A 144,179-nucleotide genomic window follows, 5' to 3' on the forward strand; every position below is an offset into this window, starting at 1 on the left:
TGTTTCTTTTCAACCAAAATTAATGAATTAGAATGCTTATGGATCCTGATTTCTTCCGCTGTGTGATGGTGTCCCTTGATGACATGTAGAAATGCATGCCATCTTAGTCCTTTTACTTAGAATTATGAAGGTTGTTAGGCAGAATATGAGACAATCATGTTAGGAATTCACGAGAAAAAGAGTTTGCGTCGATTAGCACGATGAATCTCAGCTAACCCGTTATTTTGCATTAATTATGCGTTCAACATTCTATTCTTGTAACTAATGCAAGAAATGAACGCAAACGTGAAAATCGGACCACCGCATAGACGACCACATGCGGAGAAACACTCCATCGCAAAGGCAAACGCATTGATCAATGCATGGATGTTGCGATAATCAGCCATATGCGTCCATCGCATGGGAGTTGCGCTCGTCAAGCGATTGCAGTCATCATGTAGAGTTGCGGTATTAAGTGAATCCGACCATTGAATGATTGCGGCTACGTGACAATGCATTCTAATGGGATCAACGCAAGGTTGGTGGAATGAACACATCAATGCATCTACCTCGAGAAAATAAAAAAATATGATGTTGACATTTCATCTACCACGCCGTTGGTAGCAGAGGTTCAAAAAAGGACTAACGCGCCAAACGTCAGACTCAGAGTAGTCCAATTAATACTGCCGGTGACCCAAGCTCTATAAATAGAAGTCGATGAGCTGAAATTCAAGTTATCCAGAGATTATCCCTCAAATCGGGGATTTAACCCGCGATCCAGACAAACACGCGAGAAGATGGCTGAGAGTTCTTCACCTCCTTCATCCATTCCGAGTGACGACTAAAGCCTTTGACCAGAGCTAGATCTCGAGAGAGTCAGCTCCTCTGCCCATCCATGGCACCACCGACAGCCTTGACGCACATCCACTGGAAGCAAAGTTTTGCATCCAGCCGGTCATTTCTTTTTCCTTTCTTTTCCTATATTGTATTGTATGAAATTTTGAATTAAGGAATTAATACAATCTATTTTCAATGCATTTCTCTGTTCCTTCGACTCCATCTTTTTGCTTAGCATCTTTACTTTCATTGCAACACTTAGTGAGATTGCTTGAGTATTGCATACTTAGTCATGTGGATTAGGGATATGAAGCATGTAGCAACCTACAGAGAGGTGTGCATTGCATGAGTGTGTGAGTAACCTTATTTGCTTAGTGTAACGTTGTGGCAATGCCTGTCTATAGGCTACGCATTGCTTGTCTATAAATAAAGTCAGCAATAACCAACTGCCCGAGAGGGTAAGTGGTTGGTCGCATTAAGCAATGTATGCTTTGTTCACTAGAGATAGGAATAAGCTTAGGTCAGCCAAGTTCGTGCGATTACCTTACTCTATGAGCGCATCATTCATTATTTAGGCATACTTGAGAGAGTAGTCTAAAACCCAAATCTAAGACTCGAGAGAGTGGATTGGAACGTATAGGCAAGAATGGGGATCTTAGAGATAAGCTTTGTTTGTGTCACACAGCGTATGCACCCTACAGATTGGATTTGCATGCGTCTAGGAAGTAAGATAAGGAGTTATGCGGCAGCCACGCTCATGTGGCAAGAGCTAGTGAGCTGGTTATGGACGTCTAGGCAGGCATAGGCTTCTCGACAATATTGCAGATACACCACATACGTCCTAAAGTTAGGTTCACGTGTGTGTAGCATGATTGCATGGATTGTGTTGACTAAGGTTGTCCTTGCGGTCACTCTTAAGGGTTGCAATGAATTCATCTCCGCATTTTATCTATTTTCCCATACATTTATTTCATGTCAAGTGTAGTCGTATCTCTACCTCTCATGCATATTCTCATTGCGTTGTCTGTTAGATAGAAGTAGGAGTAGGATTAACTTAGCAACATCTCCTCCATTCTTTTATTTATACCGCCGCATGCACATCACCGCAAACATATAGTTACAAGTCCCTGTGTTCGACCTCGGATTACCCGAGAAACTTGTGTTGGAATTATACTTGGTACTAGTGCAAGAAAACTTGTGGCAGGACGCATGGTCATCGCATACATTCATTAACGCAATATCATTCCAACGCATGATCATCGACGCATGACTATCAACGCATATCTTAGGAACATGCATCGTATACCGTGTCCACGGGATTTTGGTTGTCGAGTAAAATTGACTTCCAATTTCCCGTCATCATCCCTCCAACATAAACATCATGAAAAAGGGGAAAGTGAGGTGCAGGTCTTACAACCTACCACCCTTAAAAGAATTTCGTCCTCGATATTCCCTCGAACCTACTTCGGTTAAGGGTTACTCCTTTGTAAGCCTTATATTCTTCCCAAATACCACGATTCCGTTGTGCCACTTTGATACTAACTGTCTTAGCACTCACTTAGTGCCACGATTTCTCCTTAGCACTTTACTAAAAGCATCATTTTGCTTTCTAGTACTTTCTCCCTTCCAACAAGAATCTCATCTTCTATTTTCTTCCTTGTTTACTCTCACAACTCCTTTGGTCAACCCTAGTAACCTTCAGGTTTTCTTGATAAGGTTAACGTTATCTGATGTTTGCTGAACATAATCTAGGTCCGAAAGTTTCTTTCCTCTACTAGCTTCATCCTGGCTTCGGGAGTAGCTAGCTACATGGACTTTTGTAAAGGCCTAATGAAAAGTCTTTTGCAACGTGTTCTTACATCCATTCTGGCTTTGAGAGTAAGTTTTACTCCAATGTCAGCTTCTGTCGTTTAGGCTTCTCATGGTTTCTCTATTAACTTACAAGTCAAACTCTAGATTTCCTCTTGTAGGAAAAGGTGTTTCTAACTGCTTGAACTTCTAGTTCAATCCTAACCCTTACCTTTCCAGCTGACTTCTGGAATTCAAAATCTCTTAGGACATATCAAAGAGTTTTGACCTTTGTCAAATGCGTTGAATCCTTAGTTGGGAGCAAACATCTTCCGCTTTAGTTCCCAACATCAAGCCATAGTCAAGAGAGATCCTTACTTTGACCTCTCGTTGTTGTACTACCTACGTGCATTAGGTAACAACAAGTACCATCATACCTTAGGTACTATAACCTAGATACCTTCTCAAAGTCTTTTAGTATAGGGTTAGTCAAGTTATCATGCCCCAAATAACTTCTCGAAATCCTTCAGTATTGGGCTGCTTAGATACCTTCTCTATGTCCTTCAATATCGAGCTATTTACATCATTATAACTCGGATGCCTTCTCTATGTCCTTCAGCATCGAGCTGCTCAAAATGCCTTCTCTATGTCCTTCAGTATCGAGTTAACCATACATTTAAGCAACACATTCATTAATATGTTGTACTAGAAACATGACACTAAGCTTAGCTCATGTATAACTTTCGTACATAACATTGAAATGCCCTTAGGATACCTTCTCTACCTTCAATCTCCTTCTCATATACCCTTCAGAATACCAACGCTATCCTCTAATATAATAAGTTAACGTTACTAAGGCCTTAACAACACCACTAACGCATGCTTTATAACTTAAGAACAAGTTATCTTAAATCATTTTTAAAATTGTCTTTTGACAATGTTAATGTGTGTTAAACATGGGAACCATACATAAGAATTCCCATTCATTAAACATCATGTGTTGGTCCTACTTCCAACATGACGTTAAGTTGCTTGTAATCACATATCAACCCTATCATAAGATTAATTTTGGTAAAACATAAACACTTTACCAACTTAACATAACCAGAAGTCATGCTCGATGAACTTAGCACACAGTCTCCCCTCGACTATTCAGGAGATCACTTAAGTCGGAATGATCCACACCAACTCTCGATTGTCCCCTTAACCCACCTATAAACTTTATGTAACCGGAGAATACCATTTTCCTCCTTCCATACACGGGATTGGTACTTCCAAAGGTGACATATCGAGTCTAAAATGCTCCCTATTTAATATTCCCAGTAAAAGTACCCTTTGCTCTCCCAATTCTGTTGATAGAATCCTGAACGGTGCCTATGGGACCGTGATACCTAGGATCAAACTCACAGCAAATTCGGTGCTCTTTTTAGGTAGCAAGCTCAATAATCCTTGCTTCTTGCATAACACCAGGATTCAACAATTATAAACATGTTGGTTCTGAATAAGTACTTTACTAGTTACAAAATTCGGAAACTCCTCCGTTCCCTATTGGACCCTTGCACCTCCTTTCATCTGAAAAAAAAAAGGTCATTCCACTGCTCAATACTATTTAACTCTACTAAAACCTCACCCTTGGCTTTAGTGGCATCTAGTTATTTTTCCTGTCTAACAATCATCCTTCGTTCTAATTGAGCTACACAACTAACCATGAACATTCCTTTCTCAGCGGGACTTACCTACCTATACTGAGAGTAGTCACCTCCTTCATGGTAACACATACCTGGACGTTGCGTAATTTAGTTAGCATCGAAAATTTTTCTGGCTATACTAGCCAGTAGCTAGCCAGCATGTTCTTTTGCTATTCTAATAACTGAACTAGCTGTAGGTCTCAATCTCTTCCCGCACAAACTTTACTGGTTTGCAACTCCTTGCCCTTCCATATCTGACCATCCAACAAATGGAAGTCTTACATCCTCATCATTTGATTTGACTGTAAATGCCCGGTGGTTTCCTTTACCTACCCACTGCTACTCTTCCCCAGCCAAACTCATCTTACGTGGATGTTTTCCTCCACTAATTGGGTGAGATCTTTCAAATTAGTTGTACACTAACTAGTGTGTATGTTTCTCTTTGCATATGTTTAAGATGGTTAATTCTAACCATGCTTTAACATCTTCTGAAGTCGTGGTACCTGTAGATGTCATTAATTTAAGGCTTTTACCTCTACATGCCTTATTTCAACTTTGGATCCATCTAACTAGACCAAATACTTGTCACCAATCTCTAGGCGGTTCTATAAGATACTCTGTCCTTTAACTGAGAGTCTGATTTCCCCTTGTGGTGCTCGACTCCCCTTCTAGAGTCGTTCCTAAAGGAACTCTTATCAAAGAGCACCTCTGAGCGGAAGCAAGATCGTTCTAAACTCATTGTGACAAAAATACCGCATTCACAATCAATCATACTAGTTATGCATTTCACAATAAATTACGACATGCTTTCAACTATAAACAACAAAGGAACGAGATACATACTAATTGAAGAACTTTTCTTCACCTTTATATCTCGCTCTCGTCAATCCAGCCAATCTCGCTATTGCTGAGATCGTCAAGCCTATCATCAACCAAATCTCGCTGTCGTCTACCACCAAACAGACTTCTCACAAACAAAGCAACAATGGAGGACACAACCACTCGAAAACCTCATTATTCTCAGAGTGAGAATCCAGGAGGTGTGAGCTTTGTTGGATTTAGTAGAGGGAAGGAGGAAGGAATGATCGTTTACCACGACCAAGCAAGTAGGAGATATCGGAAGTCTATCGTATAGACGACTGCTTGATCGTTTAGTAAAAGGTGCACGATTGTGTAGTAAAAGGGGCTTAATCGTTTAGACGATCGTTTAGTAAACTGCTCGGGCGCGCAATCGCATAGAAAAAGCTAGACGATTGTTTACGTAAGACTATGCGATCATTTAGGAAAAGCGCACGTGTACACGATCATTTAGTAAACTTTAAGCTGTCATGTATGCTCTCGTTTGCTAGGCGATGGGCAGTGTACTAATCGGGGAGCGAATATATGATCACTTTGTAAAATGAAAATCATTTTCATTTTATTCTTCAGTTACAAAAACTAATTGCAACCTCCCACTATCTCATTCGGTTACGGAGAAAAAATTGCCAACAATTATCTCATAAAATTGTTTAATTAAAAAATAAATATAATCATATTATATTTATAACCTATGGTTTAATATCACATCATATGCAACATATGAACGATAGTCCTTTTCTCCTCCACTAGATATAAATCATTTTTATATCATTTTCCTCCAATTAATGTATCTCATACATCATGTCAACTATATCATATATAATTGACCGGTTCAATCATATCGTATATAATCGAACTCCCCCTTGTCAATTTGAACACTTCAAACTGACCCAAAAACTGATTCTCAACTTGAATCTATTGAGCTACCAATGGGACCTTATGGATCTATGGCTCGAAGCTCCAACGGTATGTGAATAGCTGACTAAACTCTTTAGCCACGAGATCCACCATCCGTTAACTACCAAGCATTCCACTAAAGATCAACAACTGCACTCTTCTCACCATAGATATATTTCTGTGTCCATCGGATATAACCAATCAACAGTACGATAACCCTTCACAGATGCTCGTAAGTATAGTCGGGCCAATTTACCATTTTGCCCCTGTAGTTACATATAACTCCTTAAGTACCACTAATCCCTCTAATGAACAATACAACATAGTTCTACTATGTGTGGACACCTCTCGGGCCATGAAAAGGTATGTGGCGCCATATTATTCAAGCCCTGAAATCAGCCCTTAAGGGAGCAATCTATCTACTTACCCCTGCTTCGAGGAAGGAGTGAATTCCATCTTGTGTAGCTGAGTTCCCAGCTCCCAAATCAGACGAATCCCCAAAGTGGTAGGTTTGAGTCGCTATCTGGCCATTCGCACCCATGAAAATCAAAGGACCGCCCTCAAAGGAAAAAGTTTCCAACTCACTCAGAATTGAGGTCATGTTACCTATGGTCATCCTAGTGAAGTGAAGTCTCTGTCATGAACGACGTTATATAACGAGACTATAACACTTCGTGGTTCAGTATTATACAAACTCCTTTGTATAGGATGCCTTCGCTCGCATGTCTCCATATGAATGATCAAGATCAAACCATTTGTAGCAAGTCACAACACTTGTAACTATGCTACAAAGCGGGCCTCATCTGTAGCATTACTAGGATAAGGTTTCCCTCTTATATCCATATACTACAGACCATTTTAGTTATCACTTAAGACATGATCTACCTATATGTCTCCACATACATGCTTAAGTTACAACGACAACTAGGGATCTTAGTTTATTGGTTTGTGGTAAATCAAATAAAACATCCAATGTTCCATAGACAATAGTGAAGAAAATATCATATATTATTACATCACAAGCGTTTTTTTAATGCAGTGTTTACAAACTATAGGACCCAACAAGAGTTTAGGGCATCATCCTAAAAAATCTCTCACTTGCCCTAAAGCGAGTGGGGTGTACAAACAACTAGTACAAAACAATAAACTAAGGCACTAAGGGCCAGTAAAAAAATCTCCCACTAACCCTAGTCCAACTGTGGCCGGTCCCGTAGACCCATGCTCTGAAGGTGACCCAAAAAAAATGTAGCCTTGAGAGCCTTCATAAACAAGTCAGCAATGTTATGCTCCGAAGCGATCTTCGTGACTATCACATCTTCCCAATGCACTATCTTACGTCTGAGATGATACTTCCGCTCTATATGTTTGCCGCACTTGTGACTCCTGGGCTCCCTTCGCCACAACACCACTATTGTCACAATAGAAGGTGATGGGCCTAGACATGTCTGGAACAACTTCCAGATCTGCTGGAACTTCCTGAGCCAAACGGCCTCCTTAGCAGCTTCACAAGCCGCTACTACTCGGCCTACATCGTGGAGTCAGCGATGCACCCATGCTTAGTGCTTCACCACACTACTACTCCTCCGTTAAGAGTAAAAACTGACCTTGAAGTGGATTTTTTAGAATACTTATCAGTCGTAAAGTCAGAATCCGTGTATCCAATAAGGATCAAATCTCTAGTTCCATACACGAGCATGTAGTCGCTCATTCTCTGAAGATACTTGAGAATGATCTTGACTACAGTCCAGTGACCCTGTCCTGGGTTAGACTGATACCTACTGACTATTTCGACATCATAGCAGATGTCTGGTCTAGTACAGAGCATCACATACATCAAACTACCAACGGCAGATGCATATGGGACCTGTCTCATCTACTTAACCTCTTGTGGCGTCTTAGGACACATTTCCTTAGACAATGTAACTCCATGTCTGAAAGGCAGTAGGCCCTTTTTGGAGTTCTGCATCGAGTACTTAAGCCACATCTTGTCAATGTACGATGCCTGAGACAACGCTAACACTTTGTTCTTCCGATCTTGAAAGATCCGTATACCAAGAACAAACTGAATCTCTCCCAAATCTTTCATTTGGAATTGGGTCACTAGCTAGTTCTTAACTGCAATCAGTAGTCCTACATCATTCCCCATGAGTAGGATATCGTCTACATACAACACTAGGAAAACTACTAAACTGTTGATGATTTTCTTGTAGACACAAGGCTCATCAACGTTTTGGTCAAAGTCGTACAATTTGATCGCAGTATCAAACCAAATATTCCAAGATCAAGATGCCTGTTTCAGTCCATAAATGGACCGATTCAATTTGCAAACTTTTTCCTCTTGACCTTGGGCTATGAATCCCTCGGGCTACACCATAAATGGTCTCCTCAAGTTTGTCATTCAGAAAGGTAGTTTTGACGTCCATTTTCCAAATCTCATAATCATAATAAGCGGCAATGGATAGGAGGATGCGGATCGACTTTAACATGGAAACAGGCAAGAAAGTCTCTTCATAGTCGACTCCCTCCACCTGGATATAACCTTTTGCCACAAGTCAAGCCTTGAAGGTTTGTACCTTCCCATCGGCACCTCGTTTTCTCTTGTAGATCCATTTGCAACCTATAGGTCTGACCCCATCAGGATGATCTACAAGATCCCACACTGAGTTGAAGTACATCGACTCCATCTTGAGATCCATGGCTTTGAACCATTCATCTCGGTCAATATCCTCCATTGCCTTCTGATAAGACAACGATTCCTCAACATCGCCATCAGTTAGCATAGAAAGGATTTCAGTGAAACCCAGATAGCAAACAGGTGGGTTCACAACCCTCCCACTGCATCAAGGTTCCCTCAACTCTTGAGATGGAACCGACCTACCAAATGAACTATCATCAACAACTCTTGCTGATGAAGTAGACCCTTCAACAACTCTTGTTGAAGTTTCAGTAGTTTCGTTGAAAAGCTCACGTAACACGATCTTGCAATGTGGACTATGCTCCCTAATATGATCCTCCTCTAAGAAGGTAGCGTTTGTAGATACAAACACTCTATTTTCCGTTGGATCATAAAAGTAACCCCCTCGTGTACCTTTGGGGTAGCCTAAAAAGAGGCACAACCTCGATCGTGGTTCCAATATCTTCAGATTAGCCTCAAGCATATGTGTTGGAAAACCCCATATGCGGAAGTGACGTAAACTAGCTTTACACCCATTCCAAAACTCCAGAGGTGTTCTTGCAACACTCTTGAAAGAAACACAGTTGAGTATATATACTGCAGTCTCCACTACAAAACCCCAAAAAAGGTCTGGTAAGGAAGTATAACTCAGCATCGACCGAACCATGTCCAACAAGGTTCTATTTCTCCTCTCTGCTACACCATTCTACTGAGGTGTATCCGGCGTTGAGAGTTGAGAAATGATTTCATGTTCTATCAAATAGTCTTAGAATCCCGAATCCAAGAACTTTCCACCTCGATTCGATCAAAGTGTCTTAATCCATCTATCCAATGTGTTTTCAACTTCGGCCTTGAACTCTCTGAACTTTTCAAAGGATTCAAATTTTCGTTGCATCAAATAAGCATACCCATACATAGAGTAATCATCAGTAAAGGTGATGAAATACTCATAGCCTCCCCTGGCTCGCACATTCATTGAACCATAGAGGTCAGAATGTACTAACTCTAGAGGCTCTTTGGCTCAAAAACCTTTTCCAGAAAAAGGTCTTTTAGTCATCTTGCCCTCAAGGCAAGATTCGCACACCGATAAAGAATTTTCCTCTAACTCACTTAGAAGTCCGTTCTTCACCAATCTCTCAATTCTATTGAGATTGATGTGACCTAATCGAAGGTGCCAAAGTTGGGAATTTTCTTTTGGAGAAACCTTTTGACTTTTATTTTGAGTCACGACCGTTTTAAACATTTCTATGTTATGGAGGGAACTCGTTGCTAATAGCCTTAGCACATACAAGTTATTTTCTAGATATGTTGAACAGATTTCAACTCCATCTTTATGAATAAACACTTTATTCAATTGAAAATTCAGAGTATATTTACATTGTATCAAACACTTTACAGAAATTAAGTTCCTTTTCAACTCAGGAACTACATAAACATTATCTAAAATTAGAAATTTCTTCTGTAAAGTCAACTGGACTCCTCCCACTGCCACAATTGAGACGAAGTGCCCGGTGCCTACTTACATCGTCATCTCACTAGCCTGCAGCTGTCGCCAGGATCTAATCCCCTAAAAAGAAGAACAAACATGATTAGTGGCCTTAGAGTCAATAATCCAAGCAAATCATCATTCTTCACTAAACAAATTTCCAAAACTAATAAATCATAATTACCTTGTTTTGCCTTAGCCTTGGCCGCCTTCTTCTCCTTTAACCAGCGAGGACAACTCCTCTTCCAGTGCCCATCCTGGTTGCAGTGGAAACACTTTCCCTTGTCAACCAGCGTTGGATGCCTACCCCGCTGGGCAACAGGCGGTAGGTTAGTGATAACTTGTAGAAATATAAGTTATTTATGTTGTTTTATTATATATTATGGCAAAAAGAAAGAAAAGTTGTGTCGATAGTATAAGAATTGGCTAAGAAATATGAAAATTATAAAGTATCATCAACACACCTACTAACCCCATTGTGATGGCGAAATAGAATGTCCAAGTCTTTGTTTTGTAAGAAATAGGTTATCGCATCCGTTAATTACTCGAGGACAAAATGTACAACGCATTTACATCGCATGCGCCAATCGATCAAGAACGAAGAAAGATCAACGCAATGACGGCGCATGCGACGATCGATCATGGATTTTGTAAACTCTGAATTCGAATGATTCTATTTTAGGCATACGCACTACGATATATAATGCATGATACAAGTCATACACTTGATGCGATACTACTTCTAAATGTATGCGTTATTAATGGGATGCTTGTAGTATGCTATGCGTTGTCACAAGTTTCCTTGCGCTGAAACCAAGTATATTCCAACGCAAGTTTCTCAGAGTAATCCGAGGTCAAACACAGGGATTGTTGTCATTACTGTGTTACATTCATGGTACATGCGACCGATTTTTACAATTAATGAAAGATTGGTTTATACATGAATTTAAATTGCGATAAAGTAAAATTGTGCAATAAAATAAAGTTGCGATAATAAGATAAAAGTGCATAAAAGTAAACTGAAGCTATTATGATACAAGATATAGGATACTAATACATGATACTAAGTTTGCGACTGACTGTGAAGATTATACAAAGGATCGTGGTATGCGGTGGCAAGTTTTTATGTATGAAACAGAAATAGAAGGGATAATTAGTACAAACATCGCAAGTTAATAATTGCATTAAAGATATAACTAAGGTTCCGCTTTATCTTGGTGTACACCTCTCAGTGATCGGTCGTATTCCCACATCTCTATGGTGAAAATAGGGATGAACATAATGAATGCAAGGTTGCTTCCATCTCTGGACGTACTTCTCGCTTTAGTTAACGCATTCTTCCAACCTTCTTTCGATAGGAGGAATGGCATCTTCACTTCTGCTCTCACAGGTGAAGATGTCGTCTAGCATGCTTTAACTAAATGTATTTATTTCCTTAGCACAGATTAATTTCCTTGCTTAATTCTTACTAATTACCAGGGGATTAAGAAAACATCATGGAGAAAGCGATTTACGGATGAACGGAAATAGACAGAAAGAGGGAGATAGAAATGATCATGACATTCAATACTAAGATTTAGCATATGATACATGGTGTGAATGATAGAGATTAAGAAGATGGATACAATTGATGATAAAGAGATAGAAACAAATACAGAAGAGTGCCAATGTCTTGAAACAGATCTGGACAGTGGATTTGCTTGCCAGCATATGAAATGGATGAAGAGAAGAGCTTCCCTCTCAGGCTTTCTCGTCTGGTAAAAGTGACCTTGGTACAGAGCTTCAACGACGGGGATTGAAAGAATTTTCCCTGAGACTCACCTCCTAGTCTTGTCTCTTAATTCTTCCCGGATCTACTCTGATCAGACTCTTCAAACCAGTCTCTCTTTCAATATACAAATATCAAAATATGCCCGTATCAAGTATATTTTCTCAGTGGAATGGCCGGAGCTATTTATAGGCTCAGCTTTGACTCTCTATAGTATGAACCCCACTTTATTGTTATGGCAGCTCCTGAAATGGTGGAATGAATATTCCTTCTGTTACGAAATCAATCCCACCAGAAATGCACAACGGTCAGCTGTACATGTGTCAGAATCCTCCGCAATTGTGTTGCTCTTTTGCATTTTCGATCGTTTGCCCGCATGTGGTATTGTTTTTTTTATTACCGCATGCGGTTAAGAATGCGTCGTTCGCTTAGCTCTTGATCGATTGTCGCATGCGCCGTCATTGCATTGATTGTCTATTCACTCCTGAATGATGGACGCAATGCGACGTCGATGCGTTGTTTTTATCTTGAGCCTTGAACGCATGCGGTGACTTGATTTCCTGCAAAACAGATTTGAAATATTCTTTTCTACCATCGAAATGGTGTCAGTGGGTGTATTGACAATAATTTATAATTATCGCATTTCTTAGCCAATTTTCATACAATTGACGTAACTTTCCTTTCTTTTGGCCACAATATCTAAATAAAACAGTAAAAATAACTTGTATTTCTACAAGTTATCAGATTCTAGCAATCAACACATTTTCACCGCATGCGGTAATCAAAACAACTACACCGCATGCGGCGATCGATCGAAGATGTGAAGAGCAACGCATTCGCGGGCGATTATGACAAGTGTACAGCTTTCTATTGTACGATTCTGATAGATTGATCGTGGAGCAGAGCGGACGTTTCCACTACGCCATAGCAGGAATTATCATAATTACATAGTGGGACCAGCAATACAAAGAGCCAAGGTCTTGTCTATAAATAGCTTCCTTGAATTCATTGCAAAGGAGGTTGGTCTGAAGAGACTTTACTTAAGAGAACGATGAGACAAGGCTGAAAAGTGAGTCTCTGAGCAAGGAATTCTTCCAATTCCCGAAGTTGAAGGTCTGTGCAAGAGGTCACTTCTACCAGGAAAGCAAGCCTGAGAGGGAAGCTTTCCTCTCCACTTCATCCATATGCCGGCAAGCAAAATGTCTCCGATCGGGATCTGTGTCAAGACATTGACACTCTTTCCGTATTTGTTTCTATTCTTTCAATTCATCTTCTGTATTTATCTTCTTTAATCTCTCATTCACAAATCATGTATCAAACGCTTATCTTTAGATTTAAATGCTATTATCGTCATCATTATCATCTCTCTGATCCTTTCCATACATTTATCATCCATTTTCTCCATCATGTATTCTTAATCCCCTGGGTAAAGAGGAAGAATTAAGTTAATCTTTGTTAAGGTAATCGGCTAAGTTTAGCTAAAGCATGCTCGACGGCATCTTCACCTGTGAGAGCAGAAGTGAAGATGTTATTCCACCTATCGAGAGAAGGTTGGAAGAATACGTTAACTAAAGCGAGAAGTATTTACAAAGATGGAAACAACCTTGCATTCATTACGTTCATCTCTGTTTCACCATAGACATATGGGAACATGGCCAATCACTAAAAGGTGTACGCCAAAGGAAAGCGGAACCTTAGTTGCATCCTTAACGAGATTGACGAACTTGCGATGTTCTTTCTCTCTACTCATTCTCTTTATGCTTCATTTATAAGACTCACCATCGCACTCATTAGATTCTTTTGTACAACTTCACAGCCAGTCCTCACCCTGTATCATAGTAGTTTAGACATTTATTTTATCAACGCATTTTATTTACAACGCAATTTTACTTTCAACGCAATTTACATTTCCACATAAACCAAATTCTTTATTCTTTATGACAATCGATCGCATTTACCACATTAGTATTGCATCTAAACGACAACAATTCCCGTGTTCGACCTTAGGTCATTCTGAGAAACTTGCATTGGAATTATACTTGGTTCCAGCATAAGGAAACTTGTGACATGCACTACATCATCGCATACTATGAGCATATTATCATCAATGCATACACTTAGAACGTAGTATCGCAAAATATCTTTATCGCAAAGCACTTGAGCGCATAGAGTCTATAAGCACTTGAGCGCATACACTTATTCAAGCACTTCAGCGCATAGAGTCTATAGGCTCGGGCCTTCTCATTCACCCATGTCCAATGCTCATAGGCCTCCCAAACATTTCGAGCGGTGTTAGGAGATGGAATAGGAGGACACACCTCTATAAGGACGAACATGAGATCATCAATGATTAATATGGTTGTGATCATGTGTTTCCAACTAGCATAGTTTTCACCAGTCAGTTTATCAATGCTAAGTAGAGCTAATGTGGCGGTTGCCATAATTACGTTGCTGAAAAATGAACAAACTTAATAAGTATATGCAATACGACATTTTAACACCAATTTTAGTTTTAGCAAAATAGTTTCCAAGTACCCTAAGTGAAGAAGACTTCTATTTCGCAATGATGCCCCAGTGAGGCAGGACAAAAGTTACCGGTGGGGTGATCCGATGCCTCTTCACTAGGATAAGACACTCTCAACCATTAGGCAGAAACAACTCTTGTAACTGCACCTAACAGTCACCATTCGTTCCATCCAAAACTATTAACCCTTAACAATTTCGCGTAAGTGTAACCCCTCGATTTCAGCCCTAAAGTTCCGCCCTAATGCACCCACCGTAGGGAAGAAGCAGATTGGGACAAGAGATTAAAACGACCTTATCCTATACAGAAGATCAGATAAAGAAACGTGCAAAACTGTCATCCTATAGGGGACACTCCCAGGGTAGGACCTGTCTCTTATACACATCTAGATGTGTATAAGAGACAGCTATAGGGGACACTCCCAGGGTGCCTCGAGGCGATGCATAGAAACCTTATCCAACCTAACGAGAGAGACCGTGGGATATGCTGTCGGACGTCCTGCTCCACTTACTATGAATATTCTCTCCATCTACCTTGATATTTACCTACCCAAACACCATCCTTTCGGGGGACACTCCTAGGGTGTCACGAGGTCAAGGATAGATCTCAGGTGTGAACATAAAGGGAGAAACGCGAAGAGATTTAAATGAAGTATTAGATATCTCAAGTACCTCCCACTGAATGTTCTACCTAGGAATTCATTAACTTAGACCATCTGGTTACTGATTTTAATCTAAGTCAGTTTAATTTGCTCAAAAACAACTTTTGTCTTTGAAATTAAACAAGTTCAAGTAGTCACATTAAAATCTTTAATGGAATGTCCTCAAATTTGCATGCATGCATCAAATCTATCTAATTCTCCTTTCCAGGTAGGTTCCCAGGTAGGGGTATTCCGTTTCCGTCACCTTAAATACCCCAGCCTAGACAGAACCCGCCTTAGACAATAGGTCCCTTATAGATAGATTTGCTACACTTTTAACCTTTTATTAGTCAATTTAATCCTATTAAACTGATTAAAAGATTAAAGTTGAGGTTACTAATCTTATTAGAACCGTGATCTTAGGTCTATCTCCCCTAAGTTTTAAAACGCTTTTAAAACCATGATTCAAGCCTAAATTCGCATGCATGTCTTTCTTATAGATTTTAGTTCTAATTTCCTTATAACTCTTATAAAAGAAACAACTAAAACCATACACATTGCCATGCACAACTAGATATTTATAACACTTATAAATTTAACCTATGTGCAATGCTTCATGCAATGTCCATTCATTACTATATATAACTTTTATATACTTGTAACGGACCAAACAAACATGCTTTTATACACCCTTATACTATAACACTTATAATATAAAGATGATGCGTGTCTATGTTTTATGCATGAATAAATATAACTCTTATATTATATGATGCATGAGCATGCACTTATGTAATTTAAATCACGCTTCTCTAAATCATAACATTTACAATAAAGAGATGATGCATGACCAATGCATAACCTAAGGTGGGATGTCAACTATATGGCATACCATATGACACATAATTAAACATACATCCTATGTACATTCACAAAGATTAATGGACCAGGATGAACCGCCTCAAAATCGGAAATAAAATTCTTTCTATTACATTTTCCATCGAGCAAACCGGTTCACAGGTGAATTGGGTCTTGACCGCCCTGGCGAAGCTCCCCATCGTTTAGTAAACTGGCCAGGTATCCACGATCGTTTAGTTACAATCGAGTACCATTTACAATGTGATGAAGCATGAAGCACTCGATCGTTTAGTGCACCAGACATTACACATGCAAGTCTAAAGGATCGTTTAGACAACTACATTGTTATGAAGCACGATCATCTAGACGATCACATAACAAGCACTAAGTAACAAATTTACTCCGTGATCGTGTAGTCTACTAAGCGATGAAGCTCGCTGAGTTACACGATCGTCTAGTGCACGCGCGCCAACATTTTCCCGAGTATTTGATACTCAACGATTGCTTACCCCATCATTTACACGACCCAACCGCTTATTCGCTTACCCCATCGTTTACATGACCCGCGCGCGTCAACGATCGCTTACCCCATTCTCTACATACATGCTTAAGTTACAACAAAAACCAGGGATCTTAGTTTATTGGTTTGTGGTAAAGCAAATAAAACATCCAATGTTCCATAGACAATAGTGAAAAAATATCATATATTATTACATCACAAGCGTTTATTCAATATAATGTTTACAAACTACAGAACCCAACGAGAGTTTAAGGCATCATCCCTAACAGTTCCCTGAACCACTGGATTGCTACCCTTTTCTTTTCTAAAATCTGGATTCCTTTCTAACTCGGAACCTCTAGCGGTAGGGTCAAGATCCCCATCTGCTATCTGCGTGCTCTGCCTGCCACTTCCTATTTACATTCTTTACTTACTTAAGTAGTACACATATTAGGGATTCACACTAAGACTCGGACTTATGCATGAACTCTTTTTGTTCCCAAAATCTTATGCTCTGATACCAACTTGTCAAACCCCCTTCCAGACTACCCTTTAAACCTATAAGGAGGTGTGACCGCAACAGTTACCAATCCTCAATGGTACTTACTGCCTACTAACCTGCTTAACCTGACTTAGAACCTTGAAATGCATATATATAAATATACTCAATCATCAAATTAAGAACAAATGACAATCATTAAGCGAGTTATACATTACTCTTCAACAATACAACTTATACACTTTACATAAGCAGAAAACCCAACAAACTCAACTAGTCCCTACAAGATATAATACATGTGTACTACTTATTACAAAATCCTTACATGGACTTCTAACATTTTGGTCTTGAGTGGCAGAGCAACAACAGAGCCTTCTTCCAGGGAGTGACCGCTACCTGGGAGAAAACATTTAAATAGGGTGAGCTAGAAGCCCAGTGAGTGACTAACCTTTGAACATAAACGACATATACATCAATCATGTTTAACAAGGAGATCATGAAATGAAAAGCGTTGCTGAAATTGAGAAATTAGCCAAGCAAATAATTACATAAAACTCTTCTTACTAGAATTTAACAATAACATAGGTGTCATAAGCCTCAACTCTGGGAGACCCATAGGCCTCAGTTTCCACATTAAATATCTTTACAAGAGAGCGACTCCTCTGGTCTGCATTTGTACATAACCTTACTGAACCTCAACCTAGTTGGGGGAGGGACCCTCTGGCCCAACTACCACTATTACCTTAGTTGAAGTGTGTCACTTATGACCATTACAAACCATTAACTATAACTCATTGAACAACTTCATAACACTTGAAGCATAAAACATGATAACGTTTTGTGGATACATTCTGAACCTTAGTTGAGAACGAGCATTCATCGCTCAATCCCCCATTGTCTGTATCTATGCTTATAGAGACCCATACTTCGGCCTCGGTTACTAAAATATGGCCTAGGAAACCCACACATCGGCCTCTCACTTATGGCCCAAGAGACCCATACTTCGGCCTCTTCTTCCGAACCTTCTATGTGCACGTGGAGTTATTAAGTATCGTCAACACCTTAGGTACTTTCTAGACACCTTCCATGCTTTCAGTGTCTGACTTACTAAAGACATATCATGCTTAACCTCATATCTTTTATAAACCTTCCAGAATGTATCTTTACACTTAGCATTTGTGGAAACTTAGCTATAGTCCTTAGAATGCATGCTTTAACATAGGATACCTTTTATGCAATAAGGCTACCATGTTACCTCGACATGCAATCAACCAAGCACATACTTGAGGAAGTTGCTAAGCAACCTCATGTAGCTTATTTGCTTGAGACCTATGAACTTATCAACAATTATAATGAATGACATAGTTCATCCCTCTTTATAGTCCTTGCTAATACAGAGCCAACTCAACGCATAGCATTCTTCATTAACAAATTTTACTGAAACTTGAATTCATCTATTGGGATGTGGATCCTTTATCCATCACCTTCCTAGTCATACTGACCCTACGTATATGTAGCAAGGATCCCATCATCAACCGTCTCTAAAATCGGCTACCACTTCGAGGTATTAAGCTAAACATGCATTACTAGGAGTCCTTCACCTAGACCTCCCACTTAGCTTGTCTTATAGACCCAACTTTCCCTAGTAGTATACGTTAACCATTCAAAATCTGTCTAGGACAACATACTTCATAAGCATTAGACATTAATTACTTAAGAACATCATGCCCAAACCATAATTATCCATACTCTATAAGTTATTAATCTACCAAGCATTCGTAAACATCAGTAAGGTAAATAGCTAGGTAAATGTTTAAGGTCGGCTATCAATAAGTGACTTTTCATAAAAGCATGACTTGTTAAATCATTCATAAACGTTTGTAAGCATTAGAGTCACTAACAATCTTTGGGAAATCCCTTTAAGATTGATGAGTTTCTCCTACTAAAGTCAACCTTGTGAACACATCAAATTACTTTATTTACTAGTCACGGTTTCCCTTTTTAGACTCGCTTTCAGAATTAAGCTCACATTTATACAATTCGCTTTCAAATCTTCTTAACTTACCTTTGGGCGTTGGGTACCTAGTCGAATTTAAAAGGGCTTAAACTTCAGCGGGTCGCCTCCTTTCTGACGCCCACACCCAACACTTAGTAGGGTCTTTTGGGTGCCAAGCCCATGTTTAGCAAGTAGTTGCCTGTTCGCCTAACAAATTCCAGATTCAGATTCTAATGTCAATAGCTCAAAATCCATAACTCATTTTAAGAAACTTCCTTCTTCAAATATACTTGGAATCGTGTCAACAATGTTACCTCAAAGTTTCAGCATAAAACTCTTCGTGGTTTGATCTGGAGCTTTAAACCTTCCCCAGTGTCCCTAGACCGTGAAGCTCCCTACTTGTTCAACACTTTCTAAGTTTAGCTTCTAAAATATGTAACTCAAACTCCAGACTTTAACTTGCAAAAGTTCCTTCTACAAACTTATTCATAAGGGTGATAACAATATTACCTTAAATTTTCAGCTTGAAATTTCATGTGGTTTGGTCTAGATCTACGTCTTTTCATCGAGTGCCCAGAATGCCCAAAAAAATGAATCTTCGACTCTTCTTTCCTTCTCTGGCCCTCTTTCCGGTGAGATCTCCCTTCCAAAGGCTCGATTTCAGAAACTAAACTCATAAACTTTCCAATGGTACCAAGTTCGTTCGATTTTCTCGAGCAAATCATCCCAAAACAAGCCCTAGAAATTCTCCTCCCTTTTATACTACCGTTCAGTTCTTTACTTGAAATCTCCTTAAGCCACCTCACCCATTAGTGGAGATTAAGGGTCGAGATTAAGCCATCTGTTCAAGTAACTAAAAGAGAAGTCCAAAACTGAGCGTTTAAATCTGAGCATTTCGAGCAACTCGATTATCACTAGGAAGACTCGATGGAAGAAGGTCCTTACTCGATGAAAGTTTCCCCGGCTCTCTGTCAAATACTTGATGGAAGGACTCAATACTCGATGGGAAACTCGGTGTTGGGAGCTCGCTCCTCACTCAACGCTTAATGCTTGGCAGCCTTTACTCTATGGAAGGACTTGATGCTTGATAGTCTTTACTCGATGCTCGACCTTCTCAATTACTTATACTCGACATTCGGCAGCATTTACTCGATGCTCAAACACCCTTCAGCACAACCAACACTTAACCAGAATTTCTCTTTGTGAGGCTAAATCAGTAAGTAACCGAGAGTTAAGTTCCTATACATAAACATTTTTCCCCTTTCAACTTATCCTTCACCTCAAACACACAAATCTAATCTAACTTAAACATTTAACCCAACATTTTTCTTACTTAAACCATAGACATCATGAAAAAGGGGAAAGTGAGGTGCAGGTCTTACAGTCTCCTTCACTTCAATCCATAAATCCCACTTGAGATAGCAACTTGGAGCTGACATGAAAATGCTTGTTGAGTGCTTGCATGGGAGAAGTGAATAAAACTCCTGAATTTCGAGTTTTAATTATAATGGAGCTAAAGAAAAGTTCTTCTGCACTCATCTTTTTCTTCCTCTCAAACCCAGAAAAATAACTTCACAAATTCACTCAAATTCGAGTTCCACTACTCAAATTCAAGGCTGAGTATAGTAGAAAAGATCTCTTGGTAGTTCACTAACAATTTGGAGTTGAATTAATGAGAAGAGCAGCTTGGATTTGGGAGAATTCATCAAAGGTATAGAAACTTGACACCCACTTTTGATTTTCTGAAATAGCATGTTTTATAACTCAAATTAAATGTAATTAGTGTGCTTATTGATTATGTTTGCTTTCGTTGTATACTTATATATTCTATCATGTAATAATACAATAATAATATTTGTAATGGTAACAATAACAAGTAATAGAACCCACGTAAATTGCAAATACAATTAGATTGAACATTCAATTTTTCCATCAGATTATGTTATTTTATTATAAAATTCGAGATAGATCTTACATTTCATTACGATTATATAATACAAATAAACAATAAATAAATGTAAATAAATAAAACTCTCCTAATTACTATTCATTTATTACATTTACAGTTGGTAAACGCTGGTGTTTAATCTGAATTCAAACCGTCAACTAAACAAGCCTATTGATTTGGTTCACTGTTCACTGTCACTCAACTCTCAACTTATCCATTTCGTACAAAATCAAAACAAAACTGCTTCGTCTTGCCGAGCTCAACGCTGATACTCTCTATGTTCTTCTTCCAAGACCCAGAAATCCTGCTTCTGTAATTTCAATTACCTCATATTTTCCTCACAGCTAGAGCTTTGATCGAGCGCAGAGAACAACAAAGACTTCTTGCTTATCCATCTAATTTGAAGGAGGTGAACCCGATATTTTCTTGTGTTTATAATCGCCATTCTGCACTATATTTCTCTTTTTAATTTGAAGGGTTTCTGAATTTAGAGTTTAATTCCAATTTCCTCTCATAATTTTGCATTACTTATTTGTTCTTGTACGGTCTTTTCTGCAAACACTTGGTGGGTTTACGAAAATTCTGTTTGTATGCTGAATCTTTCAGGGTTTATGGAAGTCAGCGCCAGTCGAAATGGTAATTGTATGCTGTGGTTCTTCAGGGATAAAGGTTTTGATGATAGAAGTATTGATAAGATGTTTAAAAGGTGTAGGCGTTTAAAGGATATGCAGAAGGAAAGAGCTTCTGAAAATTGGGAATATTTGGAAAGAATTGGGATTCAAAGGAGGAAACTCCCTTCTATTGTTTCCAAATGCCCTAAGATTTTAGCTCTTGGTCTTCAAGAGAAACTTGTTCCCATGGTTGAGTGCCTTGCAACACTCAGCACTAAGCCTAATGAAATCGCTTCTGCTATTGCTAAATTTCCTGGCATTCTTTCCTATAGTGTTGAAGAGAAGCTATGCCCACTTTTGGCTTTCTTTCAAGCATTGGGTGTCCCTGAAAAGCACCTTGGAAAGATGATTCTACTCAACCCGAGGCTTATTAGTTACAGCATTGAATCGAAGCTCGTTGAAACTGTAGATTTTTTTGCTGGGTTTGGGCTAATGAAGGAGGGGGTGATTGGAAAAGTTCTTGCAAAAAATCCATTTCTCATGGGTTATAGTGTCGATAAAAGGCTCCGCCCGACTTCAGAGTTTCTGAGATCAATCGGTCTAAATGAGATGGATCTTCAAGCAGTTGCATTGAAATTTCCAGACATTTTGTGTAGGGACGTGGACAAAGTTTTGAGACCCAATTTGGATTATCTAAGGAGATGTGGGTTTAAAGATGGAGAAATAGTGTCTTTGGTGACTGGTTATCCTCCTGTTTTAATCAAGAGCATTCAACATTCTTTAGAACCTCGGATCAGATTCTTAGTCGAAATAATGGGAAGAAAACTTGACGAAGTTGCCGAATATCCCGACTTTTTTAAGCATGGTTTGAAGAAAAGACTCGAGTTGCGGCATAGATTGTTGAAAGAGAAGCAAATGGACTTTACCTTGAGTGAATTGTTGGAATGCAATCAAAAGAAGTTTATGATGAAAATGGGTTTGTTATGAGGCTATATCTGGAGTTTTAAGTCCTCACATCCTGAAAGAATGTTGTCTTCTTTCCATCTTCACAAGTTTTGTTGCCTAATTATTAATTTTCCAGATTTCTAGTTCAAGTGAAGAGAATTTGTCCTGCCGAGCAATTCTCTTTAGGCCTGAAGTATTCTCGTCCACCATTCATACTTCATGTTTTAAGCTCTTAATGGTGTCCCTTGTGTTTTAACAATTCGAATGGAGTGGAGTACAGACAAAGTACCCTCTTATTACTCTTCTTTATTTTGTAGGTAGAGATTTGATCCCCTGTTCCTCTCTTGTATTTTTCTTCTTTGATGTTGAGAATATTTGGTGCCAGAATTTGTACTCTTCTTCGAACCATTATTCTTAGTTACAAAGGAAATTTTGCGGTTTTGCTTCTGGGGGAGCATGTTTTGAAATCAAAACATGTTTATTACTTGGAAACTTGGATTTCCAAGTATGAGTTGTGCTTTTATATGCAGTTTATATCGATATTTACATTTTTTTATAATTCACACCTCTCAGACAAGAAATTTCTTGGATCTATGCTCAGACTGTACTCCACAACCATAGAATAAGGATATGACATTATTCATTAGGATGCTTCATTGTTTTCAAGGCGTGCTGATCTCATCCTGACAAATATTAAGTATTTTTTCTTACCATATCATGTATTGTCATTCCCATTTTCTAACTCTTGCATCATTATTTTGAGGTCTTTTGTCGTTGCTAGATTAAACATTCTGTTTCTAATATAAGAGGAAAAAAACGATTGAACATTATTAAAATAACTGTGTAATTTTCAGGATCATATAGAAGATAGTAGTAACTTAAAACTTGGACTTGAATTTTCTATAATATGTAATCTAGGCAGTTCTTAAATGCTCTTTGATTTATAAATAAAACAAAGACATGTCAATTGTATCTGTGAAGCAAAAATAATGGTACATTGGGTAGGGTTGTCTGGCAGCACGGTGAATAGGATGATTTGATGATGATACTCTGTAGGCAAAGAAGAAAAAGAAAAAAAAAAAATTGAAGTTTCATACATACAAGTGCGTTGTGCATTGGGCATTGGGCATTGTGCAGAAGCAACCTGAAGGGCCTCTCAGGATGATTGGGAGATTGAGCCCAGGTGTACATATTCTATCCCCACATATGTCAAAGTGAGAATCATAACAATAATAAACAAATGATATCTTCTACACCAATTTGATGTTGTGCTACATGGTTTTCAGGTAAGTTGCGGAGACCGAAGCAAAGGACTACCTATGGCGAAAACTTCATGGAAGAGAGTTATTCGTGTTTGACAATGAAGTGAGAATAGAACTGGTAGAAGAACTGCTCGTGGGAGGCCACATGAAGACTGGCTTGAATGGAGGTACTTGAGGCGCAAGCAAAGCTCCATTTAAAATCTGGATTATAGCCTGAGTTTGTGGCCTTTCACTTGCTATCGGATGTGAACATGCCAACCCAAGTAGTAGAAGCCTTCTAGCTTCATCAACCACAATATCATTACCCAGCTGGTTATCGACAGCTCTTTCAATGCGTCCTTCGCGGTGTACCTTCCACACCCAATCAATTAGGCTATACTGATTTTGCTCGTCTTCAACAATAGTTCCTGGTCTCCTGCCACAAACGATCTCAAGCACCACTGCCCCGAAACCATATACATCAGATTCAGGAGTAGCCCTTCCTTCATGGAAGCATTCGGGAGCAACATAACCCATTGTGCCTGCAACTCCACCACACTGCAGGTCTGCATAAGAGTTCCTTTCAGGATCCAAGGCTCTAGCAAGGCCGAAATCCCCTAGACGAGCATTGAAGTCAGAATCAAGCAAGATATTGCTTGATTTGATATCTCGGTGCAATACTTTCTGGTCATACTCATTATGCAGGTAATGCAACGCAGATGCAACTCCTACAAGAATTTTATAGCGATGTCTCCAGTTGAGAACATTCTCGTCATCAACGTCATATAGGTGATTCTCAAGGCTTCCATTAGGCATGAAGTCATATACTAATAAAAGCTTCCCTTTCTCATAGCACCATCCTGGACAAATATGCAATACTTATTTTTAGTACATTGGTCTGGAATCATGCAAATGGAAAACTACACAAATATGTTCTCTGTCAATCTCTCTGAGTTGAGTTTTAAGTGAAACTTCTTAATTACCACAACATGTTTATGATATTTACCAGGCATGGTAGAGTTATGTCTTCATTTATAAATTATATATTCAACTTATTCTCTTTCCCCTTGTTTGTTTGGAAGAACAGTGGAGTGGAAGTTTTACCTTCTAAGCGGACAAGGTTTCTGTGGCGAAGACGGTGAATAATGGTGAGCTCATCCAGAAAATCACTTTTGCTCTTAATGCTGTCCCTGGAGAATTTCTTGACGGCAATTTCAAGCCTGGAAACAGAATTTGAAGATGCGGTAATGTCCCTATCCTTGTCCTGAAGAACCCCTTTGTACACAACCCCAAATCCTCCATTTCCTAGAACCATGCTTTCATGGAAGTTATGCGTCGCTCTTTTTAGTTCCTTGTACTTGAACTCTCTGGGCATTCCAGGCAACCTCTTCAGTGTGCCCTGAACATTTGACTCCACATCCCTGTTCTCTCTCCTCTTCTTCCTATAACCAACAAACATCCAAACCCCAACCAGAATTGTGATTGTTAGTATAGGAATTCCAACCCCTGCAAGGATCTTCAACCATGTTAGATCTTTCTTCTCTGGCAGACGTTCCAAATTGAGTGTCCATTCCAAGACACAGTTCAACTGAATTTCTGGGCTTCCTGTAGAAGCAGAAAATCCAATGTATGATTCTTGTTTCACAAAATCTTTCAGGTTTATCGTTTCATTGAGAAGAGGCTTATCAGGTTTTGGATCTTTGTTTATGGACATGTAAACCTGCAAAAGTTTGGCTTTTCCATCGTAATCAACCCATATACTGTGGTTAGTTCCGGTCTTTGGGGATAAAACTATGCCAGCTTTATCCAGAGAAACAGTCTTCGTCGATTTAATGGAGTTGATGTTCAGACCGATATGGTTGTTGTCGGGGTCAAAATCCTGCTTCTCAGTATCGAATTCGATGGCTACAATTTGGTTTCTGTGGTCGCCGTCGGTGGTTATGTTGGTGAGGCCCATCCACTGCCCCCAGCTCTGTTCAGGTACATCAGTGGTTGGAGCTATAAGAAAAGTAAGTCCCTCGCCAGCATTCCATTCTTCCCTTCTGAAAATATTGATGTAAAAGTATGAGCTGAATGAAGCAACAATGTAATTTTTCTCCTTTTTATCAATATCAGCTAGCCATAATTTGAACGGCTCACGGTACATAATGCGGCCAGATGTATTTTGAAGCCTAACAACCTCGTTCTGCGAGTCAGGAGTTAACTGCAGTGCCCCACCATCGATGGAAGAACTTGGTGTGAAGGTGAATTGTTGGTTGTGCTCCCTTTCATTGAATCCAACATAGGTAAAACGATGGTCACGGATCGGTTGGCTGCTCACAGCTCCAAAGTACACCAAAGAAGCCACAATAACAACCAAGGTACTCAAATCTCTCTTACACACAAACATTTTCCTCATCAAATTCATCTGCAACTAACCGAGAATCCTTAACAGGAAAACCGAAAGATACAGATGAATTCCAGGCTTTGTAGATCGGTAATGGGAATACTGAATCCAGATTCGGCTTGTTCCTTTTTCAACTAATCAAAGAAAAAAGCTAAAGGTAAACCCCGTTTGGTTTAAAGTTTAGAGCTTTTTTTCCATGATTATCGCCTTGATATCACCTGAAAAACACACGCCTTTGGTCTTCTGTAATTCTTGGACGCATTAGTTAAATCTGCAAGAAACCGAGTTTTGGGAAAGTTTGGAAATGGTCGAAGGTCAAAACTCAAAAGGGGTTAGTAGAGAGGAAGAGGAGGAGGAGGAGAAGAAGAATAAGGGTCAAAATGTTCATGCTGAAAATGGAGAAAAAGCCATTGATGAGATATCTATGTTGACAAACACAAGCAGCTTCCTAGAGATAGCAGTGTAAATATTGTCTACGTTTAGAATATAAAACTCTTTAGACTTCCGTTGATGAGTTTAGAGATCTGAAGAGAATTGGGCTATGGAATCTTTTCAACTTGAAATGATTATTGTATATATCCACTAGCTTAAGATTGTTTTTTTTCTTTTCCCTCTTCTTTGACAGGTTGGTTGGTCCCACAGGGGAATGGAATTTGAATAATTGTTTGTTTTTCTGAGCTTTCAGATTATGTGGTCATCATAACTTGTTCAAAATATTGAGATTTCATCAATTTCATTGGTTATTATTAATATTATTTTTTTAAAAAAAATAAATACTATTTTGATTCTAAGTTTTGAGTAAGTTCCTCTTTCAGGAAAGGTTATATTTTTACCTTGAATCTTGGATTTAATTGTCATTTAGTCGTTAAGTTTCAATATTTTACCTTTATCTCTAAAGTTTTCATTAATGCTCACTTCTGATCTTTCATGTCATCTTTCGGTCAATTAGTTTTAAACAGTTATGATAATTTTTTTATTAAAAAAATCAATTTCAACAGCAAGGAAAAATGAGTAAAACCCAAATTAATTTAGTTCTTTTAGATTAATTTTTTAATAAATTATTTCAGATTAATCAATAAACACAAAAGACTAAAAGTGAGTATTTTGTCAAAATAAACTTAGCTTAACTAATAAAGTTTGTATTATCAATTTCAAAGTCAGAGGTTTTATTTCTCACATGCAAAGAAAAAATTTGAGTGCTTAGTGAAAAATTAAGGAAGATCAACGTGAAATTTTTGAACCTAAAAAATCAAATGGAAACTATGAGAAAGGATATTTTTTTTCTTTTTTTTTTTTTTGGGCCATATTCTTAATTTCTATGAATAAAAATGTGATTAGATTGATATAAATCATGGAGGTTTAATTATATAGCATTGGTAATGATAGATATTAGATATAATAGTCTAAAGTCTATCTTCTGCCCTTATCCTTTTCAAACTCTCTTGAATATTTGTTCTTTAATTTTTGTAATATTAATTTTAGGCTACCCTTTTAAAATTCAATGTATCAAATTTGAATTCCATATGTAGCCATTCAAAATTTTTGTTAAATGCAATACAAAGAATTAGTGATGAGAGCAAACATAAATTTTTGTGTTAAGTCTAACTAAGATTTGAAACGTTCATGTTGAGAAAAATATTGAGGTATCAATTTTACGAAAATGTTTATGAAAATATTGATAAAATATCGACGTCAAGGAATATTATGAAAAAACAATTATAAAAACAAAATTTTCAAATAAATTACTTAAATTATCGAATAAACCTTCTATGCTTTTTAAACAAGTTAAAATGTTTATCATTTATATTATGTTCACATTAAAAATCATTCTTTTGTTTTGTTTTTGTTTTTTTTTTTTAATGTTTTTCATAGATTTGTTACGATGTAATGAAAATATCGTTTCACTTTCTTTTTATTTAATATTTATCGATTCACTTCTTAAGTCGATATTGACCTTATGAAAATATGAAAATGTTGACCTAAGTCTAATATTATGAATCTAGCCATCAAAGCAATATGTTAAATGTACGATATCAAAATTGAAATTAAAAAAAAACGTTAGAATAGAATTAGTCTTACAAATTTTTGGAGGAGACTAGGAAAAAATCAACATTAGGTTTGGTCATAAAAAATTAAAAAAGAAAATGAACACAAACACGTATTTTGTTTAGAGAAATATTGTATCAAATCAAAGTATTTTTCATGGGTGATGAAAAAGAGTTTTAAATTTCATTCTATCTAGAAAACCCATATTTTCTCCCTTTCTTACTCAAAATGGCAAATTTGATAGATTTCAAAGGTATATTTACATGAAATTTCTAAGAAATAACTTGCTAAGCAATCATAATTTAAAAATAAAAAAAAATAAATAAATAAATAAAAACTAAGAAATCAGAGTTTCTCTTTCTTCCTTAAAATGACCATTTTTTTAGGAAACACAAAATTGCAAATTTGATATATTTCAAAGAAATAATTACATGCAACTCTTATTCATTCAGACATTTTCACAGATATAAAAAATGTTAAACTAGTTTTAGTTAATTATATTTTTTTAAAAAAAATTAAATGGGTTTATTACGATATAAAATTATTATAACTTTTAATATAATAATTATGAGAATGGAGGTTCGAACCATCAATTTTAAAAGAAAAAATGCATGTCAATTATTAACTTATTTATTTGGTGTTATAAAAATTATTGATAAGCACTAGGAAAAAAATTTAATTAGTTTTTAGATAATTCTACAAAGAATATTATTTTTTAAAAAAGAAACTCATTAACAACCAATAAATTGCTTTTTTATTTTTTTTTCTTTTGGTTCACATTGCTTTAAGTTAAAGTCTGGATGATTAAGAAAGTTTCTTTATGATTTTAATTTTTAATTTTTGTGGTACAATTTTACCAACTCAAAAGTGTAGTCTATAATTAGCAATACACAACTAATATGTAAAAGAAATAAAAGAGAACAAAAGAAACTTTTGATTACCTTTTTTCTTTTTTTTTTAGAAGAAATTTTTGATTACTTTGAACATTATTCTCTTCATGTTACTTTATATTTTAATTTGTAATTTAATTACCCTTAATTGTATAATATTTCCTTTTTGCGTCTAATTTTGGAGAATATCATTTTGTTTAATCTTATTTTTATAAAAACTAAAAAAAGTGTTATCTTTCACTTTTGGCTAATGATTTATATTTATTTATGAAAAATAATTAACAAAAAATAATCAAATATACATTAAAAAAAGGACACTTTGATATATATACCTTGATTAAAAAAGAGACACTTGAAAATATACATTGATTAAAAGAGACACTTGTAAATCTATATTGATTAGAAAAAAATAGAGACTTGAAAAGTAGACATTGAAATAGTTAGGAAAGAGAGGTGGAAGGATATGGCTTGACTCACGCTACGAACGATAGCACTTATGATAGCTCAATCAAGTAGACGATAGGTAGCAAACGACAGTGGCAAACCACAAACAAAGTTTTCCTTTATGATTTCTTGTATTTGAAATGTACATAGGTAAGGTATTTATACAATATAGAATCTCTAATTTGGGAAGACTAGAGCACCGGCACTGAGGTTGTCACACCACAGGACTGGAGCCGACGACTTATGTTTGACACCAATCTCAGACAGTAGTTGTTGCACCCAAGGCATGAGCGATCGCTCTATATTCAGACTCTATGCTGGACTGGGCGACAACGGATTGTTTCTTGGAGGACCCGAAGACAAAATTACCTCCAAGGAAGATGCAATATGCAGCAACTGATTTTCGATTGTCTATGTTGGCTGCCCAATCGGCATCGGAGAAGACCGAAACAGAGAGGTCAGACCTATGTTGAATATAGAGGCCAAAGTGTCGACTGACATATCTTCAACCTCTCTTTCCTAACTTGAAATGTTAAGGATATTAAGGATGCCAACACATAAAGTCTTGCCTATCTACTAAAAGAATAGGACTTACCAAAGGAATAGGTTGGTTACAAACAAATCTCTGTTATACCTGTTGAAGCAGTAGAACGCTATGTGTCTCACCTTCCCACAGACTTGACACACATGTTTGTTGTTGTTTCTTCCCTTGCCTCAACCTCTGCCATGGCCACCACCACCTCGTTGTCCTCCCCAGTAGATTGATTGCTGCTATTGGACTTGTTGTTTGCCTCAACCTCTGCCATGGCCACCACCACCTCGTTGTCCTCCCCCAATAGACTGATTGCTGCTATTGGACTTGTTGTTTCGGTTGACATGTCTAGTGTTTGTCATATTCACTGATGCATTACTGACTTAGTTGAAGCTTTTAGTTTGACTGATGTTCTAATCTTAGGAGAAGTTCTGACTTAGTTGAAGCTTTTAGTTTGACTGATGTTCTAAATCTTAGGAAGAAGTTCTGACTGCGTGGCCACGATGGCATTGTATTCTTCATCAAGTCCTAGGAGTACCTGTGAAACAAGAGCTCTTAGTGGCACAGGACTACCAGCTTGCTCGAGATTGTCAACCTTCATTTTCATAGTTCGAAGGTACTCCTCCATTTGAAATGTACATAGGTGAGGTATTTATACAATATGGAATCCCTAATTTGGGAATGCAAAAATAACTCAACAATACAATGGTTAAAGATTTGCTTATAACCAACCTATTCCTTTCCTTTGTTAAGTCCTATTCTTTTGGGAGATAGACAAGACTTTATGTGTTGGCATCCTTAATATCCTTAACAATAATATACTAGATTTCAAACAATTAGAAAATTAATTGGTATTCATTCCTATGGTGCTTAAGGACCTATTTGAAATGACTAAAAAAAAGACTAATTTAAAAAAATAATAATTATTTAATTTTTTTTTTTTTTAAAAATGATTTAAAATACACTTTGAAAGTATTTCAAAACTATTTTGAATAGTGGTTAAATACTTCAAATTTTTTTCAAATTGACTTATTTTTAAAATTAAGCACTTGAAAAAGTTAAATCAGATACAACTTAAGTCTTGGTTTTCAATTATAGAATGAATCAATGTCAAAGTAATAATTGATGTCAAAGAAAGACCATCCAATAGGTTCTTTGACATCATAAATTGCACTTATCAATCAATTCGAGTATAAAACAAAATAAAACATCAAAGTTCGAAAGAATCTCGCAAGATTTGAAGCAAAAAAAATTATATATCGTAACGATTCGGAGATGCTATCGTAGGAGATATAAGATCTTAACCAAAATAAATCTCAAATTAAAGCAAAAAAAAAAAAAAAAAAGTAACCTCAAATCGGAGCTATGGATGTAAGATCTTGGCGAGAAGTTCTTGGCCGGCAAAATGAGAGAGACTAGGAGAAGGGGTAGTATGAGGGGTATTTTAGTAATTTTATTCTAAGATGAAAATGTACATGGATTCCTATCCATCACTAAAAAATCTCTTCTAAAAATCTAGTTTTGATTGATTTCTCCAATATGATTTATTTTTAAAATCATTTTAAAAAATGTATTTTGTGAAGTTGTCGAACATGATCACAAATTTTTCTAAAATGACCGTTTTTCAAATTTAAACACTTCAAAATGCAATCCTAACACACCCTAAATCAGATACATCTTAAGGGGCTGTTTTTCTTAAGGGGCTGTTTGGGACACTGAGATGATATAGAATGTGAAAAGTTTTGATATCTAAGAATCTGATGTTTCGGGAGTTCTGATCGAGTATAATTGAATATGTGTTCAAGCATTGAGATGATATACAATACACGGAAGGAAAATGATGGTGAGATACAAAACATGTTCCGAAAATGGACCTACAAATAATTAAAATCGGTGAGATAGGATAATGGGTCTCCAAACACTAAAATGATATAGGATGTAGGGATATACCATCTCATGTTGGACCCCCAAATAGTCCCTTAGATTATTGAATGAATTTAGTAGATATTTGTTTGGTGGATTTATTTTGAAATTTGTTTTCGATTTTATAATTTGAATAATACAAATTTCGTAAATAGTATTTTATATATTTATAGTGTATTCAAATTTTATTTTGAAATTATTCTTAAAAAGATAAACCTTTATATAATAATGCAAAATAATTATTAAAAGATTATTTTAAAGAACATCAGGCTATGACATTAGAAATTCAAAACTCTACTTGTGTTGAATTTAAAAGAAAATTATACAAAATTTATAACATAAATTTGGTTAATAAATTAAATCATAACATTTAAGTTTTAACTTTTCTCCATTCTCTTAATTAGTTTCAAAGAAATATTTTATTAGTTTTTTTTTTTTATTAACATGTCAAACTATTTTTTTTTTTTTTTAAATAGAGGTGGAAATAAAAGACAAAATTAAATCAATTACATTCATTAGGATATTTTAGTTAATAAGACCATAGGCTTTGTGCATGTGATTATGATGTGGAGTGTATACTTCTTTTCACTTTTTTTTTAAAAAAATGTTAAACTTTATACATGTTGGGGGACATTAGAGATTTTTTTTTTTAAAAAAAAAAAAAAAAATTTCCTTATAAATTATTCAAATCTATATTTTAAAGGGGAATTGATTTTTTTTTTTATTTTTTGAAAAAATAAATAAATGAAGTTAAAGTCATAATATACCTCAAAAAAGGCAAATTGATTTAGTAAGAAAATCAACAACAATGAGACAAACCAACCAACTAGCTAACAGCTCAAAAGATAGAACAAAAATTGCTCATTACCCATGATTGAAAAAACTACAAATTCTTTCATGATATAACATTGAAATAATTAACTATCTGTTTTTTTTTTTTTTTTTAATATTTTCTTCAATTTAAAAAAATTGAAAATTTGAAAAAGAAAAAATATAACTCTTGAGCTATTTTGGTCCTAAAAGGAAAAATCTTTGGTTTAGTTTTAAAGAATGTTATAACTCTCGAGTTAAATGGTCAAAATGAGTCTAAGATGTTGGATTCTCCAAATAAATATATTAAATTAAAAAAAAATGTCAAGCTAAATGTAAATTTTTCTCCATTACTTTGATTGGTCATGCCTCGTGTGACTTTGAAAGGAACATGACTTACTTAAGAATTCATGCATAAAATTCTTATTCAAGTCAGGTTGAAGTAGTTTACAAAAAAATTTCAAGTCAATACTTTCTTTTTTTAGAAATTGATTAAATAATAATAATAATTTTCATACAAAGAAATAAAATATGTGAATATATTTTCAAAATTTATAGAAAAATTTTATTAAATAATAATTTCAACAATAAATTGGTATTGAGGACTAACTTTAAGATTTCTTGAAAATACATGGATTGAAATTGGATAATTGAAAGTACGGAGACTAAAATTAAACAATTTTTAAAATATAGGGACCAAAATTATATTTTAACTTTTTTTTTTTTAGTTCAACCGTATGTTAAAAGGGTGAAGATTTGAACCTCTCACATTTTAGTGGAGAATATAATGTTTCAACTCTTAACTAGTTAAGTTATACTTAAGTTGGCAATGACCCTGACGAACGTAAGAATCTAACCTCTAATCCCGAGCAACTTCCAATAGCATAAGCCCAAATTCTTCCTCTCAATCTCCCTTTACGAAAAGAAAATATGGTTGAAGTTTATGAATAATCAAAGAGAAAGCTAGGAGAATAGGTTCTACATGCTTTAATTTTTCTATAGTACTTGGTCAAGAGTATAATGAAAGGTAGAAAATTTTTCATGGACATATCGATATTTGCATATTTTCATAGTTTTAATGTTGAGATAAGTGTACGAGTCGACATTTTTATATATAAAATGGTTTCAACAATGACATGTGATGGGTAAATCAACATCCATTATATCTAAAAAAATCGACGGAGTATAACTAAAATATAAACAAAATATCATTCATGACAACCTAGTCTTAATAAAAAGAAAATTAAACTTAGAAAAAATGCCTATTTGTTAATTTATTATTTCTAATGTTTTTTTATATTCAATATTTTTTAAAAAATATCCATTGCATCGACATTTTACCGATATTTCTAGCGATTTTTTTCCTTCATAAAATCAAGCTCCCAACATTTCTTTTCACATCAACATTGAGTATGATCTTATCTTGTCAATTCATATGTGTTTTCATTGCCTATGACTTCATGTGGCTTTCAATATATCATTCCAAATTTGAATACAATAATCTTAAGTTCATCAAAGTACACCAGAGTACAAACAACATCAATTCTCTTCATTGAACAAATAAAAGTTGGGAGAGAGAATTTTTAAGTGAAACACATTTATCAAACAATGCAATCAAAACAAAGAAACAATTCTTTTCACCGACAATATATTATAAACATTACACACAGACCAAGCAAGAACCAAGACAAGAACATAAAATTACACATGATTCTGGTTCTGTTTAATTTTTGCCTCCTTTCTACTTTGATATGAGGCTACCAACAACCGCAGCAATCATGGCTGTCGGGTCCCCAAGCATAGCGGAGACAATGCACCGAACGGCATGACCGGCCATCTGAAAGCCTTGCTCAACCTTTCCTCTTTCCCTTTGATTACTTTGTAGTGTCCCCTTAAGGCTTGGAATACTTGTTTGAACCTCAATGACTTTGTTCTTGTCTACTTTTAGGTACATGGCTTGCCAACTCTCTACTAGCAATTCCTTCACACATGACAAATGAAGGTTATAACTCCTGCATTTAGACTTGTAAGACCATCCCTGTCCCCTGCCTCCGCAGCGGTGGCACGGCCCTGAGAGCTTCATACTAAGGTAAAGGTTGCGTTCGCCATCGTCGAGCACTTGAGGGAGGTTTGCACAACAAGGGTGGAGATCAAAACCGCAACGTTTACAATGGTAAACGAACCCTGAAACGTCATTTCGACAAGCGTCACAGTACCTGATGGATGCACCAGAATATATTTAGGTATCATTGTTGAAATTTCAAATTTAATCACTAAAAAAAAAATTGAAACACTCTATTTTCCGACACAAGAGTCAAAAGATAGTATATTTCCCAACGTTGTGGCACATGGGTCGGGAGTGAGAACCATTCAGAAGGTACCTCAACTCATATAAAACTTCCGACGACATCAATAAGCCATTGGGAGAAGAGACAACTCCTGACGTGTATACAGACACGTCAGGAGTACTAGCACTGTCGAGTACATAGACTAAGCATCGTGGGAGACATTGACTCCTAATGTGTATTCAAGCACATCGGGAGTACTAATACTTCCAACACTGTAATACGTTGGGAGTAACTTTAACTCCCGACGAGGTGTATTTCGACGTCGGGAGATAGTCTCTTGACGGGTCAGTCCCGACGAAATATACGACATTGGAAGTTCAATTCCCGAAGTGTTTTTGGGTCTCTACCGACATTTGTCAACATCGAGAGATAGTCATTTTCTTGTAGTAACAGTACCTAGCGGATGCACCGGGCGGGGAAAAGAAGAATTCGAAAGCACATTTCGGGTAGAAAGGGTGAGTGATTTTGGGAGGTGCCATGGCACAAAGCTTGTGCAAGGTGAAGTCACATTGGAAGCATTGGTAATTGAAGCCAATACCAGCTTCATGGCAACCACCACAGTTGAAAGGGATATCAGTATGATTCAGCTTAAGCTTGTGCCATGGATGAATAGGGTGAAACATCTCTTTTTCAATCTTCATTGTTGTTTGCTACCTCTTGATTTGATTGAAAATGGGGAATGCAAGAGGAAGAAGAAGAAGAGAGAGTTATATAAATGGATGAGGATTAGAAGGGTCAGTTTGATTTGTATTTGAATACCAAAAAGAGGGGTTTTTTTTAAAAAAAAAAAAAATCATTTTATTTGGAACTAATCCTGTAAGTACATACTTTGCTTACAACTTACAAGTACAAGAATAACTTGGTTATGTTAGTGCAATTATGAAGGTGAAGAAAGTAGAGTTCAGAGAAGAAGATAAAATTGGTTAGAATCTGATTCCATGGAAGAAGTGTTGGTTTAGTTAATTACTTTTAAAATGTGATATTGATTTATTCCCTTGACCAAACTCAGAGCATTTTATTTTATTTTTATTATTATTTATGTTAATTGTTGGTAGAAATTTGAAGTGGTTTCTTTGGGCAGAGCAAAACATTAGGGATTTTTTCTTCAAGTTTCTTTGGATTTTATTCTTATCTTAGGAAAACCATGAGTTTGAGTTATCTCTTGTAACTGAAATAAAAAGGGAAAAAGAGAAGCTTCATTTAGAAGAACTTTGGCTCAAACTCTTCACTTCATCAATCCTATCCTATTCCACTACTCTCTCTCTCTCTTTATTCTTTTTTTTAAAAATAAATAAATCTAACCACTAATTGGTTTCCTAGGAATAAAAAGAAAAGAAAAGGAATATTCTCATTTTTCTTGAGAAGAAATGAAGAAACCATCTTCTTTAAGAAAAATTAGAATGGATAATAAACAATGAGGAGAAAAATAACTTGATCTACGAAAGTGTTAACTTCATAAGTCGGTATTTCAACTCCACCAACTTCGAGAAACTCCATCTTCCTCTTTCTCTTTCCCTCCCTCTAACATTTCCTAACTTCTATACTACAAAACTACTTCTTAACTCCAATGTATTAACTTTGTACTTTATAACTCAACTCATCGCTCCAAATGATCCATTTTAAACCTTTAACTTCAAAAAATAAAAATAAAAAAGAAAGAAAGAAAAAAACCTACCAATTTTCGAGTTATACATAGAATTTGTTGCAACATAGAATATCATATTACTATGATAATTTGAACTATATCATTACTAAGGAGGCGTTTGACGCGGATAAAAACATAAAATTAAATTGAGTTGGTAATTATTATTAGGAGAGTTACATTGTTTGTGTTTAGTGTACAAAGTTGAGTTGAATTGGTAATTATTATTTGTGTTTAGACGCAAAGTTAAGTTGAGTTGGGATATCTGGTGTTATTTTTGTCAATGAAATTGATTGTCTTTTTTTTTTTTTTTTTGCTATGGTTGATTTTAATTTTCAACTATACACATATTTTTGTAACTTTTCTAAGATAAAAACAGAAAAACTTCCAATTCTTTTTCATTCTCAAAACATAAGAAATTCTCTACAAAGTATTCATATACATAACACAAAATTTAGAATTCAATCTTTTAAATACTCAAATAGAAGTGATTATTCTATTCAAAAACCCAACTTCATCTTAATTACCGTACAATTAGATCTAAACGAACAACCATAAAAAGAAAATAAAAAAAGAGAAAGGAAGAGCTAAGAAAGAAAAGGGAAAATAAAACTCATACGAGTCAGACAAAGAAAGAAGAGAAAATAAAAAAGATGAACCAGACGGCGAAAGAATAAAGAAGATGAGAGAAGAGGAATAAATGTGAAGAGAACATGAGGGAGAGAGAAACGGCAAAGTAATTGAGGGAGTTGGGAGAATAATGAAAACGCATAAGAAAACGAGTGAGAGTGATAAAATGGTGGATAATTAAATCCACTGTTTTATTTTTATCAGTGGTCATCGAAGTTGGGCAGACGAATGTGGTAGAGGGAGTATGTCGCCGAAATTGGTTGTGCAAAGATAATCGTTGGAGTTAGTAGCTAGAATTGTCGTCGAAGGTGGTTGGTGGAGCCCAAAGTTCTTTGTCAAAGTTAGACATGCAAATGTGGAAGTCGAGTTTTTTTGTACCATGGTTGTCAGAATTGATTGCCATAGTGTCGTCAGAAGTGGTTGTCAAAACTCAGAGTTGGTCGTCAATGTTGACCACTCGAAGTTGGTCGTCAATGTTGACCACTCGAAGTTGGTCATGGGAGTATATCGCTAAAATGTGGTAGCAATAATCACCAATGGAGATTGATGGGTGAAACTATTGAAAACATGGGAGGAAGAGAGTTGGAGTGAGTTGGTAAAATTACTAACTCAACCCCACCAACATTTAAAATTGATTGTCAAACATTGAGTTGATAAAAAATACAAACTCAATCCAACCCTCCATGATCGTCAAACACCCTCTAATTGATTTGGTAAATCTCATGGTCAAGCTATATTAATAATACTAATTTCCCCGATTCAACAACTCTTTTGCCAATTTTGGGGTTTACGAGGATGTACCAATTCGAAGATTTATTGAAACATCAGATCTTGTCTGATGATTAATGGACATCTGGTCCAATGAAACAAGTGGATACACTGTCCCAAATCAGATCGAAGTCCAACAATAAATAAGACTGCCAAATCCATGAATTTATTAATTTAACCATTTTTTTTAAAAAAAAATAATAAATTATTGATTAAATTACAAATTTGGCCAATATAATTTAAAAAAAATTAAAATTTAATCGATGTAGTTTAATAAAACCTCATAAATAATCCCTATAATTTTGATAAATCCTAAAAAATAATTCCCACTGTAGGAACCATTTATGAGGGTTTTACTAAATCAGAAGGACTAAATTCTCAATCTATTCAAACTACGGGGATCAAATTTATATTTAATCTAAATTATTCGATCATGATAATTATAGCTCAATTAGATAAAACTTATATTATCAACTTCGTGGACAGAAGTTCGATCCCCCAACCCCACATACTAAGAAAAAACGGGAAAAAAAAAAATCTGGCCTCCACCAAGACCTAATTCTTTCTGTTTCTTTTTACTTGGTACTTTGGTTACCTGTGCCAATTTCAGAAATCAGACCCAAGAAAAACAAAAAAGTGAAATGTAAAAGATCAATGAAAATGGTATAAAACTACTAGCTTTGCTACCACTGAGCAGCTGGCCAATTACATCTTTCTAAATAGACTACTACTAATTCATCAACATAGCAAAATTAGCACCAAATCTACAAAGAATTTCCTATACATTCAGTTGAAGGGCATCTGGCATTCCTTATTTCCTAGCCAAATCATGCCTGTAAAGGAGAGGGGGAAGAGGGGGGAGTGAAAAAAATATATATATATATATCAGCATTTTTCACCTCAGAAATTGATGTAGAAAAAGATGCTGATCTGAACATGGATCCTGATCTGAAAAGGTTAGCCATCAATAAAATGAACATTGCCACTATCTTCAAACCCAGTTATTTTCTCTCCCTACAAGATCAAAATAAAGAAAATCCAGAATCAACATCTACTATGAAATGAAGAAAAACTCAAATAAAGTAGGATAAAATCATAACAAGCTAAAGTAAGCAAATCGATGCGGAAAGCAACTATTACGTGTGGTTTTCTTTGAGACTTTGGGGACTCAAATCGGTGAACAAGAAGAATAACAAGGCAACTGTATGTTTCTGGCACCACTGCGAGAGTATCATCCTGCAAAAAGGACCCCATTGGATGGCCAGAAAAATCTTGCAGTGAAAATAGAAACGTGGTCATCCAGCTCCTCTTAATTGTTGATACAGATGTAGGAGCATTGAATACTTGACGAAAAACAAATTTACATCCCCATTCCATTACTAATATACTTCTCAATGACACCTAGGTTAAAAATACACAGTATTTGGTATTGAGGTGAGACAAGATTCACTATATACTTCTACTACACCTTCAAATGCTGTCTTTCATACTAATTTTTATGTTCTGCACTTTAATAGATAATTGCAACTTGTGGTCCTCAATGTCTTTCAGCACTGAAAAAAGGTTAGACCGATAAACTTCACACTTCCGATTCGCACACGCCAATTCATTGGTAAGTTCACTGATTTTTTTGTCCAAGTCATCCTGCCAAAAATTTCAAGAGTAAAACAATGTTAGAACAAAATCATGCATGTGGCCACGTGCAAGTGGATGAAAGATGGTCGAGCCAGCACTCAGAATTCAACAATGGAACTCCGATAAATATTCATTATAAAGAAGCATCAAGAATTACAAATACAAAGTGATTATCAGCTTGGTGTTATTACCAGGACAAAGGAAAGGGAAAAAAAAGATGCAAAAAAGAAAACCACATTTGCATGCATTCAGTTCAGTAAGCATAAATTCCGCCAACCTTAACACATTAATGAAATAAAATTGAAGTTATGTGCATGCTATGAAGCACAGATACTCCATGTAAGACAAAGAATCCGTATCAAATACTGAAACTCCCAAACGTGAATCTGACATGCGATTTGACGTATCTGTTTTTACAACGACCTTTTCTTAAAGAAAAAAAATAAGCAACTCATCTAATCTTTCCCAACCCATAACTAAGCAACGTATTTAAAAAGCTCACTACCTCAATCCAAAACTAAATAATAATAATAATAAAAGACCAAACCAATAGAATCATCTAAACTTCATCTTCACGTTTGCATCCCCATAGAGCCCCGCAAAATATAACCCACTTAAGTATCTTCAACAATTCAACGGAGAAGTTCTTCATTTATTTTCATATTTCTCCCTCTAACTTGACATTAACTTGACATTTTATGATTTTTCGTGGATTTAGTGGGTTACATTTAGTATCTTATGTTAAATTTACCTATATCATCAATTTTTTGAAAATAAAAAGATATATCTACAACGTATCAATATCTTAGTTTTTTAGAAGCTAAAGTATTGTTGAATCTTATCGTATCCGTATCACGTACCTATATTCGTGTATGTGGTTCATAGTGTGCATATTTATTACTAACATATAAATCTATCTAAAACAAGGATAAAACACATTATCAAATACCGTAACACAGTCCCAAGAAAAAATAAATTTCACGAGAAAGGATTGCAAAGCACTCAGAAACTCAAAATCTAGCAAGTGCCCACGATATGCAGTGAGAGCTAGAACTTCAAGGTGCAGGTTCTAGTTCAATCATATATCAAACTCTTATGCATATTGCAAGATCCAACCATGAACCAACCATTTAGTTAAAAAGTTGATAAGTTGGAATAAATGTTAAAGCGAGATTGAAAGAAAATCTGATTACGAACTTCATCACTAAACTAAATCTATAACGAATTCCAATCAAATAAAAGACATCCAAGAGATACAAAAGAAAGTGAGCACCTACCTCAGACATGTTTTTACTCAAGCTCACGTCATGATCCTGGCTACTACTGTGATTTGTATAGCTTCTGACATTTACAGGGTCCACTTTAATTCGGCCATTGATTGTTGAAATTTTGCCATCATTCCTTGTCGAATGAGCAACCCTTTTAGCAGCCTCCTGAAGGGCATCTTTGGCCACATTATACATATCCACAGTCTTTGCTCCTTCCTCTATAAATTTAAAAGCCTCATGGCGCAGGGTATTGTATCTCACAGTATGAGATTCAAGATAGTTGTTATAGATATCATTCACATGGTCCTCCAATATCACATTGCTTTTTGCGTTTCTTGTCCATCTTTTCAATATGTAATAAGATGGAAGTGTAAGAACATTGGTCACTCTGAAGACGGCCAAGATATGTCTGCACAGAAGACCTGAGAACTCAAACATCTGGCAACTACAACTTGCTCTCATCTCCAAAACATTAAATTTCACATAGTGAGCTTTATGATCCTCTCCAAATTTGGCCACTTGATAGGTTATAATTTCCCCATCATCATCCACTTTTGATGCCATAAAAGTTAACGTGCCAACTAGCTCCTCTTGGAACCTTGAGAACAGCTTTCTGGTGTAAAGCTCAGAACCCTGCTTTTCCATTGGAGATGGAGTCTTTAGAACAGGGGAAGTGTTCATTGTATCATAATCTGCTTTCACTTCTTTCTCATTCCGACTCTCTAAAGCTTTTTCATACAATTTAAAGAACTGACTCAAATTGGTCGAAGCATTCACATACCCATCAAAATATGAATTCATGCTATCACTTCGCTGTGTAATAGACATTTCAGCAAAAAATGTGTCCCGCAAATACACCGGAACCCACTGCCTCCGAGCAGAGTATATTGTCTGAAGCCACTCATGATCCCTGAGATCATATCTATCAACAAGTGACAGCCAGCAGGACTCAAATTCCTCGATAGAGTCGGTCAAGTTTACACATTTGTGGAAGTCAGCTTCAAAGCCTGGGTGTTTAAGAAACACATGAGACAGCATCTCCTGACATTTCTTGAAAATATGCCATTTGCAGAAACGGTGACGGGTCTCAGGGAAAACTTGTGTAATGGCTGACTGTATTACTGCATCATGATCAGTAGTAATTGACACAGGTGGGCGACCAGACATTGCCAAAAGCCACGTTCTAAATAGCCAATTAAATGAAGCTTCAGATTCATTTATTAGAAAAGCACAACCAAACAACACAGGTTGGCCATGGTGATTCACCCCGGTGAAGGGAGCAAAGGGCAGACGATATCTGTTTGACCTATAGGTAGTGTCAAATGTAACAGTATCACCAAAGTAAGTATAGTTCATCCGAGCTTTTGAATCAGCCCAAAAGACATTTCCCACACACTGATCCTCCTCACCCTGCACAGCATAGAAGAAGTTAGGATTTTCAGAATGCATTTGCCTCAGGTAATCTAAAAGCAGTTGAATATCTCCTTCTAAGCTCCTTTGGCGATTATTTCTCATATAATTTCGACAATCCACCTCTGTAAATCCAACTTTACTGATTCCTCCATACTCCTTTATCAGTGCTGACATAATTCTACGAGGACCCATCCCAGCAGCCTGTAAAGTATCAATTAAGGTCTTTGCTGGACCTGATATTTGCCTATGAGACCGCAAGCAGTGCACCTGGTCAGGAGGAACTAACTCATGATTATGCTCTCTAACAAATCCAGAGACAACCCATTTCCCAGAGTCATGCATCTTTACAGACAAGGATGCTTTGCAACCCACTCTGGTAATGGTTCGAGGACGCTTAATTTCTCTGTCTTTAGTTCGCTTCTCATTCATATTCCTAAAACCCTCTTTGGCACAAACAAATTGCCTTTGTATAATCGCTCCATCGCGCCTAGACCGCCGGGAGGAGCTGACACGAGTACTAAACCCAACACGTCGAGCATATGAATTATAGAAAGCCTTGGCAGCTTCTTCAGACTCAAATTCCATTCCTTCATAAGGTTCAAGATCCAAAAGATCACCCTCAGGAAGATATATCTCACCACTACCAGCGCCACCACCAAGACTGCTGAGAGGAGGGCTATCAACCATTTCCTCATCCTCAATGGAATGATGCACAATACCCATAGAATAGTCATCTCCCTCCCTCCCATTCCCTCCTCCCAATCCAATATCAAATTCAATCACCTCATTATCCATGTGAAACAGTGAATGTTCAATCAGAACTTATTTTGCAAACTCTATACCCTCTTTCCAACCAAGCGAATGAAAGTTCTAACTAGAAGAGATCAGTCACTCAGCAGCAACAAAACAAATACCCCTCAAACCCATTAATCTACCGTAGAACAGGAACATGCGAAGACAGAAAAAGAACATAAACAGCCATCTCATCTCATACTCGAGTGCAATCCGCAGTACTCATTAAATAAAACACAAAAACAACCAAAACCCATGACTCAAAAATCAATTCAGACTTAAAATCTTCAACTATTCCCAGAAACGACTCAATCAACAACCAGATAATCAAAAGCGAAGCATAACCCACTAAAGGGTTCCAGTTCGTGGGTTGAAAACCCTAGAAAATGAATTGAATTTTTCCGGGAACTCGAAAGAAGCGGGGAAATTGGGGGTTTAATCAGGAGCGAAAAGGGAAGAGGGTTGCAGAGAGAAAGAGATGGATAAGCAGAGGTGAAAGATGAAAAATACCGTAAATGAAGTTGAAAATTGGATGATGATCGCAAAGAGAAGGTGAGAAAGCGTGGAGTGTTGGAGGTTGGCGATGGATTCTTCGTATGGAATCGCAGCCTCGAAGGCTTCAAAATTTTGAGAGGTTTTGTTCCAATGGTTCACCGATTACTCTCTCAAATGTTCGCATGCCGTCACCAACGCGAGATTGAATACGGAAATAATTGAACCCATATTTGGATTATGACATTCCACCCAATTGAATGTGTATTTTTTTTTTCTCAAGGTAGAAGATAATATAACTCAACTAGTACAAACTATGCGGTTTTAATTAAGAAAATTATAAAAAAACAAAAGGATCTGGAGTTGGTGGATAGTTTAATTTAAGGTTTTATAGATATCTAAAAATAAAATATGCTTGAAATAAGATGATGACCGTGTTTGATTGTGCATGAGAATGTTATAAAAATTGTGTTTACATTTAATTTATGAAATTAAACATGAAAATTTTATTATAATTGTAATGGATTAATAATTTAAATAATAAAAAATATTCAATATATCAATAAAAAGTTAATTATTCAATAATAATTTCAATTATAAATATTTGAAGATTGAGATAAAAATATGATATATTAATAAAGAATACTAAAAAATATTTTCTAAATATGATATGTTAATAATGAATGAAGTAATAAAAATTAATCACAATAAATAATTAACTTCTTATAAAATAATTAGTGATGATTATATGTTTATAATGAATGATCAAATTAAAATTAGTCTCGATAAATAATTTCTTAATTATTAAAAAAACAATAAAGTAGTAAATTATTATTATTGAAAAAGTAAAGTTTAATACTAATTAAATTTAACTAATCCTAATTTACTGATTAAATATATTTAAAATATTGTTGGCTAATAAATTAATAATTTATGTAAAAAACAATTCTTTTCATTTAATAAATTTTTGTCATAAAAACAAGTTAAGTAACTATTTTAATAGATCATCGTTGATTTATTAAAATAAATATTTATATTATTTTTGTTAAATTAATATTTAATCAATATTAATTAATTATGCATAAAGTGAAATTATAGGTAAAATGAACAACCGATGGAGAGAGGAAAAAAGAAAACTCACATTGTTGGAAGGGAATAAAAAACCCTTGTTTATGGGAAATAAGAATGTCTAGCTTATTCCCAAGCAAATAATTGAAAATTGTGAAACAAATATGGGAATTAGATACCTATACCAATTTTCATGTAGAAAACCTTCAACCAAACAACTCCTAAGGGGTGTTTGTTTTAAGGGTTAGGATTGGATGAGTTAAGGCATCTAAGCCCAACCTTTGTTTGGGGCATAGATTTAAGAAGTCATTATTTTCCCATGGATTTGAATAGTAAACACTATTCAAACCCACGGGTTACATTTTTTTTTCTCTAATTTAATCTACGAAGTACGTCAATCAACCTCCATATACCACCTTCGGCAACCACCACTGGCCAACTCTGGCCGCCACCATCTGGCGACCACCGTCGGTAAACTCCGATCGCCACCTCGGCTATTGCCATCGGCCAACTTCGATGGCGGGCCAACCTTCGGCCGCCACCTCAATGACCGTATTCAACTAACCTCCAACTACTACTAGCCAACTCCGACCACCATCGACCAACCTCTAGCAACCCCCTTCCCCCACACTAGCGAAATTCCAACCATCGACTGCCACCAACCATGAAAAACATTAATAAAAACATTCATAGTATATAACAAACTAGAAAAATTTATATATAAAAACACTAAGAAAAAATTGCATACATGTGTATTTTTTATTTTAATGAGTTTTTATCAAAAGTGTTTAAAAAAATGAATTTTTGAAAGATATTTTTTTCTAAGTCATTCCAAACACACTATTAGCTTGCACTCTAAATACAGACTTCTTAAATCCAGACTTCTAAAACCACTTCAAACACAGTTTTCTTAAATACAGACTAACCTTCCAACCTAATCCTCAGACTTAATATTTTTAGGCAAGATTCCAAACCTATGCGCCAAACGTCACCTATGATTAAACATTAGAGATTGATCGACTATAGTTTGCACTAAATTAGTCCATAATACGTGCGATGTACATGAAATTTATAGTTCAAATATTTTTTTTTACATTGTTTGATTAGGATAGTTGTAGGTATTTGAAAAGAAAAAAAAATCCAAATAGTTGTAATTATTTGAAAAGAAAAGGTAAAATAAGACTTTTAAAATTTTAAAGGCTGAAGAAGTGATTGTCCATTCATACATATCTCTATATTTATATCGTGATTTTTTATATGTATGGTCTACAATACACCCATACACGAAAATATATATTACTTCGACTCAGATAGTTGTAATTAGAAAAGATGTGGATGTCCCTTCAAACATGTTAACACTCTTAGATCGTGATGTTTTATATTTATTGTCTAGATCATACTCATACATAAAAGAAAAAAATACATCACTTCACTGGTAACTACCTCAATCAGAATAATTGTGACGAAAGTTAAACTAAAAATAATGAAAAGTTGTTAGATGTTTATAGATGCTAACTTCGTTATTGTCGTGTAGCCATAGGCTTCAACAACGCATCAATGGAATTTTGTTATAGCGTCACATTATAGGCATGTTGGTTTTGTTTCTTTGTTTTTTTCTTTATTTATCCTAGATATACATGGTCATTACTTTTCTTTTTTTGTTAAAAATACCATTTTAGACATTGTACTCTGAATTTCTTTCCATTTTGATTACAATACTTTTTAATGTCCAACTTTAGTTTGGGTATTTTTAATAATTCATAAAATTATTCCATGCAATTGGTTGATTTTTAATTTTTTTTCTAAGGAAAAAGTGGTCTCTATAGATATTTACTTTACAAACTTTAAAATATATTTACCTGGGATTTTTTTCGTGCATGAAAATTATTATTATTGTTATTTAACTAATTTTGATAGGTTTATTAAAAATTCAACTTATTATTCACAAGAGTGCCTTTTGGTCTATGGAAAATTAGTACTCTTCTTTTGTGTGTGGTTAAGATTATATATATATATATAACAAATATAGCTAAAGTGTGCTGAATAAAACATCCACATCTCAAAACACAAAATAAAATAATTAATGAAATAAAAACACTAAATAAAATAATTAATGAAAAAAAAAACACTTAATAAAATAATTAACATATATCAAACGCTATAACCTTTTCATTTCTCTTGTATCATATGATTGAAACAAATAAAGGGGAAAAAAATCAATAACAGTAAAATTTTACATAAAAAATGTGAATCTTTTGAGTACAAAGGCTAAGGTTTCCTCACAATCTTTAATTATCAAAATGTAACTTAATTGTATATTCACCAAACTCTAAAAAAAAATCCGAAATCTCTCTCTTTTTTATTTTAATTTCCAATATTTTAAGGAAATTGACAATATGTTCTTGTGGATTATTGCTATGATAATTAACTAGGGGAAAAAATAAGCATAAATATAGTAGGAAAATATATTTTTATTCTCTCGATTTTGGTTCTAATTTCAATTTAGTCTCTAAATTTTGAAGCGTTATAATTCTTTTTTACCTTGAGATTTGAATTATGTTTCAATTTGGTCCATATATTTTAAGATTCTTATCTTTAATATCGTTTTTTTTTACTAAATATCCATTTTAGTACTTAGCATTAATATCTATTAATTAATTTAAAGTAATTAATTATTTTACATTATAGCTTTGCTAAAACCGACGAACACCAACGACAACAATCAAAATGCCGGTGGTTAGCATCGATTGAGCCCAGAAATAGAAATAGATGTCGACGATGATCACCCCTAATTTTTTTTATTTGTTCTCCTATACCATATGGTTGAAACAAATAACAAAACAAAGGTTAAGGTTAATCCTTTGATGGAAGTTGGCAATTATTATTACACATGAATAATATATATATTGTAACACATTCTTAAGTTTACACACAATATTTAATTTCCAAAATGTATCTAAATTGTATGTTCTCTTCAACTTCTTCCCTTCTTGTTTGATTCTCAAACATAACCCAATTTGAAGATTTGAAGATTAAAAAAAAACAAAAAAACAAAAAAAACAACACACATATTCACCCAACCCTATTTTTTTTTATAAAAAAAAAAAAAAAACTCTTTTTGTTTGTTATTTAATTTCCAATATATATCAAGGGAATTCAAATCCTCCTCCTCCAACAGCAGCATCAGCAGCACTTGGTTTTGGTGGATTAATTGCTATCCACAACAAAGAAAGTGTAATGGCAATTAAACCTGACCAAACAATCACAATTGTTGGTGTTTTTCCTCTTCTTCCCATTAACCCTTTTGCAAAAGGATACAAATGTGCCAAAACCCAAAAACTAAAGAATGCTCCTCCTATGAACTTGCTCCATTGTGGCACTGTGCTATAGATTGTTCTTGAGAATGCCACAACTATGGCTATTATGTTCATCATAGCAATCACAATTGGAGGAACCATCAAGGATGTCCATTTCACTAGGTATAAATCCGCGTATATATCTTCGATGTCGTCCCCGGCTGATTTCGACGTTAACGTGAAAGAGATCTCAATACCTGCTATCACCTTCAACAAACCCTGGACCACGGCCGCCAAGTGAGCAGATGTGCCTAACATCAAATGTTTATAATATCAATATTGATGACAATCAGTAATAAATTGATGAATGTTCAGTTTTGTCTCTAATAGGTCATCAAGCTATTCTACATTTTCTTCAAAATTCACGAATCTATTAGATACAAAATTGAAAGTTTATAGATATTTTAAAAGTTTAGAGACATACCAGACACAAAATTCACAGTTGAGGTAACTATTAAAAAAAATTTTAAGTCGTCTGAAGAGACGTATTTAAACGGAGATATTAAAGTTGTAATTAGTATAATTATTGATTGGTTACCTGAAATGAGCCAAAACTGTTCATTTCTCCACCATTCTTCCAAGCCAATGCCAGACCACTTGACTTCCAAAATGGCTAAGGAGATTAAGCAAACAGTGATGATGAGAAGGTAGATCAAGAAGGTGACATTGAGTGTCTGGACTATGAACTGGCCGGAGAAAAGTGAGAGCGCGGGGAGGAAACAGTAGACAATGAGGAAGATGGAAGTGAAAGGATAGATACCGACGTTGAGGTAGGCGAGACGCTGCAGAAATTTCAAGCGTCTCGATGCTAGCAACGCATTGTTTCTCGAGAAGAAAATCTCGACGGAACCTGTTGCCCATCGGAGCACTTGGTGGAGACGATCCGTGAGATTGATTGGAGCTGAGCCACGGAAGGCATCGCGCTTGGTGATACAGTAAACAGAGTGCCATCCACGATTGTGCATACGATACCCTGTCACCACGTCCTCTGTCACTGAGCCGTAAATCCATCCTACTCGCTCCCCCCATTCCGTTTTGTCCTCATACCTGCTCGATAGTCAAATTACGAGTTTAGTTTCTAATGTTTGGATTTTCAATAAGTTTGGTCTCAATTCTTAAAACTATCTACTAGGTTCTTAACCTTCCTTTCTAGTTTGTGTCTCATAGGTTCCTCAACTTATAATTTCTAAAAGTTTCAAAGACATGAGTGAATCATACCAACAAGAAATGACCGAGACAGATTCAGCAACGGTTGCAGAATCAAGGGGTGGACGAGGAAGCCGAAGTGCACCAGGAGGACGTCCATACTTGACTGCAGAATGATCAGCAAGAGGACGACCTTGAAACTCGGCGATCGGTATAGAGTCAGCCAACATGGTAGAATTTCCAAAACGCTTAGGAAGTAAATTGACATCAAGGTCAGGATCAAAGTCTGTGGATTGCAAAGGTTGTGTTTCAGACGAGTCGCTTTTATGCTTAATCTTATCAGGTTGTGGCGGGTCGAAGCCGTAGAGGGCAAAACGACGAAACATACAACCCGTTCCGACGTACACCGGACCTTGTACACCATCAAGTGCTCTCATATTGCCATCAAAGAAGACAGTATTGTGATTGGCATAACGATCAGAAGGATCAATACCTTCAAATCTTTGAGGGAATTGAATGTAACAAATATCCTCTCCACCACGGTCCATCATGAAGCACATTCCTTCTTTGATGGCTTTGCAATTATAAATGTAATGATCACAATCAAGGTTGAGAATGAATGGACCATTTGATAACACAGCTGATGCTCTTACAAGGGCATTCATGGCACCTGCCTTTTTGTTGTGATCGTATCCGGGTCGTTTCTCACGAGATACGTATACGAACATCGGAAGACGAATGTCGACATCTGTGAAGTCTATGATCTTCTCATCTGCGCTCCCCATTAATGGGTCGTGGCTCGGAGGCTTCAACATCACCTGTTAAACATCAAGAAAAATAAACATCAATACAAATAACTCTCGAACATCACTCTAAATCATTAAAATTTCACGTCCTATTTGGTAATTTTTTTCTGTTTTTGAAATTTATATTCTTGTTTCATTCCTCACGAATTATTAGTATGGTTTTCACCTTTTTTAAAGAATATCATAATTCTTCATCAAATTGTTCTAGAAACAATAACAAGTTGTAAAAAATACTTTTTGTTAGTATGTAAAATGTAGCTAGATAACAAAATATACAATTTACAAGCTTAATATTAGAAAAAGATTCATTTTCGACCATAAACTTCACATACTGTATCAAATTTAATCTTAAATTTTAAATTACATCAATTTAAATATCAAATTTGACAGATTGTATCGATTTTAGTGACTTAATCAAAGGTGTAAGTTGATATATTTATTAAAGTTTGAAGTTTAAAGTGACGAGTTAAAATGGATACAACGGATCAAATTTAAGTTAAAAGAAATTAGAAATCAAAGAGTTACAAAACATAGTCTAATTTTTTTTTTTTGTACCTGAAGAATTCCTGCATGATCACCTTTAGAATGGTCACTAGAAGGAACAACCCAAGTACCAGGCCAATGAGTTCCATCAGCCATCCATGTTGCTTTTTGAACCTTAATTGGCTCCATAGCATCTGCCCCTGTTTCTTTCATGTGCTTCCACATTTTCATTTCCTCTCTTGCATTGAAAGCATCCGATCGCCTCCTAATCGAGTCCGGAAGCCCGTTTGTTCGAACCTTAAACTCGTCGTACTCTCGCTTGATTTTCCTTCTATCCTTCACAAAATCTGACCTACTTTTGTTCTTTGTTGGATCCACTTTTAAACTAAAATAGCTTTCGGGATTTCTCGGCTCGATATCGTGTTTACGACAAAAAGGTACCCATAAATCTGCAAAACTCGCAGCCTCTGCCATCGCCTCGAACGTCAATAGGGCACCTCCGTCATCAGAGATGTAGCAAGCAAGTTTTTCAACTGGATAATCAGCTGCAAGGATGGATAATATGGTATTGGCAGTTACAAGAACTGGTTCCTTTTCGGGATCTGCTGTGGATACAAACATGTCGACTCCCGGGAGGTCGGAACGGCCGGTGGGATTCGATGGAGATGGTGCATCAAACTTGTCGTAAAGGACTTGAAGGTCGGTACCGCGATTGACGGGACATAGCTTCGGAATTTGATCAAGAATCCAAGAGAAAGCAAACCATATTTCACAAATGATAGACATTAGCCATAGCCATACTGCATCCTCATTTGGATGTTGCACTCTCCAGTGTAAAAAGAAACCCAACACCACAAGTCTTACCAATATCAACAGCCTGCCAAAAGAAAAAAACACTCAAGGTTACTCCTATGATGTTTTCAAGGATTAAAATATGTATGCAAATGTCGATTTTGATATCAAAATTTCAACGTCATAGATATCTTGATAAAGCATCAATATCGCAATGAATATTCTTGGTAAAACAAAAAATTGTAAAAATTATTTCAATTAATAGTTAAGACCCCGTTTGGTAACTATTTGGTTTTTTATTTTTTAAAATTAAGTTTATTTTCTCTCAATTTCTTATAGTAGTTCGCATCTGTCTTAAGTAAAAAACTTGAATTCTTAACCAAATTCGATAAACAAAAATAAGTTTTTAAAACTACTATTTCTAGTTTTTAAAATTTGACTTAATTTTTTAAAAATATTGGTAAAAAGCAGACAACAAAGCAAGAAATTTAGAGGAGGAAGAGATGTTTATAGGATTAATTTTCAAAAGCTAAAAACAAAACACCAAATAGTTGCTGAACAGAGTCTAAGGTAATTATTACTATTTTTTCGTAAATAATTATATGGATATATATACTGACATAACGACATATATATTAATTTACGAACATTTCCAAAAACGTAAGTGAAAGAAACCTGTATGGACTAATGATGCTAGCAGGGATTGGAAACGTTCGACTGAGGGGTTTCCATGGCTTGTCCATCGACTCCATCATCCCTTCACGGAATTTGTCATCGTCACCGTTGTCGTAGTCATCGTAATATGCATTGCCAACTCCATAAGTTCCTTTTGACTCAAACAACCATTTGTTGTGATCAAATTCTCCACCTTGGTTTAGCTTCATCATTGACATGTTTTGTGAACCACCTTTAGACCCATCTGGCCCTTGTAACTGTAATGTTCCATTGGAATAGTCATTATAATCATCCTCATAGTCTCCCATCTTGTATGGTTCTTTGCAGCCAGGACAAAGCCCTGTTTCCTTTATTGCATCAAAATGGCACTCCCTACAAATTCTAAACCTAAACAAATCCAACAACATTCAAGATACCACTGTTAAAAGCATGGTTAAAACTCGAAAGCCTAAATTGATAGATAGATTACCGTTATGAAAAATTTAAGGTTAATTACAAATTCGATCCCTGTAATTTGAAAAAGTTAAAATTTAGTCCCTATGGTTTTAAAAGTTATAATTGAGTCTTAATGACTCGATAAAATTTCATAAATAATTCTTACGGTTTGATAAAATCTTCATAAATAGTCTTTAGAGACTAAATTATAATTATAAATTATAGGGACTAAATTATGACTTTCTGTAAACAATAGGAACCAAGTTTTCCATTTAACCTAAATTTAATGTTATATCAATACTTTTAAAAACATGAGCTATTCGAGAATGAAGAATTGAAACCTGCATTCGCAAGGAGTGAAATCTTTGCCTCGCTCATCCTTCATGACCTTACCGTCACAAGCAGGCATGGCACAAGAAGAGCCCTTGGCTCCGGCCATTTGTGGATGAGTCACCTCCGAATCTATCACCCTGTCCATCAAATGTGCTCGTGTCACACTATTGAATCCACCGGTAAACAACGAGTTCGAGACATATTGCTCCTCCGCTTTCGTAGCTACCGACGAATCCATCGGTTGATTATCTGGCGTCGGAGGAATATGCACCGTGTAGTTAATATAATCCCCCGATATCTCTCCTGACATGTCGAGATCTTCTCTCGATAGGCTGACATATCGGCCGCTCGATGTTCTTCGTGCAAATTTTACCGTTTGTCCACTCGAACCCCGATTACTTGTAGAATTTGCAGACCCGCCTGGGCTGCGAATGGCTTTCTTGGATGGTTGGTTAGTTAAACTTGCCATTCTTAATGTTCCCCTTTTAGCTCCAAAATTCCTCTTGAGTTATCAATCAATCAAACTTTCCTTTTGGTCCCTGTCTGTAAAAACTCATCTCTTACCATTTTCACCAACAAAAAAAGAAAAGAAGTTTTTTTTTCAGCTTAGAGAAGAAGAGAACTGGGAAATGTGTTTGAAATTACAAGTTTGTGAAATCAAAGGAAGGGAAGTTGGGATCAACGGTGGAGAATTGTTCCAGGAAGTTAGGAGAGGAATGGTGGACAATTGGGACATACTATTGATCCAACGGTTGATGTATTCTTGGAGAAAGACCAAGTTGATCGAAACCTAAATTTAGGAAGGATCTGTTATGGATTTTAAGGATTCTATTTGTGGAGGATATTATTGAGAATTTTTTAGGTTTTTCAGTGGACGGATAATTCGGTTATTTGGATGAGTTTTTTTTTTTTTTCCTCATAAAAACAACACTTTCTTTTCTAAATTAAGCCTTGTTTCGTAAACCTATTTCCTTCTTATTTTTTAGAATGATTTATATTTCGTTGAATTTTAATCAAATTTTAAAAACAAAAACAAGATTTTAAAAAACTACATTTTTAGTTTTCAAAATTTGACTTAGTTTTTTAAATTTTTGGTAAAAAATAGATAATCAAAAAAGAAAATTGGGGTGAAAATAGTGTCTATAAGCTTATTTTTCAAAAACCAAAAACAAAAAATAAAATGATTACCAAATGAAGTCTAAGATTTTTAATTTTAGTTTTATATTGGTGAGATTATTGTTTATTTTTTTTTATTATTGTATTTGTTAGGTCAAATAAATTAGGAAAGGGAGAGATCTACGATATACTTGGGGATACTTATCAATGTTTATTTGAAATCTTTTAAAGACACGAGAATTATATTCAAAGTGGATAATATATATAAATTTGGGTATAAAACCATCTTAGTTTTTGTATATGTATATATATATAAGTGGTAATCTTGTTCACCTAGTTTACTATGTTTATATCTATATAATACAAACACAAAATATCATTACAAAATAACCTTATGGACATATACATAAATTCATGTCAATTTTGAGCTTCAATTGGCTGAGTTATTGACAAAGAGCCTGTTTGATTGATTTGAGCAATTTTTTTTAAAAAAAAAAAAAAAAAAAAAAAAAAAAATTATTTAAACATTTTTTACAAAAAATGATTAAAATACAGTTAAAAAACTATTTTGAGTGGTTACCAAATACTTCAATTTCTTCCAGAAAAAACTGTTTTTCTTCACATATGTTTTAGTAGCTAAATTATTTTTTTCAATTTCATTAATATATTGTCTAAATAGTTTCCATTTAATCACGCTTATGTTTCAATAAATTTTAATTTATTTCATCATTCTTGGTGAATGTTAAAAGGAGCAACAACGAGTAACGAGAAGCGAGTCCGAGATTCTAATCTGTGTACAATGTTCTATTTTGGTAATTTCATGCTTATATAACGTAAGCAACAGGATCATAAACTTAAGTTCTTAGAAAGTGAAAAAAAAAAATCATTTTAAGCCCAAATAGGTTATTGATATGAAGAATTTAACAAAAAGTGGCTTGAGATAAACAATGTCACGACTAAACATAGACATACTCAACATTTCATACACAAGCTCAAACGTAACTCAAATGAACCAAGACAGCACTATTTATCATTTGAAAGGTCAATATTTCGATGGAAAAAAAAGTGTACGTAATTCAGAATTATTTGTATAATAACTAATTTGTAACTTGAGAATAAAAAAAGAAATCATATATTAAACTAGATTGATAGGCTTCAGTTTCAGAAGAACATTAAACTTAATTTGTAAGCACCATTCAAATTTCAAATCTCACAATAATCCTATAAAAAACTTAACATTTACATAACGATATAAATCTAAAGAGAGAAAGAACTCATAAAATGAAAATTAAAAAAAAATAGTGAAAAATATTTGGATAAATCTCCACTAATGAAATGAAGATTAAAGAAAATTCTTCCATTAATTAATCTATTTGAAGATTAAAAAAAAAAGTGAATGAAGAATTTTGGAGAGAATACTCAAAAGACCTTTGAATTTTCTTAGGAAAATATGTTTGATTTTCTTCCTTCTCAAACATGTTGTAATGAAATTTCTTCAAAAGCTTTTTCAATTTGTGATCACAATGTCGTCGGAGGCCTTGACGTGTTGCCATTCCAACGGTAACCATCGTCGGGAAGGTTGAAGCTTCCGATGCCCCCGAGCTACACCCCTCCACCTACCATTAGAGTATTAAATTTTTATCGACATTAAATCAAAATTTCATCGTACACTAAAATTATTTCCCCCATCCCCCCTCCCCCATTTTGGTTCATGTATTATAGGGTAAACTTAAAATCAGTCTCTTTCTTTTCAATAAATCTTGAATTTAGTTCCTACGATTAGTTTATGATTGATTTAACTAAATTTTATGTATCTATAAGCCTTTTCACAAAAAACATTTAAAAAAAATGTATTTTCTTGCATAAAAATTATTATTATTTAATCAATTTCCGTAAAAATCAGCTTTAGATTTTGTAATTTAGTATGAAAACTAAAATTGAATTACTCAAAGTTAAAAGATGTTTTCTTGATACAAAAATTATGTTTAGGGGATATCAAACCTATGCCTAAGGTCATGCCAAGCATTAAACTAAATTCATTTTGATCCAAAATTAAGAGGTTAAAACGGTATTTTAACCTCTATATATAACTATAACTAGGTTAAAAAACGTTTTTGGTCCCTAAACTTTAATGAAAGTAACAATCTAGTCCCTATACTTCTAATTTGATTGGTAAGGATTTAGTCCTTATACTTTCAATTTGGTAACAATTGTCCATACACTTCAATAAAAAAAAAAAAAAACTCTATCAAAATTAGATGTCAAGTTTAATTATTTTATGAGATAGACTTTGTATTTTACAAAATATTGAGTTTAATTAGTTTAATGATGTTTTTAAGCAAGATAACTCATTAAACCTTAATACTAATTCTAGTATAAGAATTAATCGGTACAAATCTTAAAGTAACTAAATTGTTATATAGCAAAATTTAAAATTTAAATTGTTATAAAATTGAAAATCTAGATTAAATTATTATAAACAAAACTTAAGTTTACGGGGGAAAGGTGATTTTTAACCCAAATTAACTCCAAGCAGAACTCATTGATGTGAACAAATTTTATAATCTTTTTACATCTCTGTTATTTTTTTGAAAAAAATGTATATTTTTAAATATTTTATCAATATTTATTTTGATATTTTTGTTAAATTGAAATCTCATAGATTTAAAACTTTTACCTGTAATATCTGAAGCTGGCGACGCCGATGGCTGAGCTTGCAGCGGCAACTCCGCCTCGTCTAGCGGCAGCCGATCATACACCTGTCTCTTATACACATCTAGATGTGTATAAGAGACAGGCCCTGCCCTTGCCCGCCGGACAAATAAATCGTCAGCCCGCCGGCACCCGGCGGCGCAGGCGGCGGCAACGCTGTACCGGTTAGAGACACAATCTCAAACGTTCCATGAAGCGTCATAACAGTCCCCGACGGCGCCCCCGGCTGGCGCAAGTTGACGTTTGTGACGGCGCCGGTGCCGGCGAGAATGCAAACACCGTGACGACGGCGCGTGGCGTAATTCGAGACTGATTCTACCACATCGAAGCCGGCGGAGACCTCCAGCACGTGCGATCTCAGAGCATTGGGGCTGTCACGTGTTACGATCACCGGCGGTTTTGGCTTGTTCTTGGAGCCGGCAGGGCGACCTCGAGAGCGGCGCGTGGATGAACCGCCACTGGTGGGGGTGGTTGAATCGGCCGGATTGAGATTTTTCTGATGATTTTCCGGCGAGTTGTTGGGATCGGCGAGATGGGTTTGTGAGAAATTTTGAAGTTGGAGTTCTGAACCGAGAAATTGATTGGAGTAGCGAGAGGCGCCGCCGTGGACGGCGGAGTTTAAATCGGACATTATTGTCTTCTTCGTTGGTGCTTGAATGAAATCCTTTGCTTGTTTATAACGTTAATAAAATCGAAAAGGATTTTAAGATATTAAAATAAGAAGAATTTGTTCTATCTGTCCAGATGGAACTCGACATGTCTTTTCTTTTTTCAATAAGAAATTTTAGATTCTCAACTAATTTTTAAAATATTTGTAAATATAAATTTGTTAAATTATCAATTTAGTATAAATCTATACTATCTAAAATCTACAAGCGCGTATAGAAACTTTTGATTTTCCTCTTTTTAGATTATGGATATAGGGTCTTAAGGGAAATTTTTTTTTTTTTTTTTTTTTTTTTTTTTAAAAAATGGGTCTTTTAAAATATAAAAAATATATATTTAAAAATATTAACACTCTATCGCAAAATTTGGATCCAATCCAAGACAATCGAAGAAAAACCCAATCCATAGTAATGAAATACCAAAAGTATCCCCAGCCCACACAGATAATCAGTCGATTAATTACAATTAATCGAATTACCCATCAACTGGCTTGATCAACACTCATGGCCGAAACTTCTTCTTCATTAAACAGTGCACGATAACTATTTATCGTTTCTATATAGTAAACAATAATACCTGTTTCTATAGTTTCAATATGGTTTGCACTCTATATCTGTTTCTATATAGTAAACACAAATATCTATTTCCGTTTTAATAATATTTATTTAAAAATGTACTTGTATGTCACTATCTACCTTAAGAACTTTATAAAAAATTTTAACATCAATACATCTATTATTGATACATTTGAATTAAGATAGACAGAAATAGCTATATCTTTGTCTATTTCAGATAGATAATGAAGTAAATACTAATATCTATTTCTATAGTTCCTATATTGTTTGCACTTTATATTTCTATATTTGTTTAGTTGAGTGGATCTATTATTGATAACTTTGAATTGAGATAAAAAGAGATAGAATACTATCTCAAATAGACAACGATAGACTTCAATGGTAAACACTAATATATGACTTTGAATTGAGGACAAAATGGTTGCAATTAGGTCCTTTTATTAAATTTAATAAAAGGACATAATTGCAATCATTTTGAAACTACAAGAGTGTGATTGATCAAATTGAAAATTCAGGGGTGGTGTTTGCAATTTTTCTTTCATTTTTTTCTTTTTTCTCGTCTCGTGAAGTTACTTCACGAGACAAACTTACAACATTATGAAAAGAAATAAATACGTCTCATTAAGATGAATGGATTATCTCATAAAGTTACTTCATGAGATATCTCGTCTCGTGAAGTAACTTCACGAGACAAATTTACAACATTATAAAAAAATAAATACGTCTCATGAAGATGAATAGATTGTCCCATGAAGTTACTTCATGAGACAAATGATAGACTATCTCGTTTGTTTTGTAATATTGTAAGTTTGTCTTGTGAAGTTACTTCACGAGGCAAAAGACTTATGAACTCAATTTTATGAGACAAACGACTACTTTTCAACATAAAAAAAATAAAAGACTACTTTTCAACATACTTACCTCTTTTGGAACTTCTAATTGAAGATCAATCAAAGATAGAATTCTATATTTGTCTATCTCTGATAGACAAAGATAGATGTTTATCTCTGTCTATATTTATCTATTTGAAATAGACAACAAAGACAGACGTCTGTCTATCTCAGATAGAGCATTATCTCTGACTATCTGAGATAGACAATTAATTATATTGTACATCATCAATCATTGATGCACTTTCGATTGATTAAGATGTTGATCTTGTTCAAAATTTCAAGAATCCGATGTTCCAACCATATAAGCTACTGTATACAACAACTGGCTTTCAAAATAACTTCGCAGTGTTGTATACAACAACTTGTTGGAATTGTGGAGGAAAAGTTCAATAACTTGATTTATGAATTGGGGCATACAATAATAGTTGTTGTCCTCTGAGTTTTCTTTAATGCTTTTTGTTGGTAGGAAAATTAGGGACAGATGGGATTATGCACGCAATCATATGTTAGACATGGCTTAAGCTATGCGTTTACGCCCATGCGTCTGAGGTCATGTGTCGGAATGATAATGCGTTAATCTGGTGTGCAATGACCACGTGTTCCTATCACAAGTTTTCTTACGTTCACGCCAAATATAACGCGAACGCAAGTTTCTCGGGTAATCCGAGGTCGAACACAGAGACTGGTCACTCAATAATGCTTGTGAAGCAATGCGTTTGAGGCGATGAATAAAAATAAAAAGAAGAAGTTTCATGGATATACACACTACTCCTACTCCTAACTAAACAGATAGAGCAATAGGAGACTTGCGATGAGAATTGGTAGATACACAACAACCGTTAACGCATAGTAATGTTTATTATCTTAAATCGCCCGAGTAATCCCAGCTTATCGCACTAACGCATAGCACACCTCTCGGTGGTCAGCCGCATGACTATATCTCTATTAGTGCATGGTTGCGTCGAGCATAAGATTGTGCCTATCTCTAGGAACAATGCATACTTTGCTTTAGTGGGTTCCATCTTTTACCTTCTCAGGCAGTTAGACGCGGTTATTTAACTTATAGACAAGCAATGCAACAACCTATAGACAAGCGTTGCTACAGCCTTTCACCAAGAAAAGAGGATTAACTCACTATACTTGCACAACGCACACCTCTCGGGGGGTGGTTCTACATACGTCCTATCTCTAGGCTATACGATTAGAAATGCGATCACCTTTGATAAATAAACGTTGAAGAAAAACAATGATAGAGATATTTGATGATGAAGAAGATGGCATTGAAGGAATCAAGAGATGCATTGATTACAAAATGTCTTAATATCTTAAGCTAAAATATAATACAATACAGAGGTTAGAAGAGAAATGAAGGACTCTGCGTCAAGGCTACCGGTGGTGCTATGGATGAATGGTGGAGATGTCTCTCTCAAGCTCTATCTCCGGCGAAAGCTCCGGTCGTCACTCGGTCTGGTTTGTGGAGGTGAAGAATTCTCACTGAAAAATCTTGCTCACGCTCTCATCTGTGATCACAAACCTTTGCCTTGAGGTAGAAGTTCAAATGTCTTGAAATGAAGGTCCAAGGGGCTATTTATAGAGTTTAAACGCTGACAGGCATCATGATTGTGTTATGGCTCACTGCTGCTTTTGTCGCGGTATGGGCATTGTCACATCGTCTTATCTTGTTGATACTCCCAAGGTATGCGTCCGAGCTTGATTCAGCTGAAGTTATCAACGCTTTCTACCCATCTTGCGATATTCTGTTATGGCTATCACTCTGTGGCTACAATCTCCAAGTGATTACCGCATTCGCTTGATCACCGCAACTTCCATTCGATGGACGCATGCGATAGCCGCATGCATTCGTCTATGCAATAGCTCGGTTTTCAGTGCATGCGTTTGTCTTTGCGTTCGCCTGGCTTCAGCACATGCATTTGATTGCAAGTGCTTATTTCCAACGCATGCGTTTGATTCCTGAGATAGCTACAAAAATAGATACTTTGGCACAGAGTAACGCATAATATTGGATCAGTGAGGATTTAGGTGCTAATCGACGCAAAACTCAATTTTTCACAAATTCTAAGTATTATCACAGTGTTTTCTACTTGTTAGTCCTCATAATTCTAAATAAAAGGCTCATGATAACCGACATTTATACCAGTTATCACTTTTTTTCTTTTTTTTTTCTCTTTAATAAAGCATTAAAGTGAAGAGAATACTGTGAAATTCGAAGAAGAAGGATTGTTCTTTACTTGGCAATGTAATGTGCGACATTACAAGGTAACAAAAGAAGGAGAAGAAGAATTGTACTTGTGTGCTTGATGGAATTGACAAAGAAAAATGAAAACCTCTAAATATGTGGCGAAGAACAATGAAATCGATCAATGAAGAAGAAGAAAATGAATTGAAATCGGAGAATGAATGAAATTGAACGAAATTGTTTTGGAATTGAATGAAAATGAAGAAGATCGAAAATCATCTTAGGAAATCGAGGGTAGTTTTGGATTTTTTAAAAAATATCCATTGATATGATTTTTTGCTATAGTATGTAAATAGTTTGTATTTTTTTTTTCTATTTTTGACAATTTCTAAAAAAGTTTGATATTTTATTTCTACATAATATCTACTTCAGTTAAATAAAGAAAAAATATATATATTTGTTTAAAAATCACATTTTACACTAATAAGACTTTTTTTTTAAAAAAAATGACTAATATCTATTTTGTGAAGGAAAAAGATTAATATATATATTGGTAAAATCATATTATGATTTAAAATCTAAATTTTCGTTATAAATAGCGGAGTTAAATGTTTCTATCAAATATCTTTTCTTTTCTTTTCTTTTTTCTCTCTCTTTTTTTTTTTTTTTTTTTTTTTAGTATTTCTTCAATCATTATTGCCACATTTTTCCATTTTTTTTATTCTTTAACATTGTAAGTTTTTTTTTCATCTCCTAGACATCACCTACCATTTTTCTACTTGTATCTCTTTTTTTTTTCCCAACATTTTTTGTTTTTTGTATTTTTAGAACTAGAAGTAGCTAGGTATAGAGAAATTGTCGATTTTGACCCAAAAAGTTTTTTGCAATTTAAAAGTAACCTCATTTTTAAAATCTATTTTTTTTAACCTCTTTTCCATCTTTTCAATCTTTAAGTGGAGGGACACACCACGTGAAAATACCATTTTTCCCCTCAATAAATGATCATTCAATTGCCTTGAATATAAAATCACCAAACTTACCTAACTCACATATCTTAACTTAGAAACTTCAATTTTCAGTTTCACATTTTGTTTTCAAGATTGAAATACTTTACATGAGGGTTCTAACTTCAGAGAAATAATCCTTTTTAGAGGGTCTCAAGTTCATAGGAACAATTTCTTTCCTTTTTTAGAGTTCCAAAAGAGACAAGTATATGTTGAAAAATAGTCTTTTATTTGTTTATGTTGAAAAGTAATTGTTTGTCTTGTAAAATTGAGTTTGTAAGTAAGTCTTTTGTCATGTGAAGTAACTTCACAAGACAAACTTATAACATTATAAGACAAACGAGATAGTATGTCGTTTGTCTCGTAAAGTTATAAGTTTTTTTTGTGAAGTTATTTCATGAGACAAAATACAAAAATGAACTCAATTTTACGAGACAAATGACTGACTTTTGTCACTCGTAAAATTGAGTTTATTTCTATCTTTTGTCTTGTGAAGTTACTTCACGAGACAATATATTCATCTTCACGAGCCGTATTTATTTTTTCATAACGTTGTAACTTCATGAGATGTCCCGTGAAGTAAGTTCACAAGACAAAAGACAGAAATGAACTTAACTTTATGAGAGAAAAGAGTCAGTCTTTTGTCTCGTAAAGTCGAGTTCATTTTTGTCTTTTGTCTTGTAAAGTAACTTCACAATAAAAATTTATAACTTTACGAGACAAACGACAAATTATCTCGTTTGTCTCGTAATGTTGTAAGTTTGTCTTGTGAAGTTACTTCACGAGTCAAACAACTTACTTACGTCCTCAACTTTACGAGACAAATGACTACTTTTCAACATAAAAAAATTAAAAAAAAAAAAAAAACTATTTTTCAATATACCTGCCTCTTTTGGAACTCTAAAAAAGGAAAGAAATTGTTCCTCTAAACTTGGAAACCTTTGGAAATAATTATTCCTTTGAAGTTGGGACACTCACATAAAGTATATCAATCTTGAAAACAAAATGTGAAACTGAATATTGAAGTTTCTAATTTAAGATATATGAGTTAGGTAAGTTGGATGATTTCATATTCAAGACAATTGAATGATCATTTATTGAGAGGCAAAATGATATTTTCATATGGTAGATCCCTCACTTAAAGACTAAAAGATGGAAAGGAGGTGAAATAAAGTAGATTTTAAAAATGGGGTTACTTTTGAATTGGAAAAAGAACTTTTTGGGTCGAAAGGAGGTGAAATAAAGTAGATTTTAAAAATGGGGTTACTTTTGAATTGGAAAAAGAACTTTTTGGGTCAAAATCAGCAATTTCCCCTAGTTATATCACACCTCCATTTATTTTATTTGTTTGAGTTAGATTTTTTTTTGAAATAATATTTTTTTAATAAATAATGACAAAAATAGGGTTGGAGGGAAACAATTTCTAAGAATAGGTGTTTTGGGAAAGTATTGACAAAATTAGTGTAGTGTAATCGTGTATCCGATACACGATTACCATGTGGCATACTCGTGTACCCGGTACACGAGTACCATTTAATCCAGTTAGCTGACCACGTCAGCTGGCTGGTTGACCGGTCAAGCGAACTCGTGTACCCGGTACACGACTCGCTTATATTTTTTCTTTTTTAAAAGAAGTTAATTGTTAAACTTAATTATATAACTTAATTCCTTCTTATGACTTATAATTTTTTTTTAATTGTTAAACTTAATTATTAAACTTAATTCTTTCACTATTAAACTTAATTATATATTTAATCTACAATGAAAACATCTTGCACTCATATTAAAAAAAAATACCATGATATTAAAGAATATTTACAATTAGTTCTTTAATTGGTAACATTCTAGCACCTTTGAAAACGCCGTTCACTGCATTGCTAGTCATCCACCCATAGCGGTACCCACCGTCATGTGACTGTGTCTATTTTTCCAAGTCAATGTCTGAAAAAAATTCAAGACATTCAGGATGCAATTGTTTCAATTCTTTCATGCACCGAATGAACTTACGCCTTTAATGTTGATTTTCGGCCTTGAATACCAAATTTTTTAGTTGCTTCGATTTGTATTTTGTATTGAAATTACTGGCAATATGGAGAAGATAATATCGGTGGTACGCTCTGGGTTCACTCCCAGCAAGAATGCCCTCATGTCTGTCAGAAATCAAGCAAATACCCTCTCTTTGGGTAACATATTCCGCGTTGCCCACAAAAACCATGACCAACTGGATGAATTCTCACCTTCTACAATAGCAAAAGCAAGGGAAAATATATGTCTGTTTGCATCAATAGATAAGGCTGTCAATAATTTCCCTTTATACTTTCTGTAGAGATGAGTTCCATCAATCTGAATCAATGACCTACAATGGATCAATGACTAATCTGTTCGTGTTCCTGGATTATAATGAACAACAACACTCGGCCAATACGGAAGCTCCGAATATGATTTCTCCCAATCGCCAAACACAGCGATTAACGCTTTTCTCTTGGCTTGCCACACCCGTCTATAATTGACATTATCGCCATATTGTTTTTTAATGGCTTCTTGAAGTAAGGCCACAGGTACTCCAGGATCAGCTCTAACCAAATTTTGAATTTCGATACTCATGAAATTTGAATCCAACTGTGAATGATCCTGTGTCAATTCTGAAAACAAACATGAGTGTTCTCCTTGAAGTTTTGTGATTTCGAACATCCCATGAGTTTTTCACCGACATACTCGTAGCCTCCAAGCACAACCGTCACTCCATGATTTACATTTAACATACCAAAGATCATGATTTGATTCCACTACAATAATTTCGTCGTGTTTTGTCACACAATATTTTTTTTACAGCAAGCTGTAAATCTTCTTTGGTATTAAACAACATTCCTTTTTGTATTAAACTACAGTTATCTACTCATATATTCCTTTCTTCCAAAGTAGATCCTAGTTCACACGTTGAATTTGTCATCTCCCAATCTATTTGGGTGAACATTTTCGACGGTACCAACTCAAGATCATGTTCACCACTACTGTCGTTTCCAAATAATTCATCAACTTCAACGTCAGTGTCACTATCTCCATCATTTTTCAGGTTCAAGAATTACTAAATTTTTAGGACGCATCGACATATTTATTATGTTTTTTTCAACGGTTATAGTTGACAAAAAAAATATGTAAATATGTCAACCCAAAAAACTCCAATTTCTAAATTTAACCTATAAGAACTAAATATTATATATTTAAATCAAACCAAATCTAAGATTTATAAATTATATATTTAAATCAGCCCAAACGAATAAACAAATATAAGATCTAAGATTTAAGATCTACAAACATATACATAGATCAGCCCAATAAATACATATAAGATTTCTAAGTTTAAATCAATCCAAACAAATAAAAAAATATAAGATCAGTCCAAAAACATACCTAAATTAAATCAGCCCAAAAACATACATAAACTATACATAAACTAAATCATATTTAAACTATACATATACTAAATCATACATAAACTATACATACATAAACTATATATAAACTAAGTTTAAAATAAACTTAGCCCAAAAACATGCAAAAACATACATATAAATATAGATCAGCCTAATTAGAGAAAGAAATATACCACAGAAACGAGCAAAAATCGGCAACCAAAAAAGTATGAAAATCGGGCAATACGACCGCTACAATGGAGGATTCGGTGAGGATCAAATGAAGGACTAAAAATTGAGCAAAATCAAAATTTTGGAAGATTTCGGTGAAATGGAGACCTCGGTGAGGAAAATCAACTAGATTTTGGAAAGTCAAAAGCAAAATAGAAGAAGAAATCGAAAGCGAAAATTGGTGAGAGGAAGAAATCATTGGTTTCAATAAGGAAGAAGAAGTGGCAGTCTCGGTGAGGAAGAAGAAAGGGTCGTTTCGGTGAGGAAGAAGAAGGGGCGGGTGGAGTTTTTAATGCGAGGAAGTTGTGTACCCGATACACGACTTAGGGTAATCGTGTACCCGGTACACGATTTCCTCAGTCAAACCTGCAATGACTGCCACGCTAGACTGGGCGTGCCAGTGGCTAGGTACTCGTGTACCCAGTATACGATTAAGGTGTAATCATGTACCCGGTACACGATTTAAACACCTATTTTTGGGAATACTTTCCCTCCAACCCTATTTTGTCATTATTTATTAAAACAACGTTATTTAAAAAAAAAAAAAAAAAATCTTTGAGTTATGTTATCTTTTTCAATTTTTTTTCTTTTTCCTTTTAAATTGTGTTTGAGATTGAGATCTAGATTGAATAGTTTTTTTTTTTCTTTTTTAATAAAAGGCATTTTGTTAAAAGAAGTGAACTTCTTTTATTAGAAATAAAAACAATCACTTCTATTAGAAATAAAAACTATTTATAAATATTTAAAAATAGATTTTATTTCTAATAAAAGTGATTATTTATATTTTAAAGTTTTCTTACTATAAATGTTAATATTATTAGTTTATTTGTTTTCTTACTATCCAATATTTAAATTAAGAGATAAAAAATTTTATTTGAAAACTTAAAAAAAAATAAGAAATATATTTAATTCGAATTTTATGTGGAGGAAGATATGCATTTTTTTCAAAATATATATTATATATATAAAGAAAAAATTATTATTAAATATAATACTATTATTTCAACTTGTACATGTACATTTCATTTTCAAGATTATGAAATACGTGCAACACACGTAGTTCCAATTTGTTTAAGAAAAATACTCGATACATTCATCTTTGTAGCTTACCATTTAACAAGATGTCCAACAAAAGTAAAAAATCCATAGTACTTTTATCATATTCTATTTATTTATACTATAAATTTGTCTTTATAAATGTGGATCTCACACTAAATATCATTGACTCCCACTACTTTTAAAAATATACTGACGTGACATATATACGTAGATAATACTCTTCTAGTATAAGAAATTTTCCCAACAAAACTACCATTACATGGTAAAAAATTTTTATTCATGTTTCCATCAATATTTCTGTATTTTTATCGGATTGATATAGAAAAAAAGGTGAATCAATATTTTCATTATATTGTAAAAAAGATTCATGAAATATAAAAATGTAAGCTAAACAATGTCTATGATATAAATAGTAAACATGTTAAATTGTTTAAATATCTTAACTTTCATCTACATATATTTTTATCTTTTAGTTTTTATAGTTTTTTAGAACTATTTATCAATATCGACATTTCTATAAAATTAAGACTTCAAAATTCCTATCAACATCGACATTTTAAATCTCTGACGTATTCAATTATTGTTCTAAATTTTAATTTGAATTTTTCCTAATTCAAAATTTATCATTTTTTTTCAAAACCCGACAAAGAAAAACAATCTGTATTTTATTTACAGACACTCAAACGTCATTTGGACCATAGTAAAAGCTTTAAGAACATTGAGATTAAATTGAAACTGTTATAAAATCATAAAGTGAACCATATTGAAAATTTTTCGATTATTTTCTGAAAGTAGCATTATTATATCTCTTTTAGCTGTATGTATACATATTTTGTTAACTCAAAAGATACGGTGACAACCTTCCACCACTCTAGGCTTTATGACCTAAACGAGCTAGCTCATGGCATATATGTGTGCCATGGCATAGGTGAGTGCTATAAATAAAGTGTCTTGGACGTTTATTTTATTTAAAAATGAGATCTCGTAGACATTATTGGGTGACACAGATATGCTGACATTGAACCTCTTTTTATAGGTAGGAGGTAAAAAAAAAAAAAAAAATTGAAACTTAACATTTACACTATAGATATTAATGGTGTGAAGATCAAATAACATCCATTAATTTTATTCTTCCAAAGTTCATTTGATTATAACAAACTTCCAAGTCCAAAGTACAATGAGAGTACAATCAAATGTGACAAAGGGGTTTGTTGGAGAATGCAATAATCTTAAATCTTATGGTCTTTGAATTGAAAAGAAGTAAACATTTTTGTATCAACAAAGATTTTTTATTATTTTTAAATAAACTTTTAAGTTAAATTGAGAGAGGAGAAAGAATAACATACACATGCATGCATGTGTGGTTGATTTTTTCTTGGAGAAGCTTTTATCACATCACATGTGGTCTATAGAGATTGGGAAAATTTTTCTTGGGCTCTTCATACTTTATTTTATTTTATTATTTTAAAATTTTTACGATACATAATAAGAAAATTGAATTTCTGACTTAAAAATTAATAGTATAAATTTTATGTCAGTTTAGTCATACTCATTTTAATAACGTTTATTTTTTTCAATATTTAGAAGAGATTCATACGTTTGATCTTAAGGTCGATAGTAAACTTTTGACAAGGCTCTCATGTAATACCAATTTTCTTAGATTCCTCAAAGTGTGTGTGTTTTTTTTAATTCAATAACTACAAAAATGAAAGATCAAATCGTTATTGACTTTGTATTTTATTTTATTTGTTCGGGTTTGAGTTCTTTTTATTACTTCAAAGGAAATTGAAATATGATTTTTTTTTTTTACTCTTCTAATTTTGTTTCATTTTTTGCTACATTTTTTAGTTAATTGTTGAGGCAATAGATTGTGATATTTGAAATTGTAGTAGATATTTTATTCTCTAAATTAATGATAAAATAGACATTATTTTCTATCCAACTAAAAATTTGATGTTGGGACCAAATTTTTAGATTTTTTTTGAAGTATTTATAGAACTTATTAAACGTAGCTTTTAACTTCTAAAACTTTTTAAACCAAATTATAATGTGGAAAAATTTAGAAGGCAAAAACTCTATTTAAATCACAATGGCTATGAACTTAACTAAAATTTAATAACTATATTTTAATCACGTCAATGGTTTAGAACAAAATTAATTTTTAAAAGATTAATTTAAAAGTTGTCCTTAAAAAATTAACATAAATAGACACAAATACTAGAGTTTATAACTTAAACTTTTAATTTAACGTCTCAAAAACATATTAAATTATAAAATTAACTCTTATGATTTGAAGAATGTTAGAATTTAATTTTTATTGTTAAAATTTTAGTCCCTATGATTTGATAAAACTCATCTACATGGACTATTTATGAAGATTTTATCAAACTATAAAAATTATTTATGAAGTTTTACCAAACTATATGAACTAAAATTAAACTTCCTCAACTGGATATACGATGTTATTTTTCGTGACCTTTTGTGTCAGTAGTTCCTTGATTTTGGACTTTTTGGAAGTTTGCTTATTTTTTTTAAGGAATAATACATTTTTGGTCCTTAGGTTTTAAAATGTTACACATTTAGTCCTTAGGTTTTGAGTTTTGTTTCAATTTAGTCCCTAAGTTTCAAAATATTATAATTTTATCCTTCAGATTTGAATTTTGTTTCAATTTGGTTCATGAATTTCAAGATTTTACATTCTTAACCTCAATTTTTCATTAAATACTTACTTTCAACCATTGATGTCAATTTCTATTAATTAATTAAAAATAATTAGAAGTGAAATTTAAATTTAATTTTAAAAGTGATAAAAATAGTGAAACTTAATTAATTATAATTCATTTAACGATTGTAGCATTTTGAAACTTAGGGATTAAATTAAAACCAAACTCAAAATTTAAGGACTAAATGTATAACATTTTGAAATCTAGAGATTAAAATAGAAACTAGATCCAAAATCTATGGACTTTAAAAAATATGGAGATGATATTTATAATTTAACAAATAAATTAACTAGAAATATTGAATAAATAAAACATGCTCCCTAGCATTTAATATAATTAATCACCTAATAATTATTTGAAAAATAATTGATTCTTAATTTCTTATTGGTTGGAAATCCAAGGGGGTGAGAGTGAATCACATGGGTATGCAAAATAAGTGAGGTTGGCAACCTCAAAAGAAGAGAACTATAAATCAATATTAAGTTTTGTTCAAATCACCTTTCTGGAGCCACCAAAAGCCATCAAATTCAATTTTTTTTTTTTCTCATTCTTTTATCATTTAATTCATTTTTTAAGATGTTGATGTCGATGAAAATAATTTAACTTTAATTCTATAAGAATATGGAATTTAGTGAATATTTTATTTAAATTTTTTTAAATAATTATTTTTAAATATAAGAAAATTAGTCAACTTATTTATAAATATAATAAAATGTAATTTTCCTATATGTCTAATATATGTAATTTTTCATCTTCTTTAGATTGGAAAGAGTGATACACATGATCGGTTCGATCTATTTCTTTATCTCCACATGAATCGTATATTTATAGCAACGGGGATAGAATTTTCTCAATTTCAATGGACTAGGCGTATCGTGTATTCTTTTGAGTAATATATCTGAAAATCCCGATTGTTTCCTTATTAACATCGTTTCGAACACAACGAGTACATTCCAAAATAACTGTTACTCGAGCATCTTTACCATTGGCCATGAACCTCCCTTGGATTTTTTATTCATGCAACTCTTCCATTTTTCGATTCAAAATGAAGAAAAGAAAGAGGTTTATTAATAATAGATAGTGACATACAATGATATTTTACTATATTTAGAACAATTACTCCTTTTAAAAATTATTTAAATTTGGGTAATTGCAATTGGTAGCATTTTTAGAAATAATAACCAAGTGTATAACATCATTTAAAAAAATTGCAAATATAGCCAAGTCTATCAGCGATAGACTTCTATCGTTATCGGCGATAGATTTCTATCGTTGATAGACTCTTACCAATAATATGGTTTATCACTGATAGATTATTTAAATTTGGCCATATTTATAATTTTTTTTACATTATGTTATATCTACTAATACTTTAGGTCTAATGTCTATATTTGCAAAATTAATAGATAATATTTTATTATTTATTTATAAGCTAAACTATTTATTATTTATATTATATTTACATTTGTGACATTTGATTTTTAATAATATTTCATTAATTTTTTATAGTATAATAAAAATGTTGTTTCAACCTTATGTGGATGGTTATGTGAAAACATCGATAAACATTGAGATGGAGGGATTATAATGACCAAAATTGTAATTAGGTAAAAAAAAATGAATGACTAAAATGGATATTTTAAATTTTTAAAAATCAAACAATTAGGGTATGTTTATTTCACAGGTTTTGTCACAAGTTTTTATAACACATTTAATATCTTTGTTTCTTTTACAAGCTTTCACTTTTTAAAACTTGTAATATTATTAGTGAGGGAATTTTAAAACTCATATGACACGGGTTTTCTTACACCCTCCAAACAAGTGGGATTTTTGTACTTGAGTGATGACAATGCAAATATAACCTAATTAATAAATAAAATAGCATCAATTAATTGTTATCATTAATTTTAGTTAATTTTAAATATAAATATATCGTTTAGACTTAATAAATTTCAATTAATATAATAACAATTAGTATTTTATGTTATCTTAATATTTAATATAAAATTTTGTTATTAATTATTAACATTCCAATTAATTGATATTTATTAAATTTTTTTTTAGTAAAAGAACAATTTAATTAAGTTCGATAAATGTTAATATAAAAATAATTCTTTAATTTTAAGGGTTTAAATAACTAATTAATATAATAATATATTAAATAATATTAAATTTAGTTTATGACTACCTTAATTGTGCTCTTTTTAATTAAGTAATTTTATTTTAATTTCAATATACAAAATTAGTTAATCAAAGATCGATATTTAATTTTTAGATATTCATTATTCTGCCTATCCAAATATATACATCATTTAAATTCCAAGTATTTAATATTTATACCTATAAAATAATATTTGCCATCTAAATAGACCGTTAAAATATTAAAGAAAATATTAATAATTGAAGTTCGAAAATGTGTTAAATAACAATCAAAACGGTGCATGATGTTTTTTCTTTCTTTCTTTATTTATTTTTTGTTAGATATAAGTTTAACATAATTTTTTAAACAAAAATTTGTTTTATATTAAAGCTTGCGAGGTTAAAATAAAAACTTGAAATCATGGAAACCAAATTAGAGATAAAAGATAAAAGGATAAACTCCAAGTTTAGAATTATGTTTAATATATTTTTAAACTTTAAAAAATATTTGTAATGAATAATTTAAATTTATATATTAAAAAAAGACATTGAACTGGTGAAGAATTTTTTAGATATCGTTAGAATTTGAAAATTTATTAGAACACAAAAGTGTAGGTTTAAAAATCTATTTATACTTTGTAAAGTTTATAAATTTGTTAGATCCAATAAATAAATATTGATGGACTAAAATTATAATTTAATCTAAAAAATAATTTGGATTAGTTTTTTTTTTTTTTTTTTTTTTGGCTAATAATGAGCCAAACAATATTTTGAACTTAGAAAAGAAAAGGCAAATCAATCATGTATTGTTTTCTGTTTTTTGGTAAGAATAATTTATTATTTTAATTATGCTTCATTGAACCTAACCATAAGATCATAAAAGTTGTAATTATTATTATTAGAAAGCAAAAGCAACCCCCAATGGGTGGTTTCCCCCATCCACTTTTTTTCATCAAAAGTTTGAAATTTTGGACGAAAGAAACAATTTAAATTTATTGGAACGAGAAGAGAAGAATGTGATTTGTAAAAGAGAAAATCTGCATATTGGTATGGTGCTTGCTACACCACTCTGATACTTAAATCAAATAATGAAAGAGTAGATTCAAGTTATCTCATATGAAATCATAATAATGTATTTATAGAGATGGTTTCGTCTCGTTAGGTTCTAGAGTCAATTTGAAATTATTAAATAATCTATTGAGTTGAGGGACGTACCCGATTTCATGTTTGGTTAGGGTCGACCTCGACAAATTGCATGTATTTTTTATGGATTCTCGAGGAAGATCCTATTGAGTATTTGACAAAATATTAGAAGAGTAGTTTGTCCTACATCAGTTAAATTGAAGAATGAGGATAGACTCTAAGCCTATAAAAAGAGTCTTTACTTCTAGTTTCAAGTTGTCCTAGTTAGAATTACTTCAAGTTTAATGTGTTAACTCTAATTAAATTATTTTTGTATTCTCTATTTTGAGAGTGAGAAAAAGATGTGAGTAGTTAAACTTTTAAAAGAGTGCTATAATAATTGGGATTGGGAGAGAGAATTTTCTATACGATTGTAAGAACTTTTTACATAATGGATTTTTTCTGGTCTTTGATTTTTTTTCAAGTTGGGAGTTTTCTTCGTAAATTCTTGCGTATCAGTATTTTATTATTTTCTTTTAATTTCTCTGTTATTTTCTGTTCGTTCGTGCGATAAAAGTGGAGTGTTCTTTTTTTTTTTTTTTCAACAGATCCATGGATGGAAAAAAAATCTCTTTTTGTAGTTGCATATTTCGTTTAGTTTACATATAGAAGTTGATACTTCATGTTTTATTCAATATATTGGCTTTAATGCTTTTGGGTTATGAACTTGATAAATTCATGAGATCAATGCACATGCTCTATTTGATAATTCTTCTAGTAATAAGCAATACTATTATTCATCTTTGAAAAATATTTATTTTTCATACGTAAAAAATAATTAGACTAGATAAATGAACCATAGGTACAAATAAATTATCAAGTTTGATGCTTTGCTAATATTTAAAAATTGAACATTATAATAAAATGTGGATTTGAATGTGTGACTAAAGTCTAATATTCTTTAGAAAATATAAAGATAATTGGTATTGTAAGTGAATACAACTATCTATATTGGTATGATTCAAAAAATAAGAGTTGGACTTCGTATACGTGCAATCGACAATATCATTATATCATTTGTAGAGATATTTGGAACCACGTCTTATTTTTAGCTATGTCTATATTAAATCTTGAATGACGAACAAAAGTTTGTAAGCTTGAATAAATGGATATAGATGATAATTATTGTTTGAGGGAATTTTATTTTTGGCTCATGATTTTAAAAACGAAAATTTCTATAAGTGTAGCTATTTTTAAATTCTAAAAGATGGGGCATTCAAACCATTTTCTCTGAATTTTCCACCTTCTCTAAAAAAAAATATATGTGATAGATTGATAGGATCATAGTTTCCCTCACTTTATTGACATAAAAAGAAATATATATCACATTTACTACTCCTAATTGATATTTCTTCTAGATTATTCAATTACCAATCTAGTATAACATGTCTAGTCAAAATGAGCTTAGCTTAGTGATAATTGATATGACCTTCTACATATATTATATACATCATTCAGTTAAAATGTTCATCTTTTTTTCGATAATGTTTATCTTTACAATAAAACAACCTACTTCTCCAACATTATTTTGCATTTATTTCTTTTGCCCCACCCCTTGACACTATTGTTCTTACTTATTTATTTTGCTAAACCCTAATTCTTTATACAAATTTAGAGTTAGGCCGGTAGATGCATGGTAGAACTCTTGTAGTTATTGCTTTTGATTGTTGGGGGCAATGGTTACTCAAGAACCCATCATCAAATTGGCTTATTGATGAGAGATTAATAAAGCAATCCATATATACGTACGTATATAGAAATATATGTCGGTTATTATTAAGCTAAATTCACTTTGACGATAATAAAAATAGTAGTTAAATTTAAGGTTTAAATATTGTTTTGGTTCATATATATTTTTTTATTTTAATTCATTTTGGTCCATAGACTTTCAACTTTAATTTATTTTGGTAAATGTACTAATTGTGTTCACTTTAGTCTTTGTATTTTTCAACTTTAGTTTATTTAGCCTGTGTAATTTTAAGTTGTGACAATTTTAGTCTCTTGAAAAATGAAAATGAATGGGCTAAATTGATCACAATTTAAGAGAAAGTTTAAAGTACAAGGATCGAAAGAAGCATTTTTAGTAGTATATGGACTAAAATAAACGAAAATTGAAAGTACAAAAAACTAAAATGAACATTATAAAATTACATAGAAACCATAATAACTAAACTTGAAAATACAATGACCATGTATTTAAACGTAAGTTTAAAGTAAATGGTTTCTCAATCATTTAAAAACAAATATCTGAGCAATTAATTCACTAGTTATCTGATATTGTCAAACATCGTAATTTTCAGACGAAAGTGACTTTAGGATTGAAGTAAAAGTGATTTTAACTATTCTAAAATTAATTTAACAACCAATTCCAAAAGATAACATTATACAAGTTTGAAGCTTTTTCCACTATGTAAACACTAACTCCCAACACAAACTGACCATAAAAACTTCAAACATCTGTTTCAGCCATGCATCAAGGATAGAACTTCCTCCACAGTTTAGAAACCCCAACATGGCCAAAACTCAAAAGAGAATAAAGAAAAATACAACTTACGAACAGAAGAAGTTACAAAGAAATTAAAAAAACAGAACAATATTTTGTGTTTCTAAACAGATTATGAACCTGAGAGTGATAATAACATTTGATTCTCCCTTTTCTTCTTCATCTCTCTATTAATCCCTACCCAACAATAACAACAACAAAAAAGAAAGAAAGAAAGAGACCATTGTTTTTACCATTTTTATACATTATATTCCTACCTCACCGTGGACGGCGTAGCACCGGTGAGCTTGGTGGTGGTCGTTACTAAGAGGATGAAACACTGGCTATGTCTCTGCTTGATCTGTTGTATTTCAAGTGGCTTTTGACGAGTTGTCCAGCTGCAAGAGCAGCCATTAGAGAGAGCTCTCCAGCAAGAACAGAGCCAGCTACAATGGTGGCCAAAAGCCTTGCATTTGAGCCTGGAGCTTCTCTGTTAGCGCCTTTAACTCCAAGTAGATTCAGACAAGCGGATTGGGAGGCTAGTTGTGTGCCCCCACCAACTGTACCAACCTGCATAACCAAATCAAATAGATTTAAGGACACTAAGGTCTAAGGAGTAAGGATACGTGTGACATTATATTTACTAAGGTTGGTAGAAGAATCTGACCATACCGTTGGATGTAGAGAGTGAAACTAAAAGTTATGGTTTCATTGTATATCAACGGACATTACGTGATTGTCTCAAATACCCCTTAAGAATTAAAAACTAGAGATCTGATTTAGCATTAGGCGAGAGAAAAGAGTGAGCCTTTCACCGTATAGTTTCTTTTAAGGTTGGTTTGGTAGGTATCTACTTTATAAAACAGTCCAATCCAATTTACGAAAGGAGGTTTTTTTTTCGTAAAAGAAAAGAAAAAAAAAAATTCCCCAAGGAGTTTAAGTGTGAATGTTATTTTGTACTTTTCAAAACTAAAATGAAAAGTTTTAACTATCGCTAATTTAGATTTGTAGTGGTTGATCTAAAACTAGAGATTTAATTTTTTTAAAAAAAGATTGTCTTCATCTAGAGTGGAGATGTTTTTGCATGTGTTTGGAAAGGATCTAAAAAGCAGATCTCTCTCTATTTTTTTTTTTTTTTTTTTTTATATAGAAAAAAGGCCGATCTTAACAATAAAAAATAATGGTATTTTAGGTAATAATTTTTGCATAATTATAATTTTTCAATACTATATAACTGATAATATATTATGCTATGGATGTTTTGTTTGAACTAAAATGAAATTCTCTAAATTTTTCTTAGCTTAATTAGAACTTTAAAATTTAGAATTTAAAGTTTGGAAACTCCAAAAAATACATAAAAAAATGTTATTTTAAATTCTGATTTTTACTATTAGGATCACATGCCAGAAACAAATATAACAAATATATATTAATGGAATCCAAACTAGCTAGAAACCAATTCTGAATTTGATACCAAAGTGTGTCATTTCAGTTTATAAACCTTCAAATATTTTATTTAACATATTCTGCCATTTCTGTTAACTATTTCCAAAAGACTAGACTTGTTTTGAGATCCAAACAGGTAGACATGTATTTATTATGAGAATAGACGTGTGTACATGTACCATTGTTAAATAATTTGCAAAATAAAGAATATTTGGCAACGGCTTTATTTTTACCAAGAAAGAATATTCCAAAAAAGTTTTTACTATTTTCTATCCATATTAAAATAGTCCCTAACTTAAATAGATTATTATAATCAACTGACTATAATAATCATTCATTATACTAACCAAATTAATGCTCCGAACACTCTTTTAACTCCATAAATCTTAACTTCGAATTAAAAAGGTGCTTAAAACCTATATTAAATATATAAACTTTAAACTTTCAATTTTATTAGGGTAATTGACTTTTTCAAAATTATTTAAAATCAACTAATAAGAAATCGTCTATTTTTAGATTTAAAATTGAATTTTAGGTAATAATATGAACCTATGTGAATAATTTTTAAAAAATGTGAAGTAGGATAAGTTAATAATTTATTAGTGAAAATTGAATTTTTTTTTTTAAAAAAGTGACAAAATTGAAAATTTTAAAAACTATTCAATACGTTTTAATTTTGGAGTTTATAAATTTATTAGACACAAAATTAAAATTAAAAATAATTATTAGATATAAAATTGAATGCTAAGTCCGGTCAACCTATATAGAATGACCTAAGTATTTAGAAATCATTCCACACACAAAATGTGAAGATGCAAACAAAAATAAGATCTAAGCCTATAAATGAGCATGTAACCCTTTGTCTTTGTCTTTTTTTTTTCCTTCTTTTTTCTTTGTTTTTTTAATACTTAGAAATCATTTCAAACACCTATGTCATGTACTCCTCAAGATGATTCAAATATTTAAATTTATAAATGGACATTTAAACTTTTTATCACATTTGATAATCATTAGATTTTTAATTTTTAAAAATTAAGTTCATAAGCAATTACTCCTACTAGGGATGAAAGTTGATCCAATTTTATAGGTTTTGGGGTTAATCAAGAACCAAACCAAACTAATTGCTTTTATGAAGAAGAGAACCAAATTTAAGTTCAATAAAAAAACAAAACTAATAGATTGATTTTTATTTGTTTCGGCTTATTATTGGCTTGTTTATCGAATTTTTTTTTATAGTTTTTTTCTTTTCTTCTAAATTTTAATTTATATTTTCGCTTTTGTTTCGAGGGGTCATTTTTGCTCTTTTCAAATTAAAATTGGGGTTTTTTTTATTATTATTTTAATCTTTTTCTAACTAACAAACATATATACACTATAATAGTTGATATTTTCTCTAAATAACTAGTACACATGCATATAATGATTAACTAAATTATAGTTTTTTTATTTGACTAGAAATTCAAGAGTTATGAGTTAAGCCTTTTGTCAGTATGTTATTGTTTTTCTAAACGCAATTGAACAGAAAAAAGGTAAAAGAGAAATCACCTCAATGGAAGGCATGGTAACGGACACATGAAGATCCCTGCCATCATTCACAGCTTCCATCATTGTTATGCAGTAAGAACTTTCCACGTTCTGTGCAGGATCTTGTCCAGTAGCTATGTAAATGGCAGTGACAATATTACTGGCGTGAGCATTAAATCCACCCAAAGCTCCAGCCATGGCGGACCCAGCAAGATTCTTAAGCATATTAAGTTCTACCAAAGCCTCCACGTTCGTTTTCAACACCTTCCTCACCACATCCCCTTTAATTATGGCTTCACAAACCACTGATTTCCCCCTTCCTTCAATCCAGTTCACCGCAGCCGGCTTCTTATCAGAACAGAAATTCCCTAATCACCACAATCAAATGATTTTTCAAACGATTTTGAACGGATTATAATCGAATTCGTTATTAACTTACCAGATATGCCGATCACATCCATGTCAGGGAAATCCTCCTGCAAGAAATCCAGAACGTTCTGCACGCCTTTAGAGACCATGTTCATTCCCATGGCGTCGCCGGTGCTGCAGGAGAATCTCATATAGAGGTTTTTACCAGCAATGGCGCATTTAATGTTTTGCAATCTCGCGAATCGGCTTGATTTATTGAAGACTAGAGCCAGAGTTTCGAAATTTTCAGGTTCTTCAAGAAACATCTTCAGTTGAGCGGCTCTTTTCGCGGAGGCGAATCTCACCACCGGAGCTCTGGTCATTCCATCTCTTAACAAGACGCTGTTGGCTCCTCCCGATAGATGAATCGCTTTACATCCTCTATTTGTACTTGCAACCAAACATCCCTCTGTTGTAGCCATCGGAATTGAAAATTCTCTTCCATCGAGTAGAAGCGGACCTGCAATCCCTACTGGAATCTGGATGTATCCGATTGGCATCTCACAGCACTGCCCTAAAATCGAAGCGTAATCGAAGCCGTCAAGAGGTAAACCGGAGAGAGACTTACTGGTAATCCTTTGAAGCGCCTCACGGCGGATTGCTGCGGCTCTAGCACAGTCTCCGAGTTTCGATTCGAGAGAGTACGATGGAGTAGTCCCAACCACCACGGATTTCACGATTTCCTCATCTTCTTCGTTTAATTTGATCGGAAATGGCGGCGGATCAACGGACTTCGGTACGACCAAAACTGGAGGAGGAACTTGAGGGGGAACAGAACAATCAAGCGCCGCACCACACGGCACTTTCCGCGAATCATCTTTAACAATGGAACGCTCATCATCGTCCTCCGTCGTCCACACATCCCCCGACGGACGGAGAAACAGAGACTGAACGAAATCGATGCCGAAGAATCCGATAAGGTATACAAACGAGGAGACTAAGGCGATGAGAGCAACGATCTCAGATGGAGTAACGAAATGCAGAGGAACAGAGTTCCGGATCTTCTCCCGCCACCGGCTGAGCAGATAATAGACGACGGAGAAGAAGAGCGTGAAGAAGATGGCGTTGGTGATGTACAGAGGGAGGACCAAAGCGTCTGAAGCCTTCGTGGAATCGCCATCGACGGTGTTCCTCGTCGCCTTCGCCTTGGCGGTCGTCGGCTTCGTCGATCGGCAGCGGGCGTCCATAATGATATCGAAGTTGTAGGTCCCAAACGCCGGCGCCGGATCGGACGGTGGTGGCCGGAGAAGGAAATGGCCGCAAGAGGGAGAGAGAAAAAGGAGGCGAAATAGATAGAGATAGAGCAGTAACCGGCGGCGATTCCGGATCAGATAAAAACCAGTTGCCGGCCTGAGCTTAAACGGAGGAGCGATTGTTGTGCAGTATTTATAGGGTTCTTTTTGGTGTGAATTTCCCATTTGAGCTGGGTCTCACTATTATTATTTTTTGATATTATTAATTACTATCTAAGAAAACAAAATATAGAAAAAAATAACTTTTATTATATGTATGTATTACATATAGACATATATTTATTAATTTGGTTGAATTATACAAAATAAATCTTAAACTTTGTAATTTGTATCAAACATACCCTTATATATCCCAAATGAGTTCAAAATTACCCTTATATTAATTTTGAATGGAAATCTTGTGTAAAAAATACACATGAACTTTCAACCGTTAGTTTTTCTCGTCCCTTCTTCAATATAAAATCAATTGTGTGTTAATATACCAAAAACATTTTTTATTTGACTATTTATCATTTTGGTATGTTTTAAGGTAAGATTTTGATTTTGGAATTTTATAAGATTTTGTGGGATTTGATGTTTTAACCTAAAATTTTAGTTCTTATTTTGGTTGCTAGAAAATTGGTCTAAATTAAGAATTGAATAATTAAGAAAAAAATGAGAGTATCTATTGGAAAAAGGATATCTATATAAATTATTTTAAAATTGGTTCTTTTTAACTTAAGAAAACTTCAAACAAACTAATCACCATATTAACGATATGAGCATTTTTCAGCTTTCTTTTTTTAATTTTAAAGTTACTTTTGAAGTGGTGTATATACGATTTCGGTTCATATACTAATGGTGAAAGTATTTTTGAACTTTTTTTTTTTTTTTTTTTAAGTTAAGGGTATTTTGAAAACTTTTAAAAGTTTAGGAGTATCTTTTGAATAAAACTTAATAGTTTTCATCCCAAACTAACAATAAGGGTGTTTTTTTTTTTTTTTTTAACTATTTAATGATATTTTTGAAACTTTTAAAAGTTTAAAGGTATTTTTGCCACAAAATACAAAGTTCAGGGGCATTTTTAAAAAAAAAATAATTCAGCCTTTTAATTTTATGTCTAGTTTCCATTTGGTCTCTAGATAGCCATATATATTGTAGACCCCTAAATCTATTTTACTTATTAATTATATTTAAGTTTTTATGGTTATGAGCTAATGATGTTTATGTAGTTGAATGTTATGCAAAGTATGTTATGATAGTGTATAATGTTTAAAAGAGGAAAATTTCCTAAATATGAGTAATCAAGCTCTTGGGTGAGGTAAGAGAACTAACACTTAGATGGAAATCAAAGGACTAGATGCGATGAAGGCACGTATTACTATGTGGTTAAGGGTCCAAGGGTTATGCGATGGCAATGAGTAATAAGACACGTGTAGAGGTTAATGAAGGTGTTGGTGTGCAGAAGGCCTAAGCAGAAGCGCGTAAGGCAAACAAGTGTATGCGTAGGCTAGCAATGCGGTGATCGAGGGAGTGCAACGTTGTTTGAGTATGCGTTGGCTAGAAGGGATACGGGCATGGATGCAAGCCTATGAGTTAGTAAAAGGCTTAAACACCCAACTTAATCACTCATTAGTGGGCTAAGTGGCCTGATTATAGGCCATAAGTGAGCTTAGTGCGTCAGGTGTCATCTTAAGGATGTTATCTGATCATTCAACCCTTAATATAAAAGTAAGTTAGGAATGAGGAACTGGGTTTGGGCATTCTACTCATGCTAAAGAAAGAGAGTTACTGCCAACCTGAAGCTTGAACAGTGAAGAAGTTAATCTAGGGTTGCCGGAGGGAAATTCTTATGGAATTGAACTAGAAGTTGAAGAGTTCCTCAAGTGCTCGAGATACTCAGGTTATTCAGACAAGTTGTAAAGATTGATAAATTCCAAGCTCAGGGAAAGGAATCAGCGATTGGAATTTTAAGGTAAGTTAGTTAAGATGTCTAGGAATAAGTTCTTAGAAGGAAGTCTCATGAGATAAAATCTGGAATTTAAGTTATTCAAACTGGAAAATTAAATCTGAAATTTTTGGTTGGATGAACAAGTAGGTAGCTACCACCCAAGCATAAGCAAGTAGCCGACCGACTGAGGCTATAGCTTAACAACATATTTTAAGTATTGGAAATTGGTGTTGAATGCATGACCTATAGCTTAACGAAATATTTTATATACATAACTTTGACGTGTTCCAATTAAGGTTTATGCCATGTTTTAACATGAGACTAAGCTTTTCAAGGATTTCCTACAACATGTTTGAGTATGCTATTTTATGATAAAGATTCATGTAAAGTTAAATTTTTTTATGATTTGTATGTAAAACTTATTCCTGGACATTGGTACCGAAGGTATGGTAAGGTACCCCATTACAGTCCTCGCTACTGAAGGTATGGTAAGGTATGAAGGATTCTATTAAGTTCTACGTGCACGTAAGATCTATGTTATCGATGTTGTTGAGATTGAGCATAATGGTTCTCTCTCAACTAAGGATATTAAGGATTGAGCAAAAGGGCTCTTCCACATGCTTAGACAAAGAAGTAGAGGTCCTTTGCAGGAAATGATGATAAATTTTATTTCATGTTTTATATGCCATGTTTTCACTTTTCCAACTTTAATCCCAAACCCCTGTAAATGGAATTGAAATTGCTTTATGAAAAGCACGTTTATATTAATTTTTTTATGAAAGCATGTTTCTTATAGTAGTCACTCATTGGGCATTTTAAGCTCATTCTTTTAAATTTTTTCTCTCTCCAGGTAGCAATCAACGTCTCGAAACCTAGAAGATCTACCAGTCAGTCACTATTCAGGATCTTCCAAGTAAATGTATGTTAGTTGGGTAACTATCTAGCAGTATATACATATATGTGTAATGGTTTGATGATGAAATTTTGATAGGATGTTGAGATTATAAACTACTATTTAGGTTTAATAAGTACTAAAGAGACAGGTTCACAGGAATAGGTTGGACCGTAGTTGTCATAAGAGGGTTGACGACTACTGCCTTCACATCCCTTCTCGATTTAGAGGATAATATGGAAGAGGGTATGACAAGTTGGTATCAGAGCATAAGATTTTGGGAAATTGAGTCATGCATTAGTTTAGGGGCCTTAAGTGATGTTATAAACCTAATAATGTGAATATTATATGAAACATACCTCAAGAAAGTGAAGGACTGACTCGAAAAATGGTTGAAAGGGATCATGACCCTATTCAAGATCTCTTTGTTCGAGGAAATCGAGATAATGTTAGAGAACCAGTGGCACAAGAAGCTACATCTGAGGGAGAATCTGGTACCCCTCAAATTAAAACTGATCCTTAGATAGAGGACATAGTGTTTGATAGGATTGCCTAGAGGTTAGCAGCCAGTGTGGGGTCTGTATAGACAGATCCAGAGAATAAATATGACATTGGCAGGATGAAGGCACTAGGTGCCACTGTATTTAAGGGTACGACTGACCCAGCAGATACAGATGCATGGTTAATTCAAATGGAGAAACGTTTTTAGGTTACTGAATGTCCTAAGGACCGTAAGGTCGAGCTAGTTGTATTTTTATTATAGAAAATAGCAGAATAGTGGTGGAGAATGATGGACTCTAAAGAAGAAAGTCAGAGGTGATGACTTGGGATGAGTTCAAGAGAATTTTTGAAGAAAAATATTATCCCGCTTCTTTTCATGAGGCAAATAGGAACAAGTTCTTAAAACTTGCTCAGGGTAATATGACATTTGTTGATTATGAACAAAAGTATACAGAGTTATCTAGGTATGCTTATACAATTATAGTTGAAGAAAAAAATAGATGTAAATGGTTTGAGAGTGGACTAAGAAAAGAGATTCGAACTTCTATGACCGTTATAGCTAATTGGATGGATTTCTCTCAGCTAGTTGAATCAGCGATGAGAGTTGAGGAAAGCCTAGCAAAGGATAGGCAAGACAAAAAGGTCTTCATAAGTGAGAAACAGAGATTCCCTTCAGGCTATGAAGCACAGACACAAATGCGACTACACAATACGGATACGATCGAATACAGCGATTCATCAATTTCTAAAAAATAAAGATACAGATATGTCTAAGGATGCATCACTTTTTTAATATATATATTTCTAAAAAACGAGGATACTGATACATTGCAGATACTTTTTTTTCTTTAAAAAAATTCTAGGATATAGATAAATTTAGCATACAAGTTAATAACAATAGCACAAATAGAATACAAACACTGAAATATAATTAAAAAAAAAAACAACATCTAAGATATTGAAGTACAATAGTTAATAAAATATAATAGAAAAGACTCATATTGCAAAGAAGAAGAAAGAGATTAGAGAGAGAACTATGAAAATAAAGAAGAACATATTGTTAAAGATATCTAAATGGTTTATATTTTTGTAGACTTTGTGGGGACTCAAATGTGAAGATGAAAATTAGATAATTCTAGTCTAGGGTTTGGTCCGTTATTTTTTTCTTTTAGTTTTGGACTCAAATAGTGAGCTTTTTAAATAGGTTACCTAATTTTAGATTGAGAAAGATTAGATGAGTTACTTGTCTTTTTTTTAAAAAAAAAAAAAATACGCATCGAAATAAATACGTCAAATCGTATGTCAGATACATAGCTGAAAAATATCTGAAAGTATAGATACGTCAAATCGCGTGTCAGATACATATCTGAAAAGTATCTGGAAGTATCGGTATCTGATACGTGTCTGATACTGATTCTTTACCTCACATGAAGTATCTGTGCTTTATAGACTCTAGGAGTCTCAGGAAGGAGAGATTTAAGCCTCATTTCAGTAGGCAAGCAACTTCTTAAGGTAGTACAACAGGAATCCAATAGAAGAGGAGTAGGCGAAGATATAGTCAAATAATTGGGGCGTACAGTAAAGTCTGTCACTAGTTCAGTTAGGAAACCCCAGTGTGCAAACTGTGGTAAGCACCATTCAGGACAGTGTTACGAGGGGCATAATGTTTGTTACCAGTGCGGATAGTTCGAGCATTACCGGAGAGAGTGTCTTTAGTTAGTTTCAAGGGTAGAGGTTGAGCAAAAAACAGTATCCCAGATCGTGAGTCAGCCTAAGGCAGGTGCAACAAGGGATGAGGGCACCAATGATGCAAAACAGAATAGCGTAGCAGGACGACCATGTCAGTAAGGTAAGGTTTAAGCTATGACCCAACAAAAGGCTGAAGATGCACCAGATGCTATTACTGGTACGGTATCTATTCATGATAGGCCTGCTCATGTGTTATTTGATTCATGGGAGACTCATTATTTCCAACATGTTTGCATCGAATATTGATAGTATGTTAGAAACTATGCCTGAAGAGTTAATTATTTCCACCCCTGTTGGTGACATGTTGATAGTTAATAATTATTATAGAAATTATGTGATTTTAATAGAGGGACGGAGCATGGTGATTGATTTAATTCCCTTAGAATCGTTAGAGTTTGATGTTATTCTAGGGATGGATTTCTTGTTTAACTGTCATGCATCTGTTGATGGTCATAAGAAGGAAGTGGCATTCAGATTATCAGGCAAAGCAGAAATAATGTTTGCAAAAGGAAGAAAATGCTTCCTACTTGTATAATTTCAAAGGCAAAGGCCATGAAGCTATTGAGTAAGGGATACACAACGTACTTGCCTCACAAGCGAAAAAGTTAGGATTAGAGGATGTTCTTGTGGTGCAGGAGCTTATTGGTATGTTCTTTGAGGAATTATCAAGATTACCACTTGAGAGAGAGGTGGAATTTACTATAGATCTGATCCCAAGAACAACACCTATTTTTCAGGTACCCTACAAAATGACACCTGTTGAGTTGAAAGAATTGAAAACTCAGTTGCAGGAATTAGTAGATAAGAGCTTTTATCAGGCCAAATGTATCACCTTGGGGAATACCAATTCTATTTGTGAAAAAGAAGATGGCACACTCAAGTTGTGCATTGACTACAGGAAGTTGAACAAGGTGACTATACAGAATATGTATCTATTGCCTCGTATTGATGATCTGTTTGATTAGTTGAAAGGACCATCAGTGTTCTCCAAAATCGATTTGAGATCAGGTTATCATCAGTTGAAGGTCAGAGAGTCAGATGTCCCTAAGACAACCTTCAAGACTAGGTATGGGCATATAAGTTTCAAGTTATGCCATTTGGCTTAACTACCTGCGGTGTTTATGGATCTAATGAATAGGATATTTCATCCATATTAAACCAGTTTGTAATTGTATTTATAGATGATATCCTGATTTACTTAGATAGTAGGGAAAAACATGCAGAGCATCTGAGGATGGTACTGCAGACACTACGTGAAAAGTAGTTTTATCCCAAGTTCAGTAAATGTGAATTTTGGCTCAACTAGGTAGTATTCTTAGGGCATGTGGTGTCAGCAGCAAGAGTTAGCGTTGAGCAATTGAAGGAATTCATATTGAAGAGATCCCTGAGCGGAAGCAGATCATCCAAATTCTATTAATTATTGAAAACATGATTTACAGTAAACATACAAGATATGCATTCAAAATAAATTATAGCATGCTTGAAACAAGAAAAAAGGTTCAAGATACATTACCCTTGAAGAAACTTTCTCTTCACGTATCCCTCGAACATTCACGAGCCTCGAGCAAAAACGACAACTCTTAAAGATTTTCTTCAAGAACTTCTCAAACCAAACAGAGTAGATACTACCACAATGAACCTTTGGTATTCCCAGCGTGAGAACTCTGGGAATGGTGGGCTCTGACTATTTTGGTTATGAGGGATAGTTTGGGTGGAGGAAGTAGACTAAGAGAAGGCATATAACTTTTCTGCAAACTCAATCGTTCAGCCAATGCCAATGTTAGTCGTTCCTTGAGGAAGAAGATAAAACAAATTTTCTTTTATTCCTCTTGCCATAAAATCGATTACCACCCACTAAGGTGGTTGAAGATAAAATAGAGGAAGTTATGATTCAAAATAATAAAATAATATAAATAAATATGATAACTAACTTATCATATTATATTTATGTTAAACTATATGTTATATCAAATATAACATATAACCTATAGTTTTAATATTGTATCATATACAATATAAATTATAGTTTCTTTTCTCTATTTTATGGCATTTAATAGAAATCATATTTATATTAAATTTAACAACTATGAATCACATTCATAGAAAATATATTTGAATCTCATTCAAATATTTATTTCTTCATATGACAATTATATCATATATAATTGAAATAATTTAATTATATCATATATAATTAAATATTTCTTATTAATTTAAACAATTCAAAATCAACCAAAAAACTAATTCTCAACTAAATCCTTTTGAGCTACCAATGGAACCTTATGAACCTATAGCTTGAAGCTCCAACGGTACATGAATAATTAATTAAACTCTTTAATTACATTATCTACCATCCGTTAACTGTCAGGTGCTCCATTAAAGACCGACAGTTGCACTCTTCACACTACAAATATATTTCTATGTCCATTGGATATAACCAATCAACAGTATGATGACCCTTCACAAATTGCTCGTAAGTACAATTGGGCCAAATTACCCTTTTTTCCCTATAGTTACATCCAACTTCTTAAGTACCACTGATTCCTCTAATGAACAATAGATCATAGTCCTACTATGACCAAGTCCCTTTTGGGCCATGAGACGATGTGGTGCCACATTGTTCAAGACCCACAATCAACCCTTAAGGGAGCAATTTATCTACTTGCCCTTGCATCGAGGAAGAAGTGAATTCCGTCTTGTGTAGCTGTATTCTTAGCTCCCTTGTCAGAAGAATCCCCAAAATGGTAGGCTTGTTAAGTTGGCAATCTGGCCACTTTCACCCATGCGAATCAAAGGACCGACTTCATGAGCAGGAGTTCATAACTCATGCAGGATTCAGGTCATGTCACCTATGGTCATCCTTGTGAAATGTAAGTTTCTATTATTAACGACAATATATAAAGAGACTAATTATTTCGTGGTCCGGTCTTATACAAACTCTTTATATAGGATACCCACACTTGCATGTCACCACATGAATGATCAGGATCAAATCATTTGTAGCACTTTATAACACTTGTAACACCTACAAAGCGGGTCGTATTCGTAGTGTCACAAGGATAAGGTATCGAACGTTATCCATCTACTACAAATTGTTTAGTTATTATTTAAACAAGATCCACTTGTATGTCTCTACATACTTGTTTAAATTACATGAAATAATCTTGGATCTTAGTTTATTAGATTGAGTATATGCTTATAAAATAACATTTATTTTATTAACAACAATATAATTATACAGAGTTTACAAACTACGAAATTACAAGGAGATTTAGGACACCATTCCCAACAGATTCCGAGAAGACAGAAGCCATAGTTAAATGAGAACGATCCACCTCAGTAACAGAGGTACATAGTTGCTTTAGTTTGGCAGGTTACTACAAGAGATTTGTAGAGGGTTTTTCAAAGATAATTCCCTCATTAACCAGTCTAACTAGAAAAGATGCGAATTTTGAATGGACGGATAGTTGTGAATAGAGTTTTCAGGAGCTTAAGAAAGATCGGTGTCTGCACCAATCTAACCCTTTCAATTCCAGGGAAGGAGTTCGAGATTTACTGTGATCCATCCAGACAAGGATTAGGATGTGTGTTGATGCATGATGGAAAAGTAGTTTCTTATGCATTTAGACAGTTGAAGAAGCATGAGAGTAACTACCCTAAGAATAGATTATGTGTTAAGACAGGATGGAGCCTTAATGATGGAGCATAGGTTATGTGTTCATAATGACGAGGCATTGAAGAATACAGTTTTAGAGGAGGCTCACAGTTTAGCATATGTTATGCATCCAGGTAGTACCAAGATGTATATGACTTTGAAGAAATCTTACTGGTGGTCTGGAATGAAGAAAGATATAGCAGGATATGTAGACAGATGTTTGATCTGTCAGCAAGTAAAGCCAAAACATCATAGGCTTGCAGGTTTACTTAACCCATCTCCAATACCTGAATAGAAATGGGAACATGTCATTATGGATTTTCTTTTTGGTCTACCTAAGACTTCCAGTGGTTATGATGGTATTTAGGTAATTGTATACAGAATGACTAAGACGATAAAGTTTTTTCCAGTTAGAGCCACTTCTACCCTTAATCAGCTGGCCAAGACACATGTTGACAGAGTTGTAAGTCAGTATAGGGCTTCAGTATCGATTGTATCAGACAGGGATCCATGGTTCACCTTGAAGTTCTGGCCCAGTTTATAGAAGACATTTGGTACTAAGCTACATTTTAGTACAATATTTCATCCACAGACAGATGGACATTCAGAACGAATGATTTCAACATTAGAAGACATGTTAAGGGCTTGTGTATTGCAATTTAAAGGCAGTTGGGATACACATTTGCTGTTAGTGGAGTTTGCCTATAATAATAACTATCATTCTAGTATCATAATGGCTCCATACGAAGCTTTATATGGAAAACCTTGTATCCCGTCTGTTGGAATGAAGTAGGAGAAAGGAAACTAGTAGGGCCAGAATTAGTACAGATAACTTCAGACAATGTTAAGCTAATAAGAGAAAATCTGAAGTGAAGGAACTCTTATCAAAGAGTACCTCTGAGCAGAAGCAAGATCGTTCCAAACTCATTGTGATAGAAATACCGTATTCATAATCAAACAGACTAATTATGCATTTAACAATAAATTATAGCATGCTTTGAAACTTAAACAACAGAAGGATGAGAGACATACCAGTTGAAGAACTATTCTTCGCTTTGAACTCTCGCTCTCGCCAATCTAGTCAATCTCGTTATCGCTGAGATTATCAAGCCTATCGTCCACCAAATCTCGCTGTTGTCTACCCCCAAACGGACTCCTCATGAACAAGACAATAATAGAGGACACAACCACTTGGAAACCTCGGTATTCTCGAAGTGAGTATCTAGAAGGTTTGAGCTCTATTGGATTTGGTAGAGGGAAGGAGGTAGGAACGCTTGTTTACCACGACTAAGCAAGTGGGAGATATCTGAAGTCTATCGTATAGACGACTGTTTGATCATTTAATAAAAGGTATACGATCATGTAATAAACTAGGGCTGATCGTTTAGATGATTGTTTAATAAAACCCTCGGGTGCGAGATCTCTTAGAAAAATCTAGATGATCGTTTAGGAAAAGCACCCGTGCACACGATCGTTTAGTAAACTTTGAGTTGTCGTTTATGCTCTCGTTTGTTAGGCGATTGGCAGTGTTCCAATCGGTGAGGGATTATTTGATTGTTTGCAAAATGAAAACCATTTTCATTTTATCCTTCAGTTACAAAAACTGAATATAACCTCTCACTATCTCATTTAGTTATGGAGAAAAAACTGCCAACAATTATCTCATAATTGTTTAATTAAAAAATTAATATAATCATATTACATCTATAACCTATGGTTTAATATCACATCATATGCAACATATGAACCATAGTCCTTTTCTCCTCCACTAGATATAAATCATATTTGTATCATTTTCCTCCAATTAATGTATCTCATACATCATGTCAACTATATTATATATAATTGACCAATTCAATCATATAATTTATAATTGAACTCCTTCTCATCAATTTGAACACTTCAAACTGATCCAAATACTGATTCTCAACTTGAATTCATTGAATTACCAAGGGGACCTTATAGACCTATGGCTTGAAACTCCAACAGTACGTGAATAGCTGACTAAACTCTTTAATCACGAGATCCACCATCCGTTAACTGTCAAGCATTCCACTAAAGATCGACAGCTGCACTCTTCTCACCACAGATATATTTCTGTGTCCATCAGATATATCCAATCAACAGTACAATAACCCTTCACAGATGCTCGTAAGTATAGTTGAGCCAATTTTACCGTTTTACCCCTGTAGTTAAATCTAACTTTTTAAGGACCATTAATCTCTCTAATAAACAATACAACGTAGTCGTACTATGTGAGGACACCTCTCAGGCCATGAAAAGGTGTGTGGCGCCACATTGTTTAAGCCTCAGAATCAGCCTTTAAGGGAGCAATCTATCTACTTACCCCTTCTTCAGGGAATGAGTGAATTTCATCTCGTGTACCTGAGTTCCTAGCTCCCAAATAAGATGAATCTCCAAAGTGGTAGGTTTGAGTCGGTTATCTGGTCACTCACACCCATGCAAATCAAAGGACTACCCTCGAAGGCAGGAGTTCTGAACTCACTCAGGATTGAGGTCATGTTACTTATGGTCATTCTAGTGAATTGAAGTCTATGTCATGAACGGTGTTATATAACGAGACTATAACACTTCATGGTTCGGTCTTATACAAACTTCTTTGTATAGGACCCCTCGGCTCGCATGTCTCCACATGAATGATTAGGATTAGACCATCTATAGCAAGTCACAACACTTGTAACTATTCTACAAAGCGAGCCACATCCGTAGCATTACCAGGATAAGGTTTCTCACCTATATCCATATACTATAGACCATTGTGGTTATCACTTAAGACATCATCCACCTGTATGTCACCACATACATGCTTAAGTTACAATGACAACTAGAGATCTTAGTTTTTGGTTTGTGGTAAAGCAAATAAAACATTTAATGTTTCAAAGACGAAAGTGAAGAAAATCATATATTATTACATCACAAGCGTTTGTTCAATATAGTGTTTACAAACTACAAGACCCAACGAGATTTTAGGGCATCATCCTCAATATGAAGATGGCTCGAGACAGACAAAAGAGCTATGCAGATAAGAGAAGAAGAGAATTAGAGTTTGAGATCAGAGATTGAGTGTTTCTATGACTATCTCCGTAGAAGGGGATACTTAGATTTGGTAGGAATGGGAAGTTGAGCCCAAGGTAGATAGGACCTTATGAAATAATTGAACGGGTCGGGCTAGCAACTTACAGCTTAGCCTTACCTACTGAGTTATCCAAGATACATGATGTTATCTATATTGAGGAAGTTTGTTCCAGATCCTACTTATATTCTCCAATATCAGCCAGTACAGTTGAAGAAAAATTTATCGTACGAAGAAGAACCAGTTCAGATTTTTTTAAAAAAAATATAAAAGTGGTACTAGAAAAATTTTCACTATTTTACCATATGCTAACCATATATATTAACATAATTCCCTTTAAAAAAAAAAAAAAAAAAAAATCTATTTTAAGAATTTGGGTTTCATTAAGGTTGAAGGGCATATTTAGTTTCTTTTAGGAGTGTTTGGGATGCAGGTTCAAAATCAAAAGTCTAAAAATCAAATGCCTAAAGACTTATTTGATGGGTTCTAAAGTCTTGGAATTACAAATGCCTGTGTATGGGTGTAGGGTTTGGAAGCCTAAGATTCTAAAGCCTGTGTTTGGGGTGCATGGATGAGTTTGGATAGTCTGATTTTTTCCCCTGATTTTAGTGGTTGTTTTTTAAACGGTATAGCCTCTAGTGTATTTTGCATAATTTTTTATGATAATTTTGAAAGAAAATTTTAATATATTCATTTTAAAATAAAATTTATATTAGCTTTGTCGTTTGTAATCCTATATTAATTCATTCGGTTCATTAATTTCCATGACAATAATGTATCAATGACAATAATTTAGTTATTTTTATATAAAAGGATAGTTTTTACTAACAAAGTAAAAAACAAAAAACAAAAAACTTTGAAATTAAGTTTTATAACAAGTTCAAGTTTCCTTTAATTTCTATTTTATGTTTTTTTAAATAATAAATTTATCTTTTAGTAACAAAGTAGTAAAGTTTGAAATTTAGTATGCTAACACATTTATAACAAAGATAGTTTTGCTTTAAATCCTTAAATTATCTCTTTTTTTATACTCATGAAATGAATTTTACCTTTGAGCTTTGTATTTAATAACATTCTTAATAGAGGTGTTCAAAAAATCCCGATCAATTTAACCCAATCGATAAGATTTGGGTTGGGTTATCAACTCTTTTGGGTTGGGTTGGGTTCAAATATATGAAAATATTATGGGTTGGGTTGGTTCATGAGTTTACCTAAAATAACCTAAACCAATCGAACTTATTATCAATTTTAAAAAGTATGATTTTTTTTGCTTATAATACAATTATATATATACATATATTTATTTTAATTTTATTAAATTTAATGAATTTTTTTGTATAATTTATTCTCAAACAACTCTTAAAAAGAATTTTTTAACACTTTGGAAAGAAAAAAATATAATATAAATTGAAATTAAGTTGTTAATCTTAATTCAATATATAGAAATAAATAAATAAAATTTTTGCATATTAACATTTTACATATTTTAAGAACAAAGATTTAAATAAAGGACTTGAGTAAACCGACCCAGCCCAAATATTTCATGGTTGGATTGGGTTGGGTCTAAAAAGTTTTTCTACCTAATCGAATCCAACCCACAAACACTCCTAATTCTTAATCCATCAGTCAATTCTTTTTTTCTATTTTTTCCTCTTGGGAGAATGAAGAAGAAAAAGAAAATGAGAAATTGAAGGGAAAAAATGGAGAAAGGAGGAAAGAAAAAAAAAATATCGGTAATCACCAGTGGATTGTAGGTGTGCAATGATCGATGAAGAGAATTTGATGACCCATGAGCAACACGATTGATGCAATACTTCAGTCTTTAAAGCTCCTAATGAAAGAGTCAATTTCTTGTATTTTACTCGGTGAAAATGAGGAAAATGAGGAGAGAGTCGAAGAAGAAAAAGAAAAAGAGAAAAATACAACAACAAAACCCTAATGACCAATAGTGGGCAGTGGGCGACAAAGAACATCTAACTATCCATGACTAGCATAATCGACATAATGGTTCAGTGAGGAAGACCTTAGGATATGGGAGATTTTTTTTGTGTGTGTGAAAATAAAGAATGGGAAAAGAATGAAAAATCCAAGGGAAAAAGAGGAAGAAAGAGAGATGGAGGAAAAAAAATTGCCATGGCCAATGGTCACAAGCGACCTGTCGACAACAATTGTCGATTATCACCGACAACCATGCATCGGCCGAAGATTATCACAATGGTCAATTGACAATGGCATGATAATCGGTCGATTGTTGACGATTAAGACGATCGGTCGATCGCTGAGGGTCATGACGTTGGGTTTTTTTACCATCACTACGGTCAGTCATTAACATTCATGATATTCGATTGTTAGTGATCACACCGGTTGGTTGTTGACGATCAAGATGATCGCCCGTCGATGGTGAAGATAGTCAACGGTTAAGATGATCAATCGTTAACGGTCACAATGGTTGGTTGTCGATAATCAAGACGATCACCCACCAACGGTGAAGACGGTCAACAGTCGTTGACGATTAAGACGATCGATCAGTTACTGATTGTCAGGACAATTGGTCGTTGACCGTCATTACGTCAGTTGTTAACAGTCACAACAGTTGATCGTTAACAGTCACAACGATCGATTGTTAACAGCCATGACGATTGGTCATTAATGATCTCAACACTCGATTGCCAACAATCAAGTCGGTCGCCTGTCGATAGTGTCGGTCAAGTAATCGGTCGTCGATAGTAAATTACAAAGTTGGCTCACCTTTCTTGCCAATGGTCATTGACGACCACTAATAAGAGGTAGGCAACGATAAATTTTTTTTCACATACCTATAGTATTCATTAAAAGATATATTCCAAACCCATGTGTTTGGTTTCATAATCTCAAAAATTCTATTCCAAGTATCCAAACATGGAATTAGCTTCAAATGTCAAACCCCATAATTCTTGAATACATGAGTCAAACACCTCCTTAATGTAAACTTCGAAACTTCGGATAAATTTATTATGTCCTAGATTTTGAGTATTTTCATTTTTATATTTAAAATTTGAGTTTTGTTCCAAAACATATCTCTAAACTTTGAAATCTTCAAAATAGATCAATTGTAAAAAATGCCATGTTAATTTGCATAAATCGCGAAGTTTTATCTTATTTTAATGGGAAAAATAATTCTTCAACAGTATTTCCGGAAAATTTTGAAAATAAAATCACCAATTAACTCAACCTATGTGTTAATTAACAATAAAAAAAAAAAAATTATGTAGTAACCTGAGATCTGTAATTCAAATTTTCATTGTAAAATAAATATAAAACGTACTCCGAAATTAGTAATATTTTCTATGCCCCATACCACAAGAGTTTTGATAAGTGTCTATTTGTTTTTATTTATTTATTTTTATTTTTTGTTTTATAGATTTATGAATTTTTAAGTTATACATCTATTAATGAGATACAAACATCTTTTTCCATTTAAAGAAAAGACAATTTACTTTTTAGACACAATAATTGAAAGGTTTGATTTTTATTAGGACCCCCAAAAAAAAAAAAATCAATGGTTTAAGTAAGTGATTTGAATTTCAATTTTGTGTTTAACGGGTTCATGATTTTAAAGTGTGAGACAAATCATGATCTTTTTTTCCGACAATATATGAGATGAAAAATCAAACTTCAAATGTCGTGGTCATTAGTATAAGTTCATGTCAGAGCTATTCTCATATTGACAAATTTATCATAAATTTAAAAGGCACAAACTTAAAAGATTATAATAAATTATATAATCACCTATTCTCGAAACTAGAAATTTTGGACAACATTCATAATATATACATATACCACAAGCTGATAAAGTATTTTTTTTTAAAAAAGAAAAAACTTGAGTCCAACTTAGGATGCAACCATCTCTTGTGTAATATCATCGAAATATCACCAACATCGAGGTATCAATAAGAAATCAAGTAGTAACATCGTTTTTATAGAAAACCGATGAAAAATCGGTGATATATCGAAAATATCGACAATAACATATACAAATACCATGCACTCGAACTTGAGTCTCGTTTGGGTTGTTGTGCAGATTTGACAACATCCCATAACAGTGTATCATGTGGTTATCTTTTTTTAAAAAATATTTTTTTAATTTTATTTTTAGTGGATAAGAAAAATGGTCGCTTTAGAAAATTTGTAGCATTAGATTGGGTGCTAGGCTACATCTAATCATTGATTTTTTTTTTTTTTTTAACTAAGTAAAGTTTTTACTAAAAAAAACCAGTATAGAAATTTCCCATTTCTCTTTTAGCAGTTATTTGATGTTTTTATTATTATTTTTTTAAAAAATAATCGATTAAAAATAAATTCAAATATCATAATCTTCTTAAATTATTTGTCATTGGCAAGTAAGAATGCTGGACAAATCACTTATAATATGGTGCATATTATTTGTTAAAGTAAACAAAGATAATATTTTATAATGTGATCTTGGAATTTTTTTGTAGAACTTCTAATTTCTTTTTTGCAAAAGATTTTTGTAAGAACCTTTTCTTTATAGTGTCCTATTTCTTAAAATCCTAAATGATTTTAATTTTAAAGTTTTATTTCTTGATAATGTTCTATTGTTTAAAATTTTAAATGATTCTTTTTAGACATTAAATTGAAACAAAAATAAATATTTGTGAATTTCTTTTTTAAATTCCATTTGATAACTATATAATTCTTTTAAAAGAAAATTAAACTTATAAACATTATCAGGCTTATTTTGTTTTAATTTTTAATAATATTTTAAAAATCATGTCACATTATAAAAATAAAAAAAATAATTTTTTAATCTTGTTTTTGGAATTTAACTAACAACCCAAATATTAATTTGAAAAAATATAGAAGCTCATTGTAAATAAATCATAAGTAAATAAACATGATTTCTTTTCTTTTCTTTTCTAAAAAAAATTATGTAGTTATGAAGTGAGACATTAGTTTTAGATTTTTTAAATAAAATTTATAAATACTATTTCTATCTAAAGAGGAAAATTGCTATTTTTAAACTAAAAAGTTTTTACCTTAAAATTACTTTTTCTAAAATCTTTTGTACTTTTTTAGATTTTAAATGAAGGGTCCCATTTTATCCCTCATTTAATGTTTTCAATACTATATTTATCTAACACAATTTTAAGTCCTAATCTTAAGTTTAAAATTGGAAGGAACTTCATTTTTCCATTAAGCTGGCTTTAAAAAAAATATTTTGTCTAATTTCTACTTCAAAATTGGATAGATTTTTTTTAAATATATATACAAACTCTAATGTTAGAATCAAGGATTTTGGAAGCATTGATCCAATATCTTTTACTTGAAAATTTATTGGTAAGAATTAAAGCCTTTAAACTAATTTAAGTTTAACGGAAAAAAAAAAATGAATCGGCTAAAAAAACAAATCAGACTCGGATAAATAAAATTAAACTAACTTAATTTTGAGGAAAAAATGGAGATGACTTAAAAAAACCTAAGGGAAGTACCTGGAAATTAGACCGATTTTTTTTTTTTTTTAATTTTACTTTTTAAAAAATAATTTTAAGGTTATAATCAAAGGCTTCTGAATCCCTTGATTGTAACATTACAATTTATAATTTAAAAAAAAAAAAGTGTTTAGCGGAAAGTTTCTTGGTTTTTCTCATAAGGATTCTTACGAAAAGTATCAAGAAATTTCAATTCTAATTAAATTTACGGAGGTTTCTTTATTTATCCATGATTGTTTATCAAAGTATTGAAAACTTGAAAAAAAAAAAAAAAACAATATTTTTGAACTTGGTCGTGAATTCAAATATTTTCGTAAGAGGATGAAATTTAATTTAAATAACAACAAGAATCTAAGCACAATTTTCATAATGTATGTTTGTTGAATTATGTTCGATTTAGTGGACTATAAATTTATCATCATAATAAGTTATTTTTTTGAAAAAAGAAAAATAAAATTTCATTCTTAATATAATAGATGTGAGATTACAAATTTTATCTCTATGGTTTAGAAAAAAGTTGGATTTTACTCCACGTTGTTTTAAAAATTAGAATTTTATCCTTATAGTTTCAAAAAATATCATAAATAGTTCATTTGACATAAAAATTCTTTGAATAGAGTTTTGTCATTCCATAGAAAGTAAGAGGTTGTTTGAGAGGTTATAATGTAATCAAATGAGTATTCAGGTTACTGAGAATCGGAGAAATGTTGGAATATGTAAATACATTGAGGGTGACATGAAGATGGGATCGTGAAGTGTGAAAGCGATGAAAGAAAAAAGGTTGGATTGAAAACTGTGGAAACGGAATGAGTTTGGTATTATAAAACGGACTCAAAACGTTCAATCCAAATATGGATTTTTTATTATATTCTATTTCAAACCTATCTCATTCTAACCATACAAACAAATCCTTAAATTCAAATCTTTAAATAATAATAAGGTTAAATTCTATCGTTTTTCAAATTATAGGAAGTAAATTTGTGGTGTAATTTAAAAGTATTTAAAATATTACCCTCTATGAATATGATATATAAAATTCGAAAAAGAGGCCAGGAAATTTTTCATTATTAGGGAACACACGTGTAAAACGTGTAAGTTAAGACGACTTCAATAACCATTTTTTTCAATTGATTTTTTATTTTTATTTTTATTATTATTATTTTTTTTGTGATTTTCCCTTACTAATATAAGAAAATTAAGTGGGAATTGCAAAACCCAACCCAAAATTATATAGCCTTAAAATTTTTAATCAGTCAATCCCTTTTTAAATTGAAAATGTTTAAATTTAGATCATATTTGGATTAATTAGAGGAAAAAAATATATTCTTTTATTAAAATAGTTTTTAATTAAACTTTTTTTTATAAAAAATTGTTAAGTTATTTTGACTTGTTGTCAAAAACTTTAATTTTGAAAATTTTCTTTATCAATCTTTGATTTTTTTTTGATTTTTTTCTAATTTTCAATTTCACTTTTCATTGTCTTGTCTTGTTCGACACATTCTTCTTCCTTTTATTTCTTCTTCTCTTTCTATCTTTTTTTCTTTTTTAATTTTCTTTCATTTATCCGATTTTTGTTTCTTTTTTTTTCCATAAGAATTATGAGGTTGAAATTTGTATCCAAGACTTGAGAGTATCCATTTCATAAGTGGCTTAACACCAACAAGCCAATCATCAAATTTGAATATAACGAAACATTAAATATAAAAAGCAATGAAAACTAATTTGAAAGAAACTACTTTTTTTTAGTCCACAAATTTGCACCACCTTTAGAAATACTTCTTAAAAGTTCGAAATAAGAAACGTGAATAGTTATTAAACAAGTTTATTACTAAAAAAAAAAAGAAGAGAAATGTGAACGATATCAAATAGACCAATAATTTTTTTTTTCTTTTTTATAAGACTTTAGGAGTATGATGTCTATTAGAAATAAACATGAAAAAATGGCATAGATGACCCAAAATGAAGGACATGAATTGAAATATTTGTATATTTGTGTATCGTAATATTTGTGTATTGATAATAACAATTATTAGTGATATTAGTGACAGAAGTTAAATAGATATAAGTCATATTCATGTATTAGTGATATTGAATTTAGGTAGATACCAGTGGTAGAAGTTTATTAGTGATAAAAGTCTATTATTGATAATCACGATAAAAGTTTCTCAATAATAGCTACTAATAGCTTTGAACGTTAATCTTTCAAAATTGATAATCACTAATGAAAGTCTATCATTGATAATCACTGCTATTAGTGATAGCCACTGATTGAAGCTATCAATGATAGCCATAGCCATCAGTGATATCTATATATTAATGATATGACTTAGGTTTATATTAATAAAATGAATGATATTAATGATTGGTGATATGACTTAGGTAAATATTTACTTATAGACCTCTTATTAATAAACTTCTATCATTTATAGCCTTAAATGTTAATCTTTGAAAGATGACAGTTTCATTTCAAAAGTTGGTAACTACTTATAAAAGTTTATCATTGATATCTACTGATAGCCTTAGGTATTAATATTTCAAGTTGGATTCCAATTGATCAAAGTATATCAATGATAACCATTGAAAACTGATAGCAAATTGAAAGGTGATATTTCAAGCATTACTATTTTAAGATTGTATTAATATTTCTCAAATTGAAAGTTATCACTGAGAACAACTATCAATAATAGTAACTAATAGTAACTATTTTAAGGTTGTATTAATATTTCTCAAATTGAAAGTTATCACTGAGAACAACTATCAATAATAGTAACTAATAGTAGCTATTAGTGGCTATCAATGATAGATGTTATTAGTTGTTATTATTGATAGTTGCTATCAATGATAGTTTTTAATTTGAGAAAATCGAAAGAAGAAGTGTGAAATGATGGGTTACGTTTGGGCTTTTTAGTTATTTACTTATATAGCTATCACTGATAACTGTTATCAGTGATATCTGATGCTAATTTTAGTCATTTACCTATATAGCTATCACTGATTGTTATTTGTGCAACCAGTCCTAGTATTATCCCATAAAAAAATTCTAATAGTCACATTGATGATTTTTCGTCTTCTCTATTTAAGAAAAAAAAAACTGATGTAAAGAATTTGGGTTGAATTGTAATAGTGTTTCATGTTTGATTGAAACAACATTTTGTACATTTTACAATTTATATAGATTTAAATGCAACAATGTAAGTTTAAAATATTGTGATGATATTGAAACTTAAAAAATGTGGTTGTAACGATTAGTTACTTATCGATGGTATTCGAGTAGAACCTCTCTTAGTGGTTCAAGGATAAATCAAAAGAAGCTGGTGGGCATGCAGCAACCCAACTTGAGGAGTGAAGCATGAATAAACTAAGATCACATTCGAATAAGAGAAATCTTAAGGATATGAAAGTATAATTAAGAATGGTTTAAAAGAATTGAAAGTTACAACTTATACCAACAAGGTGCAAATGTTTAAAAGAATTGAAAGTTACAACTTATACCAACAAGGTGTTTTCGACGGCTCAATCATAAGAACTTCAAACTTAAGCGTGCTTAGCTTGGAGCAATCCTATGAGATGATGTTACCATGTCCAGAGGATGCAGTAGAATACGGAGTGCATCAAGTGCCGAATTCAGATTCCGAATCCTGGACCTAGGACGTTATCTCTTTCTTTTACACCATGTATATTTTACCCACAAATCACATCTCTTTGTTTTATAGGTACCTTTTGTGTTTTGTTCCCTTCTATTTTTAATTAATTTTACATTTTTTTTTTTTTTTTTTTTTTTTTTTTTTTTTTTTTTTGGTCGCTAAAGTTTCTATCAATTCCTATTGCGTCTCCATATTCTCTTATATCTATTGTGTACCGTTCCCTTTTTTCTTTATCTTTTTCTCTTTCATTAATAAAGGTTTATTAAAGTAATATATAATATATATTATATATAATATATAAATCAGGTTCTATTTCATCTTTCACTCAAGAACATTTAAAATTATAAATGAAAATATGTTACTTCATATTTATCTCTTTTATTACCTTTAAACTTTATGTCCAATATATACTATTTAAAATTTTAAAAAATTTATATTCTTTCAATCGTTTATACTTTACCCTACAAAAATTATGTTTTAAAAATTTTAAACTTGTCTAATACATTTTATATTCATTATAACTTAACCAAATTATATATATTATATTTAACCACGTGCACGCACCTACCTTCAAATAAGGAATAATAAAAATCTGTTTAACATATGTGTTTAGGCTACTTCCCATCATTAAGCAGCAAACGTTGACAACAAAGACTTGTTAAAATTAATATCATATGTTTACGAATGTAATGAGGACTTAGAAGCTCTTTCTTAAACATTTATAAATAATAAGAAACACACCAAAATTCATAATAAAATTTTTAAATTAATGAATTAGCCAAAGTTGTGTAGGGTTTTTGGAGATGCACTAACTCTATAAACAAACACACAAATGTTTGTCTACTTTTTTAATGATAGCTTATTATTATTATTATTATTATTTATATTCATTCGATCAAGATGTACATAGTTCAACTAGCATAAAATATTCATTCTCGAAAATCTTTCCCTAATCGCTGTCTCTGACAAAAAATGATGTAGTGGAAGTCGAATTCTGATGCTTCATGTTCTGTTGAGCAAGGGAAAGAGGGCTGGGTTGGCTTATCTGAGACTTCTTGGATAACCCGATCTCTAGTAGTTGTGAGTTGGAAAAAAAAACAAGGATTTAATTCATTCATTTTTTTGAAGCTCAAGTGCCTGCGATGATCGAAAACTGACGTTTATTGTGGAGTCTGATGCTTTAGACCTTATAAATTTCCTTAATTCTAAGGAGTCTAATCTTACTGAATTAGGTATTGTTGATGAAATCCTTTTTGTTGTATTCCTCTACAAATGTTGACATTTTCATTTCTCGCCTAAAGAGGAGAATAAAGTTGGGCATTCTATTACAACTTTGCATCATCTATCTTAAAGGTTCTTTAGTGTGGAAGGATAATTTTTTAATTGTATCATCTCCATCATTCATGGTGAGTTAGAGTCGCAGAAAAAAAAAGAAGTTGGTATAGAATATATATTATATCAATCTCAAAAAATCAAAATTTAGATTCCTCTATTCCATATATGATGAAAAATAGGAAAATTATTTTCAATGACAAAACTGTTGAAAATATTTAAAAATATAGTAAAATATCATAGTTTATCTTAGACACAGATACTAGTGTATGTCTATCGCAGATAGACAGTGAAATTTTACTATATCACGTAAATATTTTGGTTCATTTTATTATATTTAAAAATAACCCTTAAAATATTTCCTCCTAAATACGAATGAAAAGAAAAAAAATAATTTAAATATTGGTCATTCAAACATATATTTTTTTTCGTGGTGTCATCTAATACGTTTTGTCAGCTTCTTCTTCATTAAAATAATAATAATAATAATAAATAAAGTTTTACTTGAAATATACTTCAAAAAATAATTTCGTTTTACTTGCAATGTACTCGTTTGTGTATATATATAATCGAGAGAAATGAAATAGAAAATACAAAAATTAGCTCAAGGCCCGTAGATAGCTCAATGATTATTCAAAGGGAAAAAAAAAGTAAGAAATTAATTCATTAATTTATCTTATACAAAAAAATAATTATATCTAAAAGGGGGGAAATGAAACGTGGTCAAAGTTTAATAAATAACAATGGATATATGTATATTAATTAATGTAGGTATGTATTCTTAATGGACATCAACTAAGTATTTAAAAAATAATAAAAATAAATTCATTAATTGTTTTTAATTTATGTTTATATGAGTATATTTATTTTTATGAAATTATTTTAAATGTCAAAACTGTTGAAAATATATACAAATAATAGTAAAATATTATAGTTTATCTCCATGATAGACTATTATCTATGTCTATAGTAGTTTATCGCGATTTATTGTAGATAAATTGTGAAAGTTTGCTATATTTGTAAATATTTTAGTTCTTTTTTTTTCTTTTTTTTCTTAAGTTCAACAACATCACACATGAAAATTTGAACTTCTAATTATTTGGTCGTGGATCATGCCTTAACCCACTAAAGATAAATTGTTGTTTGAAAATAGGACTATAAATTAGATAAAGATATCAGATTTCCTAAACCAAAAAAAAAAAAAAAAAATTCATTAATTGTAAAAATTTTTTTCTTAAGTTCAACAACATCACACATGAAAATTTGAACTTCTAATTATTTGGTCGTGGATCATGCCTTAACCCACTAAAGATAAATTGTTNTGCCTTAACCCACTAAAGATAAATTGTTGTTTGAAAATAGGACTATAAATTAGATAAAGATATCAGATTTCCTAAACCAAAAAAAAAAAAAAAAAATTCAAACCTAAAAAAAAAAAAAAGTAATATATTTATTTTCATGACATATTAGTAAAATTATAATTTGATTACTAAGGATATAATGGTCTAGGAATGTATTCTCTATCAAGGTTATTGACAAATTGCTTTCTTTCAATTTAGGATTATATTTCACAAATGTAATAAAATATTGAAACTAAATATATTAAAATTACACAAATTGTTGATAGCTTATAGCTTTTTTTAATATAAACAAAATACCCACCATATTATGTGCAAATCAGCATTATTATTTTTAAAATTTTGAAGTTGAAAATAAGATTAAAAAAGTCTATACATAAAAATAAATATTTAAAAATCCACACCAATATTTATTTTAGTGTATAATTGTGGAAGCAACCCTCACAATATATATCAATAATTTATGAACCATGTGAATCTTGCCAAAGAGATTCTATCAAGAGATTTTATTAATAAATAAATAGTATATGTGGTAATTTTTTTAATAGAAAACATATTATAATAGTTTAACAATAATTAGAGAACCTTAATTTAATTAAGTTAAGTTTAGACCGATAAGATGAATTAAAATTTTTTTTGGTGGATTTTGTCGGGACTAACTTTCTCATAACAAATTTAGTATCTATTAACCTTTTTTCAATAATGATTAAAAAAGATATTCATATTGTGTCTTATTTTGAATGAAAAATTTTATCATCATTTTACTAATTAAAACAATCAACATCAAATTAAAACTAAGAATTAGTTTTAAGATTTATTGAAAGTATAGGGATTAAATTTGGACATTATTGAAAGTACGAATACAAAAATGGTAATTTAACCAATAAGAAGCTGTAACCGGAAGGAAAGAGAAAAAACCTAAAATTTTCAAGTTGTATTCTTTTGAATTTTCGATTTCATCAAACTACATACACTTAGATATATGTTGTAATCTTAACTTTATATTGTAACATTTAACCTCAAATTTTATCATATTAAAAATGTATAAAAAAATCAACAAGCACGGTGGCTTCAACATTTTAATAATATGAATTGGAGATTAAAAGAAGGATTATCTGACACACAATGTAACGTGTTATATACAATGTTACAGCAAATTCAAGGACAAGTAGTAAAATATAAATAAAACAACTAAAAACAGAACAAAATGTTTGGTAACTCAGTTTGATGCAATATCACCTACGTCTGTGGGGTAGTATGTCCAGTAAAGATAATTATATATATATATATAAAGTTAAATGATTACAACGTTGTTTTTATTCGTAAATAAGCAGAAATTACAGTAACACACAAATAACCTAACTTAGTGAATGATCGCTTAGGCTTCCGTTAAATATGAGACTCATTCTCAATGAAACTTAGACTCTCCCTAAGTGCTCTCTTTCAACAAGAACTTCTAATTTTCCACCTTCAAATTATAACAACTCCACTTAAAAATCTATTATCAAGTAGCGAAAAAAAGCTTCAAGATGATCTAGAGAGACACCTCCAAGATCACAATGTTTCTTGCTTCACAATCACTAACTAAAATTGACACATTTGTTAGATACGACAAACACACAAGACAATCGACACAACAATTATTCAAAAGCGGTAATTTTAAAAGAAGTACAGTAACCTCTTAAATAAGCATAATACATGGTAAAGGAAAAACAGACCCATACCATAATCTGGTGAGGCTAAAGAAAGAAAAAAAATCCTTCAAGATAAACCCCCATAATTTTTCCAATAAAGAAAAATATATTCATACTATAATAACATTTATACAAATATTTTATAAAAAAAAACATTTGTACAAAACACCCTGAAGGACAATAATTCGAAGGACAATGTGACAAACATCTACAAGACGACTTATACAATATCCTTAAAAAATATTACCAACGCTAAATCTCTCACAGAGAGAATAAATTTTATCTGATAATGTTGGATTAAAAAATAATAATAATAATAATAAAGTTTTGGGGAAAATAATAATGAAAGGAAGAAAGGCATGAAAAACGTGGAAACTGCGTGAAAATAATTGTGGGGCCCACACGTGAGGAAGGGAATGGGCAAGTAGCCAGAAAAAAAAAAAGCCAAAACAAAACTTCTTTCTTTTTCTCTCCACATAAATTGCATTCCTATTTGATTTTTTTTTTTTTAATTATGAAAATGATGCTGACTCTTTTTACTTCTAAATTTCTTATTTATTAGGATCCTTTTAAGTATAAAAAATATTTTAAAAAATATTATTTATTTATCTAATCTTTAACAATATTTTAAAAAATGAAGCCAACTTTTAAAAATTTTAAAAAGTAATTTTTACAATTTTTTTTAAAATTTGACTAAGAATTAGAAAAGACGTTCGGAAAAAAAATTGAGAAAAAACAAATTTATTTTTAAAAAAAAAAAGTTACCATACGGATCTTAAAAACACAAATTAGTTAAATTTTTTGTTGGTTTAATTAATAAGTTTTGTTTGCTTAAATTTTATTTAACGATATTTTCAATCTAGATTTTTATTACAGGTTTAACAAAATTGTGCGGTGGAGAATTAATGCCGGAAAAACTCTGAAAAATAAGCAAAAACAATAATTGAGAAATTATAAGAAAAGGAAAAAAAAACACACACACATAGAGATGTCACGGGACGGGACGAGGTCGGGGATGTCATTCCTATTCCCATTCTTACTTCCTATTTCATTTCCCATCTCCGTGAAATTTCTCACGGGGATCGAGGCAGGGATTCCCTACGAGAAATTTTTTTCCGTTACTTTTTTTTTAAATGTCAATTAATTTAAATCACTAATGTAAGCAAATTTTAATTAAATAATTAAATTTATCACTAAATTATTTATTATGATTAGTTTTATATGACTATTTGAATTTAAAGATAAATTACTCAAATTTTCTCCCAAAAAAGCTAATTAATTTTTTAGTAGAAAGAAATAAATATAAATTAAATTATTCACATACATAATTTAAATATAAACATTCAATTTTAAATATATTCATTATCTTTCCCAATAAATAATCAAATTTGAAATTTAAATGTAATATTTATATAATAATAATAACAACATAACATTAGATAACTAGACTAAATAAATATGTAAAAGCTAATCGAGGCGGGGACGGGGAACGGGGCGGGGATCGAGTTCCCCGTCCCTGTCCCCGTTTAGCTTACGAGGAATTTTTTCTCCACTCCCTCCTTCATTCCTTGCGGGCCCCATCCCTGTGGGGAAATTGGACATCTACACACACAAAATAATTGACATAGAAAACTCTTAAATTAGAGAAAATTAATCACGACCGATAAAAAAATACATTATCACACAAAATTCAAATTTTTTAAACCACCTTACATCCTTTTCTCACTCTCAAACTAGATAATATATAAAAAAATAATAATAATTGAGATATTACAACGAAACTTTAAGTTATGAGTTCTTTATATATATATATATATATAGGGAGAGACCATCACATCTTTATACATTTTTTAGAATATTACTATTAAAATATTTTGTCAAAAATTAACAATTAAACCATCAATTTTTAAAATAATAACTGATTTTCTTTGTTTATTGAATCATGTTCAAATTGACAATTGAGATTTTGTATGATAAGATATAAACAAAAATGCATTAAAATTTACCATCTAGATTCATAATTAAACAACTTTCAAATTTGTTATAAAGAGCTCCACTTACCTTTATTTCTCTCTTCCAAAAATAATTGATTGGAAGTAGCCCTACAATGCACTTGTTATTTTCTTGATCATTAGAAACATGCCAAAAGTTTCTATTTTTTTTTTCTTATGAAGGTGATAGTTATGTTATACTTCAAACTTTATTTTATAACTAAATATATGTTTTATAGTTCTTAATGTTTGTAACATGCATTTCAAAAAAAAGAAAAAAAAAAAGTTAATATATAGTGTGTTTTTGCATATTGTTTAAAAAGTTTCAACTTAATCCTTATTTTTCTAACATTTTTCACTTTAATCCTTCACTATTAGTAAATATCAAAATTAAATTGATTTATAATCAAACTTACATGTTGCACGACATAATACTTAATGGATTGATATAAGTTAAAGTGAGAATAGGTTGCAATATAATTAGGCTTGCTGGAAATCATAAGAGTGTGGAAATAAGTTAGGAATCGAGGGCGGAATGGAAATGAGATCATGAATCAAACGGTAGAAAAGAGGGTTGGGTTGAAAATCGTGGGAATGAGATGAGTTTGATATTACGAATTGGATCCAAAACGCTCAATCCAAACATGGTTTTGGATAACATTACGTTACAAACTCATTTCATTATGGGCCCCAAACAACCTCTTAACGCTTGATTGGTTATACGATAAAATAGTGTAGCTTCAATAAATTTTCGAATATTAAACATGTTTTTAAAAGTAATTGTGGAGTTCATTTGTATTAAAAAAAAAAGTATTTATAAGTGTAAATAAAGGGAGTATAAAGAACTAGAAAATTTTTCATAACTTCTATTAAAACATATAGGAGAGACATAGTATTTTGGAATGTTTCACCCTATTTTAAAGGTAAAAATACTTTTGGTTCCAAAATTTTATGAAAGTAATAATTTAGTTAATAAATTTTAATGGGTAACAATTTTAGTCCCTGTATTCTTAAATTTATAACAATTTAGTCCCTAAATTTTAATAAGTAGCAATTTAGTCCTTATATTTAGAAATTTATAATAATTTAGTCTATAATGTGAAAAATCTCATCAAAATTAAGTGGATTTTTTTTATTATGTAACAACTTAGTCTTTAAACGTGTAAAAAATCTATTAAATTTTAATAGTACTTTTTAAAAAATCTATTAAATCTTAATAGTACTTTTTTCATGATGGAGACTAAGTTAGTATAAATTGTAAAGTATAAAGACATAATTGTTATTTATTAAGGTTTAAGGAGTGCTAAAAAAAAAGTAAAATGACTAAATTGTTACAAATTTAAAAGTAATATAAATTTGATTTTTATCAAGTAAAAGTGAACTAAATCGTTTCTTTCATAAAAATTTCAAGAACGTACCAAATGTGTTTTTTAATTACTTATATATTATAAATTATTTTAACTTTTTTTAAAAATATTTTTAATTGATATTTCAAGTGTAATCACATTTAATTAACACGTCACCATATCCATGCCAAAACGTCATGGTCCATACAACATTTCGTTAATTTATTTTTGCAAAATCACAGACTTTCATTTTTTTTTTTGTTTGAAATTTTCATCCTTCAAATTGACAATAGTTCCAAATTCTAGGGGTCAAAATATAAATTTTTTTTGTACGTTTTTTCTTTAAAAAAAGTTAAAACTAATTAATTTTATGGAGAAATCAACTTTTACCCTATCTTCTAAAAAAAAAAAAAACAACTTTTACTCTTAAATTTATCAAGTTATATCATATTTTACTCAAAAATTTTAATTTCATCAAATCCATTGCAATATTAATTTTTAACCTTAATTTTTTGAGAAGATAAATTTTTGTTTGAAAGTTCATTAAAAATGTATTTTCATAAGCTTTCCACAAATTACAAAACATATGAATGGTACAAAATTGATGAGATTTTAAAGATTAAAAAAATTAAATCTAAGTTTTTGTTAACTTTTGCCTTTAAAACTTTGCATTAATACAACTTAAATTTGTTCAAAATTTTTTAATATAAAAAAATGGGTAAAAAATTTGATATTATTGAAATTAGTAAATTTATCGAAATTATTACATTATTTTTACAAAAATTAGTAGATATACAATGAGGTAAATTGAATAAATAGTAGAAATTGCAACTCTAGATACCGTATCTCGTCTGGTCTATTTTTATTTATTTTTAATTTTTCTTTTTAATCATTATCGTATGCTAAAAGCATAAAGATGAACAAAAATAATAAATTAGAAATTTAGAAACTTAATTCTCTCTCCATATTTCGCGTATTCTCTCTCTCTTTCCTTCTCTCCATACCGTCTCTCCCACACTCTGCATCATACTTTTTTCTAAATAAAGTTCTTAATATAACTAAAAGGAAAAAAATCTAGTACTACCGTAATATTAATTTCTCCTTTGACATGTCATTAAATGATTTATTAATTTATTATTTAATTATTTTGTGGATCTCATATAAGTTTTAAAGAACTTTTTGTAGATTTGACAAATTAAAATTTAAGTATTAGGTGCATAACCCAAACTTATTATTTTTGCAAAAATGTCAAAAAGACAAGCCTGGCCCACGAAATGTCAAAAAAGTTTGGATACACCTGATATATATGATACACCCTTGTTATATTACTGATATACGCTTAGTACACTTGATATCCTTGATACACTTCCTGATACACTACTGATATACATTTGATAGACTATTGATAGATTATTGATAGATACTTGATATACTATTGATACATAGTTGAAAATGGCTTATTTTAAGTGTTTGAAATTGGAAGGCATTTACGTAAATAAAGACTTGTGGCAATTTTGTCATTAAATAGATCCTCTTTGATTAGGGCTATTTTATGTTGGAAAGGAAAGGGTTGCCATACAGAGAGGAGAGAGGGAGAGAGATAGAAGAGAGAAAGCAGTACACGTACCACGACATTTTCTCCTACCAACTTTGCGTTGCCGGCAATCAGCTTCACCAAATCCTCATCGTCGCTGCCTTCGCCTAGAATCGTTCGGTTCGACCTCTCCTTATTGGAGCTCGCAAAGGGAGCTTACCAAAATGAAAATTGAAATCGGCGAGCGAGGTGGTTGGCAATCGACGGATGAACAACGGTACAACGAAGCAAGTAATGGTGATTGGCCAATCTTGGAGATGGAACGTGAGAGTGAGAGAGAAGAAGATAGAACATGAAGATGAGAGAGAAGAATGAGATGGAATCTGTGATGATGAAAAGTTGCCACATCTACAAATAGAAAAAGTATGTGACATGCTTGCAAATCCATAAACTCAAAATGCCACCCAATACAAATTTTCAACCTTAAATGCTACTATTGCGACAAATAATGAATTGAGGTAGTATAAAATTTTTTCCATATTACCATAGGACTAGAAATTATCTTCTCACCTTGACTGCATCTACATGTCAATTAAGTTATGCTTACTTTAACGTATAAACTCTACCAAAAGTTACTTTTCTCCCTATAAATTTTTCTTCAATTTGAAATCTCTACAATGACATATGTTTCTAGTTCTCTCCTTTATTACGTTCCACTTTCTCAAAGGTTTGAACTCTCACCCCTTTTCAACCTGGTTTTTTAATCTCCTTCCATATCAAATTCCCAACGAATTGATATTGAGTAGAATAAATTACCTTTATATTGGCATAGTAGATTTTTGTTTTCACAGTGAGCTTTAGGCGAGAGGCAATTAATTTGCAAGATTTTTAACTCTATCTACTGCCGTATTTTATTTATTTATTTATTATTATTATTTTCAATTTCTATAATAGATTTAAATTGGATATCAATTACACATGTCAATTAGTTATTGTGATTAAATTGTTGAATCTTTTTAATTCAAGCATTTCCTTCCATTGCAATTGTTAATTTCTATACATCTTTCTTTAAACATGAAATTAGTCTATTTTTACCTTATTGTTATTATTATTATATTTAGTATAAATATTAATTTTCATTTAATTCCAACATGTCTAGAAGTTTAGGAGTAAATTAATATTTGGATTTAAGGTGAATGTTTTCATTAAAATTTCATAAATACATGAAATGGCTAAACCAAACTGATTTTATAACTTAACCAAATAAAAAGAATAGAATTTGAGAATTAGCATGGTTCTTAATTTCTTGAATTAATTCATGAAAATTCCCCTAGAAATAAAAGTATGTCTTCTTTTTAACTAAATTTGAGGAAAAGTAGTGTGTTTTTTTTTTTTTGGAATTTTACTTTGAATATACGAATTTTCTCACCAAACACCGACGATTGATATTAAAAAAGTCAATGGTTTGATTTTTTAATATTCTCAAGCTGAGAAAATAATTTTGGAAATTCAAAATAAATTTCTATTTTCTTGAATGATTTTTATTTCACTCATAATTATTAATTTATGTTATATATCTAAAATGTGTGTTAATAAACATGTAATATAAAAAACAATGCAAAATAATATCTTGGGGACCTTTATTAATTTTTTTAATTGAATAGGCAAATACAAAATTTAGTGATTGTTTTTACGGGTGGTGTAGGGTGCTTATCACACCCCTTCCAAATTACCCTCATAATCCGAGAAGCGATGTGAAGATAGTAGTTGTCAATCCTTTTATGACAACAACTGCTCGACATACTCTTGAAAACCTGTGTCCTTAGCACCTATTGAACCTGATTAGCAGTTTATAATTCTTTAAAGCTTAACACACAATCTTAATAACAACTCAAAGCATATAGGCTACTATCAATCAAAATACCAACTCCAACAGAAATAACAGTTCTAGTAAGCCAAGTCTATTACAATAACAATTCGACACAAGTTCTACCTGTTTCTCATGACATGAATATAAGGTTTAAATTTAACAGGACACGATGAGCCACCTAAGTCTCAATTTCTCTGAGGTTCTGAGAAGTGACTGACTGGCAGAATTGCTAGACCTCGGAACGTCGACCGGTACCTAGAGAGAAAAACATTAGAAAGAATGAGCTGAAAATACCCAGTGAGTGACTTCTTTAAAGAAAACATGCTTTCATAACTCAAAGTATAAATAGATTTAAAATGAAACATTTACATTTACATACCAGGGTTTAAAAAGAACGATTAGGAATAAAGAAATCATAGCATGAAAATCCTGGTTTAAAACTCATCAACATATCCTATAAAATTTTTCTACTCCTTTACCTGAACATGTGGGAGAGCCCTTTTGCCCAATCCCTACTAACCTTAGTTGAGGGAGATCCCTTTTGCTCGATCTCATAACATCGATAACATAAGTCTTACATGCATGTAGAACTGAGTAGAATCTTGTTCACTTTACCATATCTTCGGTAGCAAGGATCGTCATATAATTAGGTACCTTACCATACCTTTAGCATCAAAGCTTAGAAGTAGATTTTACATATCAACATATATGTTAACATCATAAAATAGCATACTTGTAAAACTTACAGGAATTAGTAAATAGCTCACTTCAACGCTAAGTCATGGCATAAAATTCAAGTGGAATGCATGAAAATTTCATATAAAAACGACCTTTTAAAATATCAATCATGCATAAAAACTCGATTTCCATTATTGAAAGCATGCATTGAAACATCAAGGTAAAAACAACTATGCGTTGAAAATTCATAAATAAAACACTTAGCAAATATTTTGAAAATTGGTCACTCAGTGTCTTAAGTTACTTATCCAAGGGATCTATAAGTTTCTTCTATTTATGTATGCCCTGAAGTAAGGAAAGGTCCCTTGGTCAAAATAATTAGCTCCCTTTCAAGCTTAACGAATAAATTTAACTTCATTGCTCACTAATTCATCGCATCATGACTAAGTTCAACACATTCTAACTCGTCTCACTGCATCAGCTATCCTTAGCCATTTTACCTTATAATTTGGCTGAAAATTGAAAATCCTTCCTCAGGGTGCTCGGATAGGTACTGGAACACCTTCTTAGCCTATGCGATGAACGTCTACTATGCAATGTACTCAAAGCGCCTTAGCTGTGAACACTTGTCTATGCTCACATGTGTCAACACACATAATTGATTGGTCAGCTACTTGCTTGTTCTTCGTATGCAATTGTCTGCTTATTCATCCACAATACCATTTCAAATTCAATTTTCCAGATTCCATAACTCTAATTTCATCATTTAACCTAGCTAAACTTCCAACATCTTAATGAATTCGCTCATAAATATCTTAACTCCACTTAACTTAGAACTTGAGAATTACTCCCTTTAAGTCGATTAGAAACCTCAAACTCTCCCTTAAGCTTGCTTGAGAGTTCTTCACTCTTTTCGAGTTTCAGATGACAGCAACATTTCATTTCCTTGGTTGTAAGAAATTTTTGGCAAACCTATTCCCTTCTTCACAAGATTTATTTATACTTAGGCTTGCATGAGCATCCAGCTTAATTAAACACCACCTGACATGCTAATCTTCTAATTGACGTTTTTAAGACTGCCACCTGCCTTGCTTACAAGTTAATTGAGTTGAACTCCCCAGTTTAACTTTGTCACATTGCTTACTGTCACTTAGGCCTTTTCCTGGTCAGGTTATACTTTTACTCATCGTCACATCCTCTGGACGACACCTTTGATGCATTGATCCACTGCCGCCTTGTTTGTCAACTTAGCCCTCACCATTGGCATACAAGGTTGGTCACATACCTCCCTCATATCTACATAGCTATACTTAGCCATAATGTCCCCTTCTTGGACTTCTGGCCGCATAGTTTAACAAAACTAGCCACATGGCGCATCATAGCTCCAACACATGAAATCTTCTACTTTTTGTTAACTTCTTTCCACTTCACTCGAGAGCTTGACATTCTACACTTAGCATATTTTTCTGTCCTCTTCCAATTTGCCACACGACTAACTTCCCATTGTTTAAATTCTGAAACACCCTATGTGTCGATTGTTCTTATGACCTGAGAGTATATTTTTCCTAACACTTAGGAGATTTTCCTCTTTTAAACATTACAACCACATCATTTATTAAATGTACTTGGCTTACTCTTGCATTAATGTTAATACACATCATAAACGCATAATTGAGAGAACTTAAACATAATTAACTAGTAAAACAAGTTTAGGATTCTACAATTCTAATACCTTTCCCACACACAAATGACTCCCGAACTCAAATATGAATTTACGTAGACCAATGCATATATTAATTTTCTTAAATTAGGTGACTAGTTACATCTTTAATATGATTGGTGGCAATTCCAAAACTCTTTAATTTTACGAGACCTTTGAAAGAGAACATCATGCCTCTGCGTCGCAATCATGTTGCAACGACAACATTTAATGAAGTTTAGAGTTCAATTTGATAAAAATGATATACTGTGGACATTTATTAATTCGATAAAAAATATGAAATTTGGTGACAATTTTTTTTTAAAATTTTGTAGGACAATAATATTTTCTCTATACACAAATGACTCTTGAACTCAGATATGAATTTACATTATATTCCAACTTATATTTGGATGTGGATATATTATGCTATTTTTAAAACATTTTTCCAATTTTGTTTAAGGAATAATGATTCCAAAACTCTTTAATTTTAATCGACCTTTAAAAGAGGACGTCACCAACTCCATGTCGCAATCATGTTGCAACAACAACAATATTTAATTAAGGCTAGAGTTCAATGTGATATAAAAGTCATAGTTTATGATGAAATTAATACAATGTTAGAGAAATTTTTTTTTTGAATTTCTCCCTAAATTATTATCCTACTTTATATTATATTCCAACTTATATTTGGATGTGGATATATTATGCTATTTTTAAAACATTTTCCCATTTTTGTTTATAATTTGAGATTTGAGGTTGATTTAGCAAAATATTTATACGTTGTGGTCAACTATGTTGGTGTCTTGGCGATTCCTTTGACGACAAAATCAATATAATAATGCAATCGTTGTCAAAAAAATATATAATTAATTTCTATTAAATAAATTATCATTACATTCAAAACTCTTTCATTTTCTTAGTTTTATCTTTTCAATTTATAGACTTTTCCTTTTCTGAATATTGCAACAGATTGGAAAAAATATTTTTTGGTTCTCGATTTTAAGTTTTGTCTTTATTTGATCCTTAAGTTTCAAAATATTACATCTTTACTCTTTAAATTATGAGTTGAATTTCAATTTAGTCCCTCTATTTCTAAATATTACAATTTTAACCTTTAAGTTTTGAGCCTGATTTCAATTTAGTACCTAGATTTCAAAATGTTACAAATTTTACCTTTGAGATTTGTATCAATTTTGGTCCACGAGTTTCATGATTTATACATTTAATTAACATCTATTTTTCATTAAATACTCATTTCAGTTTTCAATATTGTATTAATTTAATGTCTACGGATTAATATATAAAATAAAAAAGAATTATACTTTATTAATTTTCATTATTTTCCATCTCTATTAAAAATTAATTTTATAATTTTATTTCATAATTATATTAAATAAATTAATAGACATTAACACTTAAGACTAAAGTGATTATTTAGTAAAAAATTCGACGTGGTATATCTCAAAATTTATGAGACAAATTGAAACAAAACTCAAATTTTAATGATAAAATTGTAATATTTTGAAACTTAAGAACCAAATAGAAATTAGGTAAAAAAAAATGGTAACGACCTACATATATTATACTTTGTGTCCTTATCATTAATTATTATATATATATATATAATTGTGCGTCAACAAGTTGGCTTATACCCAAATTATTAATAATTAGTTGGTTGCGCCATAAGAACTTTGTATTCAAGGCGTGGGTTTTAATATATAACACAAATCTTTTTTTCTTCATTTAAAACAAGAAATTTAGATTTGTATATATTGGAAATCAACTTAGGCATATTGTTTTTTTTTCCTAAAAAATGATTTAAACCTATCTATATATAAATTATCAACAAGTAATAACAAAATATATTATTGTGGTAATCTTTTTAGACTCCATTTGATAACTATTTAATTTTTTTTAGGTTTTTGAATATTTAGCATATTTTCTCTCAATTTTTCATGATGATTTCTTTTTTTTTTTTTCTTTAAAATACAAAAGTTGAATTTTTAACCAAAATCAAGATACAAGAGTTTTTTTTGAAAACTGTGGTATTTGATAGTATAGGGTTCCAACTCAAAATGTTGTCTCAAGTTAGTGTCTCTTGTGAGTTCATCATTTTTTATCGGATTTCAAATTCTTTTTATTGGACCAAACACTTATTTGGACTTTCTCTGATACCATATTTGATAGTACGAGCTTTCAACTCAAAGCCAATTAACGAAGTGAGGAGCAATCTATCCTTCTTATAAGGAGTGTGAGGTCCCTTGATTCCAACATGAAATTCTCAATACATGATAAAAAGTAGGTAACAAATCAATAAATTTAGAGATAAAAAAATATTTATAGGCATACTTTTAAAAAATAAAAAACTACGAATTAAATGATGATCAAACGAGACCTTAACTATTCACCAACTTAATAATTAAAATATAAGTTGAGTACAACTTTAAGTTGAGTTCCTAAAAGTTGTAGTTTTGTGCTATAATACAAAATTTTAAAATTTCTAATGCATCTTAATGTCCTCTAATTTTATCCTTTCTTTTCACAAACCAAAATAAATTTTGAAAACTAAAAAATGTCAATTTATTTTCGTTTTTATATTTTAACTAAGTATTCAAATGTTTCAAAAAGTGAAAATCATCGTAAAGACATTGGGACAAAACATAAAAATTTAAAAAATGTAAAATTAAAAACAAATCAATTACCAAAGGGAGCTTAAATAAATCATTGAGTCGATTTCTAACACTTAAACTATAGGAACTAAATCGTAACTTGCTAAATTATATGACCAAATTTATAATTTAAACTAATTAAAATTACATATTAACCTAGATGTATAAATTCGACTTCTTAATATACTTCAAATCAACCATACAAAGTTTCACTTATAAATAAAATATTCTCATGAATTATAAAATAAAAGTTAAATACTATTTTGGTTCCTATATTTTTAGAATTAATTTATTTTGGTCTATATACTTTCAAAATGTTCATTTTCGTCCATGTATTTTCAACTTTAGGTTCATTTGGTTCTTGAACCTTCGAAAAGTGATCATTTTGATATTTTAAAAATGAAATGGAAATGAAAATGAAGGGACCAAAATTACCACTTGTACAAGAATCAAAATGAACTAAAGTTGAAAATATAAATATCAAAATGAATATTTTAAAAATATGGTGACCCAAATGAATTGAAACCATAAGTACGGAAATCAAAGTAGTATTTAAATCTAAAATAAAAATCGAGTAAATTTAATATTTTAAATTTCTTTCTTTATTCATTAGTTCCAAGTGTTTTTAAAATATATTAACTTTTTTTTTTAAAATAAACGTGGGAAAGGAATACATTATAATGTTGGAATCTTTTATTAATTCTTACTCTTCAGTTTTCAAAGGCATATTTGTCTCTCACAAAGATTTTGGACAATAATACTTTTCTTTGTTGCCATTTTAATAATTAAAAAATAGTTGCAAAATATTCAAGTCGTCTTGCGATTTCTTATCTTTTTCTTTTATAATTATATGATTTTATTTATTAAAATATTTAATTTAGTTTTTAAATTCAAACAAATGCATGACATTCCAACTACGAAGTTTTTGTTAAAAGATATATGTCTTAAGATAGCTAATTTGTTCGCTTACAATAATATCATATAACTATTTTTTAGATATGTATATATATATATAAATAAAGTGAGATATTCGAATATTTTAATTTTTTAATTAAAGATATATATCTTAATTGGTTAAACTAGGACGATCATATTTAATTGCACCACGTGCATAAGATGAAAATAAAATATAAAATGACTTTCCTCATAAGTTTCTTATTATTTAAGGAAAAGAATTGAACAAAAGTTTATGTTTTATTTGTTTAAAATTAAATGTATATATGATGTTAGCATATGACATAAGTCCTAATAATATTTGTCTACTCATTAAAAATATTATGATATTACCTTTGTCAAAAAAAAAAAAAAAAAATTAATAATAATAACTTGAAAAGTTTTCATGGATAGAAAAAATGTCAAACTATTTACAGAAATAGCAAAAAAAAAAAAAAAATAAATAAAAACATTGATAGACACTCATAGACTTCTATTAGTATTTATTACATAGTATCAATGATAAACTTCTATTAGTTTGATAGACACGGATAAACTTCTATCAGCTTCTTTTAATCTCTATATAAAAAGATTAAATTTTACTATTTTGTATAAATAGTTTTTCTTATTTTTAAATCTCCCTTTTAATTATTATTATTATTTTTTTTTAAAAAAAGTAGTCTTTAGGATTGAAGGGTGTGTTTCTATTTACTCATTAAACTTCAAAAGTTGACACTTTAGCCTAAGGTTGTTTAATCATTGGTTGACTTAAGAAAAATTTAATTTAAGGTGTGTTTAGTTTAACTTTGTAAATATTTAATTTTGAAAAAAAAAATGAAACCTTCAACTACTCAAAATAATTTTACTTTTAAAACGTTTTCCAATGTATTTTAAACAATTTTTATAAAAAGAGTTTAAATAAAAATGAATTTTTTAAAAGAACATATTTTTCGTTAGTTAATCCAAACACATCCTTAATAGTTTAACTTATTGATTTGTTTTTTTTTTCTTCTCCCTATTTTTTGTTGGGTTTTTTTGTCAGCAAGAGGAGGAAAAGATTAAAAAAAAAAAATTGGAGAAAAATGACAAGATAAAAAAGAGGGAGAAATAAATGTCACTAAATAAAATTTAGCCAACCAGTTAACTACCAAATCCTTTGGTTAGTCTATTAATGATCTAAGTATTATAAATATAATAATTATGTAGTTGTCGCCAACATAAGTGTAGCTCAATTGACATAGTGTTTGTACTATCGACCCTGAGGTCAGAGGTTCGTTTCCATCTTTTTTTTGGCTAATTTAGGACTTTGCATTCTTTATTGTCTTGTTATGAAATTAAAGGAAAATCTTTTACAACTATTAGCTTTGTATTAAGGACTTTAGGTCCCAAAGAACCATAATTCTTGGAAAATAAGTGCACTTATATCTTTACTAGTACACTACATGTCGTAGCATAAATATAATATTCCTCCAACAAAAGATATTGGAGTAGAGTTGAACATGCAAGAAACTTATCTAACCCGTTATATGGATTTATTTTATTTTCATAAATCTAATTGTGATCTAGTTGATTATGAAGATGCAAGAAACTTATCTAACCTGTTAAAATTAGATCTTAAAAAAGTTACTTAGTACATAGAGAAGATTTTTTTTATATCATGACAACTTATGAAGCATATCATAACAACTACTTTAAATCATGTTAAAATCTCGATGATGTACGAGGCTAGCCAATAGTGTTCTTATATGAAGATGATAAAGCATAAAGTACCAACATCACTATTCAACGAATTTTCTTCAAAAGACGACTTGGGAGACTTATTAATGAGGGTGTTACCTGTAACAACATTTGAGAAGTTAAACACACAACACTTCTATGTAACAACCAAGAGTAGTATCAAGTGATATTTTCATGAAGGGGAGTAAATATTAAACTATTTTCCCCTAATTATGGTTTTATCCCACTGGGTTGTTTTTAATAAGACAGTTATTAAAGTATATGAATGATGTACTCTTTTTCCTTCACTAACTTTTTTCCATTGGATTCTTCCTAGTAAGGTTTTAACGAGCATATATTCTATATACTATGAACATCTAAGAGGAAGTATTATAAATATAATAATTATGTAGATGTCCATGCATAACATCCATAGGTTAAAACTCATCCATTAACCTCTCGAATTAATCCCCATAGAGGTTGTAGAGATCATTTGAAAACACACTAGAATTAAGCATAATACATATGTTATCTACTTTTTTCTCTTCATTTCTCTTTTATGTTCTTATGTTTGTTCTTCTATCCTCTCTATTTTATAACATTAAGAATTTTTTTAAGTAATATTCTTCAAAGTTTAGGACTAAACTGTTAATTTTGAAACTTATATACCAAAATGGAAATTTATTAGCCTTAATTCTTCATTTAAAAACAAGAGTGGTATGAGAATTCAACGGCTTTATATATAGTTTTCTTTTTTGTTTTTTAATTTCAATTATTTTCATAAATAAAAACGTGATAGAATTATGATGAATATATTTTTTTAATAAAATTATACTACGCTCAAAATATCAATTGATTTTAGTCATTAATTAAATATTTTTTTAAAGGAAAAATTACACCTTTAGCTTCCTATGTTTAAGTTTGGTTGAATTTGATACTTCAACTTTAATTCAAAGGTTTGGAAAAATTATCCTCATTTTTTTATTTCAATTATTTTATAAATAAAAATTAGATGAAAATTCAACAAATAAATTTTAAAGATTTTACTAAGTCAAAAATATCGATTAATATTAGTCGTTAATTTCACATATCTATTTATGATGTAATAATGTAGTTTGTTTGGGTTGTTGTTTGTATGAATTTTTTGTTCTATAAAGGATTAAATTATTTTTTTTGTCTAAATCTTGACACCAAACTTAGCATTAAAGACACGTCCCCACACAAGAAAAATAAATATAAAGTCACCCTCCATAAATAGTAATTTCGAAGAAGTGTGATTGAATACCTATAAATGACTGCTATATTAGTCCGTAATTAAAATGACATTATAATGAAACTTGTAAAATTAGAGATGTCTACGCAGCGGACGTGGTTAGAAATGATTTCTCCCTGTCCATGTTTCTCATTTTATCTCCCATTTCCGTTAAATTTTTTATAGGGATTGGGGTGGAGATTCTCTACAGAAAATTTGTAGGGATTGAGTTCCATGCCGAAAATATTTCCTCGTTTGATATTTTTTTGGAAAAATCAGTTAACATAAATTACTATTATGAAAATTTTTTAATTAAATGGTTAATATATGATTAGTTCCACATGGATAATTAGAATTTAAAGAGAAAGTACTCAAAATTTTCAAGTTAAAAGAAATGATTATCTATCAAATTTTTCATATACATAATATAAGTTTATTAGAATTCAAACATATCATCTTTTTTTACATTAATTCAAATATGTTCATTATTTTGACCATTAAACAAAAAAATCTTGAAAATTAATATAATATTTATATAATAAAAATAAATAATATAATATTAAATTATTATAATAAATATAAAAAAAAAAGTTTAACGGGATGGGGACGAGAAATGCATCCCTCATTTCTGTCCCGTTTAATTTGTGGAGAATTTTATTTTTCCACTCCCTCCATTCTCCAATCCTCATGGACCCATCCGTATGGGAAAATGGACATCTTTAAGTAAAATGTTGAAAATAAAAAGAAAAAAAAAAGATAATAGTAAATAAATAAAGTAAAATTAAGAGAGGCGAAAAGTTTGGAAAATATTAATAAATTTTAGCAAGAAAAAAATTGTGCAAATCATTTTCCGTTCAATAAAAAAAAATATATTTTTTGTGCATCACAGGTTGTAATTATTTTCGTAAAGTGCACTAATTATCCAGTTAGTATTTGCCACACAGCAACATTTGTTTCTTTTTTTCAAAAATATTTTTTAACTTCTTTTTATTGAATAATTAAAGAGAAGACATGAAAATGTCAAATTCCACTCAAATATTACTTGTTAAAAATATGTTTGTTTTTAAATATAGAAAAAATAATCAAAATATTTACAAGATATAGCAAAATTTTAGAAGTCTATCAGTGTTTATCAGCATCTATCATTGATAGTTTTAAAATTTTGTTATATTTTATAAATATTTTCAACAGTTTTACCATTTGAAATAATTTTCTTTAAAAAATTAGTGGGATGATTATTAATTGAATTATTGTTATAAAAGATGAGTTCCATCTTGAACGTTAATTAGTGATAAAATTAATTGCTTAATGCAATAATTATTTTTAATGAGTTTTAACTAGGTTTTTCAATGGATAAAAAGTAAACTATTAATTTTTTGTTGAATTTTAATTTGTACTTCAATCTTTAAATATTCAACTTTAGTCTATCGACTTTAATAATAATAAAAGAAAAAACTTCGATATTCTAAAAAATGCAAGCGATGGCAAAATTTTAAATCCATACCTTTTATCCAAGTAGACACTTAAAATTTGCCCATATGATTGGATTTTGTAGAATAATTGGATGGGCTACCTCTGGATTGTTGATACTAAAATTTAGACAATGAAAATGCACTTGATCTTTTACGAGATACTAACAATAAATTTATTTGAAGGACAAAGAATGTAGCTTGTAAAGAGAAAATCTGCACATCGATGCGGTGCTTGCTATATGCACCCCGATGCTTAAGTTAGAGAGTGGAAGATTGTGGAAGATAGAGAGTTTGAGAGTAGGATTCTAGTTACTCCGTATGAAGTTATAATGATGTATTTATAAAGGTGATTGGCTTAGGTTGTTCCATTAGGGTTTCAAATTACTTTAGGATAATTGAGTAACCTATAGAGTCGAGCAACACATTCGGTTTCATGTTTGACTAGGACTAGCCTCACCAAGCATCTCCTCTTAGGCCCTTTTTGGTCCTAGGTGATGCTTTTGGTCGCAGCATGCGTGAGACATGCTCTATTAACTATTTTGTTAAGATCGACGTTGACCTCAGCAATAAATTTGGGTTTGACACAAATTAACTCTCTACCCTAGGTCTGGTGTTATTTTTTACTCAAACTTCGTTATTTTTTTTTTAGCTTTATTGCTTTTATTTTTGTTTTATATCGATTATACCATTTCATCAAAAAAAAAAAAAAAAATATTTCTAACCGGTTAGAAATACGGTTAGAAATATGGTGAGAAGATTAATGATTGAATTAGTGTTATTAATGTCGAGTTCCATTCCAATAAATAACAAAGTAGATTATTAAACTTATTCCCAAAGCTTTGTCATTTAGTGGTAAAAACCTCAATTTAATAAAAAACAAATCGAATACAAACCTTTTTTTTTTTTTGGTTAAAATATATTATTATTTCTAAACTTTGAAATTCGTACAATTTTTTCTGTAAAAAAAAGTTTTTTTTAAAGTTAATTTTTGTGAAAATTGACTAAATAATTATTATTATTTTGATGCAAAAAAAATATATGTTGCGAATATGTTCTTAATTTTATAACAAAAACATATGCAATAGATATCAAAAAATGGAAAGATTTAACAATAAACTAACAATTTAGGTACTAAACTTAAGATTTATTGAAAGTAGAGAAACTAAAATTAGACATTTAAACATACATGGACTCCTGTCATATGAAAGCGAAACTCTAACCACTAAGTTAAGTAGATCATTTATCATTCTAAAGAAAAACAAATCAGGTGGATTCACGTCAAATAATAGCTTGACTCATTATTGTCGAGATGGATTCACAAAGTAGGAACAGGTGGCAGAGGTAAGCAGGAAAGCTACAGCACGATTCGTACGATCTATACCAAACAAAGGAATTGATTAAAAAAAACCATTCCTACCTGTCAACAACCTCCTTTGCACGGTTGGAAATCAATCATTGTGTGGCTCTAGGCACATCCTGGGCTGACAACACTTTAGTTAATGAATTCCTTATTTTACAAGATAAGGTTTATTACTCCGAAGTAATTCTTTAATTTAAAGTTGATCATTGTGTGATATTTTGAATCCTCATTACTAATGGAATCGAAATGATCTCAGAATTGATCAGAAGATGGAATAAACTCCAAAGTACAATGACCAAAATGATATTTTTATCTTTTTTTAAGTTGAGTAATTTTGGAATGATGAATAGAACTATCAATAAAATTAATAATTAGTGTATTATCTATCAATGAGTTTGAACTAGTAAAAGTTGAATAATCTAAGTACAACTCATTGGATCTAATATGGTGAAAGATTAATATAGAGAAAATGTATGTTAGCGTTACAACTATATTAGATAGAAATATTCTACCTTCATTAATTGTTTATCTCAACAAAGTCAAGTGTATTTAATAAAGATTAGATCTTTCTTTACTAAATTTGTTTTAAGAAAAATCCAACATTACAGTTATTTGCTTTGGTTTTCAGTTTGGTGTCACATTTCATTTTGATATTCTTTTCATTGAACAAAAAAATGATCATCTTTTTCCTTTTTTATTTGACTTGATGGTACAATTTTTTTAGCATAATAGTTGTGGAAGTGAGAGAGGGATCTTCTGTCAAAAAAAAAATATTTTAAATTATTTTTAATAATTTATTTAATTGTCAGTTGATTAATTGAAAGATGATGTAGCATAGTTGGGGTGACACTTTTAAATGACGTAGCAACTTCTATCAATTTATATATTAATTCAAGTTTACGTGACATTTTTCTAATTTTATTTTTCTCTTCATCATGCTTTCTCCCTCGTCTTCTCCATTCATCTTCTTCATTTTCTTCTCGACCAATAATCATAGAGAAAATCTAATGCATAAGACATTTAAATATATTTGCAGAAGATACTCTCAAAACTGAGGCATATCACATCAAACAACATATCATAAACTTAATAAATCGTCAAGGGGAAGAGAGTATACTGGAGATCCAAATTAATTTAAACGATAGATATCAAACAAACATTTCTTTGAACTTTATCTTTTGTTTCGAAAATATCTCTATCATTTCAAGAGTTATAATATTACCTTTAGACAATTGTAAATATGACGTTTCATAATTATCAAAGTAAAAAACTCGTTTGAAGTTAAAACATGACTCGTCTAATTGTGATATTCTTTTAGCCAATCTAATCTAATGTCCTAGTCACTACCATATTGATATTCTAAAGGAACACAACAACAATAGTAATTTTGAGGCAGTTATGAAATACCAAAGATTTGTCATTTTGAAACAACAACAAAATTTGAGGATATTTTTTCTATAATTTAGTCTATTATCCATGCTTGGATTGTTTGTGCTAGTTTATTGGAATCAGTTTTCTAAAGTAAATTAATGCAATGGGAGCATTTTATCCCTTACACTACCTACAATAGGATGTACTAGATTATTATAACTTTTTTTTTTAGTACAAGTAATTAGTCTAATTAAACAACAATAATTAAGTCTATAAACTATTTTGTACCAATATGAATGTAGCTAATTGACATACTTTATTTCTCACCACATTATTATACCTTAGTATTGATATGTAATTTCGTGTGTGCGTACGTGAATGTACACAAGTGCTTTTTTAGAATAACAATTGTGGAATAGGGATCTTACATTCAACCTCAAGAATGAAGTGCATGACAATTACTCTTGACCTAAACTAACATAATTTTAAAGGTTTTCTATATTAATAGTCTAATTAAATAGACCAAAATTACCAGAATGTCTCAAATCCACCATTTTTTTTTCATGAGTGGCCTAATGGGTTACAATACTACATCAAAAACATATCCAAAAGTCCACGACCCTCGTTAATTTCTAACCGTTTTAAATACAAAATACAAAATATGGAAAAATCTAGAAATTTTGTCTATTAAATTGGTTTTCTCCAAAATTGTTCCTTTTTCTCAATGGTTGCTGATCTATTTATGAAGGCTCTCATGGCTGAAGTATTTGAGGGTTACCTGGAGAATTTGGGTCTATGGGGTATGCGTCATCTTGTCTAGGGCAAGTGAAAGTATTATTGGGGTATAGAGTATGTCCTAGTTTATTGTATTGCGTACTTTACTATTATATTTGTATTGTACCCCATTAGCTTTAGGACAAGTATGAGATTGTTGGAATTAGTGCCCTAAATCTCATGGGTCTCGTAGTTTATATTTTGTAACACGAATTATTTATTTAATAAAATAAGAAAATTTTTATTCAACATTTAGATTGCATTAACTCAATCCTATAAATTAAGATCCAAGGTTATTTAATGTAGCTTGAACAGTATGTGGTAGACATACAAGTGGATCGTGTTTAAGTAATAACCTAGAAGGTCTGCAATATATGAATAAGGTTAGGTGCTTTATCCTAGTGACACTGCAAATACGACCCATTTTGTAAATGTTAAAAGAGTTGTAAGTGTTATAAACGATTCAAATAGTTCATGTGAAAATATGTAAGTGGGAGTATCCTGTACAATGAGTTTGTATAAGACCAGACTACGAAATAATTAATCTTTCTTCGTAACACCGTTAACTGAAAAGATTAACAGTTCATAGGATGACTATTGGTAACTCAATCTCCATTTTAAGTGAGTTATGGACACTTGTCTATGAGGATAGTCCTTTGATTCATATGGATAAGAGTGGCCCATGACGCCGACTCAATACATCTACCATTTTGGGGATTTGTCTAAGTAGGAAGCTGGGAACATAGCTACACAAGATGAAGTTCACTTCTTCCTGCCTTTAGGAAAAGTAGATAAATTACTCCCTGAAGTGCTGAGTCCGAGTCTTGAACAAGAGATCCCTCCCTCTCATTGGCTTGAGAGAGATTTGTTTATAGTAGGACCATAAGCAGGTTGTTTATTAGAGGATTAATGGAACTTAAGGAGGAAGACGTAACTACGTGCAGTTGTGGGTCACTATCTTTAGTGGAGTGACCCGCAGTTAATGAATGTTGATTAAATGAATTAAAGAGTTTACTTAATTTAATATCATATCATTAGAGCTTATAATCTGTAAGTCCACTAGGTTCCCCTGCTAGCTCACTAAGGATAAAAGAATGATCGGTTTATTTTTAAAATAATTTGAATTGTTCAAATTATTTAAGAAAATTTTATATTAATAAGAATTAATATAAAGTATGATGTATAATAATACATTATAGAATATAGTTAATTATAAATATAATTTATAATTAAAACTATAAAAAGCTGAGTAAAATTAATATGAATGAGATTCATATTAAATCTATAGGTTAGGAAAAATATGCATTTTTATATGATTTAAATGCATAAGTAATAAATATGTGATATTTATACATTAATTAATTAATTAATTATTGTTGTTTATTTATTTATTATATTAATATATATTATAATTTAAATTTAAAAGAATGGATGAAATAGGTACTGAGAAGTTACGGAAGAGTTAGTAGGGAGTTAAGGTAACTCTCCCACCCTTTGAGTTATAATTGTAAAAAGGTTGAGCACATACAAAACAGATACATATTTTTTTAACCCTTTAGACTCTCTCTCTCAACTGAATGCCATATAGGAAAACAGTGAAATAATTTTTCTCTACATCTTTCTTCCCTTTTTCAGATCCCACAATCCCATTGATCCTCTCTAAGAATATTTGGTATCACACCCCCTCTTAAACTACTCTCTTAGCCTGGGTAAGGACATGACTACGACAGTTATCAATTCTTTTATGACATTTACTGCCTACTAACTCTAGTGAAAATAATCTGATACCAACATGCAATCTCGTACACAGCAGCTGCCTCTATGGCCAAAATGAACATTAACTATTAAACACAAAACATTTACAGAGATTACATTACAAGTCTCATAAGTCTCGACACCCAAAATCTTAGTCCCTACATGAACAACTATAACATGTGTACAATATTTACAGTAACCACCTAGCTGACGGGTTACAATAACTCTTGTCTTTGAGTGACAGAGCAGATGCAGAGCTACCTTCTGAGGATTTGACCGCTACCTGGGGAAAATGAAAACATTTGAAAAACGGGGTGAGCTTGCTAGCCCAGTAAGTGACTTAAGAGTGAAAACTGATTCTCAGGCATATGTCTCAATAAAGAGACCATACTGAAATATAAATCTTTACAGTAACCTTGTACTGAAATATAAACATTTTCCAAGCATAAAACATGTAAAGTTGTTTTCATCATAAAACATTAAACTGTTACTTAGTCGAGAATAACCCTGTTATGGTTAAATCTCAATGTCAATTGCTTGGTCAAGAGAGAACCCTTTTGCTCAATCTCTAACTTTAACTACCTACGTGCACGTGATTATAAGTACCGTCATATCTTAGGTACTACTGCTCAGATACCTTCTCAATGTCCCTCAGTATCGAGCTTAAAGTATACTAGTCATACTATGACTTTCTCTTTAAAACATGTAAAACAGAACGCATAGAAATATCTTTAAAGGCTCTAACGCATGCTTTGTGTATTTAAACACATAAATAGTTTTTCAATAAACTTTCATACATGGCATGCATTTGAAACATAACTCATAGTTTGCTTGGAAAACTATTTTGGAAAACTAGCTAGCATGAGAATAATCTTTCTTAAAATATGGTTTCTTTAAAAACAACGTAAATACTTAGTCATTCACAACTTTTAGGATTACTTCTCAAAGGTTGATATGCTTATAACACTGGTGTCAATCCTGTGGACACAAAAGCATATATTTAGCTACTAGCATTTATCTCCCTTTTGAGACTAACTCTCAAATAAGCTTTGCGTTTAGCCTTCCCCTAGAAGACTTTCACTCAACGCATACCTTGTTGTAGGTCTAGTACTTAGAAATTTACTTGAGAATTTGGCTCTTGCTATGCGTCCAACCACACCTCACAAACTCATCCCACTTGTGTAACAAACACTTGCTCTAAGTGTTTCTTCTCCTGCACATGGTCATCCACAAAGGCTGCTTATGCGTCCAAGACTTCAACGCAAGCCTTCCTCAGCCCACACGCAGGGATCCAACGCATGGAGTGCTCAGTTCTTAGTCTGTCCGAGCGTCTACTTTGAGCTGCCAACTTACTCAACCCAAGCAGCTGCCTGCTTGTTCATAAAATTCTAGATTTAAGTTACGGAATTAATAACTCAACTTCTAGAGTTTATCTCAAGAAATTTTCTTCTACAAACTTGTTTAGAATTGTCTCAGGAAGCCATTAAAATTTTAGTTTCAAACTCTTCGTGGTTCGTTCTAGAGCCTCAATTCTTCATCAATGGTCCGGATTCACCTGTGAACTGAACCTCTGGTCACTTTTTCCCCTTTTCGGCTTTATTTCAGTGAGAACTTCTTCTGAGCATCACCTATGAAACTAAACTCTCAGAGCTTTCCAGCAACACTAAGATCTCTCAATTTTCATGGAGGAATTGTTCAAACTGAGCTTTTGAAATTCAACCTCATTTTTTATACTGCTTTCCACCGCTTACCATTAAATCCTAGCATGACACCTTCAGCTTAAATGGAGTTAAATTCGGTGCTTAGGACAGTTGTTGCCCCTTAGTCGGTGGTTAAGACTGATCAATTCATGCTTCAATCATTTAGCTCAGTGCCCATCGCATAGCTCTCGTTGTCGCTCATCGTGTATCTCTCGTCGTCGCTCATCGCGTAGCGCTGACCCCATCGTCTAGCGCATCACGCCCATCGTCTAGTGCATCGTCTAGCGTTTATGCTTATCGTGTAGCGCCATCGCCTATCATGTAGCGCTATCGTCTAGCACATCGTTTAGCGCCGCTGTAGCTACACGATCGTCCGAGCGCTTAACACTCCAACACCCAGCATCTACGCTCGCGCACACCTAATTATGCCGCATGCATGCTAACCTTCAAAACTTGGTTGCCGCATGCCTTGTCCAACGCATGGCTTTTCTTCACTCGGCCACATTTGGCTTCCTTAAATGCCCAACTAACCTCTCGAATGAGTAAGGCCAACGCCCTTGACTCAACTCCAACGCCTAGCACAAGGCCAACACATGGGCAAACACTTAGCCAATTTTCTAGCTTCACCCGAGAGTCAAGCTTCTAAACTTGAACTTTTCTTCTAATAATTTACCATTTTTTCTACAATTAAATATTAATTCTCACATTAACCTACTCACCATACTGGTCTCAGTAGGGAACATACACAAGTAGAGAAATTAGGGTTCGGGGTTTATAGTTGGGTAACCTTTTGCTGGTGTTTGCATTCTATTTGTGATGAAGGAGGTTTGCACATAAATAAGTTTTGGGAATTCGTGAAGAATTGTTTATCCAAACTATATTTTCTTGATCTTTTAAACAACATATTTAATCTACTTAAATCTATGAATCAATTTTGTTTTTCTTTTTTTTTTCCAAGTCCAATTCAAAGATAAAAGTGATAGAACACTTCTGCATTAGGATTCAATTCCTCCAAGCTTGTGAATCACAATGTAAAGAAACTAATACAGATGCCCCCCACAATATTAATCTCTCAATAGGCTTCTAAGCCACTCGGCCTTTTGTCCTTCTAATTTTAGAGCAATAAATTCAGACTCCTGAATCATGCTATACATGTTTGGTTAACTTATTTCCATGAAATAGCTTCTCCCTTAATATAAACACACATCCACTAGTAGAGCTTACTTCGTCATTATGTACTACCCATTTTGCATCACAATATCTCTCTAAAATTATTGTAATACAAACAAAAATTCATTGTACCTCTAAGGAACATCAGTAAATGACGAAAAGCTATAATGGTCTTTATCAGGATTATGAGTATATCTGCTCAATCTACTTACAATATATGCAACATCAAGTTTGGTATACTTCATAAAAATAAAAAAAAATAAAAAAAACATAACATTACCAATAATTTTTACATATTCAGATTGAGAGACACTTTCACCGTTATTCTTCTTAAGAATCATACTAGCATCATATCGTGTTCTTATGTTGGAGTTGATGCCCTAAATCTCGTGGTCTTATAGTTTGTAATTGTATTAAACAAACTTTTTATTTATTTAATAAAATAGGAGTATTTTATTTGACATTTAGTTGCATTAACCCACAAAACCAATAACCAAAAATCCAAATTTATCTTTTGTAACTTAAAATGTGGAGAAATACAGGTGGATCATGTTTAAAGAAAAACACCATTCCAATGACACGTCATTCTCAATAATATATATATATTAATTTAATTATGAACTCAAGAAAAAGTTTGATATAGAGTAATGTGTGAATATGGGGTGTCAAACAAGTCGGAGTGTTGTACAATAAGAGTCAATTGTGCAATGACCACTACCTCGAGAATAATTGTGGCATAACCTTAATGCTTATTATCTCATGTTGATTATTTTCCGAGGTTAATACAACACTCTTAACATATAAGCACTGATGGAAAAAGAGTTAGAATTAAAAAAACTTTGCTTAGGACACTACAACGACAAAAAGAAGTAGAAGAAATCCCTCTTACTGAAGAGACACATCCAAACCTTTTAAAGAAGCCAAAAGATTCAGCTGATAGTTGTTTTCAGACCATAAAATCGACAATTTCAATTTTTTTTAAAGAAATGTTAACATATTAAACGAAAAAATAGTATTAAAACGCAATCAAACGTTGTGATATAATTTAATACATTAAATGGAAAAAATAAAAATAAAAATAAGAAACTAACTTCTCACAAGTCATTTTAAATATTGACTAGTCACATCTCTAGACGCTTATATATATATATATATATAAAAGTCATCTTAATTTTTAACAAGTCATTTTAAATCGTAAGGGTTGGAAAAAAACATAGAAATTTAGGAACTTTAGCGTCTTCTTCCGAGGCCAATTTGGTATGACGTCAAGAGAAGTACCCTCTCCCAATGCTATTTTGTTTGGTTGGGATAGAACACCACTCTTGACACTATTACGTTAAACATTTGAAAAAAAAAAATCTTTAGACCTTCTGCCGATGCAAAATGAGTGACACTAATAGACGATGTTTCTCCCAATACTGATAAATTGAATATTGGTATTGAGAGAAACATCATCTACTGACACCATCCACTTGACGTCGGCAGAGGGTCTCCCAATATCATCCATCGCGAGAACGAACTATCCCTACGAAGGACAAATGTTTCGTCGGCATAGCCTTTTGCCAACAACCATGCCAAGGGTCAATGTGGTAGTCGAGAGAGGTTTTCTCAATACTTTTTTTTGACTAACGGTTGAAAAAAGTAAAATTTCTTGTAGTTTCATTCCAAATATATAATGTAATTTGGAAACATGGATTAACCATAAGTTTTTCATTTAGTAATTTAAATTTTTATCCAGTGTAAAAGCTTGGGAAAAAAAAAAAGATGATACTAGCTCAATTTCATCGTCTTGGAAAATGGAAACTATAGTTCCATCCAAAGAATTTCATTTAAGTTACCTAATAAATGATATAAGAAAATGAACCAAAATATTTACAAATATAGTAACATTTTACTATCTATCTTCGATAGATCGCGATAAGCTACTATCTGTATCTATTTGTGATAAATCACGATAGACAAACAGATAGACACATATAGTAGTCTATTGCAGTTTATCGCGATCTAATGCAGATAGATTGTGATATTTTACTATTAGTTATAAATATTTTCAGTAATTTTATCTTTTAAAATAATTTTGCAAATGATATATGTTTTCTTTTACATTCTTTTATAAAAATATATTTTTAATTTACATTACGAAAAGGACAATGACTTTTTTTTTAAAAAAAAAGTTTCATAATAGTAATAATAATAGTTGTTTAGAAATAATAAGTACTCAACGATAAACAAATATATATATACAAAATAATTGTTCAAAAAAAAGTGTTCCAAATCAAATTTCTTTCTTTGTTTAAAAGTAATTTCTAGTCTTTTTTCCATATGGGTGGAGTTAGAGATTCGAGGCGTTCACAATTCAGTTTGTGAGTCAAATTGGTTGTTCGATTTGAATCGAATCAAAACCACCGTTTATGATTTTGTTTTGTTCAATATTATATTTTATGGTCTCCTAAGATTCACATTAATGTTAATGTTGACATCTTTTTTTCTTGCTCTTACTATACACTTATATAACAAGTGTGGTTCAGTTTAATTTGGATATTTGTTTCTTAACCTCAAATAATCCAACCAAATCACATTTATTGTTCTTTTAATATTTTAATTAGAATCTAACTGCATTAATGGTGAAATGTGAAGCTTTCTCAACTTTATTTTTTCGTTTATTTTGATTTTCTCAATTTTTATAAACACTTTGAAAGAATATTATCCTAATCAATTGAGTTGAAAGGTTTATAGACCAATAGAGTCGATGATCCGAAAAAATCTATCAATTCAATCTAACCCGTGCATATGGGTTGGGTTCAAATAAATGAAAATTTTATGGGTTGGGTTAGTTCATGCGTTCACCTAATATAACCCAAACCAACCCGAATTTATTATTAACTTTAAAATATATTCTTTTATTACTTATAATACAATTATTTATACATATATTGATTTTAATTTTATTTAATTCCAACATTTTTTGAATAATTTATTCTTCAACGACTCTTAAAAGTAGTTTCTCTACACTTTAGAAAGAACATTTTCACTATATAAATTGAAATTGAGTTGTTAATCTTAATTCAATATATTAAAATAATTAAATTAGATTTTTACATATTTACGTTTTACTTCTTTTTATAACAAAATAAATGTCTGATTAATTCGAACCAACCCAACCCAAATATTTCATGGTTGGGTTGGGTTGGGTTCATTTTTTAATAAAGGTTATTTGGGTTGAAAAAATTTTATAACCCAAACAATTGAGTTGGGGCTAAAAAGTCTTTCAACCCAACCTAACCCAACCCATGAACATCCCTAATTATAATTATGATTCTCAAATTTTCATGCATTTTAAGAAAAAATAATCATATCTTTCTCTTTAAGCAAATTGATTATTTAGATGGAGCTCTAACTTCAAAATTTTACTCACATCATATATGTAATGTGATATTCTAAGTTAAAATAATAATTAATATTATAATGATTAATAAATTAGTTTACTGATATAAATTTGGACTATCAATCAGTCTCAAAAAATCATTAATGGTACACTTTATTGTGAATTAATAGATTTAGCAATTAATTTTCATAAATTCTAAATTAAATGCATTTTCATTCATTGTTTTGATCAATGATAGTTATTTTAAAATGGTAATTAATTAAATGGAACGAGTACAAAACAATTCAAACCACTCAACACGAATAAAACAACCATTTAACCGAAAAAATGAAAAAGAAAACATTCAAAGAGATTATAATGTCAATGAATTGACGACCATCCATACCTAAATTTAACAAATATGATATAAAGATTTGAACTATTGATCTTAAATGAAAGAGTATATTCAACTATGTTCAACTAATTTTAACTCCTATATTAATAATTCTTTTTTTCTACTTCAATCATTACAAGGTCGATTATTTAAACTTCTAGCTTTTTTTTTGTGAATAATTTATGTCATCATCAGTTGACCTATATTATTGGGTAGATATTCTATCAAAACTCTCATAGACTTATCAAAATTATATTTTTGTCAATAAAATACAAGATTTTAACATAATAAATTTAAAATTGAATATCATTGATTGATTTTATATGCAAATTACTAAGAAAAGAAAAGGAAAAAAAATTACATCAAGAATCAAGGTTACATTTTTACGTATTAATCAATTGTATGTTTATACATACATATACATATGTACGTGTATATATATATAGTTACGTCAGTAATTATTAAAATAAATTACATTATGGGAACTAAAATGGGAATACGTATATGAACCATATTATTTAATTAAAGCCTAAATGAATATAGCAAATAGCAAAAGTTGGTAAGTTTGAAGCAATTATTTCTTGGATCAATTGTGGAATTAGTAACTTGGGTTGGGTTGAAAGACTTTTTAGACCCAATCTAATTATTCGGATTGTAAATTTCTTTCATCCAAATAACCTTTATTAAAAAATGAACTCAACCCAACCATAAAATATTTGGGTTGGGTTAGTTAGGTTAATCGGATTATTTATTTAAAATTTTGTTCTAAAAAGATGCAAAATGTAAATATGTAAAAATCTAATTTAATTATTTTTATATATTGAATTAAGATTAACAACTCAATTTTAATTTATATAGTGAAAATTTTCTCTCTAGAGTGCAAGTTGTTGAAGAATAAATTATTAAAAAATGTTAGAATTAAATAAAACTAAAATCAATATATGTATAAATAATTGTGTTATAAGTAATAGAAAATATATATTTTAAAATTAATAATAAATCCGGGTGTTCGGGTTAGTTTGGGTTATATTAGGTGAACCCATAAACCAACCCAATCCAAAAAATTTTCATTTATTAGAACCCAACCCAACCCAGACCACATGGGTTGGATGGGTTGGGTTAGGTTGATCGGTTTTTTCGGATCATCGGATTTTTGGAACACTCCTAGTCATGCTCATGCTATCTGACCATCTTCATGGTAAGTTATTATCAAGATTCAAAATGTCAAAGTCAACAAAAATGTCGAGATCTCAATTTTACGTAAATGTTAATGGACTATCGATAAATGTCAATGTCAATATATATTTGTTAAAAGAATTATAAAATCTAAACAAATTTAACATGTTTATTATTTATATTATATTTATATTACTTACATTTTGTAGCTTTTTTTTTTTTGTTAAAATACTATTTTGGTCTTTGTATTTTAGAATTGGTTCAATTTTAGGTTTTTTACTTTCAATTTTAATTGTCCAATTTTAGACTCTATATTTTCAATAAATCTTAAGTTTAGTCCTTATTGCTTTTTTTTTTTTTTTTTTTTTTTACAATAACTTTTTGTTATCTATTAGTATTTTCATTATAGATTTTAAAGCATATTAACAATATCTCATTGCATAGAAATTACAAGTATTATTTAGCCAATTTCAATAAAATAAATTAACTTCAAAATATTAAATTTAAGATTAAAAAAAGTACAGTGACTAAAATTAAATATTTAAATGTATATGGACTGAAATTGAACTAACTCTAAATTAGAGGAACCAAAATGGTATTTTAATCTACTTTTCATTGATTTATTTACGATAAAATGAAAATGTCGAATCACCCTCATGCCCGTATTGAACTCTTGAAAATGTGAAAATATCAATCAAAATGTCGATATATTAATAGAAATTTAATGTCATAGTTTTTTTTAGTACAATAGAAGTTGGGTATTTGAACCACATACAGACAAACTATATGCCAGTTGAGTTATACTCATAGTTTAAAATTTCGGTCGAAATCTCAAAATTTCAATTGAAATTTCGAGATTTCTATTGGCTCGAAATTTCAATAGAGGAATATTTTCAATTTTTCCCAAATTTCTCGAAATTTTGAAATTTTTATCGATATTTCAAAAAAAAATTTCTTTTGCCATAAAAATTTTTATTTTCAAGAAATCATATATGTTCATTCAAATCTTTTCTATTGAATTTTCGTATTATTTCACCTCAAACTGATATGAGTTCTCTAATATTCCTCTCGTTTTCTCTAAGCTCGATCTACTTCTAGATTTTTTTCTTCCCATTATGTTGTGCTATGTTTAATGTTATGTTTTTTACATCTCTCTTATATGTTTCATGTTACGATTTTTCTATCCTTATTATATTATGTTAGTTTAATACTATGATTTTTTAGTTTTATATCCACTTCATTTACACAATTTACAATTATTTTATATGCAAATATTTTATGTTCTTTATTTTTGCAATTAATTTTCAACATTTGATATTATTTTTTAATTATTTCTCCATTTTTTTAAAATTTATGCTCTCGCATCAACATTTGCACAAATATTTTGGAATACACATCTAAAAGATGTCTTACTTTATAGAAATGGTTATTAAAAATGGTCAATTATAGTCTAATTCAGGCAGAATTAAAGGTTCATTAACTAACTATAACAATTTCCATCCATTTCTATCAATTTTCATAAAGTTCTCAAAATTTTCATCTACATCAATATTTCCAATCTTGATTATGCTCGCTCTCGCTAATACTAGTGTTCATAGGTTGGGTTAGATTGAGTTGAAACACTTTTTAGACCCAATACACAATTTTTCTGTTTATAAATTTATTCAACTCAAATAACCCTTATTAAATAATGAGCTCAATTAAATCCAATCATGAAACATATGGATTGGGTTGGTTCAAGTTACTCCGTTTATTTTTTTAAAATTTTATTCTAAAAATAAGTAAAATCTTAATATGTAAAAACTTTGTTTATTATTTTCATATATTGAATTAAGATTAAGAACTCAATCTCAATTTGTATTATGAAAATTTTATTTTCGAAGTGTTAAAAATTATTTTAGGAATTGTTGAAGAATAAAATATCAAAAAAAAATTAAGAAATTAAATGATTTTTTTTTTTTAAAAAAGTATATGTATATATAATTGTTTAATAAGTAAAAGACATATTTTTTAGAAATTAATAATGAGTTGATTTGGGTTGGGTTGTTTTATGTGAACACATGATTCAACCGAACCCATAAAATTTTCATTTATTTGAACCTAACCCAACTCAATCCAAACGAATTTATAATCCAACCCAAACAATACAGATTGAATTGGATTGATCAAATTTTTCGAGTAATCAGATTTTTTTGAATATCCCTAATTATAGTTATTATCGAGCATCAACCTAACCATGCAAAATTTGTATTATGATAACATAGTTGAACTAAATAAATAAAATAATGTACCATAAAAACGTCATTTTAATGTGATTGACAACTTGAAAAATCTCACTATCATTCATTAATATTTTAGTTTGACGATATTTAAAATTATTGTTTAAATACAAAATTTTCTCACAATGAACACGAGGAACACACTTACTCAATGCATAACATATGTTTTTTTTTGTTATTTAGAAATTGAGGAATAAATTTTGAAGACAGAAACTATTATATTCCCATAAATATGTGTGGTTTAGATTTTTTTCAGAAAAAAAAATTATGTGAAGGACTAGTTTGAAAAAGAAGTTTTTAGAGGGACTCTAATTTGACAATTACAAAAGTCTTTTTGAATTGCAAAACCAATAAAAAAAAACAGCATGTTTCTCATTTAAAGAATGAAAATGGAGGAATTGATTACACATTTATGTACTTACCTTCTGGAAGATGTTTGATTTATGGTTAACCTTATTTTTCGTACCTAATCTTTTATGAAAATAATAATTTAGTCCCTAAACTCTAATTTATAACGATTTAGTCCCTATATTTTTAATTTTATAATAATTTAGTCTCTTAATTTTAGTATGTAACAATTTAGTTCTCGTTCGTTTAAATTCAAAACAATTTAGTCTTTAACATAAACAAATTTATCAAAATTAGATGTTAATTATCACTATTTTATGATGTAGACTTTGTAGTTTATAAAACTATTGAAATTTTCAATAGTTTATCGGCTTATTTATGCAAGAGATCTCATGAAATTTTAGGAAAATTATTTTAAATGACAAAACTACTAAAAATATTTATAAATAATAGCAAAATATCACAATTTATCTGTAATAGAATGCGATAGACTGCTCTCTGTATCTATCATAGATAGATAATAATCTATCGCAGTCTATCACAGTCTCTCACAGATAGATTATGATATTTTGTTATTAATAGTAAATATTTTGGTTCATTGAAAATAACCCTAAATTTTAATACTAATTTCTACTAAATTGTTACAAATTTTTAAGTATAAAGACTAAATTGTTACAAACAAAATTCAGGGACTAAATTGTTACAAAATTGAAAGTTCTGAGAGCAAATCGTTACAAACCAAAATTCAAGAATTAAATTGTTATTTTGTTGAAGGTTTAGGAATTAAAAGTAATTTTAAACCTTTATAGAAATAAAAAAGGAAAAATGAAATTTATATTAAATATGTGGTTTGTGTTAATATTAGCATAACTCACCTCAATATCATTTCTTTTTTCTGTTAAGTACGGTTTTATTTTTTCCTTTCTATCTTTCTTTCTTTTTTGAATGAATGTCAACATCGACTAAAATGTCAATCTCCATATTGATATGACATTTTAATTTCATGTATATATTGATCATCAATATTGGCTAATATTTTTATAAAATAAAAAAATTACAGAAACTATTTGATTTTTTTTTTACAATTTAATTTTATAAATACTACTTCTACTAATAAATTTCTATGTGTGTCACTCTTTATTCATATTTTTAAAACTCGAGTAAAATTTTAAAAACGAAAAAATATATATATCTTTTAAAAACCTTGTTGTTTTTAGAATTTGCGTAGAATTATAATTATTTTTTTAACAAATGTGAAAACTGTAATAAGAAAAATATCAAAATAGACATGCATACATTTTTAAAATAGAAAACTTAAAATGAAACTGTTATCACTAGGTCTCGTTTGATAGTCATTTGATCTTCGATTTTTAGATTTTAAAAATTAAAGTTATAAACACTACATTAATTAATTAAAAAAACCAAAAAAATGCTAAGAAGTCAAATATTCCATCAAGAAATATGAAACACATGGTAGAAAGAGTAAGAAAATAAGTATAATTTTCAAAAACTAAATAGTTAACAAACAGAACCTAAATTTTGATTGCTTTAAAAAAAAAATGTTTGAGTTAATTTATTGATTTACCATGAGTAGTATCATTTGTTCTATTCATATATATCTTTAATGTTTTAAATCTATTGATTACAGATTAACGGATCTTAAATATGAATTTTATGCTTAACAGATGTTTAAACAGTTTTAAGAACGAACGATTAAAAAAAATGAATTAAACAAGGTAGATTGATCTGTGTTGGTCTATGAAATTGAATAGGGATGTTCACTTTCATTTTTGCACTTATTGAAAAAGAATAATTTTTGCAAAGAGATTTATTAATTCTTTGAATTTTGAAAACATGGATAAATATATGAGTTCCAACCACTAAACTTTAATTTGTAACTAAGAATTTAGTCCTTCTATGTAACAATTTAATTCTTATACTTTAATATTCGTAATAATTTAATCTCTATCGTGATAAATTTTATAAAAATTAAGTTTCAATTTTAATCATATAATGACTAAGTCTTCATAATCTATAAGTAACTTTGAACCATAACTAATTTATCAATCTACGTGTGTCAAAGTTCAATTAAATTTGATTATAGTTTGCACAATAAAGACTAAATTATTACAAATTATAAAGTACAAGAACCAAATTGATGCTTATGTAGCACAATATGTAAAACAAAAAAAGAAAATCTAGATAGAGCAAAATTTAGGTGATAAACTATTTCACAAATAGGAATCCATCATCAATAAAGTCTATCACTAATAGTATTTGCTACATTTGCAATTCTTAAAAAATGCTATTGTATTAGAGACTTAGCCCACTATATAATTAATATTTCACAAATGTCCTAAAATTTAAAAGTCTTAAGATTTGGCTATATTAATGTTTTAAAAACGTCGCTATACAATTTATTAGCCTTAGAAGTGTTAGACATTACAAGTACCAAATTTTTAAATTAGTTGCTCAATCTAAGCCCAATGATTTCTTCAATTTCTACAACACTCCATGTTCATTTTTATCTACTTATCAACTAATTAGCCCACCTAACCTCACAACATTCTTGAGAAAACTTGTATCCACCAAATCCTAGGCAAGTGGCTATTTCTCTCTAAATTATTTATTAAACTCATTCCCTCTTTTGACCACAAAGTGTGGTCCATGTTGATTCGTTCACATTTGTTTATTGAACTAAATAAATTAAATAACGCTCCTATATAATTCATTAAAATAACTTGAAAATCATACCAAACCATTGGAGAGCAGGGAATTTCCAAAGAACAATTATTTACAATGGCTCAAAAAATCATTGGCAATTGAATTTTTATTCAAGAAAAATTTACAAATGCCAACAATATGGGAATCAGGACCCAAAAAAGGATGCAATGAAACAAAAAAGGAAAAGGAAATCCTCTCAATTTTATATTATCAATACTAGCACATACATCCTCTTCCACTAGGCAAAAATTTTGGACTTTGGCATATTCTACAAAATAATGTGGCTGGCTCCACCCTCAAGCCACCTAGTTAAAGATTGATTTACAATTGGAATGCTAAGTATACCACAAAGAATATATATATGTGTGTATATAATCTTATTATTGCATAATTATTGGGCCTATACATGATTGAAATATGATGCTCAAAACAACCTGAACTTCTCCAGAGCTATGTTCACTCCTTACAAGCTCCACCAACAATGGGAAAAGCTGTGCAGCATACCTTTTAAATATGTCCCTTTCGAACCCGCATAGAACCCGCAATGCCGAGACAACTAGAGACGTTCGAGCAGCCAGTTCCTCCTTCCTTGCTGAACCCAAAGGAAGAATCCAATGTAGCACAGGCTGGTTGGTTTCTTTTCCCTCACTTGGCATCCCGGTGCACTTCAAGTAAATATGCAAAATTTGTTCACATACTGTGACAAGTTCAGATTCGATAAGAGTTGAATTAGTGACCAATGGGTTATTCGCAAGCATATTCTGGAGAAAGTTGAGGTAGCTCTGATAAGACTCATTTTCGAAGTGAACCACGGGTGGGTCGGATATCTCCAGAATGGAGCAAGCTTTTTGTAGCTTCTTCTGAAGGATTGTATCAGAACTCAGTTTCTGGGCATGTGTGGAAATGGAAGAAAATATCTCAAGAATGATGGAAATGTTGCCTTCTGAGAAAGGTTGGGTATGGTTCTTGTATAGGTCAGTAATGACCTGATTAAAGAAATGAGGAAAAATGTTATATTCTATAATAAAAAAAGAGAGTTTTTGAAATATGAGAAGGAAGCTTACCTGTATGACGAGGAGTTGCATTGAGATATGACTCTTCATTCTCGAAACAATGTAGGAGGCTGTTTGGAGGTCGTCGTCATCGCGACCATCGGTTGACAAACCTTGATCTGAAGCCACATCCACATCATAATAAGATTGAGAGATCCCGGGAATGTTGATGTCATCCATGGTCCTCAGGACCTTGAGAAATCCAGGGACGGTTAACGTGGCCGCTTCCTTCAAAGCAAGAAAAATCTCTCTCCACTCGTTTTCAGTAAGCCTGTTAGCTAAGTCACCTGCCAAACGCATTAATGCAGCAACGCCAGTGCTGGCAGGACCGTGGATCGGACTCCTAATGAATCCAGTCAGAATCGTCACCACGCCGGCTAGTTGAGACCTTATTACATTGAAAAAACTAACAAACAGATCTACTAAACAATCTGCTGCCACTGCACAGGTATCAGAATCCCATGTACTTCCTTCTGAATATTCATCATTTTCATTCATGTCCACTTCTTTCTTGTCATGCAAAGAACTAAAGATGGGGAAGACTACGGAATTGATAACACCAACCCAAAATTGACGCGAGAAAAGATGGCCATGATCCTTCAGGATATTAAAAAGTACTTCCAAGGAACTTTTTCTGATTGGTGATCTAGGATCAGATGTCAACTTTGATAGCCCTGAGAAATGATAAATGAAAAACATTATATAAATTCAAATCCAAACACTGTGTTGGCATGTTTAGGGGTAATTCTAAAATAATTAAAATCACTTTTGTCATTTTCGAAATCACTTTTAAACATGTTATTAATTATTCAAAATCAATTTTGATATATAAACATTGCATTAAAAGTGTAAAATTAAATGTTAAATTAATTTTGAGGGATCAAAGTCGTGTTTCGGAGTGATTCTAAACATGAAATAGTGATTTTTAACCATTTCAAAATCACTCCCAAATATGTACTAAGTCTCATAGGTAAATTTCAAAGGAAAGAGTGTCACCTAAAAAAGGAACGATAACCGCTGATATAGTATAGAAAATTTCGAACATAAGAGTTTATCCCCATAACAAAAAATACTAGACAAATGCATCGAAAAGTGAGTTCGCAGAATTATTCATGTATGGTAAAAATAAATGCATGTCTCGTCTAGCCAAAATCCAGTTTTAAAAGCATCATTACCTGCAAGCAACGGAACCCAATAGGAAGCATAATCATCTTTATCTGTGGGCGTAGGCGTGGGTGTGGGTGTATCTGGAGAATTGGATGAAACATTGTCTCCCACCATCTCATAGCAAACGAGTCCTCCTTCTGCAAGTTTTACCGCACAAAACCGAAGGAATGCAATGGCATTGAGACTGACATCACTATTAAATCTGCTATTTGTAAAAGTAATCAGACATCGAACGCAATCAGTAAATGTTGTAGTCTCAGTCTCAGTTATGTAAGGAAAATATTCTCGAACTATTTTTTCCATGGTTTCGAAAGCCAATAAGACAATATTCTTCCGCTCATCAGCAGCAGCAGCAGTGAAAACCTGAGACAATAGTTGAGTATAAGGTGATTAGATTAGATGATAACTCCATTAATACCCGTCGTAAAAAATAATCATAATTGGGAGGGAAAACTCGTAAGAGATCTAGTTTATTGAATCTATTTAATATTTTCCTTGTCTAAAAGCATACCTCATATAATATGTTAAAGAATTAACACAACCCTAAACCCTAAAAAAATAGTAATAATAATATAAAGGGTTAAATCAATCTGAACCTAATAGCTTAAATTTTAAAATAGTGTAACTTGAATTTTCAGTTCATTTTTTAAAAATTGAAATCACTTCCTTACTAAAATTAACAGTCCAAGTGTTGATAATAAAGTTGGAGCTGACAAGAAGGGCAATATGTTAGTATTGTGACACCCAAATTTTATTCCTGTTGTTTGGAACGTACCATAAAAACGCTTTTCCATCCAGATTTCACATTATTGACCCGACTGAGAACCATCTGCGAAATGCACCGAACAATTAATTCCCTAATTTCTGTGGAGCTGCTTTTCTGCATAACTATTACGAAGGGTCTCAAAAATTCATTCTGGAAGTTATAATTTGCAAGCTCCTCACGCTCCAAAAATTTCATCGCAAGCTGCCTCAGTGAATCCATCACAAATATTGCAACTGACAGGTTTTCTGACAAGCCAACTGACACAAAGAAATCAGAGAGAACATTCCACATGCGAGACCACACCAATCTGATGCGGTTCATGTTGTAATGCCTACAAAAGAAACGATGGCATGAGGTGATTTTCCCATTCCATTTCTAAATGTCCACAAGTCAAAGGCACTGCATT

At 31.8% G+C, this 144,179-nt stretch overlaps 8 protein-coding genes, 1 long non-coding RNA gene and 1 pseudogene across 10 annotated transcripts in view; 3 read left to right on the top strand and 7 right to left on the bottom strand.

The window, feature by feature from the left end:
• The first annotated feature begins 21,126 nt into the window (after positions 1-21,126).
• LOC120077675 (transcription termination factor MTERF6, chloroplastic/mitochondrial) lies at positions 21,127-22,896 on the top strand. The gene is made up of 2 exons (XM_039031630.1): positions 21,127-21,348; positions 21,546-22,896. The coding sequence occupies exon 2, from the start codon at positions 21,551-21,553 to the stop codon at positions 22,535-22,537; it is 987 nt and encodes a 328-aa protein (XP_038887558.1). The 5' UTR covers positions 21,127-21,348; positions 21,546-21,550; the 3' UTR covers positions 22,538-22,896.
• Positions 22,897-23,369: 473 nt separating this feature from the next.
• On the bottom strand, positions 23,370-26,175 carry LOC120077674 (probable L-type lectin-domain containing receptor kinase S.5). Its single transcript, XM_039031629.1, has 2 exons — positions 24,841-26,175; positions 23,370-24,596 (listed from the first exon to the last, which is right to left on the bottom strand). The coding sequence occupies exons 1-2, from the start codon at positions 26,141-26,143 to the stop codon at positions 23,827-23,829; spliced, it is 2,073 nt and encodes a 690-aa protein (XP_038887557.1). The 5' UTR covers positions 26,144-26,175; the 3' UTR covers positions 23,370-23,826.
• LOC120077676 lies at positions 25,604-26,806 on the top strand. The gene is made up of 3 exons (XR_005481812.1): positions 25,604-25,745; positions 25,852-26,096; positions 26,171-26,806. It is a non-coding gene; the product is annotated as an uncharacterized LOC120077676 (long non-coding RNA).
• A 7,476-nt stretch (positions 26,807-34,282) lies between these two features.
• LOC120078277 lies at positions 34,283-35,863 on the bottom strand. Of its 2 annotated transcripts, none has more exons than XM_039032502.1 (2): positions 35,149-35,505; positions 34,283-34,983 (listed from the first exon to the last, which is right to left on the bottom strand). In XM_039032502.1, the coding sequence occupies exons 1-2, from the start codon at positions 35,175-35,177 to the stop codon at positions 34,509-34,511; spliced, it is 504 nt and encodes a 167-aa protein (XP_038888430.1). In that variant the 5' UTR covers positions 35,178-35,505; the 3' UTR covers positions 34,283-34,508. The 2 variants fall into 2 exon arrangements, with proteins under 2 accessions (XP_038888430.1, XP_038888429.1); XM_039032501.1 differs by lacking the exon at positions 35,149-35,505 and adding an exon at positions 35,512-35,863 and having other exon boundaries at positions 34,290-34,983.
• Positions 35,864-38,792: 2,929 nt separating this feature from the next.
• LOC120077809 (protein FAR1-RELATED SEQUENCE 5) lies at positions 38,793-44,012 on the bottom strand. Its single transcript, XM_039031863.1, has 3 exons — positions 41,068-44,012; positions 39,296-39,799; positions 38,793-39,169 (listed from the first exon to the last, which is right to left on the bottom strand). Exons 1-2 carry the CDS (start codon positions 43,264-43,266, stop codon positions 39,626-39,628), a joined length of 2,373 nt encoding a protein of 790 aa, XP_038887791.1. The 5' UTR covers positions 43,267-44,012; the 3' UTR covers positions 38,793-39,169; positions 39,296-39,625.
• A 3,957-nt stretch (positions 44,013-47,969) lies between these two features.
• Positions 47,970-53,385, bottom strand: LOC120078382 (cellulose synthase-like protein D4). The gene is made up of 6 exons (XM_039032648.1): positions 52,858-53,385; positions 52,082-52,468; positions 50,687-51,491; positions 49,398-50,143; positions 48,718-49,226; positions 47,970-48,430 (listed from the first exon to the last, which is right to left on the bottom strand). The coding sequence occupies exons 1-6, from the start codon at positions 53,316-53,318 to the stop codon at positions 47,970-47,972; spliced, it is 3,369 nt and encodes a 1,122-aa protein (XP_038888576.1). The 5' UTR covers positions 53,319-53,385.
• A 1,769-nt stretch (positions 53,386-55,154) lies between these two features.
• On the bottom strand, positions 55,155-57,451 carry LOC120078596 (annotated as a pseudogene).
• A 17,706-nt stretch (positions 57,452-75,157) lies between these two features.
• LOC120078703 (3-hydroxy-3-methylglutaryl-coenzyme A reductase 1-like) lies at positions 75,158-80,015 on the bottom strand. Its single transcript, XM_039032999.1, has 3 exons — positions 78,651-80,015; positions 78,233-78,579; positions 75,158-75,811 (listed from the first exon to the last, which is right to left on the bottom strand). The coding sequence occupies exons 1-3, from the start codon at positions 79,804-79,806 to the stop codon at positions 75,566-75,568; spliced, it is 1,749 nt and encodes a 582-aa protein (XP_038888927.1). The 5' UTR covers positions 79,807-80,015; the 3' UTR covers positions 75,158-75,565.
• Positions 80,016-88,642: 8,627 nt separating this feature from the next.
• On the top strand, positions 88,643-89,143 carry LOC120077385. The gene is made up of 2 exons (XM_039031270.1): positions 88,643-88,834; positions 88,967-89,143. Exons 1-2 carry the CDS (start codon positions 88,643-88,645, stop codon positions 89,141-89,143), a joined length of 369 nt encoding a protein of 122 aa, XP_038887198.1.
• Positions 89,144-140,956: 51,813 nt separating this feature from the next.
• The window catches only part of LOC120078545 (brefeldin A-inhibited guanine nucleotide-exchange protein 1), a 9,756-nt gene continuing 6,533 nt past the window's right edge, over positions 140,957-144,179 (bottom strand). The window contains exons 8-11 of the mRNA XM_039032821.1: positions 143,783-144,104; positions 143,016-143,370; positions 141,853-142,514; positions 140,957-141,774 (exon numbers count right to left, since the gene is read on the bottom strand). Coding sequence (XP_038888749.1) covers positions 141,169-141,774; positions 141,853-142,514; positions 143,016-143,370; positions 143,783-144,104 — 1,945 coding nt within the window. The 3' untranslated portion in view covers positions 140,957-141,168. The remainder of the gene's footprint in view (positions 141,775-141,852; positions 142,515-143,015; positions 143,371-143,782; positions 144,105-144,179) is intronic.

Source organism: Benincasa hispida, chromosome 5, assembly GCF_009727055.1.
Source record: "Benincasa hispida cultivar B227 chromosome 5, ASM972705v1, whole genome shotgun sequence".
Lineage (NCBI taxonomy): Eukaryota > Viridiplantae > Streptophyta > Magnoliopsida > Cucurbitales > Cucurbitaceae > Benincasa > Benincasa hispida.

Coding starts and splice junctions, on each gene's coding strand:
- LOC120077675 (XM_039031630.1), top strand. CDS start 21,551: ATGGAAGTCAGCGCCAGTCGAAATGGTAATTGTATGCTGTGGTTCTTC.
- LOC120077674 (XM_039031629.1), bottom strand. CDS start 26,143: ATGAATTTGATGAGGAAAATGTTTGTGTGTAAGAGAGATTTGAGTACC. Junction 24,597..24,840: donor AAACCTTGTCCGCTTAGAAG/GTAAAACTTCCA, acceptor ATATTTGTCCAG/GATGGTGCTATGAGAAAGGG.
- LOC120078277 (XM_039032501.1), bottom strand. CDS start 35,756: ATGAAGATTGAAAAAGAGATGTTTCACCCTATTCATCCATGGCACAAG. Junction 34,984..35,511: donor CCGCCCGGTGCATCCGCTAG/GTACTGTTACTA, acceptor TGCATCCATCAG/GTACTGTGACGCTTGTCGAA.
- LOC120077809 (XM_039031863.1), bottom strand. CDS start 43,266: ATGGATAATGAGGTGATTGAATTTGATATTGGATTGGGAGGAGGGAAT. Junction 39,800..41,067: donor TGAGTAAAAACATGTCTGAG/GTAGGTGCTCAC, acceptor AATTTTTGGCAG/GATGACTTGGACAAAAAAAT.
- LOC120078382 (XM_039032648.1), bottom strand. CDS start 53,318: ATGGCAAGTTTAACTAACCAACCATCCAAGAAAGCCATTCGCAGCCCA. Junction 51,492..52,081: donor AGCATCATTAGTCCATACAG/GTTTCTTTCACT, acceptor TTCTTTTGGCAG/GCTGTTGATATTGGTAAGAC. Junction 49,227..49,397: donor GTCTCGGTCATTTCTTGTTG/GTATGATTCACT, acceptor ACTATCGAGCAG/GTATGAGGACAAAACGGAAT.
- LOC120078703 (XM_039032999.1), bottom strand. CDS start 79,806: ATGGACGCCCGCTGCCGATCGACGAAGCCGACGACCGCCAAGGCGAAG. Junction 78,580..78,650: donor GGATGTGATCGGCATATCTG/GTAAGTTAATAA, acceptor TGTGGTGATTAG/GGAATTTCTGTTCTGATAAG. Junction 75,812..78,232: donor TTACCATGCCTTCCATTGAG/GTGATTTCTCTT, acceptor TTGGTTATGCAG/GTTGGTACAGTTGGTGGGGG.
- LOC120077385 (XM_039031270.1), top strand. CDS start 88,643: ATGGAGCATAGGTTATGTGTTCATAATGACGAGGCATTGAAGAATACA. Junction 88,835..88,966: donor GATGTTTGATCTGTCAGCAA/GTAAAGCCAAAA, acceptor GATGGTATTTAG/GTAATTGTATACAGAATGAC.